Genomic DNA, 121,957 nt, shown 5'->3' with positions numbered 1-121,957 from the left:
TTAAGTGTTTTAAATTTGTTGTTAGCTGCCTTGAGCCTGGTTTTTTGAACTGAGAAGGGCAGGGTATAAATAAAAAATGTATTATTATTATTGTTATTATTATTATTATATGGAAATATACACTTTTCAGAAATAAGCCTTGGCATCCCTGCGATGTTTGTCACCACCAGAACTTTTTAAAAATAAAATTCAGAGAGGTTTTGGGATGCACACACACAACACACACAACACACACACACACACACACACGTGTGGGGAACACGTGGGCAAAAAAGGGAGGCTGGTGCTTTTATTTTGCTTTTATTTTTGCTTTCTGACCTCTCACGTAATTCACAGGCGGATTTAATCCGCCGATCCAAACCCATACAACAAACTGACTAAGCGTACTTTAGCTGAGAGACAGTCCTAAGAAAAGATACAAGGAAAAGGTAGGTTTGCATCACCCAGTGGTAACAGTTCCCCCCTTCTCAATCCCGTTCCGGAAGAAGAGACAAGGAGTTTTCCACATGCCCGCCCCCCATTTCTGTGCAAATTACAATTCCCAGAATTTGTTCTGTGCAAATTACAATCCCCAGAATTTGTTGAGGCAAATGTTAAACTGGAACAAGACTGATAAAAGTTTTCAAGTGCAGGTGTGGTTTGGGGTGAAGGAAAGCTGTGAGGGCTGGTTAAGCAAGACTGGAAGTTGCTGGTGGTGGGAAAACTACAGAAAAATGTGACTTTGTTAATTCAAGTCAAGTTTTGCAGCTAATCCCCTCCTTCCTGGGCTATCCAGTCCCAATCCAACCTCAGTTTCCATTTATTTGCTGTCCTACAAACATGATGGCCCCTTCTGTGCTTAAGCCACCCGGGAGGTTTCTTCCCCAGCCAGCCTGACCTCCTCACTTCCCTCACAGAAACCACACAACCTGTCGGCATCCTTCCGTCGACCTTTTTGTGCCCAATCTTGTTTTACGCACAGAAGGTGGCATGGGCTTCGCGAGATATTTGACGCAAGGTAACCCCAGGCAACTCCTCCGGTTCATCGGGAAACTGCTTGGGCAAAAACATTTGGGTTTGGTGCATATGTGCCAATATTTCCCCCCTCCCATTTTAAAAGAAAGCAAAAGCAGCAGGATATGAGGTTTGCGGGGCGATGTTGGTTTTTGGAAGTTGCTGGTGAGTTAGAATCTAAAGCGAGAGGTCAGTCTGTGTGTGCGACACATACACACAATGAGAGAAAAAGACAAGAGACTCTTTCGTTATCAAATACAGAAGCGGACAGACACTGAAAAATAGAGATCTATCTTATAGAACCACATTTGTCCACAATATATATATATATATTATATTATTTCTTAAAAACTTGGTTTCAAGAAAAAACACAAACAGAACAGCTTGGTTGAGTCTTGTGCCATTAGGCAGCAAAAATGAGGTATTTCTTGGCTACCTAAGTCAGCCATTTTGGCCTCGGCGTTACAACGTGGGCAGCTAATTGGACTTTGCCCCTCCAGTGAGACTTCGTCACGGCGAGAGCTGCCTCACGCTAGGAGTGTTGTTTGTCCACAAGACCCTCCCCTTGCTTAATACTTTGAAGCTTCCACAGCGGTAGACTTCCGAATGCTTTCCAAAGCACTTCGCGCAGACGTGGCCTAGTCCCTCAGCCCCACGGTTTCCTGTGAGGGGTTAGTGTGGGCTCGCTCTGTGCTTATCCAGGGACGAAGAGATGCGGTCAAGGTTGCGTACCAAAGCTGGTGTCAGAAGTGGGGATCTTTTGAACACAAAACCCAGGCGTTCCACTCCAGCTGCTCCGCTCCGCTTTGGGCAGGCAAACATGGCAGCAGGATTGTTTTGGTCTTGGTTACCATCTCCTGCCCCTTCCCGCTCTGGTGCCGGTTGCAGAGGAGAAGCTGGAGAAAGGCAGAGAGAGAGAGGGTTCTCGCCCTGCTGGGAGCGGGGGGATTATTCCCCTGCTGTTCCCTGTAGAGGGTCGCAGTCTGCGCTGAAGAGCTCTTTGTACAGGGGCGGGAAGACGGCGTGGACAATGATAGGGTACATCTGGCGGAAGGAACGCAGTTTCTCCACGTGCTGGCAGCAGAGGCTTCGAAGCTTCCCTTTGGGGGGCAACTGTCGGAAGCAAGAAGAGAGAGAGAGAGGTTACATATATCTTGCTATATACATAACAATGTAAGGCTGTCGTCATGCTGCAGTCTGCATAGCGGGCCACATCAACTCCAGCATGACGACAGAATGGCAGGCAGGCAGGCAGGCGGGCAAAGAGGGAGAGGTTGATATATCTTCCTATAGACAAAAAATGTAAGGTTGTCAACATGCTGCAGTCTGCACAGCTGGTAAAGGGGCCACATCAACTCAAGCATGACAACAGAATGGCAGGCAGGCAGGCAGGCAAGCGGGCAAAGAGGGAGAGGTTGATATATCTTCCTATAGACATAAAAACGTAAGGTTGTCGTCAGGCTGCAGTCTGTGTAGCTGCCAATAGGTGGCAGCATCAACTCCAGCGTGATAATAGAACAGCCAGCAAGCAGGCAGGCAAGCAGTACAGGTAGCTGGTGATCTAGGTGAGTGTTTAACGGAGGGAGAGGAGGTGCTTGAGACAGGGGGAGGGTCTCTCTTGCACCCACCAAAGTCCCCAGCAGATACACACCTTGGCCAGGATGCCTTCCCGGTGGTTTTTCCGTAACATGTGCCTGAAGGCCAACTCCAGATTGTTCTGCAGACGCTCCACCTTGCTCTTCTCTTGCAACCAGGGACGATCTGCAAGGAAGGACAAAAACTTGGAAAGAGTCCATTGCGGCTGTTGGGAAAGCTGGCCGGCTTACAATTTGCCTGGGGTGAGCAGTGAACTGTCTGCAAGCGACACCTGACCTCTTTCGAACATGCAGATCAACCGGCTCTTCAAAGCAAACATCAACATTTGTGGTGAGGAACCCATAGGCGCCGACTCCATGGGGCCTGAGGGGGCCCGAGCCCCCTCAAAAATTTGTTTGGGGGGGCTCTGCCCCCCCAATAATTTAAGAAAATTATTACCGTAAATTTCGCTCTGTGCGTGTTATTGAGCGAATGTGTGGTCCCTGGAGCTGACTCGCCGGAGCGCAGGGCAAAAATAGGCAAAAATAAGGCAAAAATAAGATCGGGCAGTCGGGCGGAGGGAAGGCAGAAGCTGCTGCTTTCCTGCATTCTGCCTCAGGGTCTTACTGCCCACCCGCTTCTGTTGCTGCGTTTGCTCAAACTCAACAAAGAGCAGGGAATCCCCTGCCCTCCTGGCAAGCAGAGGGTTAAGGAAAGGATCGAGTCCTTCTAATTCTTTCCTAGTCACACTGCGTGCAGGCTCCAGGTGGGAGAGAGAGAGAGAGAGAGAGGGCTGGCTTGGGGGGGGACGACTTTTGCCTTCCTTTCCTCCCCCCCACCCCGTTAAACTCCTCCCCTGCATTCTTAGCCAGCTGCTTCTCCGCACACCCCTCTTGTGCTTCTTGTCCCTTCTGTGTTTTTCCTTCCCTCCCCATTTAAAACGTGGTGACAAAGCACGGATCCACATGGATCCTCAGGATTTTTGCATTGGGTCACCCCAAATTCACCATCAGATCACATTACATGTCCATGGCTACAGTCTGTACCAAAAAAACCACGCACCCACTGTTGCCTGGGGCTGCAATGGTGCAAAAACATGGTTACAAAGCATGGACCCACAGGATCTTTGCACTGGGTCACCCCAAATTCACCATCAGATAACATAGCATGTCCATGGCTACAGCCTGCACCAAAAAAATCACGCACCCACTGTGGCCTGGGGCCACAGTGGTGCAAAAACGTGGTTACAAAGCACGGATCCACATGGATCCTCAGGATTTTTGCATTGGATCACCCCAAATTCACCATCAGATCACATAGCATGTCCATGGCTACATCTTGCACCAAAAAAATCACGCACCCACTGTTGCCTAGGGTCACAGTGGTGCAAAAACGTGGTTACAAAGCATGGATCCACATGGATCCTCAGGATTTTTGCATTGGGCTACTCCAAACTCACTGTCAGATATTAAAAATCTTTATAAAATAGAGAATTAAATACATACAGAATGTTAAATTTTCAGTTTCGAAATATTAGTACTAGTTTAGTACTGTATTTCTATATTACTATAGTACTGTATTAGTTATTTTCAAATACTTAAATATTTTTAGGGTGTAAGACCCAATTAAAGCCCGTTATTTACATACAGTATTACAGTATTTACATACAGTATTAGGCATACTGTATTAACTTTATTAACTGTATTAAAGCATTAACTTTGAGATATTATTTTTATTTAATGAACCCTCAGCCTTATTCAAAGTAAGCTTAAATTAGCTATTTCACTTATTAATCAAAGTGCTATTACTGTGCGACAGCAATATTTTATGTTTTATTCTTTTAATGATAGTTTAGGATTTATTTAAATATCATTTCAGTCTTTTCAGAGCTATATATTCACTGCTCTGTAATAGTCTATAAGCATAATTGTTACTGTAAATTAAATTAGCTTTTTACGAAAATACCGTGCGTGTTTATGTTTTGTTTCTTTTTTCAAAGCCAAAAAGTGTTTCAGGCTTGTCGAGTTTCCCGGAGTGTGGAGTTATAGAGAGTCGAGTTTTCGGGGTTCTAATGTTGATCACATGACTCTAAAATACTTTTAAAAAACTTTAAAACTCACTAATTTTCATCTAAAATTTAGAAAACTTCCCGGGGCAGGACCCCGGTATGGCCCCCCCCCAATATTTTTTATAAGTCGGCGCCCCTGGAGGAACCTCAGTCCTGGGGGCTGGATGAGGCCCTCCAGGGCTCTTTACCTGGCCCACAGGACTCTCCCAGACCACCCCCACCACTGAATTTTCTTAGTGCCCCTCTCCATTGCGGATAAGTATAATTACTGGGTTGAGATCAAACCACTTGGTCTGATGTCTCTGGTATATTAAAGGCGTGTGTGAGTTTCTTCGCTCAACTGGAACCCTAGAGTCCGTGGGGGGTTTCTTGGGGGTGCGCCGAGCCCTGGCGGCACCCTCAAGCCCTATTTTGCTGGGACCGTGTCATCTTTTAATCGGACGACACGGAGCTCGCCGCCATTAGCCTCCCGCAGCGGAACAGAAGTGACCTCTCTGGTATATTTAAGGCAGCTACGTAGAGCAGTCTAGGTAGGATTGTAAGTAAACTACAACTCCCAGGATCCTCTGGGTGCAAAGTAGGGGAAGAAAGTGCAAGTGTAGCAAAAAGATTATAGCACAGACTTCTCCACTGGGGCATGATGGGAGCTGAAGTCAGGTGGCCCCTGCCTGCCACAAGGACCCCGCCCTCTGCCGCCTCCAGCGACTTCCTCAAACACGGCGCAGGATGAATCGGCAGCCTCTTACTTGAGTTAATAAGCACCAGCGCCGTGAAGAGGGCCATTTCGTTCTCGGAGAAGTGCAGAGCGCAGAGACTGTGAGCGAAGTCGAAGATGGAGTTGATCAACTCGTTGCATCCTGGAGGGGGAGGACGGGGAGACTTGGATCAGTGACAACAGCAAAAGGGTAATCAACCTATTTATTAGTGTGTTCATATCTCTATTTATTTATTTAGGTTCCAAAGCTTTAATAGAGCGTAACTTTCTTAAAAACAGACTTATAACAATAGCGATATGTTCAAATAGTTGCATAAAATTGTATGCTTGTCCAAGCACAGGTACAGACATGTAAAATTACTCCAAACAGAACTGAAATCAAAGTTCTTTCTCTCCATGCAGCCTGCATCTCCACAGAGAGAAGCATCTGCACAAGGCGGCTTGAGAACAAAGACAACTCCCGCAAAATGGAGATTTGCAACTGAATACCCCTCCCATGTAATCTAAGTTAAACACCGCATGAGAGAGTAGCAGAGATGCATTCTCAGTTAATTATCAGCCTGTTTGGTTCACAGAGAGCTTCACTTAGCTTTAATGGGCATTTCCTTTTTAAAAACTATTTGTTGGGGGGGGGCATTCATATCTCACCTTTCGCTGCCCAGAGCTCAAGGTGGCAAATACGTGGGTCTGTCTACTCCCTCATTAAATCCCCGCAACAAACCTGCAAGGTAGGCCAAGCTGAGAGCTCAAAGCACGGCCTGCTCCACCCTGGCAAACCCCCACCTCCAAAGACTTATCCCCCTTTCCTCAACTTCTTTTCGATGGCACGACTATCGGCCTTGGGACCCATAGCGGGCTCATTCCCTTTTTTTAGTCTATCGTCCTGAGATGACGGTCACCGTCGTACCGAGGGATTTGAAGAGCTCTGGGCCGGCGTATTTCCCTTCAAAGAAGACCGTCCGGTTCTCAGAATTGAAGGCACGGCACATTCTCACCAGAACTACTTCCATGGCACCTGGGGAGGCAGAAACAAAACGAAAATAAAGACTTAAAAGGCAAGGCTGAAGCAAAAATAGGAAGGTGCAGGCTTTTCTCTCAAAACCTTTCCATGCCTTTGGAAGGGGGCGGGAATGTGGGGGCAGCCAAGCTGGGCGTCCCGTTTCAGGGTGGGTGGGGAGATAGTGGTGGCTCCAACACCTCATTCCCAGGACTAGAGTGGGAAGAGACCCCCCAAAAGCAAGTATCATTTAAGGGTGGCCCTAGTGAACACCCAGTTTTTCATTCCTCCAACCTCGTTCACCCGTTTGATATTTTAAAAAATATTTTCACCAAATCAGCTTCCCTAAGCTGCGATTCTTCCTGTAATCTTTCTAAATGAACATTTTCAATCTGTAATACCCGTTTTTGCAAACCTGCAACTTCTGTTTTAACCTCTTGGAGGTCTTTGCGCAAAATTCCAAAGTCTTTTTAAAATTCCTGGAGACAGTGCTCTGACCTCAATTGCAAGACTCTGCAAACCCTGCTTATTATCTTTCATAAATTCCAAAATTTGCTCTTGGAAAATCTGATCTTTGGAGGCTTTTCTTGTAATTTAAGATTTAAAAAAATATCTACCGAATCAGGTCAGCATATTAATGTTTGCCTTTCTCCTTGCCCAACATAATATGTTTTCAAGCAATTTAATACTACAATACACTGCACTGTATTATTTTTGCAAATATACCCATTTTTAATCCAAACTTTCTCCCCAATACAGTGGTGCCTCGCAAGACGAAAAGAATCCGTTCCGTGATTCTCTTCGTCTAGCGGTTTTTTCGTCTTGCGAAGCAAGCCCATTGACAGCTTAGCGGATTAGTGCTATTAGCGGCCTAGCGGCTTCTAGCGACCAGGTGTTAAGCGGCTTATCAGCGGATCAGCTGTTAAGCGGCTTAGCGGCTTAGGAAAAGGGGGGGAAAAGCGGGAAAAAACCGCGGGGACTCGCAAGATTTTTTCGTCTTGCGAAGCAACCCCATAGGGAAATTCGTTTTGGGAAGCGCCTCCAAAACGGAAAACCCTTTCGTCTAGCGGGTTTTCCGTCTTGCGAGGCGTTCGTCTTGCGGGGCACCACTATACATTGGGTTTGCATCCACCGCTTGTCCTCCTCAGAGTGGGCTCGTGGTTCCAATCATTTCGGTGGGTCTACTCTCGAGTAAAACTGTGTTGTAGACAACCAATTTGTGGGGTGTGCATGTGCGCATGGTTTAACTACGCTGCAAAATCCAGAGAGCTGCGAATTTCCGAGAGCGGCTGTAAAATTGTTATTTTCTTGGGATTTGGGTAGGATTGTGTACAGAATGAATGGAATATTTCTCCCACCCTGGGAGCCAGCAGTAAAAGGGCAGATAAAGAGAGTCGGGAAAGAGGAGACTTGGAAGAAGCACAAATGCCTTAGCCCTCAGATGTGAGCTGGGATGGCTCAGTCAGTACAGCAGGAGACTCTTAATCTTAGGGTTGCAGGTTTGAATCCTAGGTTGGGCAAAAGATTCCTACATTGCTTGGGGTTGGACTAGATGACCCTTGTGGTCCCTTCCAAATCTACAATTCTAGGATTCTATGACCGTTGCCATAGCAGGAACTCAAAACTCATCTCAGACTTGGGCCTAAATCCTCAGCTGTCTCCCCAAACGAAAATGAAATTTCCCTGCCTCTTGCTGCTTCCTCCTCATTTCCCAAAGGTCTGTCTTCGGGTTTTAGCCAGAAGGCAGAAATATAACCAAGAAGGAGCCAGTCTAGATTCTCTTGGGAGGGAAAAGCTTCTGGGAAATGATTTACAATGAGATGGAAAAAAATGTTGAAATCTACATTTATTAAGAAACCAGAAGCATTTTTACTTGGCATTGCTGGAAATGATATAAATAGAAAGGATTGGAAGTTGTTCTTATATGGAATGACTGCAGCAAGAATACTACTGGCAAAAAATTGGAAGAAAGAAGAATTACCGACGAAAGAAGAATTGGAGGGTGAAAATGACGGACTATGCAGAATTAGGTAAACTAACAGGAAGGATTCGAAACCTGCGGGACCAGAGATTCTCAGAAGACTGGAGTAAATTTACGGACTGTTTGAAAAGTAATTGTGATGAACAGAATATGCTAGTAGGTTTGCAAGAAGTTTTGCAAGGTAAATTATTTGAAATATTGCAAAAAAGACAATGAGGAGAATTATTAGTTAAGGATACTAAAGGCAATATGAAATTAAGAAATGCTTAATATGTGATAAATAATGGAAAACCACCAGAGGTGTTGACGGAAGTCCAAAAAAGATTGTATAAGTTCTGTTGTATGAATGTTAATGAATGTGTTAAAAATGAATGAAAATGTATATAAAAAAATAGATTCTCTTGGGAGGGGATTCCACAATCTGGGAACAGCCACAGAAAAGGCTCTCTCTCCTGTGTCAGTCTGTGATATTGATGGGAACGAGAGACGAGGATTTTAAGCTCCTGGTATGTATCGGGAAATGCAGCCTTGCAGACAGTCTGGGCCAAAGCCACATCGACTCTCCTCTCTCTTTCTCAGCTGATTTCGCTCCATAAAATGTCCGGCGACTACAGAAGCCGAACTGCGACCCGCCCAAAGAAGCTCCGTTCCTCACCTGCTTTGAGGAGCACGATCTGGTCGTTTTGGCACAGGTCCATGAAGCTGTCCATGCGCTTGGCGAACTCCACCACGTACTGGATGGCCTCGGTGATGCGGCAGGCGCAGCGCTCCCACATCTCTTCCATGGACTGGGAGGAGAGAGAGAGAGAGAGAGAGATTGGGGTGGGAGGGAAAACCCAGTATAGTGTCAGGAACGAGCTAGCAGTAAATCACAGTGAGCAAGCAAAAGAGAGGGATTCATCCCAAGGCTCTCTGAGGCTGGCGCTGAGAGGTGACTTGCCCGCCTCCCTGGCCCATCTGCCAGGCTGAGTCACTGGTTCAGTCATTCAAGGCACACACGGAGCAAAGGATCACTCGTTACGGGAGCGGCTGAAATCAAAGGGAGCTTTCTCGCTCGCCCCAAACCACCCCATTCCACACTGACTTAGGCATTCCACCAAATTAAGCGCATGGCAGCAGAAGGCTTAAGCATGGTGGCGTTGGCAGCGAGGGAGAGGAATCGCCCCAAGCCTGGGGTGTTACCATAAGTATATAAATAATAGCGCTTAAGTTCTTGGGACTAGTTCACCTGTGAGATCGCCTCGCCCCCCCCCCCAATTTTCCCACTCGGCTGGTTCAATCTGCAGAACTGGCGCAGTCACAGAAGCCTTGATTTAATTCTGCGAACCGCCCTGAGACCCCCCTGGGTATAGGGTGGTATATAAATTCAATAGCAGGCTTGCCGCCTGAGTTTACATCCTGCAAGGACTCAATGAGATTCTCGTAAGCAGTCAGGGCTTATTAATCTACTGATAAATTGCTAATTATAATTGGTCTTAACTTCAGTTTGTGAAATCCATCTCTTCTCAGCTGCAATTGCGATCTCAGGTGTCCATTTTTTTCTGTGCAATGCTGGATCATTTGCTTTATTTATTTCCTCGTGTTTTACCTAAGAGCGCTGAATTGAATTTTGGCCAGTAGTGGAAACGATTAGAGGTAGGTGATAGCTTTCAGTCCTATTATTGATGTTGAATTTTTTAATTGATTCAAAAACCTCCCTGTTAGTGAGGCAGTAGTCTACTATGCTGGCTCCATTTGTATTTATGAATGTGTACTTGCCTTCTCTGTCCCCGGGGAACGGCCCATTAGCAATGATAAGGTCTAGACTTATTTGTAAAAAATTCAGCCGGCACAGTTGATTTGACAGTCTTTCGGATGTCTACAAGGGGGTGGGTTTAGAAAGAGGGCATTATTTTCCTTTAGATCTCTTAATATTGGGAATTTTATTTCCAGGCTTTCATTTGAGCCTATTCTGGCATCCATATCTCCCATTATGTAAAATGGCAAACTGGGGTACTTAATTTGCAGGGAGTAAAGGAAACTGTAGGGACGCAGGTGGCGCTGTGGTCTAAACCAAAGAGCTTAGGACTTGCCGATCAGAAGGTCAGCGGTTTGAATCCCTGCGATGGGGTGAGCTCCCGTTGCTCGGTCTCTGCTCCTGCCAACCTAGCAGTTCAAAAGCACAAAGTGCAAGTAGATAAATAGGTACCGCTCCGGCGGGAAGCTAAATGGCATTTCCGTGTGCTGCTCTGGTTCGCCAGAAGTGGCTTAGTCATGCTGGCCACATGACCCAGAAGCTGTCTGCGGACAAATGCCGGCTCCCTCGGCCTATAGAGCGAGAAGAGCGTGCAACACCAGAGTCGTCCGCGACTGGACCTAATGGTCAGGGGTACCTTTACCATTAAAGGAAACTGTGGAATTTACGCCATGTGCTCTCGATCTGTGTTTGCACTGGATATGGTGGGATATAAGCTGAAACCAGAATGATACTCTTGGATTCCAGATCCCAGCGCCAGCTGCTCGAAGAAGAGTTTGGATTTGATATCCCTCTTTATCACTACCCTAAGAAGTCTAAAAGTGGTGAACCATCTCCTTTCCCTTCCTCCCTCACAACAAACACTCTGTGGGGTGAATGGGGCTGAGAGACTTCAGAGAAGTGTGACTGGCCCAAGGTCACCCACAGCTGGATGTGGAGGAGCAGGGAAGCGAACCCAGTTCACCAGATTACGAGTCCACCGCTCTTAACCACTACACCACACCTGTGATGCCAATTGAGTGGAAACCAGAGTTACTAGGTGCCCCCCCCCGGTCACCCCCTAACAGTCTCTGGACCGTAATAAAGATTGATTAAGTCAATAAATAATAATAATAAGACAGCTTACAGACAATACCCCACACGGTAAAGAGGCGGAGCCTTTCGGCACTGAGGAGAGCCCCCTCACCTTTTTCTGGTAGCTCCCCACTTCCTCCCGGGTAAAGGTCTCCCATCTCAACAGCTGGAGGTCCTCCAGGCGCAGCTGGCACGTCTCTCGGTAGGACTTGATGACGTTCTGCGTGAGGTGCTCTGGGGAACGGCGGGGAAGAGGCGAACAGGTCAGGGTTTGCGCGCACTCGGCTAGCCACTCCCCCTCCTCCTCTGGCTCCTCCCCCTGTCCCACCGGAAAAGAGGGGAAATGGCGGGGTGTGTGTGTGTGCGCATGCTTCCGACTCAAATCACAGCCTGCACATTCCCTGTTCTTCCATCCGCCTACCGGGGCAAACACGGAACACAGGGAGGTATTCCAGAAACATGGTTTGGTTTTTGGAACGGTTGGAAGATTCAGGGCAGATAAAAGAGGGTGACTTATTTGCACAGTGCGCTGTGAATCTCTCTCTCTCTCTCTCTCTCTCTCTCTCTCTCTCTCTCTCTCTCTCGCAGTGATTGGCACCTGATGTTTGGACAGCTCTCCAAAGAAGACTGGGCAAATTCAACTGAAGAGAGGGCTACCATGTGTTGGGGTGCAAATATCCAGAGTATGGGGGGGTCAGGTGGGATCGCTATGAGGAATTATGAAATATGGAGCAAGCCATTGTGTCCGCGATGAAAGCGTTGCGTTGACTGGGTTTGATTCATTGACAATAATTTCTGATTTAAAGCCCTTTAAAGCCCTTCACGGCCTAGGACCCTCGTACCTACAGGACCGCCTCTCCCGGTATGCCCCATGGAGGACCTTAAGGTCCATAAATAGCAACACCCTAGAGGTCCCGGGCCCTAAGGAAGTCAGATTAGCCTTAACCAGAGCCAGGGCCTTCTCAGTGATGGCTCCAGCCTGGTGGAACGCTCTGTCTCATGAGACCAGGGCCCTGCAGGATCTGATTTCTTTCCACAGGGCCTGTAAGACAGAGTTGTTCCGCCTGGCCTTCGGCTTGGAGTCAATTTGAATCCCTCCCCCTCTTTCTTTTTTCCTTTCTCCTCCTATGATGAGGCTGAATTTTAATGTTTTAATGTTGTATTTTAATCTTGTTTTTAAGTTGTATTCATTCAACTTGTTTTTATTATTGGCTGTTAGCTGCCCTGAGCCTAGCCTTGGCTGGGGAGGGCAGGGTATAAATAAAATTTATTATTATTATTATTATTATTATTATTATTATTATTATTATTATTATTATTACTGTTGAAATGGCGACGAGATTGCACTGGCCTATTTATTCTGAATGTATTCTGAATGTTCTTGTGTGATGCCAGTAAAGGTTACTTGACTTGACTAGACTTGCCTGGCCACCACAACCCCATACTGCTTCACCCCTCGGTGCCGTGGCTCTAAAGTGCCCAGCTAGAAAACGCCACCCTCTTCCTTCTGCCGTGCACTCCACTCACCGATCTCCGTCAGGGACGAGTTTGGGGACTCCAAGAGGCTGGTGAAGCTGGGGGCAGTGTAGAAGTCGAGGCTCTCCCCCTCGCCGCACGCCGGCCGCTTGGCCCCGTGGGCGTCCGGGTGCGAGAGCTCCGGCGATGCCTGCGTCCCCAGGGCGTAATAGACGCTACCCCGGCTCTCCATCTTGATGCGCTCGGGGCTGTACTCCTTGGTGAAGGGGGCGCGCAGGTCCTCTCCCAGAATGCTCTGGGCCTTGGCAAGTCCGTTGGAGTAAGCCAAGGCGGCCGTCTCGTCCGGGCACTGGCTGAGGCGCGCCTGGCCGTTCAGGAGGGCGGTGGTGGAGCAGGCCGAGGCCTCCAGGAGGTCCGGCGGAGGAGCCAACTTCAGCTGCCCGTTGGCGACACCCAGGGAGTAAGGCGAAGCCTCTCCGTCCTGCTGCTGCTGCTGCTGCAGCTGCTTTTGGACTTCAGCGTGGAGGCTGTCTCGCTGCTTCTTGGACATCCGGCCAAACTTGACGGCTGGGGAGGAAAAATGAGATCTGTTACTCGTCGGTTGGATGTTCCTGCCTGAACCAGGCAGAGGGCCTTCTTGGTGGTGGCACCCGCCCTGTGGAACGCCCTCCCATCAGATGTCAAGGGGATAAACAACTACAGTGGACGCTGAGGTTGCAAACGTGATCCGTGCGGGATGCATGTTCGCAACCTGCAGCGTTCGCAACCCGCAACAGCGTGTCTGTACACTTGCGGGTTACGATCCGGCGCTTCTGCGCATGCGTGACCACAAAAACCCGGAAGTAACCCGTTCTGGTACTTCTGGGTTTTGGTGGGTCTGTTCCGTAACCTGAAAAAACATAACCTGAAGTGTCTGTAACCTGAGGTATGACTGTATCTGACTTTCAGAACATGTTAGAACACCTGTTTAGGGAAGTTTTTAATGTTTGATGTTTTAATATTCTGTTGGGAGCTGCCCAGAGTGGCTGGAGAAACCCAGACAGATGGGTGGGGTATAAATATTTATTATTATTACAGTGGTACCTCGGGTTACATACGCTTCAGGTTACAGACTCCACTAACCCAGAAATAGTACCTCAGGTTAAGAACTTTGCTGCAGGCTGAGAACAGACATCGTGCTCTGGCAGCGCGGCGGCAGCAGGAGGCCCCATTAGCTAAAGTGGTGCTTCAGGTTAAGAACAGTTTCAGGTTAAGAACGGACCTCTGGAACGAATTAAGTACTTAACTCGAGGTACCACTGTATTATTATTATTATTGATATGATTAAGGCCACATTCACACTAGTCAGTAATACTTTATTTAAATCTTTTTTTACAGAAAGACTCATTCTTGCTGGTACAATCTTATATTTTTACAACCAGATGAAGGTTTCATTTTTGGAATAATAAATTTCCAGAGTAGTTTTTACAGTTATATCAAAAACCACTGATTTTGTTTTACTATTAGAAATACATTGGCAGATAATCATGAAATTATTGTGAGGTTTAATAGTTAACTGTTTATGTTTGGACAACTTTTCTGCTGTACTTTATTGGGAGGAGAAAAATAATCATTTCCTTAATAAAAAAATAAGCAATTTATTTAACTAAAGCAGTAACATTATAGCATATGTATCACGTTTGTTAACTGATGCGGTTAAATGGTTTGTTTGTTTTTAAACACCTTAGACTGAATTTTAGCACACATGAAAAACTTAAAACAAATCCTTATTTCCTGATGAATAGCCTTTGGAAATAGAAAACTATCCTTAGAAAGATTTAATCTGATTTAATTTTTTTTAAAAACCATTGATTTTTATCCACCCTACCACCAACACGTCTCTTACCGTCCCGAGACATGCCGAGGCTGAGACATTTCTGCAGGCGGCAGTGCTGGCACCGGTTTCTGCTGGTGCGGTCGATTTGGCAATTCTGCTGTCGGGTGCAAGAGTAGGTCACATTCCCTTGCTGGCTCCGCCGGAAGAAACCCTGAGAGCAGAAGGCCGAAAAAGAGAGAGAGAGAGTTGGACTGTTAAGTTGTGGGTGAACATATCAGACGACACAGCAATTCTTCAAACAGCTCTTGTTTATTCACAGGCCAGAACAGAATTGAACTGAAGGGTTCAGCCAGCCTGCTTATATAGAGCTCCAGTACAACGCAACTGTAATAACTTTCTGTAACTATCCAATCAATGAACGCCACTTTTAATCCCTTATTTGCACATGTGGACCTGAGTGAAAACTATCTACAGTATCCCCCTGCTGGCCCAGGGTGAGAACTTCAGTACATAACATGGACCCCCTCACAATACGGGCATCATCCGCACTACCCATTTAAAGCACTATCACCCCACATTAAACCATTGTGGCATCCTCCAAAGCTGCCTTTCTCAACCTGTGGGTCCCCAGATGTTGTTGGACTACAACTCCCATCACCCCTAGCTAGCAAGGCCAGAGCTCAGGGATGATGGGAGTTGTAGTCTAACAACATCTGGGGACCCACAGGTTGAGAAAGGCTGCTCCAAAGAATCTCGGAAACAGCACTTTGTTATGGATCAGGGCCGGATTTAGGTTTGATGAGGCCCTCAGCTACTGAAGGTAATGGGGCCCTTTCTATGTCCAGCTGTCCTTAAAAAGGTAAAGGTAAAGGGACCCCTGACCATTAGGTCCAGTCGTGACCGACTCTGGGGTTGCGGAACTCATCTTGCTTTACTGGCCGAGGGAGCCAGCGTACAGCTTCCGGGTCATGTGGCCAGCATGATTAAGCCGCTTCTCTGCGAACCAGAGCAGCGCATGGAAACGCCGTTTACCTTCCCGCCGGAGCGGTACCTATTTATCTACTTGCACTTTGACGTGCTTTCGAACTGCTAGGTTGGCAGGAGCAGGGACCGAGCAACGGGAGCTCACCCCGTCGCGGGGATTCGAACCGCCGACCTTCTAACTGGCAAGTCCTAGGCTCTGTGGTTTAACCCACAGCGCCACTGACGTCCCTTCAGCTGTCCTTAGGCAATATCAAATTGTCACTGGTTTTTTGTTGTTGAATATATGCTATATGCTAATTTATGGACCTAATAAGTATCTCAAGCCATTTGCACATGTGGCCCTGCAACCAGTCCATGTAGAATATAGGCACCCGATATATAGAAAGGAGCAAACCAGTGATATTTTAGGGAGCAGGCTAGTAGGCAGGGCCCATGACTTACATCCTAGGAGTCTACACAACACAAAATACTGTTGCTGTATGTAGGTTTTATTTTATTTGTTCTTTATCTTATATTTTGGAAATGTACACCCAGTTGTTTTTTCCCTTTAAATTTTTTTGGGCCCCCCCAAGAGAGTGGGGCCCTAAACTATAGCTTGCTTAGCTTATATGTAAATCTGGCACTGTTACAAAATGCTGAGAGATGTTGTCTTCCCAGAACGATAATCCCCAGAGTTCCTCTGGGAAAAGGGATCGATTGTTAAACCACCCTGGGAAAACTGCTGCTCTCTGAAAGAGGAACTCCTAACAACACTAACAGCTAACACTAACAAATAGAATTAAGAATATTGTATTGAACGTAACATTCCATAATACATAACACTATCCCCCCCCCCTTTATAGCAGTCATGGTTTTCTTTCCTAACCTACAACCAAAACAACATCCACAATTAAATCCACGTTTCAGTTTTTGTAATTTGCCCAAAGCTCCTATTTTTACTTAAGAAGACCAAAAATGTTTTATATGGAGCTGGAATGGATCTACCAGAATCCTAGTTTATTTATAAAATCAGATGTTTTGGGGCCACAATTCCCACTGAATTGTTGTAGTTTGGCCTTTGCAGGATAACACCCTTAGATGATCTGGGTTTCTATGGCACTGTTGAGTGCCATGGAACCCATAGCCATAGCTGTCAACTTACAGATTTGAAAATAAGGGACCAGCAGCCTCGAAAATGGGGCATCAGCAGCCAAAATAAGGGATTTTCCAGGCACAGGTATGTTCAACTTCTGAGCCCCTCCGAGCCAAAGGCAGAAAGCCCAGCCAGCAGCCAAACAACGCCTCAAGCGGTGGTTCCCACAGCGCAGCAACCCGGCAAAGGGGATGCAGCAAGGGAAATCACCGTCACCTCTCCGCTGGGAAGCGCTGAGCAAAGGTGAGTCCCTAGGCAACGTGGCCGATTTGATCGGCACAAGGCATGCAAGCTCCACCCCCCAGTCGTTCTTAGACTCCTTATTGGGTGAGCAACGCAGCCAAGCAACACAGTTGGAGCCTCCCTCCTCCCTGGCCGGCAGGGAGGGAGGGAGAAGAGCTGCTTCCTTTGAAACCCAGGAAATTTAAGGGACATCATCAAAAAGGGTCAGCAGCGGGACACGGCGCTGGGACAAGGGACTTTCTTGCCAAATAAGGGACGGTTGACAGCTATGCCCATGGCAGGTTGTGGCTGCCTCTTCTGACTCACTTTGCACCCTTCGCAAGTGATGACGCCGTAGTGGATCCCGGACGACTTGTCTCCGCAGATCTTGCAGGGGATCACCTCGATCTGGGCTGTAGTAAGGGAGGAGGGAGAAGCAAAGAAGGCAAAATCTGGTTTAAATAAAGAACTTCCATTTTAGGCTTGCGTTCATTAGGAGCTCGCAGAAATTAGGGTTGTTTTTGTTCTTGCAACTGATTTGTTAATCGCTTTCCAAACCAGAGCCTCAGGGCAATTCACACACACACACACACAAGGCAAGTGAGAACAGTTTTAAAAACACAAAAGCAACATATAGGTTTAAAAGAAGACTAAAACTCTAACAAGTTGCAAAGGCCCGTTTGTGCAGCTGGGTAAGCCTGTTGGAACAAAAAATGTCTTCAGTGATTTCTGATGCCTCTCGCCAGGGATGCTGTTCCACAGAACAGGGACGGCCACCCTAAAAGCCCTGCTCTGGGTTCCTGTGGGAAAGGCTCTCTCATGGATTGAAGTGCTCTACTAGGTGTATATGGGAAGCGGGTGGCGCTGTGGGTTAAACCACAGAGCCTAGGACTTGCCGATCAGAAGGTCAGTGGTTCGAATCCCCGCAACGGGGTGAGCTCCTGTTGCTCGGTCCCTGCTCCTGCCAACCTAGCAGTTCGAAAGCACGTCAAAGTGCAAGTAGATAAATAGGTACCACTCCAGCAGGAAGGTAAACGGCGTTTCCGTGCGCTGCTCTGGTTCGCCAGAAGCGGCTTAGTCATGCTGGCCACATGACGTGGAAGCTGTACGCCGGCTCCCTCGGCCAGTAAAGCGAGATGAGCACCACTACCCCAGAGTCGGCCACGACTGGACCTCTTTTACTAGGTGTATAAGGGCTAAAGCGGTCTCTCCATTTACCTGCTTCTGAGCTGTATAGGGAGTTAGGAACTCATCCTTGCATTCGTTTTGTCATTAAAAACTTGGTTCACTTCGTCACACATTAGTTAAAATGGCATTGATCTCACTCAGCCCTGCTTGGACTACTGCAATGCGCTCTACATGGGGCTACCTTTGAAGGTGACCCGGGAACTACAACTAATCCAGAATGCGGCTGCCAGACTGGTGACTGGGAGAGGCCGACGAGACCATATAAAACTGGTCCTGAAAGACCTACATTGGCTTCCAGTACGTTTCCGAGCACAATTCAAAGTGTTGGTGCTGACCTTAAAAGCCCTAAATGGCCTCAAAGGCCCAGTATACCTGAAGGAGCGTCTCCACCCCCATCGTTGTACCTGGACACTGAGGTCCAGCACCGATGGCCTTCTGGCGGTTCCCTCCCTGCGAAAAGTGAGGTTACAGGGAAAAGAGGGCCTTCTCGGTAGTGGCACCCTCCCTGTGGAATGCCCTCCCAGCAGATGTCAAGGAAATAAGCAACTGAGTTTTAAAAGGCATTTGAAGGCAGCCCTGTTTAGGGAAGCTTTTAAGGATTGAAGTTTTATTCTGTTTTTAGTGTTCTGTTGGTGGCCGCCCAGAGTGGCTGGGGAAACTCAGCCAGATGGGTGGAGTATTATTATTAATAATAATAACAACTATTATTATTATTATTATTCACTAGCCGAACCTGGATTTGTTTTGTTCACTTGCATTCGGGTTTTTAAACTCTTAAGGAGCTGCCTTACTGCATGCATCAGATCCATATGAGCACAGGATGATGAGCCTACTGAATTAGGCCAGTGAGCCATCTAGGTCAGGATCCTGCCTCAATGGGAAACCCACAAGTACGGTCAGAGCCCTCTGCTCTCCTGTGGCCTCCAGGAACTGGTATTCAGAAACTGGTATTGATTGATTGATTGATTGATTGATGCAATACTGAGCACAGCCATTCACAGCCTTTGCCTCCATGAATTTGTTTAATCTTCTTTGAAAGCCTCCTGAAAGACCGCAGTTCCTTACGCTTGTTAGGTCAGGTTACTTCTTGCTTCGGAATCCAGCTGGTTGTGTCCTCACTTAAATCTGGATTTATTTATTTAATTTCTACACCGCTTTATATTTTTAAGAAAAAACTCAAAGCGGTTTACAGTATATTAAATCAAGAGAACATAAATAAAACAATGTGAAGAAAAGTCAGATATAGAGTATAACGTGGAAAACATGCTCTGGTCTTTAATGGAAGCAGAACCTCTGCTTTTTCGGCCCACATGTGAGGATCTGAAACGAGGCCCAGATCTCGCAGGTTCTGATTTGAACTCCAAACTTCACTGCTGAGAGCACAAAGGACCCCGTCACGCTTGAAAGATGCTACCCGGCTTTTGCTACTGCCAGGAAATAAGGCAAAAAAGTTAGAGAGGAAATGGACGTCTTTGGAGCCCAACATCCCAGCGAGTGACATTATGGCGCTTGTCAGGAGAGAGTTATTCTTCTGTCATTTTCCAGACTGTTTAGGAAAGATAGGTGCATTTTGTCGCCTTTTGGCAAAAAGCACCAGCTGCAATACAGATCTTGGTCCACTAGGGGGCATCCTTGCACTACATTCTTCCTCGCTGGCTTTCAGAACACCACCCGGCAAGAGAGCCTCTGAGCATATGAGAAGTGTCCGTCCCTTTCTGCTTTCAAAATCCTTACCAGCTCACATGTTTTCGGTAGGGGTTTGAGGTGGTAAGGGAAAGGACTTCCTGCTCATACTTTCTAGGAACCAAAAGAAACCTCCCCAACTTTCACAGGGACCTGAGTTCGAATCCTACCTGAACCAGTCACCGTGGAGAAATCATTACCTCTCAGTTTTGCAGGAAAATGGGCCTAGGTCCCTAGAGTTGCTGTTAGGACGAATGAAATAGCTCAGTGATGGCGTGAAGACAGATTTTTAGCAGGGCCCTTAGTCTGGGGCTGCCTGCCTGCCTTATGTAAGTTACACAATGCCGCTGCCTGGATATTTCCCCAAAAATCCCCTACACAGGTTTGGGGCAGAGCTAAAAGGATCTGTGTTGTGTGTGAGAATATAAATGGAATACACCCCAATATCTCCAAATCTCACTCCCTGGGAACCAAGATGTTGGTTCCTCTCTTGTTGCTTTCATTCTGGCGACCAAAAATATGCCATTTTTAGTTGTGAATTTCTTCCCCTCGACCCCTTTTGGGTCGTTTTGGTTTTTCGCTTGCAGTTGAGATGGTTCTGCCTTTGCTATCATGCTAACAGTCGCTGCAGGACTCCTCTGTCCTTTCCCAAGTCCCTAAACTGCAGAACCTTCTTTTTCAAAGCCACCGCGCAGCCCCGGGACCACGAGCCGCGAGTGGCAAATCGTCGTCGACAACAGTGCCCCAAAGCGCGTGCAGAGACCATTTCCCTGCTGACCCCGCTGAATAACCGCAGCTCAGCTGCAGCGAGCGATGGCAGTGGGATCAACGAGGCAGCTGCTTCGAGGCGGAACGACCCCCTCGCTTCTCGCACCAGAAATGTTTAACCACCCTGGGGTGGCTCCGGGGAGAACCCACCGTGCGGAGGCAGGGATGTCGGCGCAGCAAACCACATGAAAGGGGAGGGGGCTGCATCATACCTCTGCAGGTGGCTGTGAGAGGGGGGGGTGAAAGACCCCCCCAGATGTGAGACAGAAGCACAAGAAAATCTATTTTCCCACCCTTTGTCACGGCATTTTATACGATGTTAAGAAGAGCTTGGCTGCTGGATCAGACCCCAAGGACCCATCTGGTCCAGCATCCTGCACCCTTTCACACGACCCCTTGCCCATGTGCAGAGAGGCGGCTTGCACCCATGTCCAGAGTAATGTGAGCACAAGCCTTGCCTCTCAGCTCAAGCGTGTGGGTAGAAATTAGGCCTGGAGTGGGTGTGTTCTGCTGCAGGGCTAGGTCTTATGAGCTACACCTCATCTCAGTCCTACTCAAACAGATCCACTGAAATAATAATAATAATAATAATAATAATAATAATAATAATAATAATTTATTTATACTCCACCCATCTGGCTGGGTTTCCCCAGCCACTCTGGGTAGCTACCAACAGAACACTAAAATACAATAACCTATTAAACATTAAAAGCTTCCCTAAACAGGGCTGCCTTTAGATGTCTTCTAAAAGTTTGGTAGTTCTTTTTCTCTTTGACATCTGGTGGGAGGGCGTTCCACAGGGAGGGCGCCACCACCGAGAAGGCCCTCTGCCTGGTTCCCTGTAGCTTTGCTTTTCGCAGGGAGGGAACCGCCAGAAGGTCCTCGGAGCTGGACCTCAGTAGCCAGGTAGAACGATGGAGGTGGAGACACTCCTTCAGGTATACTGGACCGAGGCCATTTAGGGCTTTAAAGGTCAGCACCAACACTTTGAATTGTGCTCAGAAACGTACTGGGAGCCAATGTAGGTCTTTCAAGACCGGTGTTATATGGTCCCAGCAGCCGCTCCCAGTCACAAGTCTAGCTGCGTCATTCTGGATTAATTGCAGTTTCCGGGTCACCTTAAGGTAGCCCCACGTAGAGTACATTGCAGTAGTCCAAGCAGGAGATAACCAGAGCATGCACCACGTGGCACACCCTCATTAATTTCAACGGGTCTACGCTGAGTAGGGAGTTATACTGCTGGCTACAAACCTAAGTCGTTTGCGCCTGACTCAAGTTGCCAGCCCCCGGAAGTCTAGTTTAAAAAATAATAATGAAGTCAATGTGGAAAAGTTGGCATCTGTCCATTCCTGCCTTAGTCCACCTTGCAGGGCTGTTGCAAGCAGACCCTCAGGGCACTATCTCTGCTTCGTGAGAGTCTCTGGGTCTTCACAGGCAGGGAAATGACACTTTTTTTTGCATTGCATCACCTGCAGCTACCTAAGTGTAATGTCATATTAATAATAGAAAGGGGGGTGGAAATTAAACCACGGAGGCCAGTGGTTTCTTCCCTGAACCACAAGAAGCCGCATGAGTCAGCCCCTAAATTAGTCAGCCCATCCACCTTGAAGATTCTGCCAGTAAAGAACAACTCTCACTTTTATACAGAGATTGATGCCAGTAAATCCATCCTCCTGACGTGAGGTCAACAGCTCTGGGTGCACACGATTGGGTCGATTGCAACATGAAGAGGAGAGCAAAAACACAAAAACCAAATAAGCAAAAAATAATAATCATATATGTATCTGTATTTTATATACGTGCTGATGCGGTTCGGAAACGGGGAGTTAATTCCCGTCTAAGCTCCGCGTCACAGCTTCCATTGCCTCATCGGAAACGGCGCTTGCGTCAGCAGAAAAAGGAAGGAGGGCGGACCCCATTCGCTCCGGGCGAGGAGCTGTGCTAAAAACCCGCTCTTTCAAGACAAACAGAGCCCCCTCCCCAATTCTCTGTTGCCCTTCAGGGTGGGGAAGAGATTCGGTTCTGTTTGCAGCGAAAAGCAATCTTCACTTCAGCCGCGTTCGCACCATATATTTAAAGCACTGTAATACCATTTTAAATGATCATGGCTCCCCCCCAAAGGATTCTGGGAGCTGCGGTTTGTTAAGGGTGCTGAAAGCTGTTAGGCGGTGCTTCAATTTCTCCCACAGAGCTAAAATTCCCTGAGAAGAGGGATAGGTTGTTAAACTACTCTGAGAATTGCAGCTCTGTGGGGCTGTCCTAGCTACTCCCAGAACCCTTAACAAATTTAAGAATTCTGGGAGCAGCCATGACTGTTTAAAATGGTATAACAGGGCTTTAAAAATATGGGATGAATGTGGCTCTAATCTGCACTTTTAGAGAAGTATCCTTTGAAATTTGCACTGCTCTGAATTTTGCAATCTAATTCTCTAGGCCAGTCGTGTGCATGAAAATACTATACTAGTGTAAAGCGTGTATTGAAATGCATGCTTTTCAGTGAAAATAACACACTTAAAATGCGCCGGGGAAACCGTTTTGCAAAGAAACGTGTCCATTAAAAAAGTGCACATGAAAATGTGTGCAACGGGAGAAATTTTGGACCGAAACATTGATGAATTTTCACGAGGACTTTAAAAACACATATCACAAATTGATGAGGAAAGACGGAGGACTGAACTCAAACTGAAAGAATGAGAAACCAAAGTGGGCACATTCACCCATCCCTAGTTGCCACCATCTTGAATGTAATGCCACTGGGAATCGAAGAGCAGGGTGGAAAGAAAACGACAAAGAGATTTTTGGGTGCCAAATGGTGTTACAGAAACGAGAAAGGATGAAAAATGTCATTGGGTTGGACTCCAGGCTCAGTAACTAAAGGAAAACTCCCTGCCCTCTTGTGAAACTGCTGACTATCAAGAACGCCAGGCAAATTGAAGGGCCTGCCTGACAGAAGATGGCAACCCCAGGCTGCATTACTATAGCAACCGGACAGGGCCCGACACCACCTTGCCTTCGTTTCTCAAGGACACCACACTAGGGCACCTTTGAAAGACCCTACCCCGAACAGAAAACATGGGCTCCCTTGGGCATGAGTGAATTGTGTATGTGTCAGGTGTCATCTGAACCGACAAACACAACAAGTACACAATCTGGGCATCACACGAAGTCACAGCAGGGTTCTTTGTTCATGCGGCGTCCCCCCAATGTGTCCACGCACTCTCGCGCATCAGGAAAAGCAAAGCATAGAACGAACGATGCAACCTATGACTGCACTGAGATCATTCTCTTTTTTTGGCCACATTTCTTATCCCTTTCCATTTGCGAATCCATGACCTGAGGGGTGGAGTTCATGGCCTGATGCATCAAAGTGCGCAGGACGCATAGCTCTCTGGAGAAAATGGGGAAATCAAAACGAGGTTGGAGCAGAAGATTTCTAGATCGGCATCACTCCAGGAACAACTCTCTTAAGGAGGAAAGGTTGTCGTGTTTGGGACTTTTTAGTGCAGAGAAAAAGCAAGGAAAAGGTGACGTGATAGAAGTCTGTAAGATTATGCCTGGCCGAGAGAAAACGGGTAGAGAGAAAAATTCCTCCCTCTCATGACACTGGGACTTGGGGACATTCAGCGAAAGCTAAATGTTGGAAGATTCAAAACAGAGAAAAGAAAGCCCTTCTCTGTGCAGTGAAGAAACTGTGGACCTTGATTCCACAGCCTAACCACCAACTAGGACAACTTCAAAAAGAGAATTAGACAAATTCATGGAGGAGAGGGGCATCGACGGCTACAGTGCTTCTGAATACCAGTTGCAGGAGGGGAGAGTTGCTCTAGAGCTCAGTGTCAGGAGTGTGTGCAGGAGCCAGGCCCTGGGACCAGTAGGGTTTCGCAGGACTGGGGCCTTCCTAAGTTTGTTCTGGAGAGGCAAGGTGCAGCCGCACAGGTGAGGCCGATTGGTAACTCGCTGCACCTGGTGGGAAGAGCCGGGAAGGGATATAAGGTCAGCATTTCCCTTCGGCTCTTTGCCACAGCAACACGCTTCCTGCCTTGATGTGTTTGGCTCCTTGCTTCCTGATCCTCAGACCTCGGCTCCTTGCTTCTTGAGCCTTGGACCCTTGACTTCGTGCCTCCTTGCTTCTCGACCCTCGAACCCTTGACTTCGTGCCTCCTTGCTTCTTGACCCTCGGACCCCTGACTTCGTGCCTCCTTGCTTCTTGACCCTCAGACCCCTGACTTTGTGACTCCTTGCTTCTTGACCCTCAGACCCCTGACTTCGTGCCTCCTTGCTTCTTGACCCTCAGACCCCTGACTTCGTGACTCCTTGCTTCTTGACCCTTGGACCCCTGACTTCGTGACTCCTTGCTTCTTGACCCTCAGACCCCTGACTTCATGACTCCTTGCTTCTTGACCCTCGGACCCCTGACTTCATGCCTCCTTGCTTCTTGACCCTCAGACCCTTGACTTTGTGACTCCTTGCTTCTTGACCCTCGGACCCCTGACTTTGTGACTCCTTGCTTCTCAACCCTCGGACCCTTGACTTTGTGACTCCTTGCTTCTTGCCCCTTGAATCCTTGACTTCACGACCCCTTGCTTCTTGACCCTCGGACCCTTGACTTTGTGACTCCTTGCTTCTTGCCCCTTGAATCCTTGACTTCGCGACCCCTTGCTTCTTGACCCTCGGACCCCTGACTTTGTGACTCCTTGCTTCTCAACCCTCGGACCCTTGACTTTGTGACTCCTTGCTTCTTGCCCCTTGAATCCTTGACTTCGCGACCCCTTGCTTCTTGACCCTTGGACCCTTGACTTTGTGACTCCCTGCTTCCTGACCCTCGGACCCCTGGCTTCTGGACTCTTGTTCCTGCTCCCACCCCGCCATCTTGCCCCCGGTCCCGACATCCTCAGCTGGGACTTTGATCGCCCGTAGACCGGACCCTGACACTCGGATCCTGCTTGCAACGTTCCCACAGGTACCTTGGTTGGCCGCTGTGAGAACAGGATGCTGCCCCAGGTGGGCTCCTTCGGCCTGACTCTGCAGGGTCTCCTTTTGTTATTAAAAGGGGGAAAGTAACCCTGTTTTTTTCCAAATCCTGGAAGGGACCTGGATTTGGGAAAGCAGCCAAATGAGCATTCCTAGTTGCACATGGGAGAAGAGGGCGGTTGTCTGCTGGCTTGCGCATGCACCACAATGCTCTGCGCCAAGGAACGCATCAGTAGCCACCCTAAGGGCTTGGGCATGGGGCTCAAAGCAAACCATCTCTTGCAACTCTCCCCGCACACAAGAGCAGTGTTTCCCAAACCGGTTGAGATGACAACCTGTTTGATGCGGCCCTTCACCCTTCAGGGCTGATAACTCTTTCCCCCCTCCCTGATTGGGGTCGTGGGGAAGAGGCGCCGAGGGGGTATGTGAACTAGGCGAGAGGGGCGGCAGCGGGTGAGTGGGGCAGAAAAGCGCCTGTTGGCTTTTCGGAGACCCAGGCTGGGGTGTGTGGGTTTGGTTTCCTGGAAACCCTAAACTTTATTTTATTTTTTGGTGTGTTTTCTAAGGGGGGCTGAAGATGTCAGTAGACCCAGGAGCGGTATAGCTGTTTGTGAACTGCCAAGGGTCCCGATAACATCAGAGGATGCCGTGGCGAGGAGAACGTGATCGGTAAGGGGGCTCATTTCTACTCCCAGCTGTGGTATTTGGGGTCACAAAGGCACAGGCATCAGCTGTGACAGACCGTGGGTAGGAGATTAAAAAAAAGAAAACTCACCTAGTTCTTCTATACAAAACAGAGAGCTGAATAAAGGTCAGGCACCCAACAAGCTACAGAGCGCCACTCTGGACCAATCTGAGACCGCTGCTGCCCTCATTTCCCAAGGTACCCAGAACAGCCCTGAGCTTCGGGTTGCTGGCAAACCATCCTTTTCCTGATTTTCCCTTTGGGGGCAAGGTTGTTTTTTTGTTTTTTTTAAATGTTCATGTGTAGAGTTGAATAATAAGTGGTATTCTGATGTGCCACAACTCTAGCTTGGGCTTTTGAAAATGCAATCACTTGAATCTGTGATGGCCCATTTGCGTGTGCAAGATGTTCCTTGCAGGTTAGTACCATCCAGCGGCCGGCCTGAATGTGAGGATGTTAACGGCACTTTCCGTTCTCTGATGCTCTGATCCTAGACACCTATAAATACCGTATTTTTCGCTCCATAAGATGCACTTTTTTCCTCCTAAAAAGTAAGGGGAAACGTGAGTGTGTCTTATGGAGTGAATGGCGCTGTGCAGAGAGGTAGAGCTGCGCAGCACCCCTTCAGAGAAGCGGGAGGACTAACGGAGCCCCTTCTCTTCCTCCTCCTGCTTCGCTGAAGGGGCGCTACGCAGCTCTACCTCTCTGCACAACGCCTCTCCTGTGAAAGAGAGGCACTGCGCGGAGAGGGAGAGCTGCGCAGCGCCCCTTCAGCGACGCACCTGTCCTGGCTTCTGCTTTCGCTGTGCGCAGCCTCTTCCGGCAGGGGGAGCCTTCATCTTGCTGCCCCGAAGAGGCTTGGCGCAGTTATCCCAGAAGCCAGATCCCCTTTGCTGTTCTGGCTTCTGGGATTCAGAATAATTTTTTTCTTGTTTTCCTCCTCCCAAAACTAGGTGTGCCTTATGGTCAGGTGCATCTTACGGAGCAAGAAATATGGTACTTCCAAGCAGCCAAATGGCTCCTTTCGGGAGGAACAATGGACACGTATTCCCGCAGTTGTTCCTGAACTAAGATGCCATTACCCTCGACTGTTGCTCGCGTTCGTGGTGGCTGATGGGAGTTGGAGCCCTAGCACCTGGAAAACATCACAGATGCTCCCCGCCCCTGTGTTAAACTCTTACTGATGTTGGGGTTATGGTCATGGCTGAGTCACTGGCTCCCACTCGGTTTGCCCCTTCCCGCTCAGAGCCCTCCCTTCCCCAGAGAGGGGATCCATCCCACTGCTGACACCACTTCCTGACCTCCTGGGAAGACGAAGAGCGCACCTTTCCAACCACAGCCTGCCTTCCTGTCCCTGCCACACCCCTTGGTATCTGGGAAGTCCACAACATGCCAGGAAGGGTTTGAACCTGGCCAACTCTAGCTTTGAAAGGCTACCACCGGCATGTTCAACATGACATCGAAATCTGCTCTCGCTCAAAAATTGCACCTGTTATAAAAGAGAGAGCAAAACAAAGCCCAACCACAACGCAGGATGAAAGGCAAAGAGGCATTCGAGATGACTGTGTGTTTATTGCTGCCGATTCATGGCCCCCCCTCCTCTTCCTTCCCCCTCTTGCAGCGTAGGGGCAGCCGCAGCAGCAACCTGGAGGAGGGCTGAGTCGTTGACACTCTCGCCACATGAATCAAAGCAGGAAAGACGCACAACACAGCAGGCGCCCCCGGGAGAGATGGAAACCCAACTCCCACCCGCTTTGCGTGTCTTACTCAGTCCGCCGGGGAGCACTGGCAAGAGTGAAGCTGCGAGGGAAACAACCCCAAACTCCGTTTGTCGTGACCGAGAGCGGCAGGACCCCAGGGGTCCTGGGACGGAAAGAGCCCTGCGAGGCTTGGGGACGGAGAACCTCAAGGGGAGCCAGGGTGGTGTAGCGGGTCAAGTGCGGACCTTGGGAAACCATGGTTCAAATCCTTCCCCCAGGAAGTGGATTTTGGTGGGTGAATCCCTGCCTCTCGACCTAACCTACCTCACAGGGTTGTTGCAGGGGTTAAACGAGGGGGGGAAAAAACCATTTATAGCACCTTGAGAACATAAGAAGAGTCTGTTGCCTTAGATGGGAAACTTGCAAGCAGGCACCAAGCGCAAGAGCAATTCTCCCCTCCTGGACTTTTTATCATATGTGGTGGGAATGCAGGGAAATTTTAAAAAATTGGGAAATGATATATAACGAGTTGAAGAAAATGTTTAGATTAACATTTGTAAAAAAAAAAGCCTGAAGCATTTTTGTTAGGGATTGTAGGGAAAGACCTGCCAAGGAAAATGAAGAACATATTTATGTCTGCGACAACGGCAGCAAGTGTTTTAATAGCACAAGGATGGAAGAATGAAGAAATCCCGACCAAAGAGCAGTGGCAAGGGAAATTGATGGACTATGCGGAACTGGCAAAACTGACGCACAAACTACGTGATAAGGACAGCTGTGATTTTAAAGAAGAATGGGAACCTTTTACAAAGCACTTAAAAAACAACAACAAAATGAGCTGGACTCCTTGGCAGGCTTTGAATAAAGATACACAAATTTCTTTGTTAGTGTAATAGATGGATAACTTGGAGATTTTTACAATATGCAGAGAACAATAAATGTTAATAAACCAGAAAGAGGAACTGAGGGAAGTCATAGGGGGGGAGGGAAGGGGATATGTGGGGGTGGGAGGGGGGAAATGGAGGAAAAATACAATTGTTGAAATAATTTGTTATGTGAAAATAGTCAATTTTTAATTTTTTTTTTTTAAAAAGAGCAACTCCCCCCTCCTGTGGTAACTGGCATTCAGAAGCGTCACTGCCTGAAATTGCAGAGGCAGATCATAGCCATCTTGACTAATAGCCATTGATAGTCCTCTCTGCAAATGTGTCTATCTCGCCCTGACCTCACCACTGTGATCCATGTGACGGTCACCTCCAGACTGGATTATTGTAACTCGCTCTACATGGGGCTGCCCTTGAGACTGACCCAGAAACTCCAGCAGGTGCAGAATGCCGCGGCAAGACTCCTTACGGGGTCTTCGCTGCGAGATCACATTCACCCGGTGCTATACCAGCTGCACTGGCTCCCCGTGGGGTACAGGATCAGGATTAAGGTGCTGGTTTTAACCTTTAAAGCCCTATACAGCCTAGGACCCTCGTACCTGTGGGACCGCCTCTCCTGGTATGTCCCACAGAGAAATTTACGGTCTGCAAATAAAAACATCTTGGAGGTCCCAGGCCACAGGGAGGTTAGGCTGGCCTCAACCAGAGCCAGGGCTTTTTCGGCTGACTGGACCTAATGGTCAGGGGTCCCTTTACCTTTTACCTTTAGATCGCAGTCTCTTGGGAGTTGGACATGCCTCATTTAGACCATACTGAGGTGCACGGATTGAGGGTGTAGTTCAGTCTGGTTTCAGGTAGTACATGGGGAAAGGTAAAGGTAAAGGGACCCCTGACCATTAGGTTCAGTCACAGATGACTCTGGGGTTGTGGCACTCATCTTGCTTTACTGGCCAAGGGAGCTGGCGTACAGCTTCCGCATCATGTGGCCAGCATGAGTAAGCCGCTTCTGGCGAACCAGAGCAGCGCACAGAAATGCCATTTACCTTCCCTCTGGAGCGGTACCTATTTATCTACTTGCGCTTTGATGCGCTTTCGAACTGCTAGGTTGGCAGGAGCAGGGACCGAGCAACGGGAGCTCACCCCGTCGTGGTATCTCTTTGGTATGATAAAGTAAAGGCCCATAGTGGTTTTAAGAAGAATATAATCAGGAAGGTGCTTTATAATGTATGGATTAGATATCAGGATCTTTTGGTAAGAAAAACACCCAAATGGATTTCACCAATGGAAGCTCAGGCACAAAAAAAGTTAAATATGGAGAATAAGTGGTTGAGATATTCTGACTTACTGATAGGCGATGCTGAGAACCCTGTTCTCACAGTGGCCAAATGCCCTGAAGAACCTAAAAATCGAGATAGACTGCTACTGGACCTGCAGGTTCCACAAGGACCGAAGAAGACCCCAGTTGAATCAGCCCAGAATCCTGTTCCCACAGTGGCCACCCAGATGGGAAACCCGAAAACTGAAGATGAACCCGATTTGAACACAGGCTTCAAAAAGGCAAGGAGGATTATTTTGGAAAATATGTGTGTCTTCATATTTCCTTGCTTCTCGCCCCGCAACCTGTCTCTGACCCGAGACTGTCTTCCCACAGCTCTATGATTCAGCTTCACTGCCTCGCCCCTTACCGACGGCGATTTGCCCCCAAGCAAAAGTTCCTCTGCCGTCAGTCGTTTATCCCTTTGATTGTGACTCACAAAACAGGAACACGACTGCAGTGATCTCGGCACCCAAACAAAGTGGCCACGGTTGCAGCGACCAAGTTTAGATCAGCCCTTCGCCCACCTGTGGAAGCCCAGCCAACGTGGCGACCAGACACGGATGGCCTTTGAATTGATCGAATAATAATAAAATAATAAAATTTTATTTATATCCCACCCTCCCCAACCGAGGCCGGGCTCAGAGCAGCTAACAACAGTAAAAGTAACACAGTTTACATAAAATCACAATCAATTAATCCTCTTTTAAAGATGCCCGCGCTGGTTTGAGGATGTAAGATTAATGTTTGTTTATAGAAAGTTGCTTTGTGAGGTGTTATATGTTGGATTGGACGAAGTGAATTTTGTTTCTGCATAGTAGATGGAGGAAGAATTGGAGGTTCTTTAGTTTCTGAATCTTATTTTTCTATCTTTCTCTTTTAACTTTCTTTCTTTCTTTCTTTCTTTCTTTCTTTCTTTCTTTCTTTCTTTCTTTCTCCTTCTCTATTTCTTTCTCCCCATCCTACCCCTTTGTGTTTTTATTGTACCTAGATAAAAGTCTTGGTTCGGTTTGGCAAGAGATTTTAAGTTTCCCCTCTACAGACCTTAATAAAATTTATTAAAAGATAAATACAGTTGCCCAAGATGGCAGCCACCTTTGCCTGCTGTGGGAGGGAGTTCCGCAGTTTAACCATGCACTGGATTGAGGACTTTTTTTTCATCTCTCCTGAATCTCCCAACACTCCGCTTCCTTGAAAGTCAACAAGTTCTAGTGTTAAGACAGGGAGGAAAACATTTTCTTTATCCACTTTCACAGAATCATAGAATTGGAAGGGACCCAGTGGTCATCTAGTCCAACCCCCTGGAATGCAGGAATCTCAGCTAAAGCATCCCTGACAGATGGCCATCCAACCTCTGCTTAAAGACCTTCTAGGAAGGAGAGCCCACCACTTCTAGTGGGCGTCTGTTCCACTGTCGAACAGCTCTTACCATCAGAAAGTTTTCCTGAATGTTTAGTGGGAATCTCCTTTCCTGTAGCTTGAAGCCACGGGTTCGAGTCCTACCCTCAAGAGAAGTATCGTTTCATAAACCTCTATCAAGTTACTTCCTTCTTGACTTTTCTCTAAACCAAGAAGTCCCAAACGCTGCCCCCTTATCTTACAGGTGAGTTGCTCCACCCCTTTGATCATTTTGGCTGCCCCCCCATTCTTTTACACTAATGGGGTCTGAACGGAAGGCCTTGGGGCCGTAGCACATAATATAAATGCTGACCCAGTGCATGGCATCTGTGGGAAATGAAATTCCCATCTTATGGACCATTAGGAAAGGGCTTGGAAGCAAAACTGCCAATAACTTAACACCATTATCTATCTATCTATCTATCTTGGAATAAATGTAAGTGGGAGGGTTCAAATCACAGGTGCAAACGGGGATGGGATAATTCCACTTTCTCCTAGTTTCCCATTTCTCCAACCTTAAGGCCGGTCACGGACCATGACAATAAATATTTGATCTCCAATTTTAAGTTCCGTTCTCCATATTGGTTTGCGAATTTATTTCCTTTCCTTTTTCTTTAAGGCAGTCCTCATGAAAAACCATTTTGTGACAAATTTCCCCTTATACCTGCGTGCAATTTCCCCTATTTCTGCCGAACAACTCCTCCTCGCAGAACGGTTTTGTACATCATTTTCACGAATGCATGCGTTTCTCGGCATACTCTACTCTGTCGTATGCCTTTTCTTGGGCACATTCCTTAGCTGGAGAGTTGCACAGCAAAAATCTACAGAAGTGCTTATTTTTAGAGAGCCAGTGGTGGTGGTGCAGTGGTTAGAGTGTAAGATTAGGACCTGGGAGGGACCAGGGCTGAAACCCCCACCCATTGGGTGTGACACTGGGCCACTCGTTCACTCTCAGCCTACTTTAAACGGGTGTTGTGGGGATTAAATAAGGACAGGGAAAGCTGTGCTTGCCACCTTGAGCTCCTTAGGAGAAAAGGCTAGGATGTAAATGCAACAAAATAAATAGATCTTTCAAACTCCATCCCCAAAGAAGTAAGGACACTGGAGGTCCAGCGCCGAGGGCCTTCTGGCAGTTCCCTTGCTGCGAGAAGCCAAGTTACAGGGAACCAGGCAGAGGGCCTTCTCGGTGGTGGCCCCCACCCTGTGGAACGCCCTCCCACCAGATGTCAAAGAGAACAACAACCACCAAACTTTTAGAAGACATCTGAAGGCAGCCCTGTTTAGGGAAGCTTTTCATGTTTAATGGGTTATTGTATTTTAGTGTTCTGTTGGAAGCCGCCCAGAGTGGCTGGGGAAACCCAGCCAGATGGGCGGGGTATAAATAATAAATTATTATTATTACTATTATTATTATTATTAGAACACCAGAAGAGCTCAGTTTGTTGGATGGTGGTCCTGATAACATCAAGGTTGCAGGTTTGATCCCTGTGTGGTACACCTGCGTATTCCTGCATTGCAGAGGGTTGGGACTAAATGATCTGCAGGGTCCCTTCCAATTCTATACTTCCATGGTTCTATAGCTCTGTGGCTGGATCAGGCCAGAGGGACCCATCCAGCCCAGGATTCTGCTCCTACAGATGCAAATCCAGATAGACTGCCTCTGGACCTGGAGGTTCCATAAGTAGAGCTCTGTAGCTGGATCAGACCCAACGCCCTTCAAAGTCCAGCATCCTGTTTTCACTGGGGCCAACCAGGTAAGATGATGATATCAAACTCCCGAATTCAATTAGATCAGCACTTTTGAATTCATTTGTTTCGGACTCAACCAAAAGCTCAGTCCTCTCCCACACAACTACAGGTATTAATTCGGCAGAGTGAAGTTAGGAAGTTTGCATCATTACCAAACGCTAGAAAGGTCGTGGGTTTTTTTGCGTGTGTGTATATCTGCGATATCTGCTGTCGTTCCTTTTCTCGTTCTTCATTTGCTGTGTTTTGACCGCTGTCTTTTTAAAGTATCCGTTTCCTCGTATTTCGACGCATTGTTTTTATTCTCTGCGTTTTTTAACGGAGAAATCGCTTTGAGGTATTTCACCGGAGGCGATTCATAAATGGAATCAAATAAAACACGCAAAACAATATAGCGGTTTAACGTTGCAAGCAACCACCCTGCTATAAAGACAGAGGACATCTCTATAGAAATCTTATTCGGCGGCATTTCTAGCCAGTGAATGGGGACACAGGCTTTAGAAACACATTTGAAGTAAAGTAAGAAAGAGACCACAAGACAGAAGATTATAAAATTATGTGTGGCACGGAGAAGGTGAATGGAGAATAGCTTCCCTCTCTTTCTCTCCTAACATTAGAACTTGCAGATGGCCAATGAAGCCGAATGTTGGAAAATTCAGGGCAGAGATAAGAAAGCATTTCTTTAGTTAAACTATGGAACTCCCTCCTGCAGGGGCCAGAGTGATTTAAAAGCCAGCCCCTCTTCTCAGGGGAACTCTGGGAATTGCAGTTCTCCGAGAGAAATAGTGGCTCTCCTGACCGCTCTCGGCACCCGTCACAAACTACAGCTCCCAGAATCCCCCGGGGAAAGCCAGGACTGCTTAAAGTGGCAAAATAGTGCTTTACATGGAGGAATGTGGCCTGTGTTTGTGTGTGTGGAAACTAGAGTACCATACAAAGGAGAAAATGGATGTGTCACCCCACTCACTTAAACCTCTGGCCCTGTCCATCACAGGTATGCAGCCCTCAGGAAGTCTGCCAAGAAGGGAGTGTGGGCCTCAGTCTCACTAATAATAAAAATAATAATAATAATTCACCCACACCCATCTGACTGGGCTGCCGCGGCCACTCTAGGCAGCTCCCAGCAGAATATTAAAACACAAAGAATATCAAACATTAAAACCCTTCCTGAACAGGACTGCATTCGGAAGTCTTCCAAAAGCCAGATGGTTCCTTGACATCTGATGGGATGGCGTTCCTCAGGGCAGGTGCCACCACCGAGAAGGCCCTCTGCCTGGTTCCTTATAACCTCACTTGTTGCAATGAGGGAACCGCCAGAAGGTCCTTGGAGCTGGACCTCTGTGTCCAGGCTGGATGATGGGGGCCAAATATGTTTAAATATGAAGTTTCCTGCCCCCTGATCTATCTGCTTAACATTTCTCAAGGGGAATAAATAATAAAAAATACTAATATAATATTTCTACCCTGCCCATCTGGCTGGGTTTCCCCAGCGACTCTGGGCGGCTTCCAAGAGAAGGTTAAAAATACATTAAAACATCAGTCGTTATTAGCCAAAAATTGGAAATCGCAAGAAATACCAACAATAGAAAAATGGCAGATGAAGATGTTGGATTTTTTGGAGCTGGCCGACCTGACTGGAAGAATCCGCGACCAGAAAGAAGAGGAGACACAAGAGGACTGGAATAAATTCAAAGACTATTTAGCTAAATATTGTAATATAAGATAAAGAGAAAATCCTTGAAAGTAACAAGTAGGCCTAGGGGTAGAATAAGGATATGTGGTAGTAAACATTGGAATATTAATAAAGGAGAAGAGATTAGTAAATGAAAGGAGTTAATATTTTTGGAAATATGAACTTGGAGAACTGTTATAAATGTGATATAATGAAATTCAGTTAGAGAGGATGTCAGTTAGCAATGTTATGAGAATTAGGTATTAGAAGAAATAATTCCTTTTTGTGTTTAATTTTATTGTATGGTAGTGTGTTTTCCTTTGTTGTGTGTTTCGTCATGTCATTTTGTGATAAATGTGGAAAACCAATAATTTTTTTTTGAAAAACAAAACAAAACAAAAGCACCAGTTGTTAAAAACTTCCCTAAACAGGGCTGCCTGCAAAACCTACAGAGGTGCTTGTGGCCACGACAAACCCACCGGACTCTAGAGGTGCTGCAAAGCTCTCCGCAGGCAGGTCCATGCTTTAAAAGGGGATCTCCGATGGCAACTTGAGGGGGTCTCCGACGGGTGCTACAAACGGCGGCAGTGCGGTGGGGGGCAAAACTGCCACGAGGAACGGAGGAGGAGGGTTTGCACGCGAAGCTTAAGCTACAGAGCTGACGCTTCAAAGAGGAGCTCGCTGGTTCCTCCGGCAGGCCTTGAAAACAAGCCTCCCCCCTCAATTTCCTCCTGTTGCTTTAACATTTCGGTCTGCTGGCGCATGGCGTCAACCCACATCCGAGTTCCATCAACCCCCTCAAAGCTTTCTCCCCACATCCCTTCTTTTCAGCCCCCTGCGAACGGGAAAAACCTTCTCTGAAAGGAGCCCATGGGTGGCTCCCAGACCGGTTCCGGGTGCAACCCCCCCAGGGCAGTTTATTCCATCTCCCCAACATTTCCCTAACCAGTAATTTCTGTGTTATATTTGAGTTTCCGCACTGCGCAGAAACTAATGCTAGGAAACTAATGGACTACCACACATGCTTAAACGTCGGAGGGGAATTTCTGATGGTAAGGGCTGTTTGACTGTGGAACGGTCTCCTTTGGGAAGTTGTGGTCTCTCCTTCCTTGGAGGTTTTAAGCAGAGGTTCGGTGGCCGTCTGTCATGGATGCTTCCAGTTGAGATGGCTGCATTGCCGGGGGTTGGACTAGATGACCGTGGGGTCCTTTACAACTCTACAATTATACGATTCAGTGTTTTCCGATTCCATTAAAAATGTGTTTCCCTGTTTAATTCCGCATGATATTTGAGCTTTCCTATGACACAAAAGCCACTTCCACAAACATAATGAGTAGGTTTAGCATCTTATTTGCATGTTATTTGATTCCGGGGTGGGGGGGTGGGATTCCAGTCCTCATGGCTCTGAATGGAAGACAGATTTAAATAGGGGCATAAGAATGCTGCCCTACTGAATCGGAAAGCATCTAGGTTCCCATGCACCCATGGAAGACCTTCTCCAAATGCAAAGTTGAAGATCTTGGGATCAGGGCCACCCGTTGCGAAGAACCTTTAGGCCACCAGGGGTCACTGTGCTCTCACCAGTCCCAGCTAGCAATTGTAAATTGTGCAGGAAGGTAAAGGGAACAATGAAGGGAACAACTATGAGGAATTGGGGAGGGGGAGAGAGAACAGCCGCGATCAGCAATATAAAATTAAAACTACACACACTAAAATTAAACTTGCCCATGACCTTTTGCAAAACCTTGGGATCCCCTACCTCTCATCAGATAGGCTGTGACAGATGAGCCTAGCAGATTTTATCTGACACAGACGAAAGGCATTTATTTCTCAGAACAGAGAGTGGGAAGGAAAGTGTGGGTCGGGGGGATGAGAAGGAAAGCAAGAGGAGGGGGGAGCCTTAAAAAACCGGTGCCCATTTCACCACACGCAGAAAAACGGAAGGTGGCAACTAATTTTGAAGTCTTCACACCCTTTTCAAAACCCCGGAGAGAGGCGTTTTGCGCACGGAAAGGATTTAAGCAGAGTGAGCAGTGATCTCCTTTGGGGGAGATTGCCAAAGGAACGACTTTTCTGGTTTCTGGGCGCCTGCTGAAAATTTAAGTTGTGGGGAGTGGGAACGACGTTGTTAACTCAAGCACAAAGTGTTTCCTTGAGAACAAACTTGCGAACGGGGCAAGCAAAAGAGGGTACTGCTGAGTCGAAATGAAGGTTTTGGAAGTCCTAGCAGAGATTTAAATGTGGGCTTAGACAAGTGGTGGTGCTGGTGGAGACAGATGTTGTTGGACTCTAAGTCCCATCAGTTTGCATAGCTTGCATAGCATAGCAGACGAATATTCAGTGGGACCTTTTCTTTTTGAAAAATAACGATCACAGACTGGTGTGGGAATGTGCAGAACTGAACTTTGCAGTGGAAAAATGAAGAAGAAAAAGAAGAGAGAAACTGAAATTGACACTTTTGCCCAACCACAGTCACCCCAGCAACAAAAAAAATTAGAAGCTGCTTTTAAAGCAGAGCACCGCAACCCCAGAGTCGGTCACGACTGGACCTAATGGTCAGGGGTCCCTTGACCTTTACCTTTAGAGCTTCATAGTAGCATACATTAACCACCTCCAAAAGACAGGAGTGCGTCTGTGCTCACTCGTCACAATGCATTGCCTTCCGAAATTGATAATTTAAGGGTTGTAGTTGAGTGAACATCTGCTTTGCACGCAGAAGGTTCCCTGTTCACTCCCAGCATCTTCTGGTAGGGCTGGGAGAAATCTCCTGCCTGAAATTATACGATTATAAGATATCTTTATTGTCATTGTCCCATGCAGAACAATGAAATTGAAAAACTACATAAAACTACATAAAAACTACATGAAACATTCAAAACCCCCTAAAAACTCTGAAACCCCATTTTAAAATACACTATACTATAGAGACCCCTTATGCTGCGTTTAGAACCAAAATCGCGTTTGGATAGAAACTGTTTCTCAGGCGGCTGGTCCTGGTCTTTATAACCCTGTACCTGAAAGAGATCATTTTCAGGGTGTGCACTATCCTGCACTATCTCTGCAGCTTTCTTATGACACCTGGAAACATAGATTTTATCCAAGGTGGGAAGAGTGCACCCAATTATTCTCTCTGCAGTCTTTACAACCCTGGACAGCATTGTTTTTTCAGCTTCTCTTGGGAGAGTCGCTGCCAGTCAGTGTATACAATACTGAGGTAGATAGACCAGTGGTCTGACCCACTAGAACACAGCTTCCTGTATAAATGGACAGTTTGAGAAGACCGGAGTTAACAGATGCTTTTGTCTGAGTGGAGCTGGAGCAATAGGCTGCTGATCAAGTCCTTGCATCATAACTTGTATAGGGAGTGCAGAAAGAGAGAGAGGTTGATTTTCCCTCTATTTAAGACAGGCACCCCCAAACTTGGCCCTCCAGATGTTTTGGGACTACAATTCCCATCATCCCTGACCACTGGTTCTGCTAGCTAGGGATGATGGGAGTTGTAGTCCCAAAACAGCTGGAGGGCTGAGTTTGGGGATGCCTGATTTAAGAGCTCCTTTCTATAGATTGGGTATATTTTTGGTTAAGGGACACTTCTTCCCATATTACTGAAATGGCTGCAAAATACATTCAGATCCAGACAATTTTTCGGGTCACTTCCTAGTGGGGTGGAATTTATAGGTGGTATTCGATGCTAGTCTTACGCTGAGTAGACCCACTGAAGTTCATATACATGACTGAGTTAGGCTTCTTAATTTAAATGGGTGAGTGGGACTTCACTGGATGAAACCATTGGTATTTTGCTGACACTCAGTTCCTGGATGCTGTTGATTTTGGAAGATTCACAATGCTGATTTGTGTGATTTCATGTTTTGAAACAACATTGCTCGTTTTTAAGGCTGAAATAAGTGTTGAGGACTACCTCATTTTTTTTGTCTTGAGTTCAGTTCCCAACATTTATGCATCAGTTAGAGATTGTTTTCTTTTCTTTTCTTTCCCCAAGTCCCCGTGAAGATACTTCACCATTATATTTGCGTCTTGTTTTAACCAGCTGCATACTTTAATTGTGTGTTCACTTCTATCGCTCAGCGACCACAACAAATAACCCATTCATTCAAGTGTATCAGAGCTCCTTACTAACTGCTATTACTAAGTATGACAAAATGAAACAACACAGCTTTCTTCTGAATTTGTCACCTCACAATGAGGACTAGTGGCAACCAGTTTCAAGATTCAAGTTTCAGTTCCTGGCTTCAGATACTTGCCTGGGCATTTGCTAAACACCACAAAATCATCCAGACCGCTTTATATTGAATCTGAGCCCCCCCTGCCCCCCCGCTAAAACACCTTGAGGACTAGCGCCAAATATTTTAATTTCAGATTTATTTTTAATTGCCTAAACATAGAACTGTTTCATAAGAGCCCTTTTGAAGAGGCCAAGACTAATAAAAATAGTTTAAGAATGACTTTCAGAGTGCAGAGAAACACGCCGAATTAGTAGTTAATTCAAACAATTAGCTTTAAAGATGACACATTTTTTAAAAAAACAACAACACAGAAATATTTGTGGACCAGATGCAAGAAGATTAAAGCATGTGGGAGTGTGGCAGAGCTAAGGAAATATGAATAGCTTAAGTTGCATAAGACAGAGCTGGATATCAGAAATACATCTTCTACTGAAATGCAGAAAAGGGTGGCTGTAAATTAAGTGGATGGGCTCGATCCTGACCACCTTTTGGAAAGAAGTTATATACTGATTTTAAGAATATTGCAAGTTTTGCATGGATCTAACAACAATTTTGTAAGGTAGGGCAGTTCTTACTAAGACACACTCAAAACTGGGGATGGGCAAATCTGTCCATTTCTGTTCCTCTCATTTTCCCCCAGTCTCAAGTTCATTTTCCTGCATTTCCGTATCAGTTTGAGAATTTTTGAAAGAAGCCCTCAATTAAAGTCATCTGCAGATTTCGCCTCGTATACACTTTAGCAATTTTGTCCAATATGCAAATGCTTGCAAAGCGATTTCCCCTAATTTTAATGTGTTTTTGTATGCTGCTGTCGCAAACGTGCATTTTTACACACCCGTAACCCCAGTTATATGCCTCTTTGGAGACACGATTTTGAGGGAAGACTGCACTGCAAAATTCAGAGAAATGCAAATGGCAAAGGATGGCCGAGTTTCAGTTTGCCTACCGTTTTCGAAAGGGCAAATTATAACGGCAGACACCCTCCCATTGACCCTAACCTTAAGTCCATGTTAATCAGACACAGAAGCTTGTTCTGTTCACCTTCGCCTCTTTCTGCCGTCTCCCTGGTGTCAATTTTTTACAGGTCCTTGGGGGGCAGAGGATCTGGTCCCTCCTTTCTACTTTGTCAAATTCAGATCAATAGTAGTCCATTAATAGCATTAAAACCATGATTCTACCCAGCAAGAGTTTCACACCTGACCAACTGGGGATGCTCCATTTAACCCTGAAAAACTCCGGTTGTCTTTGCGAAAGGAGGAGATCTGGGGAGAGGCTGACTCAAGAGACATCTTGATGGCCAGGCCGTGGAGAAAGAAAAATATATTTGCCCCCCAACCCAGGAAAATCAACATGTTGTAACACGGCTCAGCAATGCCCCCGCCCAGGAAGAACAGAATATGCATGAGCCTGATTTGAATTAAATATACCTGCATGTTATGAAGGTGAGAATATTTTAACTGGGGTGTGTAGAGAAACAACCTGTGATTCATTACCAGAAGGAAACGGTTTTAAATCCCCCCTGTCATTTTCGACTGTGTCGAATGCCGAGTACCAGCAAGAAACAGGCGAACTCCCATTGCAAATCTTGACGCAGCACAGATACGTGAAGAGGTCGCGAATTAAACTATCGCTGTTTCCTTTCATCCGTAAAATGGAGAGAATAAGAGCAAACTTGCACTGACTTTCAGTGACAGTATGACCAAGATACATCAGAAAGTATCCCAAAGGATAAAAAAAAGTGATGACCGCATTAGTATTTGCTTTTGCTTTTTAAAGAACGGCAGTGCCAAAGAAGGGGTCCTTGTAAAGCCATCTAGTCAAACCAACTGCTCGATGCCAGATATCGAGAGTTAGGTCCTCCCTGACGGACGGCTGCCCATCTGGAAGAGCTCTGGTGAGAGAGAGAGCTCACCACAACCCTTTTGGCAACTGCTGAATTGCTCTGAACAGCTGAGAACTTTCAGCCAAAATCTCCCCTCCCTCCGTAACTTAAGCCCATTACAGTCTCACCTTCTTGCAAAGCCCAGAAAAACCCTACGGCCCCGTCCCTGCGATAGACAGAGATCTGAGGTCGCATTTTCTTCCTTCATTAGAAACAACTATAATCTGCACCCATAAATTCCAGAGCTAATATTATGACCAAGGTGTTTAACCAAGGACCATGAAATCCATCAATCTGAGATTTGAAATGAAATGAAATGTCCTCATGGAAATTCACTAGCCTTCTTGTGCAAATTTCTCCTAACAGACACACGGGCAAATATTTTTCCCAACCCACATTTTGGCAAAGCTGTTTCCCCGTATTCCCTAACATGACACTTTGGGGGGGGTGCATATCTCATTTTTACCATTGTGCATATGCCTTTTTTCCTTTTTGATGCGATGCTTGGCCAGAGAACCAGACTGCAAAATTCGCAGGTGTGCGAATTTCAAAGGACAGCAAAGTTTTGGCTAGGAAAGTACAAATTAGGGCCGGATCACTTTCCAGTGCGAACCAGTTTAATTTGAGCTGATTAACAAGGCAACCAAACACAGGTTGCAGCCAAACAGACCAGACAAATGTAAAACACGCATACAATTTATATATAAGCTATACATACAATTCAAATTTCTCGCCAAACCCCTACTCCACAGACTCCAGGAATGTAGGCAAGGCAAGAATTCAGCATTGCACACTATTATCAGCTCACCAGCGATATTAGCATTATTATTATTCTGAAGGGGGTTCCTAGAGCAACACAGCCATTAAATTAGGAAAGCCACAACTTTGGCCCCGCTCAGGGATTGGGCCTTTTGGCGTCCCGTCAAAAACACGATTGTTCCATGTGGTGGATATGTACACAACCAAAATGTTTTGGAGGAAATGATATAGAATATAATGAAGAACATGTTTAAATGAGCTATTTCCAAAAGACCAGACCTTTTCCTTACATGTATAATAGGGACAGGTGTCCCAAAGAGGGTGACCAAACTATTTATGTCTGTGACAACAGCAGCTGGAATATTATATGCACAGAAATGGGAAGAAGGGACAGTTCCAACAAAGGAAGAGTGGCTTTTGAAAGCAATGGACTATGCAGAAACAGCAAAATTTAGAGATCAAAATGACCAACTCTTCATAGAGGACTTTTGTGGACATATATATATATATATATATATATATTGCCGAAGAATGGATGCTTTTGAATTCTGGTGCTGAAGGAGACTCTTGAGAGTCCCATGGACTGCAAGAAGATCAAACCTCTCCATTCTTAAGGAAATCAGCCCTGAGCGCTCAATGGAAGGGCAGATCCTGAAGCTGAGGCTCCAAGACTTTGGCCACCTCATGAGAAGAGAAGACTCCCTGGAAAAGTCCCTGATGTTAGGAAAGCTGGAGGGCACAAGGAGAAGGGGATGGCAAAGGACGAGATGGTTGGACAGTGTTCTCAAAGCTACTAGCATGAGTTTGACCAAACTGCGGGGGCAGTGGAAGACAGGAGTCCCTGGCGTGCTCTGGTCCAGGGGGTCACGAAGAGGCGGACACGACTAAACAACTATATATATAGTTGTGTTTGTATATATGTTTGTGTATACACACACACACAGTCAAATTGTGGGCAGTATTCGAGATCAAAGCAGGGGAAGAACCATGATAAAATAACTTCAATAGAGAAACATTTTTTTGTGATAGGCAAAGATATAATGCAGTAGGAAAGGTGTGAGGAAAAACACTGCGGAGGTGAAGGTGAGAAAGTCAACTTAGGAAACAATGCATTTGATTTGAAAGTTACCGTGAAAACGTTTGAGAAATTCAGTGCAAACACACACACACAGCCCGATTGTTCTGGGCTCTGGAGCTGGCTTTAAAGCCACAAGTGGCATGTTGCAGCCTTGCCTCCGCTCAGTTATGGGTTTCTGGGGGCCCCATCAAACACCCCATTGCTCGGGTGCCGGCTATAAGCCAACAGGTGGCCCCAAGCAGTCGCTTTGCCTCCCCCAACCTCTCCCCACATACCTCGCATGGTGAAGACGGCTTGTGGGGAAGGGGACTGTTTGATTCTGCAACACCTGTTCGTCTCTGGGCATCAGCTGCAACGAGTGAGAAGCGCTTTTGGGGCGTGTGTGTGTGTGTCTGTGTGGAGTCAGATTTCCTTTTTTAAAAAAGGCAGCAGCATCAGCAGACTGACAGGTGACGCAGCACCCCACAGACTGGCGCTCCCAACGGCCAATCAGAAACGCCGGTTGTAATTTTTTTTGGGGGGGGGGGAGATAAGAGAGAGAGAGAGACAGCAGTGAATTGGAAAGTTCCAAACCCACAAAAGGCCAAAGAGAAAGGCAAAGAGAAGATGAAAAAGCCACAAGAAAAGTTTCCGTTTGGGGGGGGGACGTGGATGGATGAGAGGGTCTGAGGCGGGAGATGGTGAGCACAGAAAACTCTGAGGCTGGAATGTGGCTTTCTGTTTCAAGAGGAAAGTCACGTCAAGAGTTGGCCGCGATGGCAACGTTGTCCCTGGGATGGCCAAAGGTACCACACTCCGGCTCAGGATGTTTAAGGGTTAAAAATAAGCGCCCAGATTTGGGCCTGGAAACAAGTAAGCAAGTGGCAAAAATCGGAGCCGAATCAGTGTGATATGACCCAAAACGCCTGGTTCCAAAGGCTGGATCAGGCCAGAGATGCATTGCTCTAGCACCTCGTTCCCACAGGGACTTAACACGCTGGCCCCCAAAGAGAAGCCAGTGTGGTGTAGTGGTTAAGAGTGGTAGTCTCGTAATCTGGGGAACCGGGTTCGTGTCTCCGCTCCTCCACATGCAGCTGCTGGGTGACCTTGGGCCAGTCACACTTCTCTGAAGTCTCTCAGCCCCACTCACCTCACAGAGTGTTTGTTGTGGGGGAGGAAGGGAAAGGAGAATGTGAGCCGCTTTGAGACTCCTGAAGGGGAGTGAAAGGCGGGATATCGAATCCAAACTCTTCAAACAGGACTCAAGCTCAACGGCTGAACTCTCCTCGCTCCTGCAGTTTCGAGCAAAAGGTCTTCAGACCTGGGACCCCTTCGGACACCACTGACTGCGTGCGCACAGTTGATGTGGCTAAAACCAAGAGTTCCGGATGCGCAGCGTACAGCCGTTTCTGGAGTGTCAAGAAAGGACTCCAACTATGGAAGTAAAGAAGGAGAAGGAGAAGAAGGAGAAAGGAAGTGTGTAGCTGCCCATTTAGGGAGATTTCTCCCCACAGATAGCACCCCAACAGCGCACCTGTCCAGCACTCAGATCAGAAAGGAAAACGTTACTGGTGGTGCCAGTTTTTCCCCCTCCCTCATGACGCTTGAACTCATCAACACGCAGTGGTACCTGGTGCCAGAAAGGCTGGCAAAAATGAATAAAACATATAATAATAAGTGCTGGAGATGTAAGAAACAAAAAGGAACCTTCTACCATATGTGGTGGACATGCCCCGAAATTGGGAAATTGTGGAGCATGATCCACAAAGAAATAATGAAAATACTAAGAATACCATATAGTAAAAGGCCAGAGGCATTCCTTTCAGGAATTTTAAATGATGATATTCCAAAAGACAAAACTAAAATTTTCTTATACGTGATGTCTGCAGCAAGAATCCTGGTGGCTAAGTACTGGAAAGGGAATCAGCTACCCACAAGGGGAATGTGGTTATGTAAGCTTTTATAGTATTTAGAATTAGCCAAATTGACAGATATAACAAGACAAAAAACAAAAAGTGAAGTGAAAAAGGAACAGGAGTGTCTAAATGAATATCTTAAATGCCAAGGTTCGAGGACAGAAATCTGGCTGAGTCTGGAATAACCTTGTGAAGTGAAAGGAGAAGAAAGAGGGATTTGTATCTAGATGTTAGGATAGAGATGATAAGGAAAACAGGAAGACGCAATGAGAGGTAAAGGAGGTGCTGTGGGACTGGTGGAAGTCAATGTTTGTTTTTCTGTTTAGTGTTTATATTATTAACTTGTAAGATATGGATTTGGGTTTTTTTGTATGCTGGTTTTTGTGTTTTGTGTATTGTTATTTTTCAATATTTTTCGTGTTGTTGTGTGGAAAATACAAATAAAATCTACTATTAAAAAGGGGGGGAGAACACACAATGGATGTTGCGAGATTCAGGGATGTTGGACTAGATGGGTCCTCTTTGGTCTTCCGAGGTTCTTATGGAACCTCCAGGTTCAGAGCCAGTCTATCTCGATTCCTTGGTTCTTTGGGGGGCACCTGAACGTATGGAGAGCCCTGCTGGATCAAGCGGGTGGCCCGTCAAGTCCAGCGTCCAGTGCTCAAAGTGGCCAACCAGATGCCCATTATGCAAAACCCACACCAGGATTTGAGTACAAGAGGTCCTCTCCCCTCCTGCGGTTTCCAGAAGCTTAACTGCCTCCAACAGTGAGGGCAGAACATAGAAATCGTGGCTAATAGCCATCGGTGAGGGTGAAAGAGGAGAGCGCAAAATATGGTCCGAAGCTCAAAATAAAAAAAACGAAGATCATGACCACTGGGCCCATCACCTCCTGGCAAATAGAAGGGGAAGAAATGGAGGCAGTGAGAGATTTTACTTTCTTGGGCTCCATGATCATTGCAGATGGTGACAGCAACCACGAAATTAAAAGACGCCTGCTTCTTGGGAGGAAAGCAATGACAAACCTAGACAGCATCTTAAAAAGCAGAGACATCACCTTGCCAACAAAGGTCTGTATAGTCAAAGCTCTGGTTTTCCCAGTAGTGATGTATGGAAGTGAGAGCTGGACTATCAAGAAGGCTGATCGCAGAAGAATTGATGCTTTTGAATTCTGGTGCTGGAGGAGACTCTTGAGAGTCCCATGGACTGCAAGAAGATCTTAAGGAAATCAGCCCTGAGTGCTCACTGGAAGGACAGATCCTGAAGCTGAGGCTCCAAGACTTTGGCCACCTCATGAGAAGAGAAGACTCCCTGGAAAAGACCCTGATGTTGGGAAAGATGGAGGGCACAAGGAGAAGGGGATGACGGAGGACGAGATGGTGGGACAGTGTTCTTGATACTACCAGCATGAGTTTGACCAAACTGTGGGAGGCAGTGGAAGACAGGAGTGCGTGGCGTGCTCTGGTCCAGGGAGCCACGAAGAGGCGGACACGACTAAACGACTAAACAACAACAAAGCCCTCTCCTCCACAAGTTTGTTCATCCACCCAACATGGCAGCCATGGCTACATTTGGCCGTGGTGAGAACAAGAGGCGAGACAAGGTGGGCCTCAAAACTCAAGGCCTGCACCCTTGTTTTGACACATCTGACATGGCCGACCCGCCTCGCCCTCCCTGTTTATCAAGGTCAAACACCCCCACCCCCACCACAAAGAACGACGTCAGGCCAGGACACCCTCTGTTTCCCGAGATGGAGCCCCGCTCAGCGCTTGGGCGAGCCCAACCGCATCCCGTCGTGCAGAGAGCCGTGGTGCTGATCTGCGTCCCACAGCGACAGGAAGGGGCCCACCACACAGATCATGTTCCAGGCACCAAATAAGAGGGGGAAATACGCCAATGTCCCCATTTCTCTCCCCTACCAGCCCCAACCCACAGAGGCACCGGAGGTGGAAAAGAAAGTAGGTCCTGGGGCGTCAAGAGAAAAGCAACTGAGCACAAGGCGCCACAATAGAACGAGTTACGACAAGGGCCCACTGGCACGACCGTGTTGAAGGTGGCTGGACTCTGGCTCCTGGCAACCAGCAGGACCAGTGGTCTGAGTAGACAGTTCCAAACTAGACGAGCCAATGGACTCCCATCATCCTTGACCTTTGGCCATGTTCATAGGTGCCAACTCTTTGGGGCCCTGGGTGCCCGAGTGTCAGGGAACTGCCATTGGCTCAGAGGCGAGAAAAAGAAGGGCAGTTGTGTTACAGGGAGCCTCCGAAAATCTTGTGAAGCAGTTCCTCTTCCGGGGAGGAGGAAAGCCCACCTCCAGTGGGAAAGAGAGGCAAGAACCAGAGGATGCTGGTGGGAGCCTAAACGCCGCTTCTGGGCAAGCCGGACAGGAGGGAAACACGCCCTTGCCATCGCCCATCCTGCGCAGTAGTTTGAGGCGCAGAAAGGGGAAGAGACGGTTGGGGGTAACGAAACTCTTATGTTGGGGGAGGTCCAAAAAAAGACCACTCCCGGATTCTGCTAGCGATTGAGCCAGACATGAGCTTTGGGGCTCTTCACTGTAAATAGTTTGCACCAAAATAAAGCCTGTAAAACACAGGTCAGAATCCTGCCTGGTTACTCTTGAGCAACCCCAACAGCCACCTGACACCGAGAATCCACAAATTCCCCATGAAGGGTCCAGGCGTCCACAAATATCCATGCCTCTAAGCTGGCCTCAAAACCAATCTCTGTACTATTATACGCTGATGATGCGGTCCTCTTATCCCAAACAGAAATAGGCCTAAAAAGACTGATAAGAAAATTCTCAGTGTATTGCCAGAGATAACACCTGGTTGTAAACTATCAGAAAACCAAAGTTATGGTTTACTCAAGAAAATAGAGGCTCCACAGTTGGCGTATGAACAATCAACCAATCAAACAAACAAACAGGTCAACGCTTTCAAATATTTGGGCCTTATCTTCCAGTCCACGGGGTCATGGGCAGCACACCAAAAATGTGCAAAAGAAAAAGCATCCCAAAGTGCCAAGACTTTGACTCGCTTTTTCCATGCAAAGGGTGGCAACCATATACCATCAGCCCTAGAAGTCTTCCAAGCTAAACCCCTAGCATAGCTACTATACGGGGCTCAGATTTGGACTGGTAACCATCTTAGCACTTTGGAAGCTGTTCAATCAAAGTTTCTAAGGCAGATTTTTTCTGTACCACCATGCATCCCAAATGCATCATTGCGACTGGAGGCAGGTCTCCCTTCAGTAGAAGTACGGACTTGGCAAAGAACTCTTAACCTCTGGCTCCACCTAAACTCAACACACACACACACACACACACACACACACACACACACACACACACACACACGGTCTACTATCCTCAGTACTTCAAGACTCCCATAAAAGTGCCTGGCTTAAAACCGTCTATCAAAAACTTCACTCTTGTGGCCTATCCCCACAATACCTACTCACTATGGGCCCTACTAAAGCAAACAGTCTAATTGGTCAACGTCTAAAAGATATCGAGCATCAGAACAACCTGGCCACTATAAGGAAATTCTGCCCTTGGTATGTCCATTTTCCACCTCTCCATTTTGATTCTCTGGCCCCGTATCTGCACAAACTTCTTATCCCAAAATACAGACGTGCTTCTACACTTGCAAGACTGGGTGTTTTGCCATCTGCGGTACTTGAGGGTCGATTCCCAAAGATCCCTCCTGAGAAACATCTTTGCCCCTGTGGAGATGGTAGCACCAAAACAGCGGCACACGTCCTCCTGTCCTGTACTCTCCACAAAGACCTGAGGAACGAGATCCTCACCCCACTCGTACTAACCATCCCAGGGCGCTCAGCCACTGCCACAGCGTGCTTCCTTCTATCAGATCAAAACGAGCAGAAAACAGCAAAGGTTGCTTAGTTCTTGGCAGGGATAATCAGAATAAGGGCCACTAAATGACGGCTGATTCAGGACTTTAAATTGTGCTCTTTTATCAAATTTCCTTTATACTGTAATGTTTTACTGTTGCTATGGCCATTGGCTAATGCGAATAAAGTTTTATCAACTCAACTCGGTGCCAGGTTCACAGTACCCATGGCCCTGGGCACCCACAGTTGTGGGGCCATGTTAGAACTCCTGGCCATGTTGGCTAGGGCTGATGGGAACTGGAGTCCAAGAACATTGGTGGGCCAACCATCCCTGCTGGCCATGTTTGCAGGGGCTGATGGGAGTTGGAGTCAAAGAACGCCATTGGACTACATCTCCTGTCAGCTTCAGTCGGCGTGGCCAACAGGCAGGGATGATGGGCGTTGTAGTTCTATGATGTTCGTGAACTCCAATTCCCATCAGCCCCAGCCATTCTGGCCAACTCTCAAGGATATTGAGAGCTACAGCTCAGCAATAGCTGGAGGACCCTAGGCTGGGGAAGGCTGCACCCTAAACTATTTGACAAATACACAGAGGAACGGGCCGAAGATGGTCGCCAAGCCACAACTGCTGAATGGAGCCTCCATGTGCGGTGACACTTTACCTGCAAATGCCAGTTACTGAAGACTGATCCCTGGCACTTCCAGGTAGGGGGCACCCTGGTCTGAAATACTGGAGAGCCTCTGCCCGACAGTGTAGGGAGACCTGATCTAGATGGGCCAATGGCCTTGGCTTGGTGTGAGACATCTCTCTGTGTCACTAATGGATTTCAAGACCTGCTTGCAAGATCCTTTAAAGGTGCTGACCTTTAAAGCCCTAAACGGCCTCGGTCCAGTAGACCTGAAGGAGCGTCTCCACCCCCATCGTTCTGCCCGGACACTGAGGTCCAGCTCTGAGGGCCTTCTGGCGGTTCCCTCCCTGCGAGAAGCCAAGTTACAGGGAACCAGGCAGAGGGCCTTCTCGGTGGTGGCGCCCGCCCTGTGGAACGCCCTCCCAGCAGATGTCTAAGAGAAAAACAACTACACCAGACTTTTAGACAACATCTGAAGGCCGCCCTGTTTAGGGAAGCTTTTAATGTTTTGTTGGAAGCCGCCCAGCATGGCTGGGGAAAACCAGCCAGATGGGCGGGGGTATAAATTAGTATCATCATCATCATCATCATCATCATCCCAGGACGCTGTTCTTTTTAAAGCATTTGAGCGTTGCGTTTGCAGCTGCCGATCATTAACTCGCAAAGGAGCCCACCAGTTATTGCAAAGTGTTTAACAGCTGGCAGGAAGATACAGGGGAGAGACTTTCTAAGCGCTTACGTTCTCCGCTGTGGTTAACCTGATGTTGAGTAGTGGGTAGGTCTGAACTCGCTCAGAGATCGGGGTGAGCTGAGAAGCGAGGGGCAGGAAAAATCTGGTAATTTCATGGATTTGCAACACCTTTCCCTTTTTTTAAAAAAAAGTTACCGTCCTCCTAGCAAACCCAACAAATAATGAAATTCTACTCACACGTGTGTGTCTTCTTCATTGCTGCTGACCCTGTGAATCAAGAAGAGGGCAAGTTAAGATAGGTTCATTCGTTTTCAAGAAATAAATAAATGAGGCCAAACACAAACCAATGGTCCAAAGGACCGTAAGCTGCCTGCCTGCCTGCCTGGTGAAATATCTTCACCCACAGCCCTGGCCTGCTATTGGCCAAGCTGCTGTGATGTCATGAAATGTTCGGCAAGCCATGAAAAGGTTGGCTATGGAATTAAAGCAAACACTCCACCTGCTCAAAGCGACTGGGAAAGCTTGGCTGGAAAGAACTTTGCCAAAGGGAAACGAGATGGGGCGGTGGAAAGGAGGGAGAGAGGGGCATGGTCAGGTGAGGCCCGGTGCCCAGATATTAAGGAGGAAGCAGAGCTAGGGAGTAGCAGCAAAGAGGCAAAGTGGCCGAGAAACCAAGAGGTAAGGACAGAAAAGGGCAGAGGTCTGTGGAAGAGGAAAGTCAAGAGTTTGGTATTTTGATGTATCACAATTGCTTTTTCAGGAAGCAGAAAATACCGGTTTTTTAGGCTCCATATTAGGGACGCGGGTGTGGGACTTGCCTAGGGCTTGCAGATCAGAAGGTTGGCGGTTCGAATACCCGCGACGGGGTGAGCTCCCCTTGCTCGGTCCCAGCTCCTGCCAACCTAGCAGTTCGAAAGCACATCAAAGTGCAAGTAGATAAATAGGTACCGCTCCGGCGGGAAGGTAAACGGTGTTTCCGTGAGCTGCTCTGGTTCGCCAGAAGCGGCTCAGTCATGCTGGCCACATGACCCGGAAGCTGGACACCAGCTCCCTCGGCCAGTAAAGCGAGATGAGCGCCCAACCCCAGAGTCGGCCACGACTGGACCTAATGGTCAGGGGTCCCTTTACCTTTACTTTAGGCTCCATATTACCACTAGTTTGCAAGATGGGAGCAGCCTCCCCTGATCTAAGGGCAGATGGGAAAGTTAGGATGGTATAATTCAGAATGGGTTCAAGTGCTTTGTGGTCTTAGCACAACAAATCCCTTTTAGGGCATAGCCCCGAAAATTGTGAGGTGGGAGACTGATTAACAGAAAGTTGGGATTGTAGGAGTTGTCTGTTTCAGTTGTCGCAGTTTCTTAAATTCGCTTCTCCACATTCCCAAATCAGTTTGTGACTTCTTCTTTTTTAAAAAAATCCTAATGAAAATTCTTCAGCATTTTAGTGCGAATCTCCCCCCCAATGCACAGATTTTTACACACTGTCTTGACAAACGGACACATTTTTGCAAGCAATTTCTCCTAATACAATGCATTCCCTCCTATTATTTCCACAGATGTATTCGTTTTATGCACTTTTCCCTAATACAAGGCAATCTTAAAATGTTATCCTCACAGATATATTCATTTCACCCCCCCATGCATACATTTTTGCAAACTCTGTCCGAAGAACTCCATCGCAAAATTCAGATTAGTGCGGATGTCTCATACTGTTTCTGAATTTTGCAAATTTCATAAATTCGATGTTAAATGCAAACTGAATCAACCCCCCCCCCATCCCTAATGGGAAAAGCTGTCTGACACCCTGCAAGCAAATCAGGATGAATTCCCAGCAAATATCTGGATTTCTATTTGACAGCAAACATTCTCAAAAAGTGTTGCAGTTTTGCACTTTGGCCACAAGAGGGAGACCCAAACAAACTGGTAGCGAGGAGAGTTAAAATACGGTAACTTCTTCGATCGAGAGAATCAAACCGATCAATTGCTTTTGGATAAAACCCTGGAGTTTCGCTGCAGCACGCTCTGTCCTTCGCATTGGAGCAACAGTTCCCAAATGCTCGCCCACACCCCAGCACAGACCAATTGAAAATAGTTGAGAGGTTTTGCCGGATCAGTTAAATAATTTTCCTGCCAGGTGCAGGAATTTTAACGCTGTGTGCTAGACGTGGTCTGATTTTTCAATTGCATTCCTTATTGCTCCTTTTATTTATTATATTGCATTACAATTTGAATTCCAGTTTTGTTGTTGTTGTTTAGTTGTTTAGTTGTGTCTGCCTCTTCGTGACCCCCTGGACCAGAGCACACCAGGCCCTCCTGTCTTCCACTGCCTCCCACAGTTTGGTCAAACTCATGCTGGTCCCTTCGAGAACACTGTCCCACCATCTCGTCCTCCGTCGTCCCCTTCTCCTTGTGCCCTCCATCTTTCCCAACATCAGGGTCTTTTCCAGAGAGTCTTCTCTTCTCATGAGGTGGCCAAAGTATTGGAGCCTCAGCTTCAGGATCTGTCCTTCCAGTGAGCACTCAGGGCTGATTTCCTTCAGAAAGGATTGGTTTGGTCTTCTTGCAGTCCATGGGACTCTCCAGAGTCTCCTCCAGCACCAGAATTCAAAAGCATCCATTCTTCGGCGATCGGCCTTCTTGATGGTCCAGCTCTGGAGGAGGAACCGGCAAGCCACTCCAGTATCCCTGCCAAGAAAACTCCATGGACAAAGACAACAGGCATTCCAGTTTTAAGATTTATTATTCACAGAATCACAGAATTGCAGAGCTGGAAGGGTATGGATAATTATTTTTGCTACTTCCACGACATTTGCTCCCTGACTTTTCCTCCAAGGAGCTCAGGGTGCCGTATAGAGTTCTCCCCCTTTTCCGCCATGTCCTAGCAACCTCCCTGTGATGCAGGCCAGGCTGAGAAAGCGAGACCGGCCCCAGGTCATCTGCAGACTCCGGACTGCAATGCAATAAACTATAATGTACAAAATGGGCACAGAACACGAGACTCTCAATCTTGGGATTGTGCGTTTGAGACCCATTTTGGGCCAAAGATTCCCCTGTGAACCCCTCCCAACTTTATGATTCTATGATTCTAAATATAAGAAGTACCGTATTTTTCCGTGTATGAGACACCCCCTACTTTTGGGAACCCCAAATGTAGAAAATGGGCATATGCACTATCTGTCTATAAGGCACCCCCAGATTTTCAACCTTATTTTAAAGTAAAAAAAACACCATAGTCTTATACACGGAAAAGTACGGTAATTGAAATGTAATTGAAAAAAACAATATATTTGACGTGCGCACACTGCAGACCACCTGATGAACCAAAACTTGGGAACCTCTGAATTAAGGGCAGGCTGCCTAATCCTGCCTAACCCCACAAATCACAGGGACCATATTACGGACATGGTCAGTGGGCAAGGATCCTGCTCGCTGTGCTTGCGATTGAACCATGGGTGTAGCAGAGGCAGCCACTTAAGAACGGAAGAAGAGCCGTAGCCGGACCAGGCAAAAAGTCCGTGTAGTCCAGCCTCCTGCCTCTCGGAATCTAGATAGACTGCCCCTGGACCTGGAGGTTCAGGAGAGCTTAAGAAGAGCTCAAGGGAAGCTCACAAGCAGAACCCAAGTGGAGCAGCAACGCTCCTTATTGCGACTCCCAAGAACCGGTAGTAATTCAAGTTGCACTGCCTCCAGCTGTGGAGGAAAAACAGCCATTGTGGCTAGTAGCCACTCTCTGCTTCTGACGAAGGGCGGTACAGAAATCTAACAAATAATCCTCTTTCAAAGCCATCCAGGCAGCAGCAGGGAGTTCCGCAGATCACCGTATTTTTCGCGCCATAAGACGCACCTGACCATAAGACGCACCTAGTTTTTAGAGGGGGAATGCAAGAAAAAAAAAATTATTTAAAGAGAGCGCTGAGCAGAGCCTGTATGCATCCCAGGCTCTGCACAACACTCCCTTTCACAAGCCGCATGGAGCGTGTGTGCGGCCCTTGCAGGCTTTTCCCCAGGAGGGAGAAGGGCAACCCACCAGTCCCTTCTCCCTCCTTGGGGAAAAGCCTCCAAGAGCCGCACACACACTCCACGTGGCTCTTTAAAGGGAGCACGGCTCTTACTGGCTTTTCTGGGAGGTGGGGTAAGGGACTGAGGGGCTGCCCTCCGTCCCTTCCCCCACTTCCTACAAAAGCACGCAAGAGCCGCACACTCTTTAAAGTGTGCGTGGCTCTTGGGGGCTTTTCCCACCTGCCTCCCGCCTGCATTCGCTCCATAAGACGCACACACATTTCCCCTTACTTTTTAGGTGGGGAAAAGTGTGTCTTATGGAGCGAAAAATACAGTATCTGTTATGCCCCGCTCTGAAAAAGTCTGCCCTTGCCGTTCTTGCAATCGCTTTGAGCTGTTTTGTACACCTTTTCCACATTACTCACCTTTTCTCAACTCCATCAGTGGCGAACACCTGTGGACTGCCAGAGGCTGCTGGACTCCAAATCCCATCAGGCCTGCAGATCGCCACGGCCAACAAACAAGGATGATGGGAGTTGGGAGTCCTGCAGCAACTGCGGAAAGGGACAAAGGTGCCCCACGACTAAGCTGCCCCGAAGGTTGTCGCTAGTCCCCATAGGGGGCTGGTTGCAACCCCTCGATCATTTTGGCCGTCCTTTCCTGCAAAGCCATGCTGCGTACGTGTGGCAGTGAAATCCCCGTACCGTTGATGAGCTAATTGGAAGATCCTCTGCGGTAGCTAAGCCACGTCTAAGCCGCTTTACCCTTTCTGTTCTTCATCTTCACTCCTTTATCTCTGGGTCTATTTATAATTGGGCCAGGATGCACTCTGCACATTGCAAAACAGGAGCACCACTCTCCCACCCCACTCCGCCTTCGAGAAACTCAGCTCTCCCGCTTTATTGTATTTTTTTGAGCAACTCGCTAGTCCTTAAGGGTGCAGAGCTATTCCGCAAACAGAATAATAATAATAATAATAATAATAATAATAATAATAATAATAATAATTTTTATTTATATCCCGCTCTCCCCAGCCGAAGCCGGGCTCAGGGCGGCTAACAACAATCAAATAATACAACATTCTAAAATCATTTCATTATAAAATTAATTCAAATCAAATTGATGGCAACCATTGGGCTAGAGTTCTGTGAAGATTGCCAGAGGAGGGAGTCAGACTGTGCCCTGACCAAAGGCCTGGTGGAACAGCTCCGTCTTGCAGGCCCTGCAGAAAGGTGTCAAGTCCCGCAGGGCCCTAGTCTCTTGGGACAGAGCATTCCACCAGATCGGAACCACAGCCGAAAAAGCCCTGGCTCTGGTTGAGGCTAGCCTAACCTCTCTGTGGCCTTAATAATAATAATAATAATAATTTAATAAAAAACTGGGGGAGCAGGGCATCACACACCCGCAATCTGGCACAGAACTAGTCTTCCTGAGAAACTTAGCCAGGTTTCATTTTCAGAAAAGAAACGGAGACCTTCGTGGTTCTAGTCCTTGTGACCGCTTTGCAAGGACAGCACCCGCCGAAGTCTTAGGGGCGTTTTGCAGCAGCGGCTGGGTAGGTGTGGAGAGCGACACAGGACTGACAGGGGTGGGATTGCAATTCCTGCATCCTTTGGACCTTGTCCTTTGTATTTATATTTTGCCCAATTTTCTGCCTGTGGGGCAGCGGTTTAAAAAGATCTGAAATACAAAAGCACAGTTGCACTAAAACCCAAACTGTTTAAAGACACCCCTTCCTCTCCTCTGGTCAAAAAGTCAATCAATCCCTTAATTATGGCCAATAACCATAATATGAGTCACAAGTCTAGAATGGATACCGAGCCAGTCCTCTGGTCATAACCATGAGAACGGGAAACTCGCTTTTCAAAGCTTAGGGTCACTGAAAATTGGTGTTGGTCTTCTGCCAGTGTATTCTGTAAGATCTCATCGCCACAATCTCAGCGCATTAGTGGTACAGCTGTACAGTGGTACCTCGGGTTACATACACTTCAGGTTATAGGCTCTGCTAACCCAGAAATAGTACCTAAGGTTACGAACTTTGCTTCAGGATGAGAACAGAAATCGTGCTCTGGCGGCGCAGCGGCAGCAGGAGGCCCCATTAGCTAAAGTGGCGCTTCAGGTTAAGAACAGTTCCAGGTTAAGAACGGACCTCTGGAATGAATTAAGTATGTAACCAGAGGTACCACTGTACCTTGGTTTTCGAACAGCTTAGTTCCCGGACGTTTTGGCTCCTGAACTGTTCCGGTTTGCAAACTATTTTCAGAAGCCAAACATCCGGCTTGGTTTCCGAATGTTTTGGAAGTCAAACGGACTTCCGGAATGGACTCCGTTCGACTTCCAAGGTATGACTGTACACAGATAATGGATTGTCCACACATCTTTCTAATTTCTTAGTTTGTTCTGAGTTGCTTTCCCAACAGCAACACATTTTTGCTGTCCAAAAGGGGCACTATCGCACTCTAGCGCAAGAGATTTAAACTGGAAGATTTGGGATATAAAAAGATACAGGATTTCAGCAGGTTACAGGCCGGGAAACCACTGGAAATGAAACAGGATCCGCCCCCCAAAAAACATTCTCTGAGGAGTTCCAGGCAGTGTACAGACTTATCCTCCTCCCCCTTTTATCCTCACGATAACTCTGCGAATTCAAGGTCGCACACCCAGCGGGATTTGAACCCGCGTCTCTCTCAGGGTTCTCTGAACACTACTCCACCACCGCCGGCTGCTTTGAACTGGGGTTTCTTTTGCCAATACAGTCGTACCGCGGAAGCCGAGCGGAATTCGTTCCGGAGGTCCGTTTGACTTCCAAAACGTTCAGAAACCAAAGCGCAGCTTCTGATTGGCTGCAACCGATTGGCGGCGTTCGGGAGCCGAAACGTTCGATTCCCAAGGCGTTCGGCTTCCAAGGTATGACTGTAATTTAACCATGTTATTCTTTCCATCAACCGCTTTGAGGTTTTATCGCCACATCTCATAAGATAAATAAATTAAACACATCTGGCATGTTCTAGCATTCTGTTTCTCCCCATCTGAACTTTTTATTTTTCATAAGAAAAACAGCAAAGGTTTGTTTGCCTTTCGTTTCTGTTTGCTTCCTTTGCCCCTGAACTTCGATTTCTCTGAAGAAACTGCAAAATCCATCAGTTTTTGGGTGGAGAAGAGTTCTCTTCTCCTAGCAGCCAGCTTTCATAATCACTAAAACGCTGCCAGAACGTAGAAGGTCCTCATTTGACAAATTGGTACCATGAAGTATAGCAAACACAGCCCTTGTGGAAACATTTAAATAATAATAAAAAAAGGATTGGCCACAAGGCCGAAGCACGAAGACTCTTTTGCAACCGAATGGCAGAGCTTTATAAAGCACATGATTAAAAAGAAAAAAATGAAAATAAAGGACAACCTCTCATGTTATAAAACGGCTAAAGATTTGCCTTCTCTACAAAGAGCAGCCTGCGACAAGAACTTGCTGTGTTATTTTGCACGTATTGCCTAAAACGTGCAGGCTAGGGTGGGATATTCCATTATTTTTACGTATGCTGTTGCAATATGTTGAAATAATTTTATAAAGAGGGAGGGTGGGGAGAAAAATCAAACCCGGAGGAGACAGGAAGAAGAAGAATAGGATGAGGAGGAAAAAAGGAACTCTACAGATCCGAGGGAGAAGATGGTCATTTTGCACTCACTGCAAACACCCAACTTCTGGGTTTGAGCATTGATCTGCACGGTGTTGTTGTCGTTTGTTGAAATAATTTAATAGAAAGAAACGGAGGAAGGAAAATCAAAAAGACGGGAAGAATATGTGCACTGCCTAAACACCCAACTTCTGGGTTTAAGCATTGATCCTCACGGTGTTGTTGTCGTATGTTGAAATAATTTAATAGAAAGAAACGGAGGAAAATCAAAGCAGAAAGAGAGGAGGGAGGGGAAAAGAGGAACCGCACAGATCCGAGCGCGAGAAGCGAGTCCCCGTTCCTTCCCCTCCACCAAATCCCTCTCCCTCTCTTTCCACGGATGAGGTTTAAATAAGGAAGTGAGCCGGTCGCTAGGGGAGCCTGCAGCCAGATGAGAGAGCTGTCCTCACGCGAACCCCGCCGTTACATAACTCAGCTACCAAGCCTTGGCAAGCGGCCAGGCCCCAGCGGGTGGAAGCTTCTCCAGCAAGCCGAGCCGAGCCAACGCCAGCTGGGGAGTGCCTCTCGCCTTCTCCACCCCGCTTGCAGCCCTGCACAGGCCAGGAAGGGGAGAGAGAGAGAGAGAGAGAGAGAAGGGGGAGGCTGTCGAGAAACGGCTGCAAAAACAGGCAGCAAGAATAAGGGACCCAGCCCCTGTGATCCATGCAGCAGCAAAGCAGTCAACTTTCAGATTTGAAATAAAGTGTCAGCAGCCTCAAAAATAAGGGATCAGCAGCCTCACCTGTCCCAGGGACAGTCTAGTTCAGGGGTCTGCAACCCGCGGCTCCGGAGCCGCATGTGGCTCTTTGACACCTTTGCCGTGGCTCTGGGGCGGATACTAGCGAGGGGAGGAGGCGCATTGTGCGCCCCAACACTCCCCACTGTGGCAGGCGCTGTACTGGCTGTGACGTTGCATGGGGGCAGTGCGTGCGTTAGTCACGCACCGTCCCGACGTCACCTTCCCACCCACCCGCTACATTGTAAGGGGCATGAACGCTGGTCACTGCATTGAAAGGGGGCATGTACGCTGGTCACTGTTTTGAAGGGGAGTGAAGAACACACACACACAAAAAGGTAACTTGTTGATTTAACGTTTATTTCTATGAGGAGGAGTAATCCTGAGGGGTCAAACAAAGAAATAATAAAAAAGTACCAAAAAAGTTATTTTTATAATGACGAGTTTTGCGGCTCCCAGGTTTTTTTCTTCGGAAACGGGTCCAAGTGGCTCTTTTTGTCTTCAAGGTTGCAGACCCCTGGTCTACGGGATATCTAACAATCCGGGATAGCAGCGGGAAGCAGCGCTGGAATAAGGGAATTTCCCGCAAAAAAAGGGAAGGTTGACAGCTATGTGCAATAGTCACGTCTCGACTCGATTATTGTAACCCGCTCTACGTGGGGCTGCCCTTGAAGCTGATCCAGAAACTCCAGTGGGTCCAGAACGCCACAGCGAGACTCCTTACGGGGTCCTCACTGCAGGATCACATTCACCCGGTGCTATACCAACTGGCTCCCGGTGGAGTACAGGATCAGGTTCAAGGTGCTGGTTTTGACCTTTAAAGCCCTATACAGCCTAGGACCCTCGGACCTACGGAACCGCCTCTCCTGGTATGCCCCACAGAGGACCTTATGGTCTTCAAACAAAAACATCCTGAAGGTCCCAGGCCACAGAGAGGTTAGGCTGGCCTCAACCAGAGCTTTTTTGGCCGAGGCCCCGATCTGGTGGAACGCTCTGTCCCAAGAGACTAGGGCCCTGCGGGACTTGACATCTTTCCGCAGGGCCTGCAAGATGGAGCTGTTCCACCAGGTCTTTGCCCAAGGCACAGTCTGACCCCGTCTTTTTGTAATCCTCATAGAACTCTAGCCCAATAGTTGCCATTTATTTGACTCTGAATTGATTTTAGAATGCATTTCAATTAATTGATTGTGATTTTATGTAAACTGTGTTATTTTTACTGTTGTTAGCTGCTCTGAGCCCGGCTTCGGCTGGGGAGGGTGGGATATAAATCAATTATTATTATTACTATTATTAAAATCACGCACAGAAAAGCAACAACCACACTCTCCCTACCGCCTCTCCAAATCTCTCTCTCCCCTCCCCAAAAGGCTCTTGCAGTGCAGCACTCCGAACACCCAGCTCTCAAGCGTGGCAACAGACGCCACTGACTCAGGCCCGCCTGCCCCGCTTCGGGTGGGTGGGGCAAACAGGAATCAATCGCCTGGCACGGAGATATGGCTGGTTCTGGGGTGGAGCAGCCCACCAGCCAGTTTCCATTTATACATTTGGAAGTGAGATGGGATGGGAGGGATAGGCACCCGTATATATGCTCTAAATTTGGGAGAGTCAGCAGAGGGGAATAATAATAATTAATATATATATATTTTAATTTATACCCCGCCCTTCTTGGTTCAAAAACTGGGCTCAGGACGGCTAACAACAAATTTAAAACACTTAATTATAAAAGCAGCATAAAATACAGTATAAAAACATGAATAACAATAAAATTCAAAAATCAAAAATCAATTAGATAATCCCCAGGGCTAGCTGGCTGTATTGGTCCTACTTGGGCCAGCGAGGAGGCCTGGGGAGAATTAGCTGTGGGGTCTCAGAGCGGGTCATAAAAGGGGAGGGAAGAGAAGGGAAATAAAAATTCAGGCTGAGTTCAAATTAAAGGCCAGGAGGAATAGCTCTGTCTTACAGGCCCAATGGAAGGAGGTTAAATCCTGCAGGAACCTGGTCTCATGGGACAGAGCATTCCACCAGGTCGGAGCCATCACTGAGAAGGCCCTGGTGGAGGATAGTCTGACTTCCTTAGGGCCCTAAGGGAGGAGGTGGCTCTTACGGTGCGGTCTGCTTTGGAAAAAAGGGGAAATACGATGCAGAGGGAGAGCAGACATTCCCCCCAGGCTTTGGGGCTGTGTACAGAGTGCTTGTAGCCATGTGCAGAGTGCTGCCCCCACCGGGAGTTCAAAAGCATGTCAAAGTGCAAGTAGATTAATAGGTACTGCTCCGGCAGGAAGGTAAACGGTGTTTCCGTGCGCTGCTCTGGTTCTCCAGAAGTGGCTTAGTCATGCTGGCCACATGACCCGGAAGCTGTACGCCGGCTCCCTCGGCCAATAAAGCGAGATGAGCGTTGCAACCCCAGAGTCAGTCACGACTGGACCTAATGGTCAGGGGTCCCTTTCCCTTTCCCTTTATCTCTCCTGGCCCTCGATCCGACATGCTGCGCTCCCTCAACACCGCCCCCCAAATCATTTTGCAACTCTGTGAGAACAAAGTCTGAGAGTTCCTCAAACAGCAATAAAGCCGGATTTAAAAATCTCTCCTTCCCACCGCTCTCTGGTCGGCCCCCCCAACTTTACCAGGTGGCTGTGTACCATAGCTGTCAACTTTCCCCTTTACTTGCGAGGAATTTCCCTTTAAAAAAGGAAAACGTTGGCAGCTATGCTCTGCCCAATGAAGTCAGGGGCTGCCTTTGCCTTCAGTCCAACCTCCTGGATCCTACGTGACAGAGGTGGGCGGGGCCAGAGGCAAAAGGGGCAGAGTAACAGGTGCGAATCGCACCATCGTCCAGCAGATTAGCTTCTGCGCATGCACAGACATACTTACCTCTCTGCCTTCGTTTCGGGAAGGAAAAGTTCAGACACATCCCTCCTAGACTGGGGCTGCAGAGCATGGATCTGTGGCCCAGGGTAAGTCTCAAGGACCACACAGAGGGGTCTGGAGGGCCACATCCTGCCGCGCCCCCCCCTGGGGCTGAAGCTACCTGAATACTGCCGTACAGACTACCTAGAAACATGAAAGGCTTTGTAGAAGTGGAAAACCAATGAAGCCAAACGTTGGAAGATTCTGGACCAATAAAAGGTTTTTTTTGCCCCACAGCAGTTAACCTGTGGAACTCCCCTCCACAGGAGGCCAGTGACAAACACCAAGATGGGTGGTTTTAAAAGAAGATTAGACAGACTGAAAAGGCTATCAATGGCTAGGAGCTGGGAAGGCTCTGGTCGGCCACTGTGTGGAAAGGAAGCTGGACTAGATCCAATGCTCTTGTAGAACCTCCAGCGCCAGAGTCTAAATTTCAGGATTCTTGGGGATATTTGGCCACTGGGATAAGACAGCGCTGGGCCAGATGGACCACTGGCCTGATCCAGCGGGCAGGCTCTGGATAACCAGTGTGAGAGCCAGTGTGGTATAGTGGTTAGGAGCGGTAGTCTTGTAATTTGGGGAACCGGGTTCGCGTCTCCGCTCCTCCACCTGCAGCTGCTGGGTGACCTTGGGCTAGTCACACTTCTCTGAAGTCTCTCAGCCCCACTCACCCCACAGAGTGTTTGTTGTGGGGGAGGAAGGGAAAGGAGAATGTTAGCCGCTTTGAGACTCCTTAAAGGGAGTGAAAGGCGGGATATCAAATCCAATCCAAACTCTTCTAACCATAGTTTAGAGGTCCCGAGCCCTAAGGAAGTCAGACTATCCTCCACCAGGGCCAGGGCCTTCTCAGTGGTGGCTCTGACCTGATGGAATGCTCTGTCCCAGGAGACCAGAGCCCTGCAGGATTTAACCTCCTTCCGCAGGGCCTGTAAGACAGAGCTGTTCTGCCTGGCTTTCAACTTGAACTTAGCCTGATCTTTTATTCCCTTTCCTTCCCTTTTTATGAAGATTCCCCGCTCTGGGATCCCACAGCTCATTCTCCCCTGGTCTCCTCGCTGGCCCTAAATAGGACTAATTTAGCCAGCTAGCCCTGGTGACCATCTAATGTTTATGGGATGGATTTTCCCACTAAATTGATTTTTGAATTCTGAATTTATTGTTATTCACGTTTTACACTGTATTTTGTGCTGCTTTTTGTTGCATCAATTAAGTGTTTTAAATTTGTTGTTAGCTGCGCTGAGTCCAGTTTTCTGAACTGAGAAGGGCAGGGTATAAATAAAAAAATATTATTATTATGTTCTGAATACATCCAGAAACAAAGCAGGACATTTTGTGGAATATATTGAGGAGATGGCGGGAAGGAATAGGGAATATTCCTAGTATTCCCCCCCCTCGCCCCGAAGCGAATCAGAGATTCCCAAACAGATGCAACCACCCCACCCATCTCCCCGCTCCCAGGTTTGGAGTTTCCTGGAGTTACCACATCAGGATTTCGTGGGGACACAAAATCATTCCATGGGGTTTTCCCCTTCCTCTCCCCCTAATTCCCCCTTTTATTTCCCCTCCTCTTCTAAGAGTTTCCCCTTCCTTCAACGCTCCTTCCCTCCGGAGCCTTCATTTGCTGTTCTCCCTCCACGTAAAAATAAGTACAGGGGTGCCTTGGTTCTCAAACGCCTTGCTACTCAAACAACTTGGAACCCAAACACTGCAAACCCGAAAGTACAGTCATACCTCGGGTTACAGACGCTTCAGGTCGCGCGTTTTCGGGTTACGGATGCACTGAAACCCAGAAGTACCGAAACGGATTACTTCCGGGTTTCGGCGTTTGGACATGCGCATAAGCACTAAATTGCGCTTTGCGCATGTGCAGAAGTGCCGAATCGCGACCTGCGTGTGCACAGGCGTGGTGCTGTGGGTTGCGAACATGCCTTCTTCACAGATCACGTTCGCAACCTGAGCGTCCACTGTAAGTGTTCTGGTTTGCGAACTTTTTTCGGACGAGTTTGGGGTTGCTTGTTTCAAAGGATTGTAACATGTGTCTTGGAAGTCTAGAAAATTAGCAAGAGTTTAAATCTGTGTTCCGTCTGTTATTGCTTTAACCTTTCCGACATCTTAAATTGTTTTTCTTGGTGATAATTTGCCTTGCCAACAAAGGTCCGTATAGTTAAAGCTCTGGTTTTCCCAGTCGTGATGTATGGAAGTGAGAGCTGGACCATCAAGAAGGCTGATTGCCGAAGAATGGATGCTTTTGAATTCTGGTGCTGGAGGAGACTCTTGAGAGTCCCACGGACTGCAAGAAGATCAAACCTCTCCATTCTGAAGGAGATCAGCCCTGAGTGCTCACTGGAAGGACAGATCCTGAAGCTGAGGCCCCAAGACTTTGGCCACCTCATGAGAAGAGAAGACTCCCTGGAAAAGACCCTGATGTTGGGAAAGATGGAGGGCGCAAGGAGAAGGGGACGACAGAGGATGAGATGGTAGGACAGTGTTCTCAAAGCGACCAGCATGAGTTTGACCAAACTGCGGGAGGCAGTGGAAGACAGGAGTGCCTGGTGTGCTCTGGCCCAGGGGGTCACGAAGAGTTGGGCACAACTAGTCAACTAAACAACAACAAAAGCTAAGCAGGTATATAAGATTGAATGTTTAATTATTAAGATACAAAATTACAATCTCAATAATAAAGTTACAAAATAATAACAAGGTGGAGGGAAGACACAGGGCAAGGAATAAGAAATGGAGAAATGTTGGTACATAATGAAATGTGAATTCACGAATATAATGTACATGTATCAATATGTAAAGATTTCGTATATGTATTGCAACATTAATAATAAATAAATAAAGTGCAAAAAATAATAATTGCTAGGATGGAGGGCGCAAGGAGAAGGGGACGACAGAGGATGAGATGGTGGGACAGTGTTCTCGAAGAGACCAGAATGAGTTTGACCAAACTGCGGGAGGCAGTGGAAGACAGGAGTGTCTGGCTGGTCCAGGGGCTCACGAGGAGTCGGGCAACAACAACAATGTAATATGGATTTAAACTAGTAAGAAAAGAGATGAAGATTGTAAATGGAAAGAGTTAATCGTATTAGAAAGTTGATCTTGGAGAACTGTCACAAAGGTGTCACAATGAAATTCAGTTAGGGGGGATTTGAGAAAGTCAGATAACAATGAAATTTAATTTGGATTTTAGAAGTAATAAGTGTTTTTATTTTAAATTTATTTTTAGTATTGTAATGTGTTCTGTTTTGTGTCTTTTATATGTTATATTTGTTATAAAGGTAAAGGGACCCCTGACCATTAGGTCCAGTTGCAGATGACCCTGGGGTTGCGGTGCTCATCTGGCTTTATTGGCCGAGGGAGCCGGCGTACAGCTTCCGGGTCATGTAGCCAGCATGACTAAGCCGCTTCTGGTGAACCAAAGCAGCGCACGGAAATGCCGTTTACCTTCCCACTGGAGCGGTACCTATTTATCTACTTGCACTTTGACGTGCTTTCAAACTGCTAGGTGGGCAGGAGCAGGGACCGAGCAACGGGCACTCACCACGTCGCAGGGATTTGAACCACCGACCTTCTGATTGGCAAGTCCTAGGCTCTGTGGTTTAACCCACAGCGCCACCTGCGTCCCCATATTTGTTATAAATGTGGAAAATTAATAAACTTTTTTGAAAAACAAACGTTTGAGGAAGCCTGGTCTAATAGTACCTGGCCCAGTAACAAACTGGGAACCAGCGCAGACCTCGGAGCGCAGGTGAGATACGCAAACCTGGCGTCACTCCCGTCAGCAATTGCGCTGCAGTGCGCCAGCTGCAGCTTCTAAGATCAGGCGCAGGGGAAGCCCCACGTAGAGAGCATTGCGGCAATCTATCGTCCCACCCGCAGCTCACAACAAGGGCATTACACACACACACAAACACATTCCATCCGTGGAGACGGTTTGGGCTTTGGCACGGACGCGCCCAGGTGTGCCAACGCCAGGCGGCACACCCTCCCCTGTGCAAGGAGATTATGTAACTCCCCGATGCGAGGCATGCGCCTCCGCCCAAGTCACGCACCCTGCCAGATCTGCTTACTTCATCCCGGCTCCGGCCCCCAGGCACACAGCAGGGCGACAATTAGGTGAGCCGCCCTCGGGTGTTCGGCCAGCTGTTGTCAAAGTGGCCATCGCCCAAGTAGGCGCCCGGGCACGTGGACCCGGTGGCGCTTCCGGGAATTTTTGGGGCGTGCTTCTGTGCGCAACATGGGGCAAGGAGTTCCAGAGGCAGCCGGCAGCTCACGCCGGTCCCAAAGGTGGACTCTGGGTTGGGAAGACAACTCACAACGCCATGTTACCGTCAGAAGAGCTGGGTTGTTTGGCGAGGCCAAAGGCGGCCCATCTAGGGCTGCATTACGCCTGGAATCGAAAACAATTTCCAGGGAAAATCCCCACTTAAATGTTGGGGAAATCCGGTTCTATGGCAACCCATGTTGGAAGTTGTAGATTTTGTATAGCTCAAATATAGCTCAAAAACTTCTCTTTTGGGGAGAGATTTTGCCACCCCAAATCTGAACAACTTGGCCAAAGCTCAACAACTTTTGTGTCCGGATTTTCAGTGTTTGAAATATGGAAGCCTAGGCCACTCTAGTCCAGTTTCTTCTTCTTCAGGGATCCCTCGTAGCCGAGTAAGATTGTCTTCCATAAACACGGTTTTAACAATGAGTCTGTAAGTGACTGTGGAGGCCAATTCTGGACCCACACGTCCTTCCCCAGTGGGGACATTGGTATGGCTTGTTTGGAAGGTTTGCCAGGAGAAAGCCTCGTCTCTCCAAAACGAACATGGCAGCATGGCTTAGGTTTGCAAAGTTGCATCTGAACAAACCACAAGACGTCTGGAACCATGTCCTTTGGACAGCTGAGACCCAAGTCCACAGCTGTCAATGTCTCTCTTTTTTTGCAAGGAATCCTATTCAGAATAAGGGAATTTCCCTTAAAAAAAAGGGAAACATTGACAGCTATGCCCAAGTCTTCTTCTTTGGCAATCCCTCATAGCCGAGTAAGATTGTCTTCCATAAGCACACTTTTAACAATGAGTCCGTAAGTGACTGTGGAGGTCAATTCTGGACCCACATGTCCTTCCACAGTGGGGACATTGGTTTCCAGGCGGGAGTGGATCATGTTGTGGATTTGCCAAGCGTGCCTTCCTCCTAGTACATTTCTCCCTTGCGTCCTGAGTTCGAGTGTCTTCAAAGCCCATGACACCTTTGGCAAAGGCTGTTCTCCAACTGGAGCGCTCGCAGGCCAGTGTTTCCCAGTTGTCAGTGTTTATAGTACATTTTTAAAGATTTGCCTTGAGAGAATCTTTAAACCTCTTTTGTTGACTGCCAGCATTTCACTTTAAGTTCAGAATAGAGCAGTTGCTTTGGGAGACAATCATCAGGCCTCCGCACAACATGACCAGTCCAACAAAGTTGGAGAATCATTGCTTCGACACTGGCAATCTTTGCTTCTTCCATGGACACTGGCAATAGTTCGCCTGTTTTCACTGTTTGAAATATGGCAACCCTAGGCCCATCAAGTCCAGCATCTCATTCTCGCAGGGGCCCAATGACCCTAAGCTTATGGATAGACCTGGAAGCTCCCTACGGACATCAGAAGAGCCCTATAGCTCTACCACCCTGTCCTCGCATCCCAACTTTTTTGCATAGCTCCGCCCCTCTGCTTCCTCTTTTGGGGGCTGCAGAACGTTGGCAACTTTAAGGAGCTGCTAGCTAAGCCCCGCCCTCTTTGGAGGGGTGTGGCTTCAGCTCAAGGGGCGGGGACACTGTCTCTGAGGGGAGGGGCTTCTGCACAATACATTAACTCAGCCCCTGAAAAACCTAAACGCGGAAGCAGATCCCAGGAGCAAAACTCTGCAAGACGGCTTCGTCCTTACTTAAAAACTCAAACAAAAACCCTGCCTGACGCACGTCAACAGAAAATCTAAATCTCTCACCTGAGGGAACATTTCTGGGGAGTGCGTTTATCTCCTTTCTCTCCCCCCCAAATCCGAGTAAACTCCTTTCTCTGAGCTAATTTCTTTCCCGCAAAGCCAGAGAGTTGAAAGTGGGGAAAGGGGCTCTGTTAAGACGGAGCAAATCGGCTCTCGGCTAATAATCCGCCTTTATAAATAGCTGTGCTTTCTCCACAGGACTCAGGAAAGGCCAGTTAAGGGCGCTGGGAAGGGACCTTACAATGCCTAAATCCCATGAAGACAAGCCGTTCATTAAAAAAAAGACACCTTTGAATTTTGCGGTTATTTTCTTCTTAAAGTTCCGTATCAAGGAAAGCTCAATTCTAACTAGTTGGGCATCTAAAACCCTTACCCGTTCCACAGTTGTAAGAACTCTAGTCTTTTAGTGTGGCAGCACCTGAACTTTGGAACTCTCTGCCTCATGAATATCCGACAGGCGCCTTCTCTGTGCTCTTTTTGGAGCCTGCTGAAAACATTCTCATTTAGACAAGCCTACCCAGATATTCGGAAAGTTTTAATCAGTTTTTAGTCTCTTGTTATTTTAACTTTTGAAAGTCTTCTGTTTTTGTTAGTCTTTCTTATGGATAATTTTATTGTTTCAACTTCTTTTGTAAGCTTCTTTCAAGTAGCTGTTTCTTTTCTTTCGTTTACAATCAAGCAGAGCACAAGTTTTATGAAAACAACAACAACAACAACAACAATAATAAATTAATTTATACCCAGACCATCTGACAAGGCACAAGCAGTTCAACACAGGTTGCTGATACCCAAGGCAGCTCAATGCTAGTAAAACGAGATTGGGTCAGAACCACCAATCTCTGAGTATAAATCCATCACGGTGAGGTTTATTAAATCTGGAAGTCGGCTCCCGCTTAAAAATCCAAAAGCAATCTACAAGGAAGCTTTTTAAAATGCAAAATTAAACAACCACCAAGCTGCTTGGGTTCCCCCCCCCCCAATGGCGGAAAATCACATTCAAAGGAAGGACATTTTGGAATATATCGTCAAGGAGAGGTTTCTAAAATGCAATACAGGCGGCTGCTTCAGAAACACTTCTAAGCACACACACACACAACAGAAAAAGCCCTCCCCAAACCAATCAAAATCACAGATCCTGAAGAGACCCAAAGAGTTGTGTTTCCCAACCTTGTGCCTCCAGCTGTTTTTGAACTACAATTCCCATCATCCCTGACCACTGGTCTTGCTAGCTAGGGATGATGGGAGTTGTAGGCCAAAAACATCTGGAGGCACAAGGTTGGGAAACACACCCTGCAAAATGTCTTCTTTGCAAATTCTCTCTCTGAAATGTCCCACGAGAGCGGACACTCTTGGAGGTATTCTGGGTTTCCAGAACCGGCTTCTGAAATCTGTGAGTGGCTGGGGAGACTCAGCCAGATGGGTGGGGTATAAATAATATATTATTATTATTATTATTATTATTATTATTATTATTATTATTATTATTATTATTATTATTTCTGGAAGATCAGATCCGAAAGGATAGAAAGGTGAGAGCGATAAACTCCTTCCTTTTCTTCCAAGCTAAGTCTCCCAGAAGCGGAAGGAAGATCCAGCTGTGTTTTGCACAAAGGGAAAAAAGGACGGTCCCTGAAATCTGGGATGTTATAGCAGGGACTTACCGTTCCAGGGTTCAGACACGCAGAGAAAAACTCCCCTTGAAAGCAGAGGAAAGCCTTTGGGTGAAATCTCCAGGGACCCAGTGGGGCAAGAGAGGCAGAAGACGGCGGAGCAACACACAGACCGCTCAACATTTTGTACAGTAGTCGAGCATCTGCGGGGGGTCTCCTCCTCCCAGGAATGCAAGAGGCGTTGCCTAGGTTCAGGGGCAAATTCCAGCCAGGCAAAAGCACCTGTGGGGGGCAGTGTGGAACCCCGAGGGCCAGGCAGGGAGTCCTGGGGGCCGCCTTCTTACAGCGACCAACCAGGCACCTCCAAAAACCCCTGTAAGTGGGGCTCTCACTTTGCATGGTTCTTGGCACCTGCCAGAAGCATGGCTGTGTCTTGGTAGCTACAGAGTGCCTGCTTTGAACGCAAACGGTCCCAGGTTCGGATCCTGGCCTCTGCAGGTAGGCTCCCCTGCCTTACACCCCGGAGAGTAACTGCCTGTTAGAGTAGGCAGCCGCAATCTGGAGAGGCTGATGGGCGGACTGGGTATACAAGGCAGTTTTCTAAGTTCCTGGCTTGCCGATCAGAAGGTCGGCGGTTCGAATCCCCGTGACGGGGTGAGCTCCCGTTGCTCGGTCCCTGCTCCTGCCCACCTAGCAGTTCGAAAACATGTCAAAGTGCAAGTAGATAAATAGGTACCACTCCGGCGGGAAGATAAAGGGCGTTTCCATGCTCTGCTCTGGTTCGCCAGAAGCGGCTTAGTCCTGCTGGCCACATGACCCAGAAGCTGTACGCCGGCTCCATCGGCCAATAAAGCAAGATGAGCGCCGCAACCCCAGGGTTGGCCACGACTGGACCTAATGGTCAGGGGTCCCTTTACCTTTTACCTTCTATCTAGAACCATGAGGACTGCCTCCTTGGTTTATTTGGAAGGGAAGGGCTAACCCTGGGTGGCAAGCCACGCAGTTTGGCTCAGCCTCCGACATCTCCAGGCAGGCAGCTCCTGAGCGAGACGGGCCGAGGGTCTGCCTGGGCCACATCCTAGGCTCCTCCTGAAATCAGTTCCATGCAGAGTCATGAGGACTGGAAGCTTACTTTATTTTATGAGAGCAAAGGCCACACAGCTCAGCGAGCAGAGCACTGGCTTCGAATGCAGGATAGCTCAGACAATGCCAAGGTTGCTGTTCTCCAATTAGAGTGCTCCCTGGAAGGACAGATCCTGAAGCTGAGACTTGGAGACTTTGGCCACCTCATGAGAAGAGAAGACGCCCTGGAAAAGACCCTGATGTTGGGAAAGATGGAGGGCGCAAGGAGAAGGGGAGGACAGAGGACGAGATGGTGGGACAGTGTTCTCGAAGCTACCAGCATGAGTTTGACCAAACTGCGGGAGGCAGTGGAAGAAAGGGGTGCCTGGCATGCTCTGGTCCAGGGGGTCACGAAGAGGCGGACATGACTAAACGACTAAACAACAACAACAACACCACACACACACACACACACACATATAGTTAGGATTTTACACCAGGACATATACTGCCACAGGAACCGGATTAAATCAATCAAAGGCGGATTTTGGGCGTGCCTGAACTAGATGATTCTCAAGGCCCCTTCTAACTCTGCAAGTCGTCTAGGAAACCCCGGCAACTCCATCTCAGGGCTGCTGGGGAAATATCTCCCCTTTGGAGAGCTGCTGCCAGCCAGTGCCAGAAATACTGCGCTAGGTGGACTCGGTGCAAAGGCAGCTGTTGACGTTACTGCCTTCCAGCTGCCGCCTTCCGGAATATAAGGGGAGCGGGGAGGAATGTCCCCAAAGCTTTTCGCCCAGGCCTCCGGAAGCAAGGAAGGTTCGAAAGCCAAGATTTCCGTGGCACCTTCCTAGAATTCCTCAGCGCTGAGCTGGCTTATCCGATCTCTCTCTCTCTCTCTGAAACGCACACATACGTGAAGACACACACACATATAGCCTGTTCTCCCTGATCTGCTCCAAGAGCTTCGCCCCAAGAGACGCACCCCTCCCAAATCCTGCCCTCCTCCTCCTTCTCCTGCTGTTGTTCCAGCTCCTTTTTGGCTTTCTCTCCCGAGTGCCTGAACTACCCATCGCTCCACCCCAGAATCAGGTGCATTTTGCCGCTGGGAGAAGCAGGGAGCTCTGAAAGGGAGCCGACTCCCCAGTACCAAAGGGAAAATGAAAGCGTGCCAGTTTCTCTCCCTCTTTTTTTAAAGGAATTCGGTTATCCAGACTGATGCTTCAAGTTGCCATCCCTTCCCAAAAAAGTCCGCATAGCATGGCTCAATAATGTTCCTGCCTTGCAGGTCATATTTGTCTACCATATCAAAAAACAATTTTGGAAGTCTGCCTGCATTTTGAACTTTCTGCTCTTGTGATTTATCCCTAAATGTGGAGACTACACCGTTCAAATCTCCCATTAATATTATTCTATATTCCAGGTAGTCATTAAGTTTAGAGTCCAAATTTCTGAAAAATTCTACTTTTCCATCATTTGGTGCATAAATTCCCCAAAAAAGATATTTATCACCTTTTGCTGCAATTTCCACGGCAATGTATCTTCCTGCCTCATCCTTAAACAACAACTTGGGGTTCCATTTTTCTTTGACATAAAAAACCACTCCCCTTTTTTTAACTTTCTCTGGTCCCCAATCTAACTCTTAAGGTTCTGTGATTTAAAGTCAGCTGTCAGCATAGCTGCCAACTTTTCCCTTTTCTTGCAAGGAATCCTATTCGGAATAAGGGGATTTCCCTTTAAAAAAGGCAAACATTGACAGCTATGACCGTCAGCACACCTGGCAAGGCTGGAACCCCCAACCCAGTAATAACTTGGGGCTCCCCATCCAATTTGACACCATACCGGACCCTGCCTTAAGCTCTGTTTTATTGCCATCAGTTGCTATCCAACTGTCCCCTCCGCCTTATACATACAGAATGCAGCACAAAATGAAATTTAAAAATATATCTTCAGCATCAAAAACAAAAAAAGGACAACCATCTCGGATATAACCGTGCCTGAACGTCTTACAGAACACAGACGGACGAGGTTAAGCTAGTTGTTCCACTCAAACTGAATTGAATCCCCCCCCTCCAAAGGACAATGGGGGCTTTATAATAATTAATAATAATAATAATAATTTATTATTTATACCCTGCCCATCTGGCTGAGTTTCCCCAGACACTCTGGGCGGCTCCCAATCGAGTGTTAAAAACAATACAGCTTTAGGATTTAGGCCCAGATTTAGATCAAGATGACAGCACAGGTTGAAAGCATCAGACGTCGAGGAAATAAACAACTCTCTGACTTTTAGAAGACATCTGAAGGCAGCCCTGTTTAGGGGATTTTTAAATGTTTGAGTCTATTTTTAATATTCTGTTGGGAGCTGCCCAGAGTGGCGGGGAAACCCAGTCGGATGTATAAATAATATATTATTCTTATTCTTATTCTTTATTTTAAAGCACAATGAAAACACTTTAAACACTCCTTGTTTCCCCCAAAGAATCCTGGGAGTTGCAGTTTGTTATGAGAGTCACTGGGAGATTCCCTTCCCAGAGCTATAATCTCCAGAGTGGTTCAGCAATCAATCCCTCTTCCCAGGGAGTGAGGAAAGCAGGATAAGGTGCGGACAGTCTGGTATCTACCAATTACTGGTGCATTTGTTGTTGTTTAGTCGTTTAGTCGTGTCTGCCTCTTCGTGAGCCCCTGGACCAGAGCACGCCAGGCACTCCTGTCTTCCACTGCCTCCCGCAGTTTGGTCAAACTCATGCTGGTAGCTTCGAGAACACTGTCCCACCATCTCGTCCTCCGTCGTCCCCTTCTCCTTGTGCCCTCCATCTTTCCCAACATCAGGGTCTTTTCCAGGGAGTCTTCTCTTCTCATGAGGTGGCCACAGTCTTGGAGCCTCAGCTTCAGCATCTGTCCTTCCAGTGAGCACGCAGGGCTGATTTCCTTCAGAATGGAGAGGTTTGATCTTCTTGCAGTCCATGGGACTCTCAAGAGTCTCCTCCAGCACCAGAATTCAAAAGCATCCATTCTTTGGTGATCAGCTTTCTTTATGGTCCACCTCTCACTGTTGCATTATCATTGTGCAAATCACAACCCCCCCCCCAAAACCCCCTGTCTGGAGGGGCTCTTCAGTACGACCAGCGATGCAACCTTCTCTAGGACAATGGCTGAACCCCAGGACACCCTCCTGAGGAAAGCACCCGTTGCATTCTAGGAAATAATAATGATAACAATAATATTAACCCGCCTTCTTTCCTGACGGACACTCATGGCAGGTTACAGATGAAATGAGTTCAGCTAAAAACACGGGCGGGGGAAAGCAATAATTAAAACAACAACAAAGCATTAAGAGAATTAAAACTACACGCACACATGAGCGCACACACAAATGTATTTAAACCATACCAATGATTATAATAAAAACATCACGGCACCAGCCCTTTCATTAAAAGTAGTCAGGTCCCAGATGTTCTGTTGGAACCAGAAAGTTTCTGCCAGCAAGGCTGGAGACCGGCTGGCTTCTCCAGGGAGCGAGTTTCTGGGGGCAGAAAGGTTGAAAGAAAGCTGCCTTCTGCAGAGCCAGTAGTTTGGGATGGCCAGCACTGACCGGTAGCAGCAGTGGACCTCCGGGGATTCAGACAGGGGACGGAATCGGGGACCTTCTGCATGCAAGGCACATGCTACAACTCTCCCCACCTGTCTCGATCCGCCTTCTCAAAGTCAGCTCAAAACTTTGCTTCCAAGAAGGGCTCTGCCCCGCCGACAGCTGCCATTCTCAACGGCCTTAACTTTCAATCTGCCGAATTTCTGCTGTGCTTGCCACGTTTCCTTTTGAAACTTCAATTTCAGTCTTTTCCTACTCGGTTATTTTGATAAGCCGCACCTCGAGTGGTTGTCGTTGTTTCAATAAAGAGAAGAGAGGCGAAGATGCTTTCAAGAAAGAAACCCTAAACGGCAACGTAATTTTATTACGTGGATTTGTGATTCTTAGTTGCTGGGCTTTATATTTTGATCACCTTATTATACAACTACCTATTTTTTTAAAAAGTGACAATTTTGGGCTCCTCTGATGACCGTCAGACCAGTGGTGCATCTAGTCCTTACAGCGGCCAACCAGATGCCCCGATTGGAAACCCCAAAACGAGACCCAAACGCAAGAGCAATTCTCCCCCCTACTGTGGTTTCTAGCAACTCATATTCAGAAGAATTGCTTGCTGATTGTAAGGTTGGCGGTTCGAATCCCCGCAAGGGGCGAGCTCCCGTTGCTCGGTCCCTGCTCCTGCCAACCTAGCAGTTCAAAAGCATGTCAAAGTGCAAATAGATAAATAGATAACTTCTGGCGGGAATGTAGACGGCATTTCTGTGAGCTGCTCTGGTTCTCCAGAAGCGGCTTAGTCATGCTGGCCACATGACCTGGAAAAGCTGTACGCCGGCTCCCTCGGCCAGTAAAGCGAGATGAGCGCAGCAACCCCAGAGTCGGCCACGACTGGACCTAATGGTCAGGGATCCCCTTACCTTTAAGCTGGGGGCCATCCCGCTCTCTTGTGGCAAGGAGTTCCACAGTTTAACTGCACTGCACAAAGGACTTTCTTCCATCTGTCCCAAATCTCCCAAACCTCATACTTCCTTGGAAGTCCACAAGTCCCTGTGTTATGAGACAGGGATAAAAACCGTTGCCCCCCTCTATCCACTTTCTTTATCATTTCATAAACTTCTAGTAGGTCTTCCTATTTGACTTTTATCTAAACTAAGAAGTCCCAAACGCCGCCACCTTTCCTCACAGAGTTGCTTCACCCCGTTCTTCATTTTGGCTGCCCTTGTTTTACACCAGGGGTCATCAAACTTTTTCAGCAGGGGGCTGGTCCACTGTCCCTCAGACCTTGTGGGGGGCCGGACTATATTTTGAAGAAAAAATATGAACAAATTCCTATGCCCCACAAATAACCCTGAGATGCATTTTAAATAAAAGGACACATTCTGCTCATGTAAAAACATGACAATTCCCGGACCGTCCGCGGGACGGATTTAGAAGACAATTGGCCTTAGTTTGCCTACCCGTATTTTACACTAATGGCATCTGAACAGAAGGCCTTGGGGTCGTGGCACATAAAACAAAATGCTGAACCACAACGAAAGAAGAGTGGCAGACGAAGATAGAGGACTTTGCAGAACTGGTGAAGCTGATGGGAAAAATCCGAAACCAGCACAACCAAGTATTCCAAAAAGACTGGAGTAAATTTACACAATATTTAAAAGATCATTGTAAGCAACTAACAACACTAGTAGGGTTATCCGAAGACTAGTAATGAGAATTCCCCCCTTTCTATATATATTTATATTATGAGGTATTTTGTAATGAGTTATATTAGAATTGGAAAATATATAAAATGCTGTGATTACTTTTGAAAGCCAAGGGGTTGGGAGGGAAGGAAGTTGACAGGCTCTAAAGAGTCAAGGAAGGAAAGCAAATAATAACGATGTTACTATATACGTTTAAATGCAAAATCAATTAAAAAAACTATATATATATATATATAAAACAAAAACAACAGAATGCTGAACCAGTGTATGGCAGCTGTAAAAAAAAAAGATCCCAGCGATCGTTAGGAAAGGACTTGGAAGCAAAACTGCCAAGATCCTAATGGCGTTATGAAAATCTATGGTGCAGCCACACTTAGAATATAGATTTATAAACTTCTGTTGTGTCAGCTGTTAGTCAGGTCAAGAGAAAGCCGTATCAGTTTCACCAGTGACTCAGTTTCTCGTTGATGACGCTTTAATTGATGGGATGTGCCCCCATACACACCTTTAGAAACTGGGGGTGGGTGGGGGAGGAAGGAAAGCGGAAACAGCTTTCTGGGAAAATGGCCTCATCCCCACAACACTCACTTAAAGCACCTGAATTGTAGATTGTTGGAGGTGCTGGGAAGCGTAGCACGGCAAGGGGGTAAACTATGGTTCTCGTGATTCTACGTGGGCATTAAATGGGCATGTGGGTGTGACCGTCGGCACGACTCCTGCCATTTCAATGGACACGGCTCCCCCCCCAAAGAATCTTGGGAACTGTAGAGTTAAAGGTGCCGGGAGCTGTAGCGCTCCTGATCTTTCACCGGAGACCAGAGGATGCCCCTATCGGGCAGGTGCCCCCTGAGTATATTAGATAGAAAACCAGTCCGAAAGATGCCCTCTGTATTTCAGGATCAAACTGCAGCCTGGGCCACCCTCTCTCAAACACCACATTCCAGACCGGGAACATCTCTCCTATATTATATTTTTGCAAGCGTCACGTTGTAGTTTGCATGGCTGCCAACAGGGGGCCAGGCTAACTTTGTGGCTTAGGGCCCTCGTATTTATGGGACCACCTCTCCTCGTCTGCCCTGCAGAGGACCTTAAGGTCCATGAATAACCATAGTTTAGAGGTCCCAGGTCCTAAGGAAGTCAGACTATCCTCCACCAGGGCCTTTTTAGTGATGGCTCCAACCTGGAGGAATGCTCTGTCCCATGAGACCAGGGCCCTGCAGGATTTAACCTCCTTCCGTCGTGCCTGTAAGACAGAGCTATTCCGCCTGGCCTTTAATTTGAATTCAGCCTGATCTTTTATTTCCCTTTTCTTCCCTCCCTTTCCCCTTTTTATGAAGACCACCCGCTCTGAGACCCCCCAGCTAATTCTCCCCTGGTCTCCTCGCTGGCCCAAGTAGGACCAATTCAGCCAGCTAGCCTTCATGACTATCTAATGCTTATTAGATGGATTTCCCCTAAATTGATTTCTGAACTTTGAATTTTATTGTTATTCATGATTTTATACTGTATTTTATGCTGCTTTTACAAATAAGTGTTTTAAATTTGCTGTTAGCTGCCCTGAGCCCGTTTTTTGAACCAGGAAGGGTGGGTATAAATAAAAAAATATTATTAATATTATTATTACTGCAGCCTGACAAGGGAAGAGCAGGAAGGCGAGGGTGCGGTGCTTAAAGGCAGGTGGGCAACCGCCACAGATTTGCTTGGGTAAATCCCTTTCTGAGGCACAAACGCTGTCTGCTAAACATCTCAGGAGCCGTCCGGTGTACCGGAAGGGGTGGTAGCAAACTCTGCTTCGATTGGCAGAACTGGCGCGCTACACGCTACAGCTGCCATATGACACCCGCATTCGTAAGAACGCCAGGGTCTACTACGGCAGCACCTTTGGAACTCCCCGCTTGTTGAGACAAAGGCAGGGAGCCTATCCTTTTCAGTCCCTGCTGCTCGGAGCGATCAGACCAGTCTACCCAGACGCTCAGAAACGCGATGGGCAAGTTTAATCTCGTTTTAACATTTTAACTTCCTGCGCGTGTTTTAACGTAAACGTTTCCCCTTGATTTTAACGCTTTCGCCTTTTTGCAAACCGCTTTGAGGGTTTTTTAAGCAAACAAACAAACAAACCATGTGCAAATTTTATGAAACGAATAATCAATAAATAAAGGGATGGTGTGTTGGTCAATGGAGTCAGCAGAGTCGGGAAATGAAGACCCACAAATGATATGCTTCTAAGGTACCTTCTGTATTGGCCCGTTTACAGAATTATGGAACCGAATGACACCTCATAAGGTCTTCTAGTCAAACCTGCCTGCGCTAGACGAGGGTGTTAGTTTCACTGTCAAACTGTTCCCACCACCCATATTTTTCTCCTAATGTTGAACGGAAATGTGCCTTTCTTAACATTTTGTCATATGTGGTGGGAATGTAAGACAGTAAAAAACTTCTGGGAAATGATATATAACTGGGCGTTATAGGTGAGGATATTAATAGATAGGATGCAAAATTGTTTTTATATGCAACAACAGCGGCAAGAGTATTGTTGGCTCAGAAATGGAAGCAAGAAGAAATTCCGACGAAAGAAAAATGACAGACAAAATTAATGGACTACGCAGAATTGGATAAAATGACAGGAAGGATTCAAAACCTGCGGGACCAGAGATTCACAGACGATTGGAAGAAATATACAAACTATTTGAAGAGCAACTGTAATCAACAAATTACACTAATAGGACTACAAGAAGTTTTGTAAGGAGAAATATATGAAATATTGCAAAGCAGAGAAGGAAAAGATATTAGCTATGAGATTTAAAAGTAATAGTGAAAATGAGAAATGTAAATAGATTGGAAAATTTTCAGATGTGATTGATGGAAGTCAAAAAATTGTATAAGATGTAAAAGTACCTTTAATCATTGTTGAAAATGATATGTTGAAAAACTAATAAAATTTTGTATATATAAAAAGGAAATGTTTTGTTGCTTCAAGCCATGCCCTCTGGTGCAGCCGAGAGCGCAGGCAGAACCCAACCAAGTCCAATGCAGAACAGACCCACGGAAATTAATGGCCCCTGTTAACCTCATGGAATCATAGCTGTCAACTTACAGGTTTGAAAATAAGGGACCAGCAGCCAAAATAAGGGATTTTAGACAACCAGCTCCTGAGCCAAAGGCAGAAAGCCCAGCAGCCAAATTAAGCCTCATGTGGTGGTTCCCACAGCGCAGCAACCCGGCAAAGGGGATGCAGCAAGGGAAACCACCGTCACCTCTCCGCTGGGAAGCGCTGAGCAAAGGTGAGTCCCCAGGCAACGCGGCTGATTTGATCAGCACGAGACATGCAAGCTCCACCCCCCAGTCGTTCTTAGACTCCTTATTGGGTGAGCAACGCAGCCAAGCAACACAGTTGGAGCCTCCCTCCTCCCCTGGCCGGCAGGGAGGGAGGGAGAGGAGCTGCTTCCTTTGAAACCCGGGAAATTTAAGGGACATCATCAATAAGGGACAGCAGCGGGACACGGCGCTGGGATAAGGGAGTTTCCCGCCAAATAAAGGATGGTTGACAGCTATGCATGGAATAGAGGAATCACAGCTACTGAACCCCACTGATTCTCTGAGCCCCTTGATTTTGCTGGGTTTGAGTAGGGATGGAGAAGCAGTCGACATTCAAAGACAAAGTCGTTTCATTTGAAATGCACACTTCTCCAGATGTTGCAATGCTACATCCCCCAGTCCAGTAACGTGTCACCAAAAAATGGACATACCAGGGTATTTATTTGTTATATTCGCACCCGCCTCTTCCTCCCCAAAAGGAGCCCAGGACAGAACAGACACAAAACAAGCATTTAAAAAAAAGCGTTCTCACGTATAGTGCAAAGGGTAAATATTTGAGTGAAAACAGTGTTATATTTGGGGGAACCGCATTCTTAAAAATGGGTGCCTTGGGCAAAAATGCATACAGACACTGGTATATTGGGAGAGATTTGCACTTAAATGCTGAAGGACTTGAAAAGACAAGCTGATGTGGAAATATGGAGAACTGAGTTTGAGACTGGAAAAACTGAAACTGGATGGATCTGCCCATCCCTAAGTCCGAAACGGACTTAGTTGAACGCATCAAATCTTTGACCTCTTCTCATTTTACTGCCTGGAGCTGGAAGAGTTCATCCAGGAAGATGGAAAAGTGATTATAAGGGTCTAGGGATGCGGGTGGCGCTGTGGGTTAAACCACGGAGCTTGGGACTTGTCGATCAGAAGGTTGGCGGTTCGAATCCCCGCGACGGGGTGAGCTCCCGTTGCTCGGTCCCTGCTCCTGCCAACCTAGCAGTTCGAAAGCACGTCAAAGTGCAAATAGATAAAGAGGTACCGCTCCGGCGGGAAGGTAAACAGCGTTTCTGTGCGCTGCTCTGGTTCGCCAGAAGCGGCTTAGTCCTGCTGGCCACATGACCCGGAAGCTGTACGCCGGCTCCCTCGGCCAATACAGCGAGATGAGCGCCGCAACCCCAGAGTCGGGCACAACGACCTAATGGTCGGGGGTCCCTTTACCTTTACCTATGGTTTTCTCTGTGGAATACTTTTAACCAACAAGGAAAAAGACAACATCCTCTTTCCTAACAAAGGACAAATGTTAGCTGGGTGAACAGATTCGGGAAATGCAAGCGCTTGGAAATGTGTGGCGGGCTCACAAGACAGGTGAACAAGAGGGGGGGTCCCTCTTGGTTCAAGGTTGACACCCCTACGCAAATCGCTAGCTGATGATCCGAATTCTTTTTCCATGTGGTTTTTACGGTTTATAACAAGCACACGAGGAAAAAACCCCTGCAAGGTCTGTCCAATGGTCTGTCACAGCCCAGCCTCCCATTCGTACAGTGGTCAAACGCCCCCAGGGACCCAGAATTTCTAGATAGACTGTCCCTGGACCTGGAGACTCCATAAGAAGAGCTCTGTGGAGGAGGACACACCCTTTCGCCAACAATGGAGGCACAAGCCAGCCATCCCGTCTAGGAGCCATTGCAACATACAGTGGTACCTTGCTTCTCAAACGCCTTGGTTCTCAAACAACTGGGAACCCAAACACTGCAAACACAGAAGTAAGTGTTCCGGTTTGCGAACCTTTTTCAGAAGTCAAATGTGCTCCGTTTTGAGTGCTATACTTCCATTTTGAGTGTTATGCTGAGGTCTGTCTGTTTTTGCCATTTATTTTGTGCTTTTGTTTTTGTGGCTCTTTTGTTTTTGTGACTGTGCGGAACCCAGTTCAGCTACTGATCGATTGATTGATTGTGTGACTGCAGTACATTGTTTATTGCTTTCCTTTTATGGATCAATGGTGTCGTTAGATAGTAAAATCCATGTTAAATTGCTGTTTTGGGGGTTGTTTTTAAAAGTCTGGAACGGATTAATCCGTTTTGCATTCCTTTCTATGGCTTGGTTTTGGAATGCTTCGGTTTTGGAACGGACCTCCGGAACGGATTAAGTTTGAGAACTAAGGTACCCCTGTACTTTATAAAACAGGCAGATTGAGAGAGGGGTTCCAAAGCCTTTACGTTCAACGGTCACTTTCTGAGTGGAGAGACTCGCGGCTCAAAGCGCTGCTGACCATCCCTCCCATTTCACAGATGGGGAAACCGAGGCGGAAAAGGCAGGGCTGGCCAGCTGCTGAACCGAAATCCTGCCCTGGCGTTCTCTCTCTGCTAAATGTCGCACGTCCAAAATCGGCATCACCCTTGGGCAGGTGAGAATGAATCGCTGGGTGCTTGTGTGTGTGGGCCTCTCCATCTCCCTAGACTTCGCTCTGCTCTGCTGCTGCCTTCAACTCTCCAAGTCTTCCTACCCTCCTTAATTGCTGTGAAACTTTCAGCTAGCCCCGAGCCAGGATCCTGGGGGTACTGCTGTGTATCTCCCGCTCTGCTAACTCCCACTCTTGAATTGGCCTGGAGCTTCTATCCCCCAACTCACCTTGTGTTCCTTTTCCACCAGAAAAGTGCATTCTCCAGAGAATCTGTGGCCCCTCCAGGACATTGTTGGGCCTCCCCCTCCCATGGGGAAAGGATACAGCTCAGGGGGGAGAGCACTGGCTTCACCTGCACCAGATCCCGGGTTCAAGCCCTGGGATCCGCCAGCAGGGCTGGGAAAGGCTCCCACAGCTCCTGCATCCCTGCCGGTCCAACTCGGCAAAGCTGAGCGAGGTGCAACAGCGGTAAAAAGCAGTTCGCTGCATCCCCCTCCCTAGGGCACCGGATGGATGCATTTGGGGCCCCAATCCTGAGATTCTCCACCATTTGTCGGTCAGGAGCAAACTGTTTTTAAAAATGCCTTTGCAGCGGTACCTTGGTTCTCAAACTTAATCCGTTCCGGAGGTCCGTTCCAAAACCAAAGCGTTCCAAAACCAAGGCGTGCTTTCTCATAGAAAGGAACGCAAAATGGATTAATCCATTCCAAACTTTTAAAAACAACCCCTAAAACAGCAATTGATCCATAAAATGAAAGCAATAAGCAATGTACTGCAGGCACACAATCAATTGATTGATCAATAGCTGAACTTGGTTCCACACAGTCGCAAAAACAAAAACTCAAAATAAATAGCAAAAACAGACAGACTTCAACGTAACACTCAAAACGAAAGTATAACACTCAAAACGGAGCACGTTCGGCTTCTTAAAAATGGTTTGCAAACTGGAACATTAACTTCCAGGTTTGCAGTGTTTAGGTTCCAAGGCATTTGAGAACCAAGGTACCACTGTATTCAACCTCCTTATTCAATGCTAGCCCTGCTCAGGGCAGTTCACAGACACAACTAGTTTAGTTCCGTTCATTTCCACAAGTCTACCTTGAGTAGCATTCGAACACAGCTCCCAGAGGAGCCCTGGGTGGCAAACACACCTGCTTATTGGTTTTTAAATTAAAAATAACATTTAAACCACTGCTAAAAACACGGAGAAAACAATTAAGCATGACAAATCACTTTAAAAGCAAGCAAAACGAAAACCCGCAAATGTAAACCAAATCAGATGTCTGGATCTAAGCCTGTTACAGCAGCGATGTCTTCCGGGGGGGTCTAAAAGGAAACAGTGATGACGCCAACTTAATGTCAAGTGGCAGGGAGTTCCGAAGGAGAAGTGCCGCCTCACTATTGGGGGGAGAGATCAGGGGCGGGACACCCCTGACCAGCGACCCTTCTGGGTGGGGCTGGTGGGTCAAATCCATCCCTTCATGTCCACCGCAGGTTCTTCGGAAGGAAGTGGAGCACCGCTGTCGCCAGGCTGCGAAAGATTTCCCCTTCTGAAACCCAGGAGCGTTGCTGCTGCCGGTCAGTGTGAGCAGTGCTAAGCTAGGGAAGCAATTGGTCTAACTGGGTACAAGGCAGCTTCTGAAATTCCTCATCTCCCTAGAGCTGAGGCCCTAAAGCTCAAACAAAGAAGGTTTTTCTGATTTGCTTTATGCAGCAAAAGTCTCTCCACCTACGCAGGGGAGAAAATTTAAGTTTCTCACGAGGGAAAGGCAGCCGGTTTCTTGAAAGCGCCCTCCCCGCCCCGAAGGATGCAGCAAACCCACCTGACGGCCGGCTTGACCGGAGGGGGCCATGCCAGCCCGTTTGGGGGGGGTGATTTTGGAGCTGGGAGGTGGGGCAAAGATTACCAGCAGCTTAAGAATCACGTCTGAGGGAGATCAGCTGGTCCCCCAGCAAAGAGCCCTTGCCCAGCGCATTAACATATTAGCTGAAATCCTAAGCGGTTAAAAATAAAAGCAATTGCTTGCAAGAAGGGAGCGGGAACAGAGTTTACCCGGGTCCAACTCCTGGGACGCCAATCAGCCGGTAAAATTGCGAGGTCTCCGGAGGGTTCTTAGATACCTTTAGTCATTTCCTTTCCAACTACATTCCACTTAGAATAAATTCACTGAAATGGATAGGCCCCAGGTTAGGTATGTTTCCCAATTCAATGAGTCTCCTGGGAATAGCGCTAGGTGAGAGGCAGCGGTGGTGTAGTGGTTAGAGTGGCGGACTAGGAACTGGGAGAGACCAGTGTTCGGATCCCCACTCTGCCAGATGAAACTCACTTGGCGACAGGGTTCTTGTGGGGATTAAACGATGAGAGTCTAATAATAATAATAATAATAATAATAATTTATACCCCACCCATCTGGCTGGGCTTCCCCAGCCACTCTGGGCGGCTTCCAACAAAATATTAAAATACAGTAATGCATCAAACATTAAAACCTCTCCTAAACACTATATGGCCCAGCTGCTAGACTGATGGAGCCCTTGTGCTTGAAAAGCTCCCCCGCTCTGTACATGCTCAGAGGCACCGTGACCACAGACGAAGTACGCGCTGCACATTCGAAGCACATCAAAAGCATGGTTTTCCATACACACATCCAAAGAAAGAATACTGGGTGCTGGGAACTGTAGCTATGGGTGGGGAATATACTACAGTTCCCAGCGTTCTGTTTCGGGGGGGGGGAAGGGCTTTCAATGGGGGCTCCAACCCAGCTCAGGACCAGAGCCCAAAGAATTTGTCTTGAAGCCCACCGGGAGCATCTAATAAGAATGGAAAGAGTGCCTCTGAGCAGATGCAGAGTTCGCCTGGCTTTTCTTCCAAGCAGACCAAATCATGGGTAGGCAAACTAAGGCCCAGGGGCCGGATCCGGCCCAATCGCCTTCTAAATCCAGCCTGCAGACGGTCCGGGAATCAGCATGTTTTAACATTAGTAGAATGTGTCCTTTTATTTAAAATGCATCTCTGGGTTATTTGTGGGGCATAGGAATTCATTTATTTTTCTTTTCTTTTCAAAATATAGTCTGGCCCCCCACAAGATCTGAGGGACAGTGGACCAAAAAGTTTGTTAACCTCTGGACCAAATTTAGAATTTTGGCAAAGAGGGGAGTATTAGGGTTAGAACAGGCACCCCCAAACTTGGCCCTCCAGATGTTTTGGGACTACAACTCAAATCATCCCTAGCTAACGGGACCAGTGGTCAGGGATGATGGGAGTTGTAGTCCCAAAACACCTGGAGGGCTGAGTTTGGGGGTGCCTGGGTTAGAAGATGAGCTCAAGGGACATTGTGATAACACTCTCTACACGCAAACACACGTTCACAATCCTGAACAAGTCAACGAGAGAAACAGATGCACTGTAGTTAAATGAACAGCATTGCAACCACATGAAGCTCTTCTATGCCAGCTACCTGAAGCCATGGGGTGCCTCTTCCACTATCCCACAGTGCACACACTTCCAAGGGATCTAGTCCTCAGCTTTTGAGATTTGCAGACTACACACGTCCTTTCCAGAACTGGCCAAAAACCTCTGCTCTGACTGTTAGGCATCACTACCCTAACTGGGAATAAAAATCCCAGCAACTTGACATGCAAGCACTCTCCCCCAATGTTCCTAATCATCATGGTTGTGGAGCCAGGATGGAAAATATGGTAGGATTCTGCTTTCAAACCCCAAACTGAGCACCCAGGCAAACAACCCAAGACCACCCTCATCTGCTAGCTCTGCAAGGAGATAAAAAATTGGGGAAGACGCAAGATCCAGATGTAAATATTTGGCAGCTGTTAGCTGGGAGAAGAAATCAGACTACGGAGAAAATAGGCTACTGGGGTGCAGGGCTACAATTTAGTAACAACCAGGCTACTTTGTGGACAATATTTGGGCTAACAGGCTACTATAGTACGGAGCCAAAAAGGCAAAACTATTAGAAATCAGTGGAAAAGGGAAATAACTGATTAACACAGGTCATTCATTTGAAATGGGTCTACTCTGCGCTGTGTGCTCACCGCATCTTCAAAGCGCACAGCTTCCCTGAATTTCTGGGAAGCGTAGTTCGCAGAGGGTGCTGGGAATTGTAGTTCGGCGAGCCGGCAAAACTATACGTCCCAGGATTCTTGTGTTGGGGGAAAGGTTGCAGGCTTTAAACGTATGGGGTAGAAAACAGCCTGCCTTTCTGGAAGCTCTGATATGAGGAACACAACTTCTGGAAGAAAAACCAAATAAATAAAGGAGCTGGACATTACGTACTGAGAAGGCCGACAGGGACGGACTACATACTTGTGGCTTTTTTAAGTCTCAGGGGCTTCACCCTGTGAAACAAATGTTTAAACATTTTTAAAATAGAAAAATAGAATCAAAGAATTGTAGGGCTAGAAGGGACTCCAGGAGGCCATGTAGTCCAGCCCGCCATTTGGTTGGCTGAATATGTTTTGATTCCCACGAACCGCCTCGATTTCTTTTTACGGCACACAAGTGTTTTCATTAAATAAATGAAGTAATTAACCTGCACCCCAATTTGCATATGCTGATTCACACACAGAGAGATGCAAATTTAAGCCTCTGCCCTAAGCGGAGAGGGTTCTTCGTGGAGTGCCCGGGAACATTGAAAAGCAAAGTAATATATATTTTAAAATAATAATAATAAAAAAGGCAGAAAAAAACCCCTCTCCTTTAACAACTCCCCCACCAAACTCCTGGAGACAAAACATGTCAAATTTGCAGAGTGAAAACGGAAGCCAGATGTTGAGCTGAAAACTTTGAAAGTATTTTTGTGGGGAGGTTGAAAAAGAGAGGTTGAAAAAGATTTCGGCGAGATGAGAGCAGCGCTGGTTCTTGGAGGTGACGGCTGGGGAGCAGTTGGGGGAGGAGGAGAGGAAGAGGAGGAAGAAGAAGAAGAAGAGGAGGAGGAGGCCGGGTGCACCCTCTGTACCAGGGAATCCAAAGGGTTCTGGGCCACCTCAGTCCCAAGAGAGATGGAGCAAAGGAGTCTCCTCTGGGGTGGCAGGAGATGGCTTTAACAGGAGAGCGAAGGTGTTCATTAGGGAGGCAGAAGACGCTGCGGAACGAAACCCAGCTTCGCTCTGAAACTGGCCAAGCCGCGTTCACAACTCATCTCTCTCTCTCTGCCTCGGAGAGAGAGAGAGAGATACGATCTCTTTTCCTCTCTCTGCCGGAGAGAGCGAAGGACTCGAGATTGCCGCTGTGCCGTAACCACCATGCAAATGACTTAATTGGGGCGCTCTCTCTCGCTCTCTCAGATGGGAGGCGGGTTTTGTCAACAACCCCAAAGGGGACAAAAATAAAAAATAAAAAGAGAGGGTAGAACAAAACCGCAGCAAAGGGGTGGCGGTGGCAATCGGGGCCTTAGAATAATTAATCCTACCAGATTTCAGCTCAGGTCTCCCTTTGCCTGTGTATGCACCATAGATTAAAGCACCCCCCCCAATAAAAGGCACCTGGGAACTGTAGTTTAGTCCTCACAGAGCTACAGTTCCCAGCACCCCCAAAAACTACAGTTCCCAGGATTATTGGGGTGAAGGAAAATGTGCTTCAGATGTATGGCATGCCCCCAGGAAGGTGCCTCAACAGGTGATCAGGCTAGAGAGACATAATCCCAAAAGGATGCGCAGGGGAAATGTCCCAGCCTCACCTTTGACCCCAGAATGCTGTGTACTGTGTGAAATTGTTAGTCTGCCCAGCTCAGCCTCATCCACACTGACAGTTTTCCTGGTTTTCAGGCAGGGCACATTCCTGACCTCACCTGGAGATGTCAGGATTTGAACCTGCAACCTTCCACCTGCAAAGCAGACATCTAGAGAATGAACTATATGCCTTTACCCTTCTTAATAGCGAAGGGTGTTTGCAAGCACATTTCGGATACTTTTCCTTTGGGGGCTTATCTGGGGAGAATGTGCCTTTGTGAAGATTCTCTCCCTTGAGAAAGAAACAGGAGACGGTGTCAAAAGAACGCAGGAATGTGGAATCGATCCCTCGCATTCAGGACTGTCAACCCCAACTGCCCAGGGCCAGTACTCAAGGTCCAGGACTAAGATTCTAGTCCGCCTAAGTTATGCACAAAGGCCTGGTTTAAAAGAGAATAAACGAGATGCCTTCATACAGTCAATGCATCCTTTTCATGGATATCAACAAAGTTTATTTTTTGGGTGGGAGTGTAATCACAGCTAAGGGTCGCTGCAGAGCTGGTTCTATGGTAGCCAGGACAGAGGAAGAACTGGGTGGCTGTCAAAGGTAGCAGAGCAAGCTGACGTTCCGGGGACCAGGAATTTCATTCTGCACATGCCACCCAACTCTGAAACAACTAGGAAGCCCCTTCCCCCACCCCAAGAACAACAATTCCCCAACACACTTAACCTGCTTTAACCCCAGTTCTGTTCCCGCAAACTGGTAAAGAGGAGTTTGCACCTGCCTCACAGAGCTGCCTCAATTTTCCTCCCTGTGAAATGGGCCCCACTCCCAAGAGACTTTTTTTGTTCAGAAAACTGAGCATGTCAAAACTGAAATCCCGCAAAAATAGAGGAGGAGGAGGAGGAGGGAGGAAGCAATAAAAGACATTGAGGCATAAACGTGGCTTCTCCTTATTTTGGAGAGGCGGTTCCGATGGCCAATAGGTCATTTTGCAAGGGAAGATGTGGGACAGAAGATACATATATTTTTTGTAAACAATGCAACTACTCGCGTCTCGCAGGGGAGGGGGCTATCAGGGGCTACTGGCCATGACACCTATGATTGGCCTCCCCTGTCGGAGCCACATTTGACTCTCAATCCCAGTTTTGGGGAATCCCAAGCGGGGAATCTGGTGGTTGTCCTCTGAGGCTCGGATGGAACCTCCAGGTCCAGCGGCAGTCTATCCACACTCCTGGGTCCTGAGGGCATTTTTGCCCACTGTTCAGAACAGGATGCCAGATCACACAGCCCTATCCAATGTCTTTATTGCCTGATACAGAGGGAAGATGGCAGTGCTGTTTTTTTAAAAAGAAGAGGTGCCGGAATTCACCACGAACAATTCCCTCCTTCTTTTAGAGTGGCAACGCCACACACCTGAGAGGGGCCGGAACTGAGTTCCGGTGAGTTCCCCCGGAAAACAAAAAGCGCTGGAAGAGAGAATATAACATTCCCTCCCACCCCAAAAAAACCCCACACATTGGGCACAGCCTGATCCCAACAGATTGAGGAAATAATCCATGGCACTTCTGAAATTCTCTTGGAGGTGAAGGCAAAGAATAACCACCGCCGGTTTGGTTGGGGGGATATAACTGCAAATCACTCTCACCGAAAAAGCAACAGAACAAATCTGATTTTTGCAAAGCATAGTGGAAAAGCATGGAAAGGCAACATTTTAAGGGGAGTGGGTTTTTTTTGGGGGGGAGCAGCAGCAGCAGAGGACATGCACTGGTGCTCCACGATCTCAAAATGATTGCAAAGGGGTTAGAAACCCCTCTGGCTAGCCCCCCCCCAAGAATTTTTGGGAAAGCTGAGTCCCCACAGCGATACTCCCTAAATAGGGTTGCTTAAAAGAGGGTGGGAAAAGAGCCCTACTTTGCGGACCCCCCCCCCCATATTTCTGCCAGATATCGCCGCCCTCACCGGAGTCACCGATGCCCCTCGCTGAGATGCAACCACCCCTTTCTCCACCCACCCAAATAGCCCCCTCCCAACTTAATTCTCTTTTGATACCCTCCTCCCCGAAATAACTATGCCTTTCCCCAAATAACCCTCCTGTCTCTGGATCAGGAAGGGTGGGTGTGTCCAACGCCAACCCCCCCTCTCCCTGTGCCACCCACTTTCCCCCACCGGATACCCGCTTGCCAAACTTACCTCGCCTCGGAAACCACCTTGCGTTCACCCCGACTCGCCCCCCCCCCCGTCTTTCAGGACCCCCTTTTCACTTTTTGTCCCTCCCATCGGGGAAGGAAACAGCTTTCCTTCTCTCCATCCCAACACCAGAAAAAGCCCCGCGCCCCCTCCCTTTGGGGGTGTTTTCCTCCCCACACCGCCTGGACCCCAGCGGGGCAGAGCGCGCCTCCAGGACGCACCAGGGCGCACAGGGGCGCATTCGTGGGTAGCTTTGCGCGCTTACCTCTTGCGACGGCGGCGGCTTCTCTACCCCGCTTGGCTCCCGCGGGGCTGCCGAGGCTGGCGTTGAAGTCCATGGAGCCGGCGCGGAGTTTGCGCCGCCCTGCGCCTCTCCAGCTGGCTCCGGCCGCGGAAAGAGCGCGCAGCCGCCGGCGCTCCGGGAGGACCCTGCTGGGCTGACTTGGCTAGAGGCAGACGCGGCTCCGGCGGAGCAGGGGAGAGCAGTGGCGCTCCGAACCGGCGGCGGTGGCGCGCTTGCACCGGCCGCGCGCGGCCGCCAGGGGCGCACCGACGCGGCCCGGCTCCTCCCCGCGCGGCCTGCCTGCGCAACAGGCGGCAATTAAACCGGTTCAGCTTCCCCGCCCGGACCGTGGCATTCTCCCGGCTGGAAAATCACGCGACGGGCCCTGCGCTTGCTGCCTCTCTGCCTAACCAAACTCTCGCCAACAAACACCTCCCGTCTGGACAGCAGGCAGAAGTTCGTCTGGTCAAGCCTCCACGCCCTGATGCTTCCCCGCCACCACTCGCCAGCGCTGCGTTGGAAAAGATTCGTCACCCATAGATTTGTTTTCCCTTCTGCCTGTGCTTAACTCCCGTCCCCCGTGCAACAGGCAGCAATTAGACTGGTCAAGCGTCCCCTCTCTGATTAATGCTCCTCCCTCCTCGTTGGAAAAGATTTGTCACCCGTAGACTTTTCGCCTGTGCTTAACCAGACACTCGCTCCCTTCACCCCGTGCAACAGGCAGCAATTAAACCGGTCAAGCGTTCCCTCTCTGATTAATGCTCCCCCCTTGGGGAACAAAATGTATTAATTTTCTGCCTGCGTCACTCAAAGCGCCGCTTGAAGTTGTTTTTTTAATGCTTAACAACTGGAAAACTGGCTGTCGTTAAACTGGTGAAGCTTTCCTCACCACCTTGGGTCGGGGAAACGCACGCACAGCACCAGTTGCATTCCTGTCTGCTTCGTGGCGCTTGTTTTGTGCCAGGTGTTCCATAGTTATTGTTGTTATTCTTAGGGAGAGGGTTCTGTTAGCCGCCCCTCTCTTACAAGGCGTCTGAAGCTTTTAATAACTGCGGCAACAGGTTTTAATTAAACAGGTGAATAAGAAGGTGTCACCGTGGCTGGAAAGCAGACCTCACCAGTTGGATTTTTGTCTGTCTCGCAAACGCTTGCTCTGCCGCAGCTCTAAAGCTTAGATACTGAAGAACTGCACAATTATGGGCTGTCATTAAACAGGTGAAGCTTCCTCTTATCCTTCTCCCAAACTTGAAGAAACATCACCTGTTGCTCTACCGCCTTTATCTTGGCAAGGAAGGCTTTCCCCCCCACTCCCTCTCTCATAAGACATCTGTGCCTTTAAGCACTGCACAGTAATCCCACACCAAATAAATCTAGGGGGGCATTACCTGTTGAATTTCTGTCTGCCGCATTCCCTATTCTGACCCTTTGCCATTAAACCAACGAAGCTTTTCCCTAAACAACATCACCAGTTGCATTTCTGCTGGCCATGCAACCAGCTCGCCCCTCCCTCGGCCCCTCCCTGTCTCGTTATATAAGACTGCCACCCCGCCCCGATGAGGCCTCTATCCCTACCAACATCGCAGCAAGGCCATAATTAAACAGGTGAAGTTTTTCCTGCAACTAGCACCTCACCTACTTGGAAGAAAAGACACTGCCAGCTGTATTTCTGCCTCTCGGGCGGCCCTACTCCACCTGTTGGATGGCTGTCCCAGCGAGGCCTGCTCTTTTGCATTTAACACCCGCGTAATAGCTTGCACATCAGACAGAAACTCAACAGGTGGTGTGTCCCTCTAAAAAACGGAACCAGTGTTTTTAACTCGCATTTGTCAAACTGCACGCTGCAAATTAACTGGGGTGAGGTCTGGAAACAAATAAATAAAATGATTTCCTCTTTGTAAAAGTTTTTATACGGACATCAAGTCCCGTATATACAATCTCCCCCTCTATTGTATTGTGCAGGTTGCTATTATATCTAGTTTATAAACAGAGCGGCTGCACTGTTTTCATAGGCATTTGTTAAAACAATCTTTTTAAAGAATTACATTTTGGGGGACAAAGTTTCGGATAGGAATCATTTTGCGGGAAAAAAATGAAGGAAAGCCACATAGGCCCAGCCCGTATTTTTCCCCAAAGTGCCCACACTCTCATCTCCTGCTCACTGAAATGTCCCACGGCAGGCAGAAATCCAACTGGTGCTGTTCTTCGACATCCCTACCCTGAAAACGTACTTTCCACTTGAAACCTGCAATCTTTTATTTCTTTTTTTTCCTGGTGAGGCTGTGGTGGTTTTAGCTACAGGCAGAAATACAACTGGTGCAGTTGTCTGGGTATGAAACGCCGCCTGCCCTTGCAGTATTTTCTGATGTGTCCTGCAAATGTCTCCTTCCTTAAACGCCTTCTTTGACAGGCAGAAGTACAACAAAAGCAGTTTTCTAGGCATACAAATCGCGCAGCCTCACAAAGAATTGCCCAGCGGTTGCCATTCTCCTCTTGTTTATGCGTAAAAGTTGCACAGCTGGCAGAAATGCAACTGGTATAGCGCCTTGCGCACGCAGTTCCCTATCCTATCCCCCAGCCCCCCTATTTCTCCCCAGCTGGTCCTTGGCTGCCTCTCTCACCCCCAATTCCCCATCTTTCTCTCAGGCAGAAATGCAACCGGTACAGCGCCTCTCCTCCCAACAGTACTTGGGTTATCCCCTCTTCTTCTCAAACCCCTCGGTACTTTAACAGGGGCAGGCAGGAATCCAACCGGTATAGCTCCACCACCCCCGCCCTCCATACCAAAACATTTGCAGGGGGCGCCACGTTTCCCTGCGATATCTTCCTTTAAATGTTGCATTAACAGGCAGAGGGGGAGAGGCAGAGGTTGAATCTGTCAGGGATTCTTCCAGTTGTGATGCCTACATTCCGGTGGGTTGGAGTAGATGACCTTTGGGGTACCCCGTTCCCATTCTGTTATCCGACCAACGTCCCGTTCTGGCCGCCCGCTCTCCTTCCTCTGACAGCTGCCTCAACAGGCAGCGATACAACCGGTAGAGCTCCCCTGAGAGGCACGGGAAGCCTAACCCTACGAAATACCCCCCCTCTCTTTTTTGTATTTGTGTTTCTCGGCACATCTCATTCCTTGACAGGCAGAAGCACAACCGGTGCAGCTCCCCTGCGATGCACGGGAACCCTAACCCTACGAAATAACCCCCTCGCTTTTTTCCTTTCTTTTTACATTGTGTTCCCTTTTCTCGGCACATCTCATTCCTTGACAGGCAGAAACACAACCGGTGCAGCTCCCACGAGCACGCAACCCCCACTAGCCAATCATTTCCCAGCGGATGCCACTTGCAACCCCCCTTCGCGGCCGAACTGCCTCCCCCTCTTTAACATCCCCCTCGGCAGGCCGAAATCCAACCGGTGCAGCACGCCCAAACCCCACGTGTTTTGGCCCTTTTCCATTAAAAAAGAGCGAGCCCGGCTGGTACCCAGCGGCTCCGACCAGCAGCACTCGATTAGCCGGGGCTGGGCTTTGCTCTGCCACATTACACAACGAGCTCTTGCTCCGTGTCATTCCAGCCCGGGCGCTGGATCGGGGCCAGCAGCGCCTCGCCAAACTCCGCGCGGTAAACACAGCCGCGCAGGCAGCCACGCCGAGGCCGCGTGACTCGCCCTGTCCATCATCCACCTCGGCCCCGCCCACCCCTTCCCCACCCGTCACGTGGAGCTGGGCATGGGCGTCCGGAGGCTTGCTTCCTTTATTTTATTTTATTTTATTTTATTTTATTTTATTTTATTTTATTTTATTTTATTTTATTTTATTTTATTTTATTTTATTTTATTTTATTTTCAAAACTTCTCCTCCTCCTCTCTCTCTTTTAAGGCTCTTAGTTCCTTGAACGTTTTGCATTACATATGCAATTGAAAGAATCATAGAATCATAGACAGAGGCATAGCGTGGGTTGTCAGCACCCGGGGCAAGGCAAGTAATTTGTGCCCCCTAACCCGTGGATTTGCGCCCCCTAACCCTAACCCCCAGATATTGCGCCCGGTGCGGCCGGCCCCCCCTGCACCCCCACGCCACTGATCATAGAGTTGGAAGAGACCACCAGGGCCATCGAGTCCAACCCCCTGCCAAGCAGGAAACACCATCAGAGCACTCCTGACATCGTTTTTTTATATAGAGCTTCAGACCATATTTTGCTCTCTCCTCTTTCACCCTCATTAAAAGGTTCTTTAATTCCTCCTCACTTTCTGCCATCAAGGTTGTGTCATCTGCATATCTGAGGTTGTTGATATTTCTTCTGGCTTAGCTTAGTTTAGCTTAGCTTGACTTTGTGATATCAGTCTATACATATCAATATGTTCTTGTTGGAGCATCTTTTGGTCATGTGTTCTTCTACAAGTTTCCATTCCTGTTTGAGATTTTGATTAGATTGCAATGCAATCTAAAGAAGCAAGCAATCTAGATAGATTGCTCCTGGGCCTGGAGGCTCCATAAGAGGATCAGAAGAAGCCCTGGTGGATCAGGCCAAAGGTGGGAGGAGAGGGAGAGAGAGAGATGGAGAGAAGGAAGGAAGGAAGGAAGGAAAGAAGGAAGGAAGGAAGGAGAGAGATGGATGGAAGGAAGGAAGGAGAGAGAGAGAGAGAGAGAGAGAGAGAGAGAGAGATATGGATGGAAGGAAGGAAGGAAGGAAGGAAGGAAGGAAGGAAGGAAGGAAGGAAGGAAGGAAGGAGAGAGAGATGGATGGATGGAAGGAAGGAGAGAGAGAGAGAGAGAGAGAGAGAGAGATGGAAGGAAGGAAGGAAGGAGAGAGAGAGAGAGAGAGAGAGAGAGAGAGAGAGAGAGAGAGAGCTGTAGTTGCCAGAAACATCTGGTTGGACTGAGAAGCTGCACTAAATAAACGTAGCCATTTTGGCCAGTAGCCATCCAACAGTGGAAGTAGCCTCTGACAGCTACTGACCAATCTCCTCCATATATCTGCCAAGCCTTTTGCTATTTAAACCAAGCGGCAAATTTCCACATTTCTTCTCAGAGCTGCACCAGTTGAACTTCTGCCTGCGACGCAGCTGTTTAGAGTTTGCTTCTTTAACTGCAAGAGAGAGAAAAGCTCAATGCCTTATTATTTTATATTTTTGTAAACAGCTTCCTCAACCTCGGCCCTCCAGATGTTTTGAGACTACAATTCCCAGCATCCCTGACCACTGGTCCTGCTAGCTAGGGATCATGGGAGTTGTAGTCCCAAAACATCTGGAGGGCCGAGGATGAGGAAGCCTGGTTAGAGGGCTTGGTAATTGTTTCTTGCTTTTATAATCAACCAGCAAATAAAGTGTTATAATAATATAATTGAATAATTATTCAATAATAATTTTTGAAGCAGGTCTGTCTGATTCTGCATTAAGTGCAGACCAGCATGCAGAGGAGGTGAGGTTTAGGGAAGGCTGGCCTAGTGGGTAGAGCTTATGCAAGAAGTGTCCAGTTCAGGGTAAGGCCCTCATGAAAAAGGCAAAGGCTGCAGTCCTAACCTGGGAGCAAGCCATGGCAGGCAGAAATACTACTGGTGCAGCTCCCACTGCCAATTTAATACAGAGCTCTCAACTGTCTTGGTGTGGTTTTTCCTGCGGATCTTTGTTCCCGACCAGGAAAAAGGCGAGTTTTCTAAATGCAAAAAAAAAGGAAACAAAACAAAACAGATGAAAAGCATTGGTCTTCCCACAAAAAAAGGGATGCATTCTTGCAAGAGAAGCAGGAGAAAAGACTTTTAAATGGGTATATAGGATAAAATATGGTCTGAAGCTCAACATAAAAAAAAACGAAGATCATGGCCACTGGGCCCATCACCTCCTGGCAAATAGAAGGGGAAGAAATGGAGGTAGTGAGAGATTTTACTTTCTTGGGCTCAATGATCACTGCAGATTGTGACAGCAGCCACAAAATTAAAAGGCGCCTGCTTCTTGGGAGGAAAGCAATGACAAACCTAGGCAGCATCTTAAAAAGCAGAGACATCACCTTGCCAACAAAGGTCCGTATAGTTAAAGCCATGGTTTTCCCAGTAGTGATGTATGGAAGTGAGAGCTGGACCACAAAGAAGGCTGATTGCCAAAGAATTGACGCTTTTGAATTCTGGTGCTGGAGGAGACTCTTGAGAGTCCCATGGACTGCAAGAAGATCAAACCTCTCCATTCTGAAGGAAATCAGCCCTGAGTGCTCACTGGAAGGACAGATCCTGAAGCTGAGGCCCCAAGACTTTGGCCACCTCATGAGAAGAGAAGACTCCCTGGAAAAGACCCTGATGTTGGGAAAGATGGAGGGCGCAAGGAGAAGGGGACGACAGAGGATGAGATGGTAGGACAGTGTTCTCAAAGCGACCAGCATGAGTTTGACCAAACTGCGGGAGGCAGTGGAAGACAGGAGTGCCTGGTGTGCTCTGGCCCAGGGGGTCACGAAGAGTTGGGCACAACTAGTCAACTAAACAACAACAAAAGCTAAGCAGGTATATAAGATTGAATGTTTAATTATTAAGATACAAAATTACAATCTCAATAATAAAGTTACAAAATAATAACAAGGTGGAGGGAAGACACAGGGCAAGGAATAAGAAATGGAGAAATGTTGGTACATAATGAAATGTGAATTCACGAATATAATGTACATGTATCAATATGTAAAGATTTCGTATATGTATTGCAACATTAATAATAAATAAATAAAGTGCAAAAAATAATAATTGCTAGGTTCTTATGGAAGCCCAGCCAGATGGGCGGGGTAGAAATAAATTATTATTATTATTATTATTATTATTATTATTATTATTATTATTATTTGGCCCCTCTGCCAGCAGAATGCCAGACTCTTGGCCACAACCAGCCAGCCAGCCTGTTCCTTATGTTCTTAATGTAATGTTCTTTATGTAATTATTCCTTTGCTGCTTTTAAATACCCAGGATTAGAGCAAGGTGTGATCATACGAAGGTGAGGACCTTAAAGCATTTAACCACAACCTCCGTGAACCGAGGAAGTCTACCTATGAATGCCAAGCGGAAACTCTTGTTATAAAACACCTATTGGAGAGACTGAGATCAGGCACTAGGGGGCAGTACAGAGGCCATCAAATATGTCAGGATTTTTTTGGGGGGATATACACCTCTAAATAGCCCCCTGCCCCAACCAGGGAAGGATGGGGAAATTGATGTTCAATAAGTGCTAATGGGAAGGTGAGCTCCTTTATTTTCTGTCCAAGGGAGAACTCCACTGGTAGATTATGAATAATGTCAGGGTTGTGGGTTCGAGTTATACGCTGCGCAAAAGTTTCCTGTATTGTGGTCCCTTCCAACTCTACAATTCTATTTATTGCATTTGCAGCTTGTAGCCTTGCAAGGCACACCCTCAAGTGCCAGGGTGATGTAGTGTTTAGGACCTAGGAGAGACCAGGGTTCGAATCCTGACTCGGCCACATGAACAGGGCTGCATTAAGCAAAATAAGCCTGGGTTTTTAGGGGGAACCACAGAAATTTCCACTGGCGGATTTTTAACATTAATGGTCCCAAATGGCTCAGCTGAGCATTCATTTTTTGAGTCAAAGTGTATCAAAAATCCCAACTCTGCACAACTCTGCAGCAAGGCCGGCCGGTTGCCGTATCTCTGCTAAGCACAGAAGCCAATGTGTTACGTAAGATTTGTTTTGAAGATCTGATCAAAGACTTTGCCATCAGAAAAAGGAGGAGGAACTGATTGAACTCCTATTTGGGGACTTCCCTGGCTTTTTTCTGGCCCACGTAGGACCAGTCTGGATAGCTAGCCTTGGTGAAGACTTGACGTTTTCATCCCCCAAAAAGTTTTTGAGTTTCTGCTGAAATGAGGCTGTATTTTAATGTTGTATTTTAATCTTGTTTTTTAAAGTTGTATTTCAATCAATTGTTTTATATCTGGTGCTAGCTGCCCTGAGCCCGGTCTTGGCTGGGGAGGGCAGGGTATAAATAAAATTTATTATTATTATTATTATTTTCATGTATAAATAAAGTGGAAGTATACAAAACTAAAACACCACTTCCCATCTTACATTTTGGAAAAAAAACAACAACCAAATTTTATTTTACGTTTTATTGTTGTTTCTGTTTTGAATTAGATATCTTTTGGGGCACCAACATCTTTTGAGGGTCAAGACCCAGCCCTGCGCATGAAATGCATTGGGTGTGTGACCCAGTGGCGTAGCGTGGGGGGTGCAGGGGGGGGGGCTGGCTGCACCGGGCGCAACATCTGGGGGTTAGGGTTAGGGGGCACAAATCCACGGGTTAGGGGGCACAAATTACTTGCCTTGCCCCGGGTGCTGACAACCCACGCTACGCCACTGGTGTGACCTCAGGGGCCAGTCAAAATCCCCCTCAGCCTAAACTACCTCGCAGGGTCCTTGTGAGGATTAAAAGTTACCTTCAGCTCCTTGGAGGGGAAAAAAAAAGAGTTAGGCCATAAATGCATAAATTGGGCGACATCCACATTAAAAATTCCCAACCCCTTTCTCCTGTGGGACACACCCAGTTGCTTGACCCAGGGATAATTACTGTTTACCGGGATGACTTTCGGAGACACATGGCTCCACACCTGGGGCCGCACGTGGACAGTGACGCTCAGTGGCTAGAGCACAGGGCGCGGCTGGGCTGAGGGGCCCGATCCTGCCCACCGCCCCCGGGCTTCGCCTTCCCTCTGCTGCTTCTGGCTCCCTGACAATGCCAGGTGTTGCTGAGCCTTCGAAAACAACTCGCCCGGGCAGGATGCCACCTTCGCTCCTTCTCATCGCCAGAAGGGCTCTGGCGGCGCTTCTAATTCCTCACCAAAGATATGCGGACGGGGAGCACCGCAGTTTCACAGGTGCAGCTTTTACCGGCACAACCGTATCACAGGTGCAGTTTGGCCAACGCCGTATCTGTTAGGGGCTGGCTGACGCAATGTGCAGATTAGGAAGCCTCTTGGCCCATCTCGTTCAATAATGTCTGCACGGACAGGCAGCTGCTCTCCAGGGCGCCTTGCCCAGCCCTGCGTGGAGCATAGCTGTCAACTTTCAGATTTGAAAATAAGGGATCAGCAGCCTCGAAAATAAGGGATCAGCAGCCTCACTTGTCCCGGGGACAGTCTACGGGATATCTAACAATCTGGGATAGCAGTGGGAAATGGCGCTGGAATAAGGGAATTTCCTGCAAAAAAAGGGAAGGTTGACAGCTATGGCGTGGAGACACCTGGAATCTAAGTGGGGAATTTCTGCCTGCAGAGCAGGAACTCAGCCTCTGAAATTGGCCTTTCCCTGAATTGTTCAGAATCGGCCTTATCCTCATGGTGTTCATGTTGGTTCTTTTATGGAAGGGCCATAGCTCAGTGCTAGAGGATCTGTGTTTCATGCAGAAGGTTAAAGGAAACTGCAACTAATCCAGAATGCGGCTGGCAGACTGGTGAGACTGGGAGCGGCTGCCAAGACCACATAACACCGGTCCTAAAAGACCAACGTTGGCTCCCAGTACGTTTCCGAGCACAATTCATAGTGTTGGTGTTGACATTTAAAGCCCTAAACCAGGCACAGGCAAACTCGGCCCTCCAGATGTTTTGGGACTACAACTCCCACCATCCCTAGCTAACAGGAACAGTGGTCAGTTGGGAGTTGTAGTCCCAAAAATCTGGAGGGCTGGGTTTGCCTATGCCTGCCCTAAACACCCTCGGCCCAGTATACCTGAAGGAGCATCTCCACCCCTATCGTTCTACCCAGACACTGAGGTCCAACTCCAAGGGCCTTCTGGTGGTTCCCTCCCTGTGAGAAGTGAGGTTACACAGGGAACCAGGCAGAGGGCCTTCTCGGTGGTGGCACCCGCCCTGTAGAAAGCCCTCCCATCAGATGTCAAGGAAATAAGCAACTATCTGACTTTTAGAAGACATCTGAAGGCGGCCCTGTTTAGGGAAGCTTTTAATGTTTAAGGTTTTTTTTCGTGCTTTTATATCTGTTGGAAGTCACACAGAGGGGCTGAGGAAACCCAGCCAGATGGGAGGGGTATAAGTAATATAATAATAATAATAATAGTAATAGTTGGCATGATTATGGCCACATTCACACCATGCATTTAAACAGCCACGGCTTCCCCCAAAGCATCCTGGGAGACACAGTTAAGGGTTGTTAGGAGACACCCCCCCTCAATTCCCCTCATGGAGCTATTATTTCCAGAGCTGTTAAATGATGTCTCTTCCCAGAGAACTCTGGGAATTGTAGTTCTGGGAGGGGGGTGTCTCCTCACAACTTTCAGCAACCTTAATTCCTCAGAATTATTGGGGGGGGGGGAGCCATGACAGTTTATAAAGTAGCATCACAGTGCTTTAAATGTTGGGTTGTGAATGTCCTACTCAGTCCTACTCAGAGAAGACTCATGGAAATTTATTATTATTATTATTATTATTATTATTATTATTATTATTATTATTATTATTATTATTTCCTCCATGTGTGCTTGCCTAAAAGTAACCCTTTTAAGATGGGTGGGGTAACAAAAATAAACGAAACAAGAACAACAATGCCCACCGGTGGTTTCTGAGATCTTGTGGACTCCCAAGGCTCTCTTAAGGACCGGAAACTTGATTCTCTTTTTAAAGAGATTTGGAGCGGGGGATGTTGTGCCTGGTTCTGAAACCTTCATGGATGCGGAACTGTTTCAGAATTGGTGCAGCTCTGCCTATTCATTCTCCACTCATTCACAGATATACCTGAGACCCCATGCTCCCTTTCGAAGCGCATTAAGGATCACTCGCACAGCCCGCTGTCCTTCAGTTAATGTGTCTTTCTCCTTACTAGCCCCGAATTAATGCCCCCCTTCCCTTAAGATATCACTATGCCCTGTCCGGTTGGCATGAGATAAGAGCTGGCTACTGACTAGTAAGGCCTTGGGACATCTCAAAAGATTGTGTCACCCTGAATATTAATAGATAAATGTGTAAAACTTGCAGGGGTAAGAAAGGGAAAAAATAAAAGAATCAATTGAATAATTATTAAACTACAACAACACAACAAGATAGAAGAAGTAAAAAAAAAATTGAGCTCACACATGGGTGAAAGGGAGTGGGGGGTATAGGGGGATTTATAAAAAACTACTAATGTAATATTTCGAATTGTGTTGCATTTATATACAGCAAAGGGAAGTCTATAGCAATTAGGTATATTTTAATCTAGTCAATTATGTAATAGGCTTATATTACAAAACGAATATGGATTTTGAATTTGATGCTTGTAATTCTTTTTCGGTTTTGAAATAAAGTTTAAAAGAGGGAAAAGAAAAGAAAAAGATTGTGTCGCCCTGCAGTTAGGGGAGATTTGTGATAACCGTTCCCCAAACAGGTCAAAATCTTCGGAAAAGGGATATGTTTGCTCAGGCGGTTGATCCAAGAAGAAAAAGGAATTCTGGGTGTCACCCTGGCACTCCCAGAAAGACTGTTTATGGGACACTTTCTGAATCCTGTAATATGACTCTTGTTGTCATTGTGCTGTTTCAAGTACAGTCGTACCTCTGCTTACGTATCCCTCTGGATACGTAAACTTCGGGTTGCGAACGCGGCAAACCCGGAAGTGTATACTTCCGGGTTTCACTGTGCGTGCATGTGAAGAAGCGCTTAATTGCACCGCGTGCGTGCACAGAAGGGCGCCTCCGGTTACAGACTTTATGGGACACGGCCAGGCCTCCGGAATGGATCCCCTCCGTAACCGGAGATACCACTGTATAGATATTTTTAGTTATTTTAATCGTGTTTTATAGATTGCAATTGTTTTTACTGACATTTGCTTGCTATTCTGTATGATACATGTTTGTGATGTTCTAATACAATATTGTCATTGAAATTTTGCAAGCTGCTTTGCAAACCATGAAAGGCGGGAGAGAAATCCAATCGATCAATCAATCACACCAAGTTCACAGGTTTGATCCCTATAAGAGACAGCTGCACATTCTTGCATTGTAGAGAGTTGGACTAGATTATCCTTAGGGTCCCTTTCTACTCTTATCCTTGATTCTATCAATCAATCAATCAATCAATCAATCAATCAATCAATCACCCTCCTCCTGCATTACCCTCCTCCTCAACTTTGGCTCTGGGTCGATCACCCATTCTGGTTTGTTTGTAGGGAAGCTGGACGACGGCGCATCAAAGCAAGTTCTGTTTCCATTGTGTTTCCCCATCACTTTCCTTACAGCAAAACATCCCTTCTTTTGCAGAAACAGGTTTCGTGGTGCCACAATTATCCAGTCTGCTCTAATTGCACCATCTGGATTTGCCGGCATGTGATTGACTCTCATCCGAACATGGCAACAGCCTGGAATCTCCTTGCATAAATCTGCCTTCGCATGTGGGCAGTTGGATTTTTTTTTGACGGGAGGGAGAAAAGTCCCAATCTAGTTTTTCTTTTTTTAAAAACCCCTGCATTTCTGTCTTTTGGGAGGGAGGTGAATCTCATTCGCATTACGCCAAGTAGTTGCCCTCGGGCCAAGATGGGCGTTTGAATATTGCAGGGCTGTGTTGCCACTGAGCCCAGGTCTGCGAAGGTGCTTATCTGCCCTGCGTGCCAATCTGGAGTGACTCCTGTCTCTGAAATCGACACCCTCTCCCACTCCTGCGAGGGAGACGCCCGGTTTAAAGGCAGGTGATCCTTCTTCCCTCCCTCCGTCCTGCGTTTGAAGTTGTATGTTTCCCAACTCCGGTTGGCTTCCTCCTAAACAACGCTCTTGGCAATCGGTCAAAATCTTTCCAAGCTTGTTGTGAAATATTCCACGTCTGATGATGATCGATTTCCCCCCATGTCTCTTGGTCACGCCTGCCTTCTGGTGCGCTGCCTCCTCCTGACCTCTAGGGGGCTCAGGGAGGTGGGTGACCATGGGACACCAAGAGCCATAACCTTGTTGTGTCGCTGTTGTTGTAACACAGTTTTCTTTTTAATTGCAACAGAAAACCAAAACCAAGGAACCCCGCCTTAAGAGACTTGAAAAACGATTACTTTTAGCTGAGATTTTTGGGCTTCTAAACGATGCATCCAGTTCTAAAAACTCTCCATTTGCAGGGCACTATAAAAGGATTGTTGTTGTTGTTGTTGTTGTTTATTCATTTAGTTGTGTCCGACGCTTCGTGACCCCCTGGACCAGAGCACGCCAGGCCCTCCTGTCTTTCACTGCCTCCTGCAGTTTGGTCAAACTCATGCTGGTAGCTCCGAGAACACTATCCAACCATCTCGTCCTCTGTCGTCCCCTTCTCCTTGTGCCCTCCATCTTTCCCAAAATCAGGGTCTTTTCCAGGGAGTCTTCTCTTCTCATGAGGTGGCCAAAGTCTTGGAGCCTCAGCTTCAGGATCTGTCCTTCCAGTGAGCACTCAGGGCTGATTTCCTTCAGAATGGATAGGTCTGATCTTCTTGCAGTCCATGGGACTCTCAAGAGTCTCCTCCAGCACCAGAATTCAAAAGCATCCATTCTTCGGCGATCAGCTTTCTTTATGGTCCAGCTCTCACTTCCATACATCACGACTGGGAAAACCAGAGCTTTAACTATACGGACCTTTGATGGCAAGGATAGACTCACAGAATTGTGGAATTGGAAGGGACCATGAGGTTCATCTAGTCCAACCCCTTGTGATGCAGGAATCTTTTTGCCCAATGTGGGACTCGAACTCGCAGCCTTGAGATTAAGAAGCTCATGCTCTCCTGACTGAGCTATCCCAGAGGATAGCTGAAACAGTTTCTAAAAAATAACTAATACTGTTCTATCCTCCAAAAATGTCCCACACTCAACATAGAAGCATTTCAAAACCCAACAAGTAGTCAGCAATTAGCAAAATCCAATATAATGGATTTCATATAATATGGCAGGAATAATATCCACAAAATGTCAGCAAATGATGATGAAACCATGAAGTTCACTGGGTGCCTAGCTGCCCTTTCTCTCAGCCGAAACTTCCTCACGGGGTTGTTGTGAGGCTGAAATGGGAAGCTGTCAGAAATGTCACAATAAACGGAACTCCTTGTCCTTGCGCTGTTTTTTTTATGCATGCGAAAAGCATTCTTGCTTAGACAAGCCTACCCAGATGCTTAGAAAGCTGCGGTGAGTTTTAATTCCTTCCTAGTTGACAGTTATGTCAACTTTTGGAAAGTTTTCCATGATTGCTAATTTCCCTTATGGATGATTTTATTGTTCCATCTTTTTTGTAGACTGTTCCAAGGTTTTGTTTTTAAAAATGAAATAAAATAAAAAAGAAACAATCTGGCCGTGTATAATTCTTACGTTATTTTTTTATGAATAAAAATGAACAACTAAGCTCACCTCCTCGTCGATTACGACAGATAAATTTGAAAAATTTGAAACGATCCACAGCAATGCTTATCAAACTACAGTTCCCAGAATTATTTGAGGGGCAGGGGGCATGCATTCCAAACATGCCTTAAAGTCCTGGCTTGGCAGTAGACATACTCACTTACACATGTATTTACACATGATTGGCATCTGTCTGTCTCGGGAGACAATGGAGGAGTGCGCCTTAGGGGCGGAGTCAAGCCATTGGAAAGTTAACAGCGCCTGCTGTGTCTGAAGAGACCGATACAGGAGAGACATGTTTTGTTGCAGCTGTGGCAGATGAAGGCATCTGGTTGTGCTGTTTTTTCTCTCTGCTCTCCTTCCAGCGATCATTTCTCCTATGGTCTCTGCTGTGGATACATGACCTGTCTGTCTGTCTGTCTGTCTGTCGGTCTTTCTGTCTCCAGGTGCTGCGGTCACCTGCAAGGAATCCCCACACAGCAGGGTTGAGGCTCCCAGCCGCCGTGTTTCGTTTTCAGAACATCTCTGTGATGCAGAGCTGGTCCACCAGTGGGCCTGGGGCCTGAAGCCAGCTCCCCAAAGAACAGATCCTTGGGGGATCCTGGCATCTCCCCTTCTGTAAGGTAAGGTAAAGTAAATGTAAAGGGACCCCAGACCATTAGGTCCAGTCGTGGCCAACTCTGGGGTTGTGCACTCATCTCGCTTTACTGGCCGAGGGAGCTGGCATACAGCTTCCAGGTCATGTGGCCAGCATGACTAAGCCGCTTCTGGCGAACCAGAGCAGTGCACGGAAACGCCGTTTACCTTCCTGCCGGAGCAGTACCTATCTATCTACTTGCACTTTGAGGTGCTTTCGAACTGCTAGGTTGGCAGGAGCTGGGACAAAGCAATGGGAGCTCACCCCGTTGTAGGGATTCGAACCGCTGAGCTTCTGATCGGCAAGTCCTAGACTCTGTGGTTTAACCAGTGCCCGGGCCTTAGTTTGCCTACCCATGCCCAAGAGGCTCAGAGGTTTACACCACAGCGCCACCTGCATCCCTTTACCTTTACCTTTGCATTCTGTGCACATGGCCAAGCCAGCATCTCTGAGGCAGGAGTGCAAACACGGAATTGTAGCGTTAGAAGGGGCCACTAGAGAGTCATCTAGTCCAACCTCTTGCAATGCAGGGATCTGTTGCTCGGCACGTGTCTCGAACCCACGACCTTGAGGTTAAGAGTCTCATGCTCTATCGACCGAGCTATCAGCTGTGGATGTGGAACTGGGAGAGAACACCTTTGTTTGAGACTCTGTCCTGCCATGTAGATCGAGAGACACAGATACACAATTCATAGCTGGTTCCCTTTTTTAAAGGGAAATTCCCTTATTCCGAATAGGATTCCTCACAAGAAGAGGGAAAAGTTGACAGCTATGATACTGAAGCTCTGGTTTTCCCAGTAGTGATGTGTGGAAGTGAGAGCTGGACCATAAAGAAGGCTGATCGCCGAAGAATGGATGCTTTTGAATTCTGGTGCTGGAGGAGACTCTTGAGAGTCCCATGGACTGCAAGAAGATCCAACCTCTCCATTCTGAAGGAAATCAGCCCTGAGTGCTCACTGGAAGGACAGATCCTGAAGCTGAGGCTCCAAGACTTTGGCCACCTCATGAGAAGAGAAGACTCCCTGGAAAAGACCCTGATGTTGGGAAAGATGGAGGGCACAAGGAGAAGGGGACGACGGAGGACGAGATGGTGGGACAGTGTTCTCGAAGAGACCAGCATGAGTCTGACGAAACTGCGGGAGGCAGTGGAAGACAGGAGTGCCTGGCGTGCTCTGGTCCAGGGGGTCACAAAGAGGCGGACATGACTAAACGACTAAACAACAACATGATACTGATACAGGCTGATCCCCAGAGCCACGCTGCCCCCTAGTGGAGACTCACCCACCTGCATCGCCCAGCATCTTGCCAACAACCTCAAATCACGTAGGTGCCTCTGCCAGGTGGTTATATAACAGGCTGGATGACTCAACATACTTTTGATCGCGGAGCTGCCCTTGGGTGGGGCTCTGTTTCTCCTTCTCTTAATTTCGGTTCCCGAAAAAGTTGTGAAGAGCCGTCCCTGAAGGGCTGTAAGGGTGGATGGGGCCCCTTTAGCCCGCAGAGCTTTTGACTGCGGGTTGACAAGGCCTGGGAAAAGGTGCCAGCCTGAGATCAGCGCTGCAAGGGTGTGTGTGGTGGAGATGGAGAAAGCAGATTTGGAGAGGCTGATTCCCTGCCCCCGCCTCCCGTCTCCAGCACATCCCAAGTCACACACATGATGTATGCGGAAGTTTCTTGGCTCATCGAGAGCAACTCCCCAATCATAGAATTGTAGAGTCGTCAGGGACCCCCTTAAAAGGGACACGGGTGGCGCTGTGGGTTAAACCACAGAGCCTAGGACTTGCCGATCAGAAGGTTGGCGGTTCGAATCCCCGCCACGGGGTGAGCTCCCGTTGCTCGGTCCCTGCTCCTGCAAACCTAGCAGTTCAAAATCACGAAATACAAGTAGATAAATAGGTACCACTCCGGCAGGAAGGTAAACGGCGTTTCTGCGCGCTGCTCTGGTTCGCCAGAAGCGGCTTAGTCATGCTGGCCACATGACCTGGAAGCTGTACGCCGGCTCCCTTGGCCAATAAAGCGAGATGAGCACCGCAACCTCAGAGTCGGCCACGACTGGACCTAATGGTCAGGGGTCCCTTTACCTTTTACCTTTAAGAGACTCCCTTGCAATGCAGGAATCTCAGCAAAAGCAGCCATGGCAGACGGCCATCTGACCTCTGCTTAAAAACCTGCAAGGAAGGAGAGACCACAATCTCCCGAGGGAGACCATTCCGCTGTCAAACAGATCTTGCTGCCAAAAAGTTCTTCCTGGTGTTCGATGAACTATGCAGAACTGGTCAAACCCAGAGTTGTCTGCGACTGGACCTAATGGTCAGGGGTCCCTTTACCTTTTATACAATTTTACAATATGCAGAGAACAACATGAGTTGAGAAATCAGAGAGAGGAGCAAAGGGAATACTTGGGGGGGGGGAGGGTTTGTTGGGGAGCTGGGAGGTGGGGGAAAAGGGGGAGAAATAATGAGGAAGATTTGTTTTGATAATTTGTTATGTTGAAATTGTTAATAAAAAAATTATTTAAAAAAAGTTCTTCCCGATGTTTAGTCGGAATCTCCTTTCTTGTAACTTGAAGCCACAGGTTCGAGTCCTACCCTCCAGAGCAGGAGAAAGCAAGCTTCTTTCATCTTCTGTGTGGAAGCCATTCAGATACTGGAAGATAAGGAAAGGGAGCCGTGTTTGGGGCTTTTTAGGTAAGCAAAAATGGGAGGAAGAGGTGGCATGAGAGAAGTTTATAAAATTGGGGGAAAGTGGGCAGATATTTTTTTTTATACCTCTCTCGCCACCGTAGTGTAGAACATCCGATGGACATTGGAAGAAGCTGAATGGTGGAAGATTCGAGACAGGTGAAAGGAAGGGCATCTTCATATGGTACATAGCTAGACTTTGGAACTCCCTGACACAGGAGGCAGTGATGCAATGTGACCAGCAGCCCTGTATTCAAAGCAAACTTGTTTTTTAAAGGGTTTTTTTTTTAATAACGAGAAAAAAGGACCCTGGATCTCTCTCTAATGATGTCCCTGGACTAATCTAACACCTACAGTCCAAAGTCACGGCAAAGTATGAACTTCCATTACCTCCGTCTGTCACGGTTTGGATGTTGCAAAATAATTTCTGTTCATCAAGGAATGCTGATTACCCAATCATTCGTGCAAGCATTATATTCTTAATGCTTCCTTTAATTTATTTAGTTAATGACATTTACGCCGCTGCTTACTGGTTTGCTCAATCTACGAGTGCATAAGAGCAGCCTTTGCCAAAGGTTTAAATCTCCCAATCGAGCGATCAATTGGGTGTTTGGTTAACTTTTTATTAGGCCACCCTGCGCTTCTGAAAAACTGGCCTGTTTTGCATTTAGAGCGGCAATTTTATGGGGAAAATTTTGTGGGGGTGATACAGGTTAAATTATTCAGGGGAGCAAACTCTTATCTGACAGAATACATGGTTTTAATAATTATTTTAACTCTCTAATGCATTTTATTTTGTTTTATGTACATTGTCTTTCATCATGGCTTCGGCCGTGCAAATAAATACCGTATTTTTTGCTCTATAAGACTCACTTTTTCCCTCCTAAAAAGTAAGGGGAAATGTCAGTGCGTCTTATGGAGCGAATGCAGGCTGCGCAGCTATCCCAGAAGCCAGAACAGCAAGAGGGATTGCTGCTTTCACTGCGCAGCAATCCCTCTTGCTGTTCTGGCTTCTGAGATTCAGAATTTTTTTTCTTGTTTTCCTCCTCCAAAAACTAGGTGCGTCTTGTGGTCTGGTGCGTCCTATAGAGCGAAAAATACGGGCAATAGCCATAAACGTTTGTATAGCGCATGATTGCAAAAAAAAAAACTCCAAGAGGTTTGCAAAAACATATAAGAAATAAAAGATATACAAAATAAAAGATTAAGATTCTCAGTTGTTAAAAACAGGTCTTTAAAAGGTGATTAAAATCAACATTAGCTGGGAGATAAGCACCTGTGACATCCATGTGTCTGGGTAGGGTTGCCTAAGCGAAGGAGGCACCGAGAAAAGGACAACAGAGAAGGCTGCCCGTCTGATGTCACCAGGCAGGGAGTTCCAAAGTGTAGGCACTGGGATGCTAAAAGGCCAATTTCTTACAAGGGCGGGTTGTGTACTGTGTGGCACCTGTAAGAGTGCCAGTTCTGCAGATTAGAGCGGTTGAATGGGCACATAGAGGGCAAGGTGATCCCACAAATAAAATGGCCCCAAACTGCTAAGGTGGGGTATAAATAAACAGTATACAGTGGCACCTCAGGTTACATATGCTTCAGGTTACATACGCTTCAGGTTACAGACTCCGCTAACCCAGAAATAGTGCTTCAGGTTAAGAACTTTGCTTCAGGATGAGAACAGAAATCATGCTCGGGCGGCGCAGCAGCAGCAGCAGAAGGCCCCATTAGCTAAAGTGGTGCTTCAGGTTAAGAACAGTTTCAGGTTAAGAACGGACCTCCGGAACGAATTCAGTACTTAACCCGAGGTACCACTGTACTAATACTAATATAATATACAGTGGACACTTGGGTTGCAAATGTGATCTGTGTGGGAAGCACGTTCGCAATCTGCAGGGTCCACAACCCACAGCACCACGTCTGCGCTCACACAGGTCGTGATTCGGTGCTTCTGTACATGTGCAAAGTGCGAATTAGTGCTTCTGCACATGCGCATGTGCAAACGCCAAAACCCAGAAGTAACCCGTTCCAGTACTTCCGGGTTCGGCGCAGTGCGCAGCCCAAAATCATACAATCTAAAGCATCTGTAACCAGGGGCGCCGACTTATAAAAAATATTGGGGGGGCGGGGGCCCATACCGACTTATAAAAAATATTGGGGGGGGGCCAAGATCTCCAAACCGCTGCTGCTGGGGGAACGAAAGGGGCAAGCCCCGGGCTGCCCCGACCTTAAGTGAACCTGTGAGGGCCCGCCCTTTGCAGCAGCCGATTGGCTGCCGCCGTGGGCGGTGAATATTAATGAGCTAGGGGGAATCCCCGCTTCTCGCGGGCTGACGCCAGCCCCGCGAGATTGTTGATGGGTCGAGAGCCCGCAACCCCACCCCGTCTCTAGATCGGGAGAGGCTTTGTTTTAACTCATTACTGAATGTATTTTAAAAGGTAACTATCGTCAAACAAGGAAAATAAAAAATACCAACATAATTTTGTGATTTTACAAAGCATAATATAATTAATAATTTTCTTAAATTATTGGGGGGGCAGAGCCCCCCCAAACGAATTTTTGAGGGGGCTCGGGCCCCCTCAGGCCCCATGGAGTCGGCGCCTATGTCTGTAACCCGAGGTATGACTATACTAATAACAACACCTTGAACTTGGTCTGTTTTGTAGTCCACTTGTCTGAAAACTGCTCATGTTCCTTGCTCTTTTTGCGTCCCGTCATCTGTCCATTGTGCAATTGCAGGGCTGGGAGTGGGCATCTCCCCTTCCAGTATCGAAGTGCTTGACATTTAACTGTCGTGCGTGCCCATAGCAGCAGGTGAATCAAATTCAGACCACGGGCTTGAAACTCCGTATTTTGCACTGAAGAGAAATGGGTTCTCCTTGCTGCCGCTGCCGCTGCTGTGTGTGATATAACACATGAACGAGACCTTTGGATTTAGTAAGTAAAGCTTTTAAACTTACGCAGCAGTGTGTGGTCTGTTCATTGCTAGCCAGGGAAGAGAGAGGGAGCGAGAGCTTGAAAGCAGACTAAGGGGGGTATGAAAAAGGGACTAACAACCCGTATTCCACGCTATGCTGCTGGTTAATTCTGAAAGTGTTTTTAACTCCACCAAGAGCTCCTTCCTGTGGGAGAGCGTGCAAAGCGCCATGTTCTGAATGTAAGTTGATTCTTTTGTTAATTCCCCACATGGGGGTCAGGTCTGTTTTCCACCCTTACTCAGTTTACGTATGAGATCATCTTACCTGATATATGTCCACTTAAATCAGTGGAATTAGCACTAGTACAGATACTCATTGATAAGAACTCCACCATTTAGTGTGGCTGCACTTGAACTTTGGAACTTGTTATGTATTGAGTTGAATAGGATCCAAATTGCAGCAGTCTGATTGGTCCTAGAACAACAGGATCCAGAATGCAGCAGTCGGATTGGTCCTAGAACAATAGGACTCAGAATGCAGCAGTCTGATTGGTCCACAGGAGCCACCCAATCCAGCTCCAGGTGGAAGTGAATCCGCAACCTGATTGGCCTACAGGAGAATCCTGGAATTAGCCAATCACGTGGGGCCCATTGTGTAAATAATGTATATAAAGCAGACATTCTGGGGGAACTTCCATTCCTCCTCACCACTATGAGCTGAATAAAGAGCACGAAATCCACACTCGACTCTGAGTATATTTCAGAACTCCTTGTCTGTTGATATCAGGCAGATTCCCTTCGCTGTGCTCTTTTTGGCACCTGCGTAAAACACGCCTATCCAGAGGTTTAGAAAGCTGGCGCAAGTTTTAATCTGCTTTTAACCTCTTGCTATGTAAACTTTTGAAAAGTCTTAAATTGTTGCTGTTTCCTACTGATGATTTTATTGTCATCTTTTTTTTTTTGTAAACCACTTTGAGGCTTTAAATTTTTTTACAGTCAGGCAGTGGGTGCCTGGATTTTAGGAAATAAATAATGCTGTAACACAGATCACAGAACGACTAATAAAGCAAAAGGGCCGCAGAACTGCCCCAATTTAAGTGGGATGCCCTGGAATTGCAGAAATCATTCCCGGCTTCTGATTGGATCATGGAACGTCCCATGTTTTTTGGTCCAGCACTCTTGCGCAAGCCAGCGGGCTCGCACCAGAGCACAGATGCTCATTTAGCTTTATGTATGTGACAACGGCAGCAAGAGTCTTAATAGCACAAGGATGGAAGGACGAGGAAATCCCGACCAAAGAACTGTGGCAAGAGTAGTTAATGGACTACGCAGAATTGGCAAAACTGACACACAAACTACATGAGAAGGATAACTGTGGTTTTAAAGATGAATGGGAACCCTTTACAAAGTACTTAAAGAAACAACAAAACGAACTGGACTCCTTGGCAGGCTTTGAATAAACATTCACAAACTTTTTATTGATAACATCTAGATAGATAAATTAAGGATCTGTACAGTTTTGTAACATGCAGAAAATAAAATATGTTGATAAACCAGAGAGAAGAGCTGAGGGAAGTCTGGGGGGAGGGTGGGCTATATTTTGAGGAGGAGGGAGAGAAAAATGGGGGGGGGATTTAAGGATGATATGTTTTTTGATAAAATGTTATGATGAAATTACTAATAAAATAAAAAAAAGAAAGATGCTCCTCTTGGGGTTTTCGTGCTCTGACGCGAGTGAGTTGGCCCCCGTGAGAGCTTGGGGAGAAAAAAATTGAGCGTCTTGATTTGGGTACCCCAGTTGCTGGAGGGTATAAAACTGGTACCAGTCTAGAGGGTCCCCAAGGCAACATGATCTTTATCTCGGCATTTCCTTTTTTTTTTATTACAAATTTTATTGGAAAAAAGATTCACATTTCACATCACACATCAAATACATATATACATACAAATAAAAAGTAAAAGAAAAAAAAATTACAAAAAAAGAGCAATCAGAAAAAAAGAAAAAGAAAAAAAAGAAAGAACAGTAAAAGACAGACTTCCGTTCAACTTGGTCTAGGATTACATAACCATTATATAGTCTTTGCAGTAGAGCTTACATTAGTATTATACATCGAAGGTGTTAATTATCATCTGCTGTTGTGTTAATGATTCCCATATTGTTCTCAACATAAACTAAAAATTTCTTCCATTCATCTTTAAGTTTCGTTGTGTTATTTTGCCTTATTTTCCGTGTTAATCTCGCTAATTCCATATATTGATATATTTTCACTAGCCACTCTCCAATCGTAGGCATATCAGGGGATTTCCATTTTTGTGCAATTAAGATCCTCGCTGCGGCTATCGCATATTGGAAAAAGGTTTGGTCTGATTTTTTTATTTCCTCGCCAATCATACCTAAAAGAAACAACTCGGGTATTTTGGGGAAATTGTACTTCAGGATTTTTTTCAATTCGTCATAAATCTTTCCCCAAAATTCCTTCACTGCATCACAGGTCCACCAGATGTGGAAAAAGGTCCCAATCTTATCTTTACATCTCCAGCAGTTATTGTCAGCAGTTTTATACATCTTTCCTAGCTTTGCTGGGGTCAGGTACCAGCGGTACATCATTTTCTCTAGATTTTCTCGGAGGGTTGCACACGCTGTAAATTTCATACCTTTCCTCCAGAGTGTCTGCCATTTATTATAATCGATATTATATCCAAGGTCTCTATCCCATTTTACCATCACGCCCTTCACCAAATCCTCTCTTGTATCCCATTCCAATAGTTGTTTGTATAATTTGGAGAGGTGTTTATCATTACTCTCTAAAATTTCCACCTGAAATCTTGATTTTTTATCCCTCATCCCCAGTTTCTTGTGCTCACCCCACAGTGCATTGATCTGGTGAAAGTGTAACCATTCTTTTATCTTATCTTTCAACTCGTCATAAGACTTCACCTTCCATCCTTCTTCTGTCTTAACTAAGAGATCCTCATAGGTCCATCTTTCACCCGTCATGTTTGGTTTTTTTATTCTGATAATGTCCACTGGGGAGAGCCACCAAGGGGTCCCTTTTTCAATCAGTTTTTTATATCTATTCCACACCTCCAGTAATGAACCTCTAATTATATGATTAGAAAACCCTCTGTGGACCTCACCTTTCTCCTGCCACAGGTAGGCGTGCCACCCAAACCTAATATCAAAACCCTCCAAATCCAATAAATCAGTATTTCTAAGGGTGGCCCAGTCCTTTAACCAACTTAAACAGGCTGCCTCATGATACAGCCTTATATTCGGTACCGCAAAACCACCTCTCTCTCTTGCATCTGTTAAGTATTTAAACTTTATCCTGGCTCTCTTCCCCTGCCATATAAACTTGGTCATAATTTTTTGCCAGTTCTTGAAGCGGGTGGTGCCTTTAATTATCGGGATATTTTGGAACAAAAACAGTAACCTTGGAAGAATACACATCTTAATCGCCGCCATCCTCCCTGTCCATGAAAGCTTCAGCCTGTGCCAGGTATCCAGATCTTTTTTAATTTCCTGCCAGATCTTATCATAGTTATCTTCAACCAGATTTATATTTTTCGGTGATAGCCAAATTCCCAAATATTTTACCTTATTCACAATTTTTATACCAGTCTTTTGCTCCAATTGGGTTTTATCCTCATCGGCCAGATTCTTTATTAAAATTTTTGTTTTCTTCCTATTTAATCTAAATCCTGACAATCTGCCGAATTCCTCCAATAATTCTACCACCTTGCAGGCGCTGTCCACTGGTTTCTCCAGGGATAGGACTAGGTCATCGGCATATGCCTTTAACTTAAATTCTTTCTTTCCGATTCTTATCCCCTTCACGTTTGCTGCCTCTCTTATTCTATTTGCGATAACTTCCAAAACCATTATAAATAACAGGGGGGATAAAGGACAGCCCTGCCTTGTGCCTTTCCCGATCTTAAAAGGTTTGGTCAGGTTGTTGTTTATAATCAGCATGGCCTGTTGTTCCGAATATATTGCTTTAATGCCTTTCATATAGGGGCCTTCTATACCTGCCTTTTCCAGACAAAGTGATAAAAATTCCCAGGAGACGTTATCGAAAGCCTTTTCGGCGTCTATAAAAATTAATGCTGCTGGAGTGTCTATCCTTGTGTCTAGGTATTCAATGATATTTAAGATATGGCGAACATTATCTTTCTGATGTCGATTAGGGAGGAATCCCGCTTGGTCTTTATGTATGTATTTCATTAATAGCTTCTTAAGTCTACTTGCCATTATATCGGCAAAGATCTTATAATCGCTATTAAGCAGAGAAATTGGCCTATAATTTTTTATGTCTGTTTTTTCAGTTTCTGATTTTGGAACCAAAGTTATATATGCCTCCTTCCAGGAACCGGGGATTTTCCCTCCCTGGAGGATATTATTAATAACATCTCTAAGCACCGGAGCGAGGAGTTCCCCTAGCATTTTATAGTATTTTGAGGACAGACCATCCGGCCCAGGGGCCTTTCCATTTTTCATCCTATTAATAGCCTCCTTAATTTCATTTACTGTAATTTCCTTATTTAATTGTATTCTGTCCTCCTCCGATATGTATTTTCCTCTATCCTGATCCAAATAACTTTCAATTTCTGAACTACCTTCCGCTCCTCTCTCATACAACTTTTCAAAAAACTGAACAAACCTTTTTTCTATTTCATCTGGATCTTCTATGATATTATCTTCCATTATTATTTTACTTATCACATTTTGCTTCTTTCTCTTTCTCAACTGCCACGCGAGTAACTTCCCCATTTTGTTTGCCGATTCAAAATACCTCTGCTTCATAAATTTGATTCTCCATTCTGTTTCTTGATTCAATATAGCAGAGTATTGAGCCTGCAACACTTTTGAGGCACGAATAGCCTCATCGTCTGCTGGGTTTGTGGTCAGTTTCCTCTCACAGTTTCTCAATTGTGTGAGGATATCTTCTTTCTTTTGTTCTCTTAATTTCCTCCTGTAATTGTTTTGTTGAATTAAAAAACCCCTCATGACCGCCTTACTGGCGTCCCATACAGTATCTATGGTGGGTTCCCTATTCAAATTTAAATCAAAATAATCTTTCAAGGTGCCTTTTACCTTTTCTTTCACCTCTTCAATATCCAGTAAATTTTCGTTCAGCCTCCACCTATATTGTCCCTTAAACCCACTTTTTATTTCCATAACCAGAGCACAATGATCAGAAAGTGTCCTGGGTAAGATTTCACATCTCTTTACCCTCAAAATAAGATTTCTTGTCATCCAGATCTGGTCAATTCTACCCCAACTTTGATGGGGTTCTGAATAGTGAGTGAACTGTTTGGAAGTAGGGTTTTTATACCTCCAGACATCAATTAAGTCTATGTTTTCCTCTAGATCATTAAAAGATTTCGGCAGTTTTCCTCTGTTTAATTTCCCTCTCTTTTCACTCCTGTCCAGCTCCGGTACTGGGACACCATTCATATCCCCGAGCAGGATTAATTTATGCGTTTCTAGCTCTAATAAGATACCTTCAAGTTTCTCAAAAAACTCTGCTCTGTTTTTATTCGGGGCATAGACCGTCACAACATTGATTTTTTCCCCCCGGAAATTTAGTTGGATCCCTAAAATTCTTCCTTCTTCATCTTTACAGATGACTTTACAGATTACGTATATCACTACTCCTTTTTTTTTATTTACCTCCGAATTAATAAACTCTACTCCCAGTTTTTTATTCATCAGAATATGTTTATGTTTCTTCGCGATGTGGGTTTCCTGGAAGCAAATTACATCATAATTTTTGTTTTTCAACACTCTCTCGATTTTATTCCTTTTAGCTTTCTCATTCAACCCATTCACATTCCAGGATAAAAAATTTAATGTATGTGTTATTGTTCTCCTTTATCTGTTACGGTTTCACTGACCGGAATCCCGGACTAGAATCTACCGCCTCTATTACCTGAGAGCTCCCCCTCCTCTGCCGTCCCTGCTCCCACCACGGCCTCATCATCTTCCTCATCTGTTTCCTCCATCCTCTCCTCCCCTCCCCGCCCTCCCTCCTGTCCTCCTCCCGCCTCCTCCTCCTCTTCCTCCCTGCTCCTAGGTCTATTCTCTGGCCTTCCCAAGTCTTTCTCGTACCTTCTCAGAAACTTCTCAACCTCCTGTGTGTCCATCAATCTGATTTTTTTATCCTTATAGAAGAAAGCAATCCCTTCCGGGAACTCCCATCTAAATTGTATCCCGTTTCTCTTCAGAACGGCTACCACCTGTTTATATCCCTCTCTTTTACGTAGTAGCCTGACCGGTATTTCTTTATAAATAATAATAGGTCTTCCATCGATTCTTAGTCTATTGTGGTAGCTCTTCCTTAAGATTAAGTTTTTCATTTCCACTGAGTTAAAAATCACTAAACAGTCCCCCAAGAATTTGTTAGTTTTAAAATGTTTAGGTCTTGACATCCTAAAAACATTCTCTATAGAGAGAGCCATCTCTTCCTCTCTTATATCTAGCCATTTAGAGAGTTCTCTAATCATTTTTCCTCTTATATCCTCATTTCTTTCCTCTACTACTCCCCTAAATTTCAAATGAAGCTGTTTTTGTCGCATATCTGCCATGGCTAGATTGTCCCAAATCCTATCTTGTGAGCTGTTTAGTTCTCTCAACTCTTCTTTCATCTTCATTGTCTCTTTCTTCTGTTCCCTCATCTCTTTCTGCAGTTTCTTGTTAGATTCTTCAATTATTCTGGACTTAACAGAGAGGTCTTGAATTTATCTCGGCATTTCCTAGCTCCTTCCTACCACAAGGAGTGTTGTAAACAAAAGTTGCCCTTTTCCCTTATAGGGTATCCAAGAGCCCATATAGAGTCCTTACATAGGTTCCCTATTGGTAGGAGAAAATAACAGAGGCCAACCGGAGAATATTGAGAAGCAAAGCAGCTAGTAATCTTGATCTTTATTGATCTGTTGCAACAGGGTGTTCCCCTCACTCGCAGGAGGGAGGAGGAACCCAGAACAATGACATGCAAGGCCTTATATGGACTTTTGAAATTGCCACCCTGTAGATGAAGACCACCCCCAGAAACATCATACATACATCACAGAAGGGGTGTAACCTAAGACCATACCTCAGATACATCATACCTACATCACAGAAAAGGCGGTCTACAGCAGAAATCTGAGTGCGTTGTTTACCTCCTGACAGGTTACCTGTTAACGCTCACTTGATTGGATACTCTGGGGAGCCTGGCCAGTCTTTTGTAATGATAAATACTTAGTTCCTGAGCCAGGTCACCCTATTCATATACAGACATACGCTTAAGACAGGATTTGTGAAGGAAAAGACAATGGGGAGGCTTTTCCATTTTCCTTCGACCTTGCAGAGAAAACATTTGGTCAGTTTGGGACAGTTTGGGAATCAAAATGGTTGAGGTTGGCCTTCCGGTGCTGATCTATGTATGTGCTTGGTTGGTACACTTATGAACATTGAACATATATCTGAGACCTCAAATTTGCTATCACAGGAGCATGCAGGTGAAATCACGGCTGGTTGTCAACATGACATAGCAGGCCCGACAAACAGTTGATTTGGGGAGCATCTCCTGCCAAGGTCAGCCCAGGACGTTCCCTGGCATTCCCACGGGAGACGGGCATGGATTAGAGGAGGCGCAGGCCATGTGGGGCGGGGGAACACAAAATTGGGGAGGTATTTTTTGGAACAGCAGGCCGAATGCTTTCATTTCAGTGGCTCCACGCCTCTCCTCAGCTCCACCACCCCAGGCAGGCCACTCTATCGCCACATCTGAGGAGGCTTCCAGGAGAGTAAAGGGCGCAGCCCAGGAAACGGGTGCCAAGAAAGGAGAGCACAATATTGGTTCGGCTTTTTGCAGTGAGCCCCGAGGACTCAGTGGGGAGGATCTGAAAAGGAGAGATTTCTCATGAGCCCCGCGGTGCTGCCAGGATCGGGGTGGGATTGGCAGGTCCTGACGGGAGAGGAGGAAGAAAGAGAGGCAACAGAAGTGGGGTGCAGCGGAACTGTGGGAACCTGCTTTCTTGTATTGCAGAGCTAGAATGACCCTCTTGACCCCTGAGAGGGGGTCCAGCGTCAAGGGCCTTCTGGTGGTTCCCTCACTGTGAGAAGTGAGGTTACACAGGGAACCAGACAGAGGGCCTTCTCGGTGGTGGCGCCTGCCCTGTGGAACGCCCTCCCACCAGATGTCAAGGAAATAAACAACTATCCGACTATTAGAAGACATCTGAAGGCAGCCCTGTTTAGGGAAGTTTCTAATGTTTGATGTTTTATTGTGTTTTTAATATTCTGTTGTGAGCCGCCCAGAGTGGCTGGGGAAACCCAGCTAGATGGGTGTGGTATAAATAGTAAAGGGAACCCTGACCGTTAGGTCCAGTTGTGGTCGACTCTGGGGTTGAGGCGCTCCTCTTGCTTTATTGGCCAAGGGAGCCGGCGTACAGCTTCCGGGTCATGTGGCCAGCAGAACTAAGCCGCTTCTGGCGAACCAGAGCAGCACACGGAAATGCCGTTTACCTTCCCACCGGAGCGGTACCTATTTATCTACTTGCACTTTGACGTGCTTTCGAACTGCTAGGTTGGCAGGAGAGGGACTGAGCAATGGGAGCTCACCCCGTCGCGGGGATTCGAACCGCCAACCTTCTGATCGGCAAGCCCTAGGCTCTGTGGTTTAACCCACAGCGCCACCCATCCCTAATAATAATATTAATAATGTTCTTATGTTCAGGAGGTGGGGCGAGAGGCAGGATGTCTTCACCCAATGCTCTTTGCCTGATTTATTTCCCTACACGCATCTCCAGTTCTCTGAACTCCACATGCATACATGAGATGCGCATGTCTCAGCTCAAGCACGGCTTCTGTTTTCAAATCGGATGGAAGATGTTTCGAAGGAAAGCGCACCAAACAAGTGTCTCTCACAGGAAGCGACAGGGATAACTATGAATCTCAGTGTATGTCGCAAGCAGTGGGACTCCACCGGAGCAGGAATAAGCAGCAAGGTGTCAATTTCCCCCAGGTGAAATGGACTAAATGTTATTCCCATTTCGAAAATAAAGATCTCCAGCCAGTGCCCTTTTGAGATAATAGCTTGGCCGGCTGCCTTAGGTGCCGGCGACCTGTTTTCCTGACTCCGCATCTGACAATTAAAAGCAGTGCGACTGGTCCTTATGATGGCATTGTTGTGGTCAGAAGAAACCCTGGGATGCCCAGCGCTTTTTACCCCCATTAAAAAACGGGGAGTGGCTGCCTTGCCCGTAATTTACCAAATTAAAAACTGCCAACCCTGCCCAGGTACAGGGAGGCAGCAGAATTGGCCAAGAATAAACACGAGTCTTTGCTGGAGAACTGACATGCGTTTCCCGTCGCTGAAATTCTTGGTCCAAGGTTTCCATCTGGTGGTAGAAAATGACGTGACAACATTTCCCCCTTTCTAATTCCTCCCCGGAGTGAGTCAGGGCCACACAGCAGATGTTAAAGATGCATTTAACATGGCAGGTGGTTTTTTTTAATGACTGAGGGATGGAGGCTGAAAATAATCAGATTTGCAACAGGCGTGAAGCGGGGAGGGGGGAATTAACCCTTTCCTCTCTTGCTGTGGTCCTGTGGGAAATCATCTCCATCTGAACTACACAGTTAAAACTTAACCATTCCATTTTAAAACAGTGGTGGCTTTCCCCAGAGAATCCTGGGAGTTGTAGCTCTGTGAGTGCAGCTTTCTCCCGATTGAAGTGCAGAGTGTTTGAGGACTGGGATATTTGCAGGGAAACCAAAATGCTTGTTTGCAAAGCTATTGTACTACCAACCTTACTGTATGCTTGTGAAACATGGGCCACTTATAAAAGCCATCTCCAACTCCTCGAAAGATTCCATCAATGGTGTCTCTGAAAAAATTCACACATACTTGGGAAGACTGGTGAACTAATACCAGTGTATTGGAAGAAGCAAAGATCACCAGTGTCAAAGTAATCATTCTTCAACATAACTTCGTTGGACTGGTAATGTTGTGCAGATGCCTGATGATCGTCTTCCAAAGCAACTACTCTATTCCAAACTTAAAAATGGAAAGCGTAATGCTGGTGGTCAACAAAAGAGGTTTAAAGACTCTCTCAAGGCAAATCTTTAAAAAGGTAGTATAAACACCGACAACTGGGAAACACTGGCCTGTGAGCGCTCCAGTTGGAGAACAGCCTTTCCCAAAGGTGTCCTGGGCTTTGAAGACACTTGAACTCAGGACACAAGGGAGAAACATGCTAAGAGGAAGGCACGCTTGGCAAAGCCACACCATGAACAACTCCCGCCCGGGAACCAATGTCTCCACTGTGGAAGGACGTGTGGATCCAGAATTGGCCTCCACAGTCACTTATGGACTCATTGTTAAAACCGTGTTTATGGAAGACAATCTTACTCGGCTACAAGGGATCGCCAAAGAAGAAGAGTTTGTTAAAGGTGCCAAGTTGTTAGGACACCCCCCCTAAATTCCCCTCACAAGGCTACAATTTCCAGAGTCACCTGGGAAGAGGGATTGATAACTAAACTGCTATAACATTTCTAGCTCTGTAGGGGGAATATGGAGGGCTCCTAAGAACTCCCAACAAATTACCCTCCCCATGATTCTTTTGAGGAGTGATACTGCTTTAAATGTACAATGCAGAAGGGGCCTAAATCTTTTTTTTGGGGGGTGTTATATGCCCTATTATCATCCTCCCTGCCTGCAGTGCAAATTATGAATTTTAAAAGAAGCCTGTGTCTTGGAATCACAATGGAGACTGACCAGGAACAAAACCTTGAGTTCCTAGCAGTAGCTGTGAAAAAGAAGAATCCCACACTAAGGATTGTTAGAAAAGGGATTTAAAAACACACACAAAAACACCTGCCAAATATTGTAATGCTGTACAACTGCACTTGGAAGACTTGGATAGAGTTCTGGTCGCCACACCTGAAAAAGGATATTGCAGAATGACGGGGAGAGTTAGAGGGTACTCAATGCAGAAGGTGAATAAAGAATGGAGAGTATTTAAAGAATATTTGAAAACCTATTACGATAGCAAAAACCTCCTGGCAGACCTTAAACGATTCTTGTAATGTATAGGCAACAAACTGAAGAATATTTCTCTGAAGGAAATTAAGGAAACAAAGTATAATAATATGATACTGTGTGAAAAACAACAAATGAGACTTAGTTTTTTGAGAACAATCGGAAGTTTCTTTTATCCTTCTTACTTTCGTTTTTTATTTCCTTTTCCTTTATTTTTCTTGTGTGGTGTTTGTGCATAAACAGTAAGATGGCAAATTGTTGTGTAAATATGTGTTGAATGTTGAATAAAGATTTATTTTAAAAAAATTAAAAAAAATTAAAAAAGAAAAAGGATATTGCAGGATAAGGATAAAGGATAAGACAATGATCAAGGGGCTGGAGAGCCTCCCCTGTGAGGAAAGGTCATTGCATTTGGCACTTTTTAGCTTAGTTTCCTGCCCTGCAGGGGGGTTGGACTGGATATCCTTTGGGTGCCTCCCAACTCTAAAATTCTAACTTAAAGAGGACTGCCCTCTAGTGCTGGAACCTATTATGTACCCACTTTCTTTTCCAATTTCAGTCGGCATCGCCCAACAGGCTTTCATGCCCATCTTCTCCATCAAAATGGACTAGAAACTTTGTAAGTTTTTGTTTTTGTTGTTGTTACAGCTACAGTTCTCAGGAATCCGATTTCTGTGGCGCTTCTGGTGACATGAGGAATCTTCCACTAAAACTTGCCTCTCCAATCAGTTTCCGCACATCTCCGGGTTTCATCCCTCCCTCCCTCAATCCATTAAAACATTTTATTTTTACCCACGCAATGGAAACTTGCCTGTGTTGGAAGCCCACCTGACGCAGAATCAATATTGATATAGGTTTATTAGACCATCTGTCTTCGTTTATCAGCGGTGGTGGAATATACCGTTTCTGCACGCTCCCGCAATTCTGTCAGAGACGGAAGGTGCAAAAAGGCTTCTCTTTCAAGCAAACCCGGAGAATGGATTTCAGGATCGCAGGAAGCGGGCTTTCCAGAGTTAGGCCACTGGGAGATGTCAGGATTCGAACCTGGAACCTCCCGCATGCAAAGCACTGAAAACAAAGTGATACGCACCTATTCTCCTGGTTGCGGAAAAAAGGCTGGATTTTAAAAGGTTTGCAGGAAATTAAACCCCTGGTTCCTTTCGCTCAGTAACCTCAACCCTGCCTGGCAGCGCTTAGGGCAGGGGTCAGCAAACTTTTTCAGCTGGGGGCCAGTCCACTGTCCCTCAGACTTTGTGGGGGGCCGGACTATATTTTGAAGGGAAAAAATGAATGAATTCCTATGCCCCACAAATAACCCAAAGATGCATTTTAAATAAAAGCACGCATTCTACTCATGTAAAAACACCAGGCAGGCCCCACAAATAACCCAGAGATGCATTTTAAATAAAAGCACACATTCTACTCATGTAAAAACACTCCGATTCGAGGACTGTCCAGGGGCCGGATTTAGAAGGCTATTGG

The 121,957-nt window shown here is 47.0% G+C and overlaps 1 protein-coding gene across 8 annotated transcripts; it reads right to left on the bottom strand.

Moving 5' to 3' along the window:
- Window positions 1-284: 284 nt before the first annotated feature.
- RORC (RAR related orphan receptor C) lies at window positions 285-101,048 on the bottom strand. Of its 8 annotated transcripts, none has more exons than XM_081891575.1 (11): window positions 100,997-101,048; window positions 50,049-50,078; window positions 17,096-17,181; window positions 14,500-14,641; window positions 12,666-13,181; window positions 11,251-11,372; window positions 8,985-9,117; window positions 6,259-6,366; window positions 5,383-5,493; window positions 2,645-2,754; window positions 285-2,106 (listed from the first exon to the last, which is right to left on the bottom strand). In XM_081891575.1, the coding sequence occupies exons 1-11, from the start codon at window positions 101,031-101,033 to the stop codon at window positions 1,942-1,944; spliced, it is 1,560 nt and encodes a 519-aa protein (XP_081747701.1). In that variant the 5' UTR covers window positions 101,034-101,048; the 3' UTR covers window positions 285-1,941. The 8 variants fall into 8 exon arrangements, with proteins under 8 accessions (XP_081747701.1, XP_081747698.1, XP_081747703.1 ...); XM_081891572.1 differs by lacking the exon at window positions 100,997-101,048 and adding an exon at window positions 97,473-97,713; XM_081891577.1 differs by lacking the exon at window positions 100,997-101,048 and adding an exon at window positions 90,308-90,355.
- Between the last annotated feature and the right edge of the window lie 20,909 nt (window positions 101,049-121,957).

Source organism: Podarcis melisellensis (genome assembly GCF_964234715.1).
Source record: "Podarcis melisellensis genome assembly, chromosome: 16".
In the NCBI taxonomy this organism is placed as follows: Eukaryota; Metazoa; Chordata; class Lepidosauria; order Squamata; family Lacertidae; genus Podarcis; species Podarcis melisellensis.
The sequence above is the reverse complement of the archived record's forward strand: the minus strand, read 5'-3'. Positions and strand labels throughout refer to the sequence as shown.

Excerpts from the sequence above, each read along its gene's own strand:
- RORC (XM_081891572.1), bottom strand. The coding sequence starts at position 97,698 with ATGAGAAGGAGCGAAGGTGGCATCCTGCCCGGGCGAGTTGTTTTCGAA. Across the intron at positions 11,373-12,665 it reads CTCGTCCCTGACGGAGATCG|AGCACCTCACGCAGAACGTC; the intron begins GTGAGTGGAGTG and ends GCCGTTCCCCAG. Across the intron at positions 2,107-2,644 it reads GGGAAGGCATCCTGGCCAAG|TTGCCCCCCAAAGGGAAGCT; the intron begins GTGTGTATCTGC and ends TGCTTCCGACAG.